At 39.8% G+C, this 122,124-nt stretch overlaps 6 protein-coding genes across 7 annotated transcripts; 4 read left to right on the plus strand and 2 right to left on the minus strand.

The window, feature by feature from the left end:
* The first annotated feature begins 17,045 nt into the window (after positions 1–17,045).
* LOC140338476 (polycystin-1-like protein 2) lies at positions 17,046–22,137 on the plus strand. Its single transcript, XM_072422712.1, has 5 exons — positions 17,046–17,139; positions 18,354–18,576; positions 19,242–19,449; positions 19,563–19,653; positions 21,165–22,137. Exons 1-5 carry the CDS (start codon positions 17,046–17,048, stop codon positions 21,197–21,199), a joined length of 651 nt encoding a protein of 216 aa, XP_072278813.1. The 3' UTR covers positions 21,200–22,137.
* Positions 22,138–22,574: 437 nt separating this feature from the next.
* Positions 22,575–52,653, plus strand: PKD1L3 (polycystin 1 like 3, transient receptor potential channel interacting). Its single transcript, XM_072422714.1, has 30 exons — positions 22,575–22,749; positions 24,886–24,911; positions 25,166–25,342; positions 26,330–26,461; positions 26,873–27,046; positions 28,178–28,305; positions 29,764–29,878; positions 30,147–30,275; positions 31,101–31,317; positions 31,745–31,938; positions 32,818–33,048; positions 33,502–33,603; positions 34,127–34,302; positions 35,646–35,792; positions 36,478–36,668; positions 37,726–37,928; positions 38,097–38,280; positions 39,546–39,738; positions 39,834–40,056; positions 40,427–40,526; positions 42,815–42,958; positions 43,725–43,907; positions 44,592–44,874; positions 46,994–47,127; positions 48,046–48,173; positions 49,489–49,649; positions 50,387–50,597; positions 51,464–51,565; positions 52,046–52,177; positions 52,302–52,653. The coding sequence occupies exons 1-30, from the start codon at positions 22,575–22,577 to the stop codon at positions 52,416–52,418; spliced, it is 4,812 nt and encodes a 1,603-aa protein (XP_072278815.1). The 3' UTR covers positions 52,419–52,653.
* A 1,701-nt stretch (positions 52,654–54,354) lies between these two features.
* On the minus strand, positions 54,355–66,849 carry LOC140338368 (IST1 homolog). Its single transcript, XM_072422564.1, has 10 exons — positions 66,693–66,849; positions 60,531–60,630; positions 59,911–60,091; positions 59,741–59,828; positions 59,069–59,152; positions 58,869–58,979; positions 58,187–58,378; positions 57,267–57,380; positions 55,742–55,787; positions 54,355–55,255 (listed from the first exon to the last, which is right to left on the minus strand). Exons 2-10 carry the CDS (start codon positions 60,616–60,618, stop codon positions 55,074–55,076), a joined length of 1,086 nt encoding a protein of 361 aa, XP_072278665.1. The 5' UTR covers positions 60,619–60,630; positions 66,693–66,849; the 3' UTR covers positions 54,355–55,073.
* Positions 66,850–70,869: 4,020 nt separating this feature from the next.
* On the plus strand, positions 70,870–80,414 carry ZNF821 (zinc finger protein 821). Of its 2 annotated transcripts, none has more exons than XM_072422567.1 (7): positions 70,870–71,005; positions 72,185–72,273; positions 72,775–72,879; positions 74,225–74,349; positions 74,630–74,731; positions 75,058–75,224; positions 76,407–80,414. In XM_072422567.1, the coding sequence occupies exons 2-7, from the start codon at positions 72,234–72,236 to the stop codon at positions 77,056–77,058; spliced, it is 1,191 nt and encodes a 396-aa protein (XP_072278668.1). In that variant the 5' UTR covers positions 70,870–71,005; positions 72,185–72,233; the 3' UTR covers positions 77,059–80,414. The 2 variants fall into 2 exon arrangements, with proteins under 2 accessions (XP_072278668.1, XP_072278669.1); XM_072422568.1 differs by lacking the exon at positions 70,870–71,005 and adding an exon at positions 71,024–71,780.
* Positions 80,415–82,697: 2,283 nt separating this feature from the next.
* On the minus strand, positions 82,698–93,626 carry ATXN1L (ataxin 1 like). The gene is made up of 2 exons (XM_072422565.1): positions 93,469–93,626; positions 82,698–88,423 (listed from the first exon to the last, which is right to left on the minus strand). Exon 2 carries the CDS (start codon positions 88,304–88,306, stop codon positions 86,219–86,221), a length of 2,088 nt encoding a protein of 695 aa, XP_072278666.1. The 5' UTR covers positions 88,307–88,423; positions 93,469–93,626; the 3' UTR covers positions 82,698–86,218.
* A 4,902-nt stretch (positions 93,627–98,528) lies between these two features.
* On the plus strand, positions 98,529–118,160 carry NQO1 (NAD(P)H quinone dehydrogenase 1). Its single transcript, XM_072422569.1, has 6 exons — positions 98,529–98,647; positions 113,404–113,568; positions 115,961–116,091; positions 116,190–116,303; positions 117,304–117,405; positions 117,783–118,160. Exons 1-6 carry the CDS (start codon positions 98,641–98,643, stop codon positions 118,092–118,094), a joined length of 831 nt encoding a protein of 276 aa, XP_072278670.1. The 5' UTR covers positions 98,529–98,640; the 3' UTR covers positions 118,095–118,160.
* The last annotated feature ends 3,964 nt before the right edge of the window (positions 118,161–122,124 follow it).

The raw sequence follows: 122,124 nt of genomic DNA on the forward strand, positions 1-122,124 counted from the left end.
ATAGGTTGTAGGTTCCATACTGTCTGTGTCCCCCTCCGGGTGGAAGGGGTGAGGTGGTTGCCCACAACTGCCTAACTCTTGGCCCAGCCCAGTGCAGAGCTTTAGGCAGGTTTGTGTGCATGATACCAATGGTGTATATGATTGTGCCTAAATAAAAAATAGTGCTAATATACATAAAAACCCTAAGGCCCTAATCAACCAACTATGCTGCAACCCTTTGGACTTTTCTAACAGATGTTTGTTGCACAACAATGGGCCAGATTTAATTAGGCTCTCCAAGGCTGGAGAGAATACACTTTCATCAGTAAAACTGGGTGATTCAGAATTCAAAACATTTGCTAGCAAATAAACGACTTTTAAAAAATCCATTCCAGGTTTGCTGGATCACCCAGCTTCACTGATAAAAGTGTATTCTCTCCAGCCTTGGAAAACTTTAATAAAACAGGCTCAATGTGTTCACATGCAATGCTACATGCATTTGTGTCTCCTGTCCAAGACTCTGGTCTGCACTGGTGGGGTGTTTCTAAAATGGGTCTGCGACGAGGGGTTGTTACTGAAGTCTAAAACCATCATTGCTCATGCCAACCCAGAGAAATCAATGAAAATACTGTATTATGTAAAATTTCCATAATTTCATAAAAATGAAGTCTTTTTTTTTGGTAGTAGATCCGTTGGTCTGTTTCTTTTTGACATATATAATATTAATATCAAATTGTATTTAGAAATGGAACATGTCTAAAACATGCTTTTATCAGCCATCCAATCCATCTACGCACATGAAGCTTCCTTGGAAATTGGATGGCCTAAGTATTCACAGCCAAATAATTATGATTAATGATACACTTGTTTTGGGCCAAAAGAGGCGACAATGATTTATTGCTTGTTGTGCCTCTGGCATGATAGATACTCACCAGCCTTAATCAGATCATATCTTCTTCCAACAGGCAAGGAAACATTATGCTATTCTCTGTGGTCCAATCAGAATATAGTACAATGGAGCTGTGATCAACAATTTGGCTTCATCTGCAGGACAAGTAAGCTAGCAGACTTTAATGTCTTGTCTTGACCATTGAATCCTCTCCAGTTGTTTTTAAGGCGTGTCTTTGTGTAGAAATAAACATGGAATGGGATATCATGTAGGATGGAAGATGTGCAAAAAGGAACTCCAATGTCTACAAATTCTGTTCTATATATGTATAAATTAAACGGACAATCATGCAGCACAAAGTAATATAACCCATTCGTTTTTAGGTTTACCAAAATTACATAAGCAAAAGAAGATTTCTGATTGGTTGCTTTTGCTGGGTTTTGACCCCTAGAACGGACTGTCTTTTTGCTGTATTGAATGCATTTAAAAATGTCATAATTTTTCATCTGTTGAAGCTCCCAAACACTTTACAGCAGGGGGTTGAAAAACTCAAATGCACAGGGGGCCAAAATTAAAAACTTAGACAAAGTCGTGGGCCAACCTTGAAATTTATTCAAAACATTGAGGAAATGTTTCCTTCTCATTAGATATAAAACCTTTTCATATGGAAACAAAAAGTTTTTGCTTAACATTTAATCTAGAAGAAGCCTATAATTCAGAAGGAGGCATAAGGTTTTTTTTTTAATTTTTTTTTAAGAAACAGCCTTATGCCTCTTTCTCTATTTGTAGCCTTCTGAGTTAAATTTCAATGGTAACCTTTTGGTTAACTGTCTAACAATAATAATTACAATTTTCTCCTATGAAAATCCAACTATTCAAGTCTATGCCTTGGGGTAGCAAGGATAAGTACAGCTGAAGGAGTTGAACTCCCTCTTCACTGAAATAGCGCCGCTACTAAATTTCCCGACAATACTTGCGTCTATAAAAAAAGTCCAATGTGGGGCAACGCATAGGCAGAGAGCCCGCTGGTCTAATGACGCAAGTGATGCCTGGAATTGTAGTAGTGGCTCTATTTCAATTCAGCGGCGGGACAGCTGCAGTTCATATTAAGGATTCCTTTGGGGGCCAAAAAAAAGGGCGTTGAGGGCCAGAGTTTGACACCCCTGCTTTAAAGCATAAATTTTTTAAACAATATTAAGATAAATAAATGAACACCCCTGGTTTCCTGGTGCCCCCTGACCCTATACCTACCGGTATATATGATATTCCCAGCAAATAGTCCAGCTCAAGCAGCAATGTCCTAAATGATCTCGCACATCAAATATACAGTTATGAGGCTAATGGTCAGAATTGAAAGAAAAGAAAATTAGGCAAAATTAACTTTTTTTTAAATATTCATAATGATATAGCAAACCTTCACTTGTTAGGTTTAGCATCTTTTTTTTTTGCAGAAGATGATGGTGATGCCTGTGTCCCAAACACAAGTCCAACAACTCAGACATCTACCACAACACCTGTGGTAACCACTCAAAAGGTGCACGTGCAGGTGCGTTATATACCAAAATTTGTATAATTAAAGTATGCACATAGGTACAGCAAGAGAAGTTTTGAAATATTACTGGATTCTTTTTTGAACAAGGATGGTGTCCACAAAAACTCATTAGCTGTTTACACCTTTAAGGTCATCTACACCCATAACTGGTGCATACATGCTACAAGTCTAGCTATAGCCAATATATTTTGTTGGCTTTTTATTGCTGTGTCCTCACTGCAGACATTTACCCTTCCTGTTTGTCCTTATGATGGAAATTATGTATCCAAAGGTTTACAGTTGTCACCAGAAAAGGAAGTAAGGTCGGTGGCGAACAGGACTTTTAAGCCTTCACTTTGCATTGAGATTTCCTTTTGTGACATTTGAAGAAGTAATAGCATTATAACCAATGGGACATAGAACTAAAAAAATGCTTTATTTTGTTCCATACTCTTTCCAAGATTTACTGATTGGTTACTTCTTAGCACAGGCACATTTTCAGGATTTTTTAAATATGTATGAACTGTTTGTGTTCAGTTTTTCTATAGGTAACATGCATTTGAGATGTATATTGAAATGCCACTAACTGTCATTTCCTTGTTTACAGAGAAAACATTATGCCAGGAGTGCAAGGATCATTCCTCTTACAGGAATTGATGTTCCAGGTGAGTAGGCAGTCCTCTTTTCTCATACTGTCTGATCACAGCTTGTTTATGTAAACTAATTTGTTGCTGCACGCTTTGAGGCCATAAAAACAAATTAGTATAATGACTCTAATGCTGCATTCACCTCAATTCCTTCCTCACTTTATTCAAAACTAAGAAAAATAGTTTTGCTTGAAGTTGATCTATCCTTTGCTATTGCCTTCTTATACACATCCTAGCAGCACCTCCTGCATGCCGAACTCTGCACAAACTTTCTCTTAATGCCATACAGATACTATGTTGTGTAATTAATAATCCACAGCCACCGTGGTGACATCCATTCATGATAATTTCAATCTACCTTAAATTGTGAACAAACGTTCATCGAACTCCCTGATGAAGCCGTTAGGCAAAACGCGTCGTGATACGAGACGTTTTCCTCTTTTTCTAATGTTACTATAGGGATATCACTGTATATTTCGCCAGTCACCTTTCCCATGAATTTTTATATGGGAAAGGCTGTCCAAAATGCTGTGTTGCTTTTTTTTCTTTTTTATATACAAGACTTTCTTTTTGTTCTTGATACTAATGTTCCTCACATTAGTGGTGAACTTAAACCCCAGCTGTTCTTGATCTTCTCATTGCCTTCTTTGCACTTTCAGTGTATATATTATCAGTTGACATTTTACTAAGAGACGTAGTGGGCTACCATTGTTGATCTATTTTTGAATATGTTAGGTGCCTGGCTGCATTTGGGGGTCAGTGTTATTGAGCTTTCCTACCTGGAATAAGCATACTTCAGGAGGGGAGATCAACAGTGCTAGCCTAAAAGTTGATTTATGGGATAATCTCAACCTCCTTTTCTCCGAGTTCCCTATGTACACACATTAGATAATAGTCACTTGAGATGAACAGCTGTCCCCTGGCATTATCAATCAGTTTGGCATCTAAACAAACTGCTGTGAGCGGCACAGTGAGCAGCACCATGAATGGAGAACAGTCGTCTGCAGCGATGTCAGCAAGAAAGGACAGTTAGGGACCAGTCGACCTGGGCACATCTGCAGAGTTAGTAGTAGTGAAGGAACCTGGATGGCAGACCTAGGTAAGTATATTATGATCACAAGGAAAAGCTAAAAACATGCAAGATGAGTTATTGGGTGGTGGGAGTAAGAGTGGGATGCATATACAGTATGTTTACATATGATGATAATGTATACATACATCTTTAACCCCAAAAACTACTGTACTTCTCCCTTCTACTTTCTAGATCTCATCCAAATGGCATCTAAACTAGTAAATAAACCACTTCTGGGAGGTCACAATCTTACCGTAAGTATACCATATGCTTATTACAGTAAAATGGCCCTATAGACAGAAATCACTGCATGTTTTTTGTTTCAAAGTTTTTATTAAAATAAACAATATCATTACACAACAAAGTCTAAATACAGCAGGCAATAAAGTAGTTTTCCAGTTTTGAAAATAAAAAATATATTACAAAAAAGTGCAATAGTACAAGAATAGTTTTAATCATAGCTTTAAAACTTGTGAGGTATACAGGCATATCAAGTTTAGAGTGAGATCATAAAGGTTGGGCGGTTAAAGGAACCTTTTAGTCATTCACCCCCTTTGTAAACATTTATATAATGTATATCCTCTAATTTATAAACATGTATATCCTCTAATTGGGAAAAAGAGCAATCTCTATTTTCCTCGGGATGACTACCTGGGTGACAGAGCTTATTAGGTTGACAATGCAGAATTCAAAGATCCAAATTCTCTGAACCCTAGGACATTTCCACCAAGCATTGGGTACAGTGCCAGTCTAACGACATCCTCAAAAACAAAGAGGAGAGATAGAGGGATTGGCTTTATGGATCCTAACACGGACCAGGTACCATCTCATCAAAACCTTATAATTGGCCTCTATTATCGAGGTGTTCAGAGATATTTTGGAAATGGACATGGATAGATCCTACCATTCTTGGGCAGCCTGCTACACCTCCAAATCTGAATCCCATTGTATCATATAGGAAAGTTTCTATCGTGTGTGAAGAGAATTTTATATACTACCGAAATCCTCCCTTTGGATTCAGTTAAAATCAAATCCTGTACTCTGGTAGGGTCCTGTACCCTTTAAATTTATTTTGAATAAAGAACCTAATTTGTTGATGCATGTTTTACAGCTACTGTCTATCTGCATGTGTTACAACCTAGAATTTTCTCTAAATATATAAGTTATATATAAGTTATAGAATATATAAATCAATGTGCAGCACAGCTGTACTATAGACAATCACCTCTGTATGATACAGTCTTAGAGTAGTAGTATTCATAGAGTAGATAGAGCTATATGTGTTATAAGTACAGAGTAGATAAAGCTGCATGTGTTACAGACATAGAATAGATATGTCTATATGTGTATAGGTACAGAGTAGATATAGCTATATGTGTTACAGTTATAAAGTAGAGATTAGAGCTAATTGTGTTATAGATATATCTGCCTGTATGTGTTATAGCTACCGAGTAAATCTATCTAATTGTGTTATATGTACAAAGTAGATATAGCTAATTATATATGAGTTCCAGCTGTGGAATAGATATAATTGTATGTGTTATAGGTATATAGTAGATATATCTGGATGTGTTACTGCAAGAGAAGATACAGCTATTTGTGGGTACATTACTACATATAGCTTAATACTATCATAAGTGACATAAGTTTAGCTGTAAGAGTTGTGGCCTATACAATCATTGTGATAATAGTTGTAATTACAGCTAATAATATTCTTATGTCTTATGTATATTTTCACTACAGAACCTGCTGCTCAGAATAAATTCTTGGATGGAAGATGAAGACGATACCAATACAACTCAGCTGGTGATATATTATTTATAGATAATGTCATCTATACAATGGTATTTATGTTCATTTATTATCTGAGCAAACACTCTATAATGCTGCTCAGGATGAAAGATACAAAACAAATCTTTGCAGTCTCCTTATTAGCATGCTTTCTAGTAATGATTTATATAAGATCCAAGTCAACTATAAAGCTGTACGAAGTCATCTTTAACATGTAAGTTTGGCCAAAATGTTTTCTTTTAGGATTAAGAAGGTTTTTTTTTTTTATGTGTGGATAGTCACTGGTATGTGTTAACCCTCATTTGAAAAAAGTAGAGGCAATCTAAAAGTAATATAGACGATATAGACTAACATTATGTTTCTCTGTTTGCAGAACTCTACGCTATCTCTTCTGAATCAATTAACTGGGATACTTAGGCTTCCAGAAATCTCATCAACTGAATTTTTTAGTAATCTGAGCATTGTGGTGTACTTTGGTGTAAATAACGTCATTCAGACTGCTTTGCATTCATGTCAAGCTACATGGACCACAGATGAGGTAACTCTTAAAGGTCCCCTGCATTTACCAAGGATTGTTATTTCAATGGTTACCCCATGATGTTTTTATCATGGGGTAACCATTGAAATAACTTTCAAATCTTCAGGGAACCCTTTCTATAATTACTATATACATATACACAGCTCACAGTACATTGGTGTGGTGGTCAATGGGAAGAATGTCACCCTTACATTGCTGGCCAGTGGGAAGGAGAGGTATACACCCCTCTACACCTCTGGAGGAACTTTACGGTGCAACAGAACCCTGGTTGAGAAAAACTGATCTAACTTCTCAGTACTTTAGTTTTCCATCCAGGAACTGCTGTATTGATACTTGTTGAGGTAGGGACCCCTGACTGTAATAAAGCACAGAAGTTCTCAAACATACCCACTGTGTACCGGCTTCTTGGGGACTACTAAAGAAGGATTCAATTAGCTTTAACTTTTGGGGAAAATATATGTGGTATCCTATTGCATCCAAATTGAGTTGATATTGTATTAATATACTCTAGTGAGCAATATCTTATAATATAGGTATTGCTGCCTCTATAGCTTGGGTCATGTAAATCAATGCCAGCGAACACTGATGCCATTTTCTAAATTATTTTGTATCTTAGAAACAATCCATAACAATTTTTGCATTGGACGTTCTGAATAGACTTCAGCTTGCCATGCTTTCCAATTTTACCAGGGAGCTTGTCCTTCAGACGCCTTTGTTCTCCATGCTTCTGACCAGGTAATTTCCACGGAAGTTGCTATTTGCGCAGCCAATGTATCTGTTGCATGTGTTATGAACAAAAAGCTGACCATCATTAATAACTTTGTTTTTGCTGTCTAGTTTGAATTCCTCAGGGGTTGGTAACATGGCTTTGTCCATTCCTGGCCAATTGGTGTCAGTGGTTTTCCCGTCTCAATCAGCGTTATCGGAATTGTTGTCACAGCTGTCTTCTTTCAAGGTTCAGGTGAGGTTGATGGAGAAGAAACAATGGAGGACAACCATAGTCATTTAGTGGGGCCCCTGAAAAGCAAGGGGCCTCTTAATACCATACACATTTGTACACGGTTAAGGAAATGGTCTGGCTTTTCCAAAAGCAACCACATGACCCTAAGCGACTTGCCACTCTAGAATCATGCCCATATTTGCAGCATCCATCTGCAGCTCCATGCAAAAAATGGTTACTAACTATTCCCGTTCTCTTGAATGGAGAGGATGTGGTCCATCAGGGGTCTGAAATGGCCCAAAGTCCTGGAGCAGAGAAATATGCTGTGATCTATGCCTTGATTCTTGCTACAATAGGCTTCCTCCTTGCGTTGCAACCCTTTTCCTAAGCTGCCTTTCTGCCTAAAATGATATTTAAACCAAAAGGAAGGGTAAGCACCCCATTAGGTTTTTGTTCTGTGTTCATACAGGGAAAATCATTTTCTCTATTTGTTCTAGTGACTGGTATCAGATGGAAAACCATCTTCTTGGGTTGACAGCAGCACAGGTTAAATCTCAGAATGTCTGTGGCTATGTCACTAAAAGATTTTCCTCACTTTGGAGAATTCTGTTCACAGAATTCTGAGCACAGGAAGTGAAGAGAAGTAAAAAAATCTCACCAATCGAGCTCGGACATCTTTTGGCTGATACTACACTGGACATCTATGGAACAGCTCTGTCCTTTTAACCCATGCTATCCCTAGCAGCAAGCACTTCTTATTAGGATTAGCAAGGTTTAGGGAGCCGGAGTGGCCGTCAGTTAACATTCTGTAGACACTACATGTAAATTCAGCTTTTCATAATCATCATGTAAAATATATTGGCACCAGAGCTAAACAAAACATGCACACTGGTATTTCTGTTTTCACTGGTAGCCTGCTAGCTGATATTTAATAGGCAATCAATCTTTCTCCATGGGCCCTTATGAAAAAGCTGTACGTCAGCAGGCTTACAATTAAAATATAAAAATGTTACGAGTTCAAGTGAATATTGATAATAATAATGAATGCCATTTTTTTCTTTCAGTTGATGAGTTTTACACAGAATCCCTTTGTTGGTGACAAGTCTCTTAATATCACCGGCCCAGTGGTCGGCCTGTCTATGGTGTCGGGTGAAGAGATGAATGTACACAATTTAACAGATAACTTCCAGGTTTGTTGCCATAGAAACCTATATTCAGTAACCACAGACCTGGAGCCATTTCCTTGCTTTTCGCAGCCTTGGCCTCCTCTATCTGCCTATTGCATCTTCTGTCAGTGTCCTGAAGAAGATCTCTCAGCTCAGATTCTGTTTTGAGAGCCATTTTGTGGGCCTTCAAGTGACATTTGAAAAGATAATTGTTTCATTGTGACAGCACCAAGGCAGCCATTTTGTGAGCACAGGTCTTATGATTGATCACTTATAAGCAATGGCCGTCACCACAAATTGAACCCAAAATACATCAAATTGATGAGGTAAACGTCAGCTGAATTTTCATATTTGGGTGGTTGTCACGGGCAGTTCCAACCCTGAAACCACCATTAACTTAACAACCCAGTGATTTCAGGCCCTGGTTAAGAAGTTAATTCTAAGGAGTCTGTTTATAAAGCAGTGAATGCCACTGAAACATTCTCTGGTGGAAAATCTCTCAGATCCATGTGTTTTAATTATCATATTTGGTTCTTCTCCAGGGAATATTTTAGTGAATGTCAGATTCGCAGCTTTATATATATAGACCCTTAAAAGTACCCCTAAAAGTTTACGCTCACTTTTTAATAATCACAATGCCCAGCATATCTGGTTTATGTTTTTCCCTTTTCCTTTGCCCATTAGGGTTTCCACTAAGTAGTTGGTTGGTTTTGTTTTTTATTGTTTTTGTTATGCATTTATTTTATTTTTTATTTATAAAGTGCAGACCAACATAACAACTAATCCAGTCCAGTCCTCAGGGGACTGCAGAAACAAGTAAAAAAAGTTAGTGTTATAAAGCTTCCGGTGATTTGTGGACCATATGACCAGGTCCATGTGATATTGTTCAGCTCTGGCAACTGGTCACTGTCACATGGGCGTGGTCATATGCTGCCCGATCCCTGTAAGTTTTATAGAACTAACAACTTTTTACTTGCTCATGCTGTCCAGGGGGCCGGACTAGAGACAGTGATGTTTTCCACCCAGGTAAGCTCCAGCACCATACAACATTGGAGCTTTTACATGGTGGAAGTAGAGAGTAGACAAGGGATCATAGATGGATTACTCAAACTGGTGGGAAGAGTTATGAGCAAACACTGTTACACATCCCTAATCTGCCAGGTGACGGTGAGGGTAATGCTTTTGATAAAAATCATGCTATAAACTAATGCTGTTTTTCTGATGGCAGATCTTTCTCCCTCAAAATATATCCATTAAAACAGAGGACTTCCAGATTACTGCAGACAAGGGTTTACAACTGTCTCTGATGCCCCCTGATTCAAACGGCTCATTGGTTGTTATTGTTTCTGTAACCCACGGGGTTCAACTTGATCTGTACCAAGGCCAGAAAAAAGTGGAAAAAGGGGAATTGTCTCAAGGAAGTGACAAAGGTAAGAACTGCTTTCTTTATATATTGCAATTTTATTGGTTGAGTCATTTATCCTTTTAAATTAAATTTTAATTTGTTGGTGCTCGATTTTTGAGTTTTGTTTTTTTCTATATTTCTATAAAAATTATATTGATGCTAAATTTTGGTTTTACACATAAATATTTAATGTTGGTACATCCATCACACAGAAAACAATGTAATCTTAACAGACAAAACAATAAGTTGTCTGCTTGTATCTGATTGAAAAGAACTCTGCACAGGCAGGTAGCCACAGAGGGAGATCTCTGGACAGGCAGGTAGCCACAGAGGGAGATGGAGATCTCTGCACAGGCAGGTAGCCATGGAGGAAAATGGAGAACTGTGTACAGGCAAGTAGCCATGGAAGGATATGGGAAACTCTGCACAGGCAGGTAGCAATGGAGGAAGATGGAGAACTTGGCACAGGCGGGTAGCCATGGAAGAAAATGGAGAACTGTATACAGGCAGGTAGCCATGGAAGGATATGGGAAACTCTGCACAGACAGGTAGCCATGGAGGAAGATGGGGAACTTGTCACAGGCAGGTAGCCATGGAAGGATATGGGAAACTCTGCACAGACAGGTAGCCATGGAGGAAGATGGAGAACTTGGCACAGGCAGATAGCCATGGGGGGAAATGTATAACACTGCACAGGCAAGTAGCCATGGAGGAAGATGGAGAACTTCAGGCTGGTATTTATATATATATTTATGTAAATGTAAAAATAATAAAAATGGAAAAAAAAAAAATGGTATACATTTATATTAATGTCTCTATATTAATGTCTCTCTCAAAATCTGTGTTTTGAAAAATGTTGATCCCTTTACTTCTCTGTCTTTTTAGACTCCTACACATGGATTTTGTCTCCAAATATGTTTTTAAATTTCTCAACGCAAAAATTCCTAATTGCACCGAATAGTTCTCGAATAAACAACCTTCATCTTGGCGTCTCCACTTTTACAGCCCATTGCACTTACTGGAATTCCAGCCTTCAAAAGTGGGATTCAGAAGGCTGCTCGGTTAGTCAAAATTGTTGGCTTGGATAAGATGACACACATAAACTGTTTTTATTGCTAATAATATTATTAAACTGCCAACATATTACACAGCGCTGTACATTAAATAGAGGTTGCAAATGAAAGATAGATACAAACAATGACAGGAATAGGAAAGGACCCTGCCTGAAAGAGCTTTCAATTTAAGACTAGTTACAATAAATGTGTTTATACATACTTAGGGGTGTTTTTAAATATTAAATTCAGCCAACCTTTTGTTCTTTATTTCTTTATTTTTATATAATGTGACTGTTGTGTTCTTTTGATTTTTGACCGCTAGGTGACAAAATGGCATTCTAGTTTAAAAAAGCATTGAAATGCGTAGGGATTTGATTGGCTGTGAGCGAAAATACAGCCAAATTGACAGGTGAATAGATTATAAATACTCCTTTTAAAGTGTGTTCAATGTGGAACTAAACCCATTTAGTACTCACCTGTTCTTATTCTGTTGTGGACACCACCAATTTTACGCTTCCTCAGTTTGATCTATATCCATTTTATTGTCCAGGCCAGGATGACATAATGCCCAGGCAGGCACACATGAGTTAATTCAGTCTCAGCAACTGCATAGGAGGTAGGGATGTGTCAGGTGCCTCGGCATCCAAGGCAAGGAATATGTAGCTTAGCAGGATTGACAAATGAAGGGAGCAATCAGGCAGGTAAAAGTGCTTATTGCAGAAGGGACATTACCTGTCCCTTTCTGCAATAAACTGCTGCCTGATTGCATTTTCTTAAAGTGAAACTCTAGTGGAACCTAGTTTAGGTGCAAAAAAAAACAGAAATGGGTTACTATCATTCTCATGGATCTGTTCACCAAACACCTGGAATCCCTTGTCTTGAAATTAAAATTCACTTCCCATTGTTTACCTCTTCAAGTAAACAAGTCGTATTTGGCTGACTATAATTCCCATCCTTTGTTAGGTAATTTTTAGCAGCCCAGTTGCTAGATGGTTTCTGAAAACGGTCCTCTCAGATGTTGTGGCGGTGGGTGAGGAGTGCCATATATACAAATTATTTAAACTTGACTCCAGTTAAAGATCAAGGTTTGTAAAATAAATATGTTCATAAATACATGCACCTCCACCTTCAGGGGTCAAAGATTGCATAGGTGGTTGTGGTTGGGAGGCTTGCAAAATAGGCTTCCCAATGCTTATGTCAAACTTGTGAAACGTAATATATAGACCCGTAACGATTATGATGAGGAAAAACGACTTTTCTTGAGCTTGTGTATTCTCAGTTGCCCTGATTTATTAACGCTCTCCAAGGCTGGAGAGAATACACTTTTATTAGTGAAGCTGGGTGATGCAGCAAACCTGGAATGGATCAGTCCAGCATTCAAAACATTTGCTAGCAAAAAGTAAATAACTTTGAAGTTAAAGTTATTTAGTTAAAGTGTATCCTCTCCAGCCTTGAAGAACTTTAATACATCAGGCCCAGTGTCTCAGAAGTCCAAACAGATAGCATTTTCAGAAGGAGCCAGAGAAATGACAGTCCATATATTTCTTATCTTGACAAATAAAATGTAATTACTTGTTTGTTCAACAGTTTGGAAAAAAGGTATGAACTTCCTGCAGCAGGTAGAAAAAAGTCTAATCTTTATTGAATCATGTTCTGTTGGAATCCAACAGAGCTCAATGAAAACCAGACCTATCATTGTGTGAGCTTACTTATTGGTTGTTTTTATTTTTGAATCATTTCTTCCTTTTTTCCTTTGTCATAAAAGTTTTCCAATGATTACCCCATCTACTTGCTTCTCTCTTAATTGTAGGTTGGTCCACGGACCAGTCCAGCTAGTGTCCAGTGTCTCTGCAATCATCTGACCTTCTTTGGGAGCTCATTCCTGGTGCTCCCAGTACAAATCGATGTCACCCGTACAGCTGAATATTTCTCTCGAATCACAGAGAATCCTGTCATTGTAATTTTAGTGGCATGTTTCTACGCATGCTACATTGTTGCTGTTATTTGGGCATGGCGTATGGACCGTCGGGACAAGGTGCAGGTAATGGTGCTGAGGAATTGCTTTCAATTTTGATAGCAGGTGTTCTTTACTGATATCTTGGAATCCGCACTCCACGCAGTAAATCAGGGAGCAACAGCAAAGAGGCGGCCCCGGCGGCACCAGCTCCGGTAGTTATTAACGCCCCCTGGCCGATCAGCTGATCCTTTAGGCCAGAATGAACTACGGGCTAGGCCGTATCTGGCCTAAAGGCCGGAGTTTGCCGACCCCTGGTCTACAGCATGAAGAATGTTCTTTTTTTAACAATTGCTACATAAACAAATATGACAAATAGTATATTAAATTTTAAATCCATGGTGTCACTTGAAAAAATCATACCTCATTCCAGTTATATGTGAAAAAATACAATAATATACAAAATAATAACATAGTTGACAAATGTCTGATAAATCCAATTAAAATTATACCAATGTAATCCTACTTTTTTACAGTGATATATGTCAGTCAATTTATAACCTTCAAAAAAAGTCCCAGTTAGAAAATGTACTAAGACTTCCTGTTCCAGTGACAGATCAAATTAGGAGTTCCTATTACTTAAAAATAGTTATCCGGACAAATTAGGAGGGTGAGAGTTGATATAGAAAGGATTTAAAACCCAGCAAGTGTTCCCAACACTTTCAGAAACTCCAAAAAAGTTTAGCTAGAGATAAAGTTTAAATTCTCTTTTATCTTTCTCTTTCATTGTTATGAGCATCACATACCAATTATTTTCTATCCTTTAGAATCAACTACTAAGACCACCAGATAACGATCCTTGCGGATTATACCGCTATCTAATAACTGTGTATACTGGGGCAAGTACCAGTGCCAAGGTAAGAAATACAGAACTAAAGAGATTTTATGATTTTCTTACTATACAAGTTATTTTTAAATTGTACAACCACCTTATTGTGTTATCCACATTAAGAAGTGTAAATTATCAACATAAACAATTAAGTGGATTTTAAGGATATTTCAATATTACAGTCATAATATTTTTTTATCATTTTTGGTGGATGCCAAAAAAAAAATAGCTTAAAATTAATCTCCAAAACATCTTTATGAACAATTTAGGTATCCTAATTTACACCTTTCATCTGTTCCAGTTCAAATATCTGCCACGTGAAGGTCATATACATCTACATATACAATGATCAATCATTACGATCTCATCAAAATGTCCAAATATATGGTATAGTGGACTAAAAATAGATGATAACTTGGATCATGCTGCTTGGCTCATTGTTGCATTTCATAAGTATTCCACTTTGTAGAATGGAATTTTGTAGTATGTCCCCATTAGGTCAACATAACATAAAACATCATTTCCAGGAGTCCTATCAAATAGTGATGAGTAGGGCACTGTCCCATACATTTTGGCCTCATATCGGAGATACTTTTTTTTCTCTTACAATTTTTAACATAAAAACAAATGGAAACATTAGTCAATAGGTTATCACTGGATTACTTTATTCATTATAAGATACAAATGCTAATTTGATTTCTAGGTTTACCTGTCCATTGGAGGATTACACGGTCAATTTGGTCCCATTCGCCTATCAGAAACCAAACGTGAGGTCTTCAAACGTGGCAGAGTGGATGTTTTTCTTCTGTCTTTGCCATATCCTCTTGGTGAGCTGAAGAGCATTACACTAAGCCATGACGGGACAGGTCCTCAGAATAGATGGTAAGATGACAATCAAATACTGAGGTTTGCAAACTTATTCTAAGTTTCTGATATGACTATATATCTGTACTTTTTCTTGGTGTCACAGGTATGTAACCCGGGCAACAGTTCAGGATGTCCAGCTGAAAAAATATTGGCACTTTTTCTGCAATGCATGGCTAGATAAGCCAGCAAAAGGAGATACCTCCAGCAAGACCTTTACAGCTGCTGATGACCAAGAACTGAGAAGCTTTAGGTAATCAAATGTTATTGGTGGGAAAGACATGTTGGGCTATAAAAGAAAATACACAACCATTTAGACTAGTGTTTCTCAATCATGGTTCTGTGGAACCCTAGAGTTTCTCCAGAGTTTGCAAGGGGTTCCTTGAGCAATGACAATTTGTGCCTTCCAGGTCAATTTAGGTGACACTTTTTTTTACTATTTTTAAAAGTAACATTCCTCCCATTACCCAGCAATGGAGGAAGGTATTCTTCTTATAAACCACACTAGTGTACTGTGACCTGTGTATATAGTAAATATAACAGGGGTTCCCCAAAGACCTGAAAGTTATTTTTAAGGCTTCCCCATGTAAAAAAAGATCTTAGACAATAAATATTATGTGGCAATTAGTGACAGATGATGGACAATAGCTACCTAATTCGAACCTGCGTTACAACATAATATTGTGATAATTCTTTCAGCAGTGGTAATTCTTTTCAGAACTTTGGCAGGTCTAGGATGAGTCATATGAGTGAATGCTGAAAGCTAATGCTCATGTGAAAAGGTATGTCCCCAAAAAACATGTCCTTTAGGTCCCAGCTTTGACCAAACCCCATAATCAATGTCTCATAATGGCACACATTGCTTAGTATTAAGCTTACAGAAAAATTATCATAACAGGACTGGTAGGTTGTCATTGCCCCCCACTCCTTTCCTAGGCTAAAGTAGGTTTTACAAAGTTGACAGACTGAAGATTGAAGTGAATGCTCTGTGTATACTAATATAACACCTTTGCACTGGGATCATTTGTAATATCCTTGCCTTTTCTCAGCTTTGTCTGAAGTTTTCACACCTTTTATGTTTGTTCTGTTCTGCAAGGAACATATTCTTGAAGAAAACCATAAGGGGTTTGAGAGATGAGCACATCTGGATTTCAGTCATTAATCATCCAGCACGCAGCGTATTCACCCGTGTTCAAAGAGTGTCCTGCTGCATGTGTCTTCTTCTCTGTACCACTGTCATTAATCTGATGTTCTGGGAAATGCCTCAAGACACCTACCCCATAATCATAAGCATAGGTGAGTGCCTGTTATCTAAATTCTTAAATATCAACACCTATCAATATGTCAGTAACTTTACTTTAAATTTGCAGGTAGAGCACTGGTAAAATTAAGTGAAATGGTTACATGCAGTGTTCTACTTTTCCATACATATTTTTTATGTATTTGCAGTGGGGTTGATTTACTAAAGATCTACTTGAGTAAAAACTGAGATTTATTTTTTATTGGCCTGAAAATGCTATTGGAAAATAATTTCAGTTAAACTCAGGTGGGACCTAGTGGTATGTCCTGGAAGTGTATTTGTCTCTGGTTTGACAGATCAAACTTTGGTATGTGCTTCACTTTGGTCTGTTAAATATGTCATTAAAAATTGTTTTGTTGAATACAAACAAATACCTCTTGATTTTGCCTGAATCCTAGAGAGATGATTTCCTGTGCAATTCTGCCTCTGCTGTGCCCTAATTAGTTGCCTTGCTCCTATCTATCTTTGTAGCATGCAAAACACATTTTGCCATAATAGGAAAGAGGAGAGGTATTCTGTAGTCCAGTTCAAGGGTGACAACATTGTTCTTCTATAGATACAGTACATTCAGTAGGTGTCATTAATTGAACAAAATATGTTTTACTGGCAGGATCACCAGATGGAAACATTTTTGTTTATTTGGATATGTATCAAACTTTCTTTCAAAATTTGTAGGTGGTTTCAGCCTATCCTGGAAAGACATCATGATAGCTGTTGAAAGTGCTCTACTCATGTTTCCTGTCAACTTGCTGATAATCTACATCTTCAGAAACACTCGGCCCAAAGAAAAAAAATCAGATGATAAGAAAAACAAACAAACTGGCAACGCCAAAAAGGGTCCATCCAGGCCACAGAATCTGGCGACCGTACTGGAGGTGAGGTTACAAATTCATGGTCTTCAAATGTCCATGGTGTAAATGGCATTTTACTGTCCATTTAGATGCATATTCCTAAACATTTGTGTTTTCGTTTTTAAGGAATTGTCAGCATTGGCACGAACTCTAAACCAAACTTCATGGAATACTATGAAAGTGGACCTGAACCAAGCATCAAGTCCAGATTTTACAGCTCTTCTACAGACCATCTCACAGCTGATGCAAAAGCAAATGCCTTCTGGACGTGAGTGCTGGAGGGGGAACCCATGCTAAGAGCACCATGTATTGAAGTTATGCCCCCTGACAGAAATGTGGTGTCCTTCTTTCATATCATTAAAAGGGGCAAGGGGAATGATCCCTGTATGTGAGAAGCCAACCCCCTTAAAAAATTAAAGGATAAAAGCTTATACCAAATGTAGCAAGTGATAAGTAAGGACTTATTTGGCTGTATTCAAAAACTATATAAGTAAGGAAGAAAACAATCTAATGTTTTATTAGTCATAGATGACTAAACACATTTCACACATAGAATATGTAGTAACACAGTGTCATGTGAGATGAGTCCAATTTCCAAACTCCTTTGGAGGATATAGTGAGTCCAGAGACATTCTCAACACATTTCACAAACAATGCTTCTTCAGGGGAAGACTCTAATTCCTGTACTGTGAATCACACAAACAAGAACTGTGTTTCTGTAGTTAATTTACTCCTTAAACCCATGTACCGTAGAGCAGGTCTGAAAGGAAGAACAGTCAGAGGTCGCCCACAACTGGGGATTATCTGTGGAGTAGGTTTGGGTCATAGAATATGATTGCTTAAGATATTGGGCTTGATTTATTAAAGCTCTCCAAGAGCTTTTCAGTCCTGGACAGATCCATTCTAGGTTAGCTGGATCACTCAGGTTCACTGATGAAAGTGTATCTTCTCCAGCCTTGGAGAGCTTTAAATAAATCAGTGCCTGGGAAGGAACCAGAGCAGACTTCAGTAAAACCCTTGTAGTCCATGCATTATAATAGCATTGGGGTGATACAGAAATGATGTCCATATATATATATATATATATATATATATATATATATATAAATATAGCTTACAAAATAAGTAAAAAACCCTCGTCATTGTAAATCTGAAAATTTGAGTTTAAAATGTTACTTTTGTGAGGTCTTAAACTGTATCATGTTTAGCCAAAATCTAGATTTACCTACCCCTATCCATAAAAAACGTAGTCCCGAATCAAAAGACTGGTAAATTGCAACATATTCCTAATTTTTTTTGAGGGGGGCGTAAGCACACTTTAAATACCATTTCACAAAACCTATTGGGCCTAATTTATGAAAGCTTTTCAAGGCAGGAGAGGATACTTGTCTATCAGTGAAGCTGGGTGATATTAAAGCTACCCAATAAGATATATAGAAAATGTAATTTACCATTTCATTGATATTTGGTTATTTTGTTTAGCCTTATCAGTCACAGTACCATTGGCTCAGCTCAGTAATGAAGACTTACATGCCTTGTTCTGTGCAAATTATGTTTTCCGGAAGCTCAAAAAAGTGTGTGCTGATCTTAGACACCTGGGAAACCAGCCAGGTTTAGACAAGCAGCAATATGAGGAGTTCACTACACAGCTGCAAGCACTAATAAATGACCTGGACAGATCTGTACCACCAGTGCCCATACAAAGGTAAGTCCTTTGCTGAGGGTTCTTTAGAGTGCTAAGCCTAGAACCTTTAATAAACCACAGGGGATAAAGAAATGTTTGATGATGCTTGCAGTCGTCACAGGCTTTTGCTCTGATTGGCTTTTTGGAGAACTGTAGACAATATCCTTTTCTCCAGGACTTATTCCATCATTTTTTATCTAATTAGTAGGGAGTAAAATTTCCGATTTTGTATTTGATTAAATTTTTGAGTTTGTGGTAGAAATTTAGGTTCAGCTTCTAAAATTTCGATTTTTGAGGACAAAATGTTTTAAAGTATAGGTTTTCAAGGTAATTGCAAAGCCTCTGAACACAGTATTGTTGCAACAATTGCTAAATATCTGAGAAACATTTTTCTTTTTCAAAAAAAAGTAAAAAACTAAAATGTGTTTTGTCCTCTCTACCTTCATTTTTTGTTAGCTGGGAAATGTAACTTTAGCCCCTCACCCCCCAGAAATTTTAGTGTCAATACAGATGATCAACAAATATTAAAATCATGTTAAAGTTAGTACCAATCTACATATTGTAATAATGCCTGTGATTGCATATTACATTGTTATTTTTATTTTGCTCGTTCGTTTAGGTGATATTGCAGCTTTATAATGACTGTCATAATATCAGTATATTTACCTTCACTTTATTCAATTCAGGTCCACACAAAAGAAAGAAGTAAAGAAGAAACGGCTTCCTTGGTGGTTCCTGTATATTGGGTGGTTCATTTTAGTCTCCATAAGCATTATATCCTCCTATTTCACCATGATGTATGGATTCCTTTATGGAAAGCAAAGTTCTATCAGATGGATCATCTCCATGGCTTTGTCTCTCTTCCAGAGTATCTTCATTCTGCAGCCTCTTAAAGTGAGTTATGTGCTTCAAGTCCTTTTCTACACTAGTTTGTTTTTCAATCATTGTGCATGTTCACCTACTTCCTTACATTGTTACTGATAGTGTTTTCTCACTGTCTTTAACAGGTGGTGGGATTTGCTGTGTTCTTTGCACTTGTGTTGAAAAGGGTGGACGAAGATGAAGAAGATCTTCTGGATGGAGAATACGAATCAACAGGTTGGTCTTCCAAATGACTGCTCCAGCTATTATTTTTGCAAATTCTCCACTTTTTTTTTCTTTAAATTCATGCCCAGCAAAAAAAAAACTTTTCGACAGAGTGGGGAAGGATTAAATATTCTATTGAGTTTTTACTGCTGTATTTATCCCTGTTGTTGGAATCCAATCTTAATATTAATCCTGAGGCCTGTCATAAGGTAGGTGAGGGTGTCCAAAATTCTACAGATGTCACCTCAACAGGAGTAAAATAGAAATCTTCAACACTTGTTTCAGTCATAAAGGGAAGAGGTAGGAATGTCTTATCATTTTGATATGATTTCCACTTTCTTTTTAAGGGGAACCCTGTCGGCAAATAAAAACATTCCAGGATTAAAGTTACATCTATGGGATGGGATGAATCCCTTTGTTAAATGAACTACCTTTTGCAAATTACCCTCCTTGATAGGGGAGCCCTATACTTTTTAAAGCTGCGCCTTTTGGGAACTTCTAATTAGCTTTATTGAAACAGTCATACCATATGATCAACAAGGTGTGTTCATGATCATAAAATGATCATGATTGTAATGTAATGTTTAAGGCCCTGGACCAGCACCAGTGCTCACCAGACACCAGTTCCTCATCCAAACACTGCACTCTTCACCTATAGCAAAGCCCCCGCTCAGCCTCTGTTTCGTCTTCCCAGTACTTGGTTGCCCCCAGGACTTCTGGTATGGAGTCTGGGGAAGGGCTGACTAAGAGTCTACAGATAATGCAGTACAAAGGATTCTGGCAGAGGCAAGTCCAGAATACAGAGCCAGAGGTCATACACAGGTAATCTGTCCATCAGACCAAGGATAAAGACAAAGCAGAGTCGGCGTCACCGGCAAAAGTTCCAATGAATAAACACACCAGCAGCAGGTCAGTAAGCTTAACACTACAACAGGCAACTGGTGACTGTGAGAAGAAAGGCTATAAAGTCCCAAAAGCCAAGGGTAAGGGTTCCCAACATTGCTTAGCGATGTGGGGGATCATTAAACAGCCAAGAGGAGACAACCGTTTATTATTAGGAAGAAGGAGGCAGTGGGGTGCCTCCAGTGTGTCTTCTCCTCAGAACTGAATAGCCCTGTGTGTTCATTATAAGGCTATGACGTGTGTACATAGCAAATGTTTTATTCTTCAGAGTAGCTGGGGGATGTATTTTGAAATTAAGCTGTAACCTTAGGTCCTAAAATAATTATCAATGCTATTTTTATCAGTGCCTTGCTGCGCAACAAAACTAAACTGATAGATCCTACCCAGAACCTTTTAGCCCAGCTCAAACAAGTACAGTACAGACAGCCTTTAAACGTCATGCTTAAAACTAAAGCTTTCATAACAAATAAAAAGAAGGGTTTACTTTTATTCTGTAATCTGACTGGAGTGCTGGGTGTCCTACAAAAGAGTTGGTGCGTAGTAGTTACCCAGTCCTAGGGACATTAGAATACCCCTAGTTAGCCTTAGACTAAACCTCTGAATTTGTTTTTCCACCACAGATGAAAATCAGACGTTTGATGAAACAGCCTTGTGACAACTCAAATTCACAACAAATATCCAACATATGGACCATGGCATCGGATCCAGCTGAACCTGCATTCTCTGCAAGAGATTTTTTAATTCTGTTGGTCCAGAATTTGAGAAGTAGAATGTCAGCCATGAAGTTCTAATTCATTGTGTATCAAGCTATGTTTTATTTTTCATCACAAACAATGGGACCTGTAAAAAGTCTATTATTCATATGGTATGTTATGTGGCTTTATAATCATGTTTTAAATTATATTTTGTTTAACTGAATCAAATATATTTCTTGTGTTAGGGATTTGTTCAGAAGGTAAAATTAAGCCTGCAATGTGAACCGAAAGCATATTCTACCTCTTCAGTACTTTACTGGCTTTTCATAGATCTATTCTATTTACATACTTATTTTGAGTTAGTTAAATAAAAAAGGTACAGATCCATTGGGTCAACTGGGCATCTAGATAACATTTTCATAACTATGTCAACAATGACAGATCCATATTTTTTTTGATGGCCAGTTACTTTATTGCAATTTTTATGTGACACTTCAGTGTAGTTATAAGACCGCATGTTGATTGCAGGTAGTAGAATTTTCCAATATACAGTGCACTTCTTTTTTTCATTACCACCAGTGTAAGAAACAGGAACATGTCTCCCCTCTGCCTAAGATGGTTTTCCAATGGGAAACAATGAGTTACACAAAGCTGCATAGCAAATGTATATACAATGAAAAACAGATCAAAATATCACTACTGGGGTGAGTGGAATTTTGGTTTAGATCTTCTCATCATCCTAGGACCCCCAAAACATTATTTTATTTGTGTTTTATGTATCTAATACAAAATATTAGAAATAATGTTTTAATTAGGTTCTGAACAGGTACAACAGATTTCATGTACCTGTTTGTTTGTAAAGTATAATAGTGGATCATTTTACCAGTGGAGTCCAGAATTTTGCTAACTTTCCTTCTTGCCTGTATTATGTATCATGCTGTAAAGACCTACACCTCTTTATGTACAATAAAAACCATTTGCAGTACACAGAAATGTCCATGTGTATATGTGTGTTTAGATAGTTTGCACAGTATTGTCTTTGTTGTTTGGAAGACTTGCACCTGTCCGTGAGGGTGTGCCTATTATTTTCATTATCCCTGGTCTGTAAGCACAAAAAGCTTACCTTAACCATCATGCTTCACTTTATCTGTCTCACTGGTCCAGAGTATCTGAACTATAAGATCGATTGGGGGTCTGTTCCATGAATCAAGCAATATGTGGTTGGTAAGCTCTATACTATGGTTGCGCCTGTTTGGGTTCCATATGAGCTCGGCTCATTGCCCAGGCTACCAGAGGTTTTTAGATGGAAATTGTATTCAAGTCGTTGAAATACACATGTCTTACCATGATGCCAAATCCTGGTGTCGGGAATGGAGAGGGGAGCTTGTTCAGATTGGAGATGTGAAGATGCTGAATGCCTTACTGCCGCTGATTAATGATGGACAAAAATACTGGGTAGATGCCCAGGACAATCTGAAGGAGAGAATTCGTCAAAGAGACCACAGGCAAGGTAAGTGCACAAGATTGTTTTCAAGTTTAACTTTTTTTGCTATGGACAGTGGGTGGAAGATCAGAAACAATAGTATTTTTTATTGCTTGTTGTTATTCTTGTTGGGGGAGATTTTCACTTCCAATTTCAGTAATTCCATGTCACCTTGATATATACGGCATGTCACCAGCACAGTGCAGTGAAGGACACTGAAATAAATTACATACCAGGGGTCCTAGCTCCTTCTACACCTAAAATATTAAATTAAAAAAAGGGCTAGAAATTCAGTAGGTAATAGGTCTATCCAAAACTGATATTTAAGGCTGTATTCTACATTTACCTGTAGCTTTACTTGCACCTGTTTATTCCAAACTCACTATATTCTGTAGGATTCTTACGGGGTGCATTATAGGCTGTGACTAGTCAAAATGAACCCAGCTTCTGGCTGGAAGACACCCACTACAATTTAGCTAAACCTGCCTCAACTCTCCTCTACCAAAATAATATTCAGGTCTTAGGAAACCCCCTACTAAAACAAATTAGTGGGAGAGCCTTGGGGACAGCTAAAAAAAGGCATCACCAAAGGTGAGATAAAGTAGCCACAGCTCAAGGAAACCCTAGCAGTTTCCAAATGAACCCCTGTGATTTTGTGGAATCCTGGTTCAAGATAGCTGATCAAACCAGGGCTTAACTACTAGTCATGGGGCATCCAGCTAAATGCTGCCCCCACTGCTGAGGGTCATATAATAAGTGTAACCTACCTACCCCTTGGACTCATATATTGAAGCTACCCCAAGCTTCTTATACTAGTACAGCCACCACAGCATACTCCCTGCCATCTATAACAGGTGCAGCCACCATTATACCACCAAGGTCACTATGAAAACATTTTCCCACTCATGATCCCCACCATGGTGTGGCCACCATGAGCATGAGTACAGCTCATGCATGCGCATATGATACAACTACCTTACTCCAAAGGTAACTTCTAGATCAGAAAGCTCATTACTAAATCAGTTATATTTTATGACTTGCACAAATGCACAAATTTATGAACAAATAATAAACAAAAACTGATTTGATTGTGACCTGTTTGCAGATAATCCTAAACACGAGGAAAGCCCTCCTAAGGATTTATGTCTTTATTTAATTCGGGGCTCCGATAACTGGGAACATGCAGTAAGCTGTCATGACAAAAAAGGATTTATCTGTTCATTTGGTAAGTAATATCTGCTTGAATACTTAAAAGCTCACTGAATAGGAAAATTCATCAATTAAAGATAAAGTACAATGTGGCTTTGGTTGTTTTACTATTTTTCATTTTATAACCCTCCCCTGGTATACATTATGATTTGTGGATGACATTTATTTGGAATATATTTATGATATTTATTATGTTGTGCTGATTACCGAGAAGTTTGAACTTATTTAACTTACCGGTACTGGATATATTTATTAGACTGCCCAGCCATAGTTTTTTTCTGCACAACTGCTGCAAAGGGTGGAAAAAAAAATAAAGGGTATTATTAGGGTTTCTGTTTCGATTCATCCAACTTCATATTTGGCCCAAATATCCATCATTCAGTGAGGTAAGTAGTGTAAATATTGGCTCAAAATGCGTTGACCTTTGTAGGCTACTCTACAGTGTTCTCCCCACCAATAAGTGTCCTGGTGATCATTTAAGAAGATTTACATTCTCAGAAGTGTTTTTAAAGATTCTTTAGCAGCCATTTTTCTTTATTGCAGAAGCTGTCGGTGGCACTTCAAGAACAGCTTTATTTTAAGTAGTAGTTTTAATGACAGAGTCATGTAAAAGCAATGCAACGTCACCACTCCAACACCATCCTGCTAAGTGAATACCAAATCATCCTAGTCCTTCTATCATTTAATATATCCTTAATTTAATTATTTGCTTTACTAGTGCAGCTGTACTGGCCTGTTCTTGTCTTTTTTATGTTCCCGGAAGGTGTCCAAAAATGTCATCAACACCGTCCAGCTTTGTCTAGCAATGCTTTGTTTATATACAGTAACTGGATCCCTATTGCTTGTATACTAGATAAATATGAATTCTTTGAACTGCACACTCTCTGGGTGTACTATGTGACTTGGATTTTATGAATAAACTAATATTAAGCATCATTACGTTTTATCTTTTAGATACATCAAGACAACACATTATCAAGGTAAGCCAAAGGAGATGCAATTAGAGGTCCCCTAGCCAGTTGCTGCCCTGTCAGTGTCCTGGCTTTAAACACAGTTTCCCAGCTTCTAAGTTTGCACTTTATAATGTTTCACCCCAACACTATTAGTTTTACTATAAGTTTTAACATGCAGTTTTATTCTCTTCTAAAGATGTGTACATTCAGGGAGGTGCTTCACACAATAAACAAATAAGTCTCCCCGAGCAAATCACCTACTGATGTCTTCTCTCCTCCAGGGTCGTTCTTTGGATTGGTGGAAATTCTGGTTGTATTCAAGGTCAGGCACCACCACCACTACCACCAAAAGGCCAAAACCAACAAGACCAAAGACCAACACAACTGTTACTCCACCCAATCTGGATGTCTTAGTGATTGACAATCTGAACAACATGACCCGTGATGTTGTGATACAGGTAACTCTCACTTAGGTAGTGTGGGTGGATTTGCAACTTTGCTGTATTCAGATTCTGGGTTTACTGCCTATGTTTTTATTAGGTTATCCAGGTGTTTATGCACAATCATTTTAATAATTCTCTTTGTATGTGAACATTTTCAGGCCACCACATTCCCAAAAGCATTTTTTTTTATTGAGACACGCATAATCTAAATTCCTTAGTTGTGCCAACCATGGAAGCATTAAAAATGAACTGAACACAACTAAGAGAGAGTTTATTGAAAGCCTATATTTTTATGTTTTTTTTTGGATAGAAAAGAAATCTGTTAGAAGTTCTGTAAGGAGGTTGGGCAGATATCCCTTTAGTTCCAGTCCTGCAGACACAACAGGAAATAAAAGAAAATCTTTTTACTTTGGGAAATACCACTGAAACAGATGCCCCCTGTGGTACATTTACTCTAAGCTCCTATTTCAGTGGTAACTGTAAAATATTGGGTTGGCCATACTTTATGTCCTATTAATAATGATAAAAAAGAAACACAGATTGCAATGAATCTTCAAAAGGTAAATCCCTATTAGGGAGAAATACATTACCAACCTTCCATGGGAGTGCTGTAACAATTCACATAGATTGGTCCATTATTTTTTTAGTCCAGTAACTGTAAAAATCACAAACACATATCATATGGGTCATATACCAACACTGCAACATTATAGGTGTCTAATCAGTTGTTTCTTTAGTTCATAGCGCCCAATCACTTTGTGTCTTAAACCTCTTACAAACATCAGATACATATCAGACTCTGCAAACAGTTTTTCATGACTATTTCCAGTGATAGGATTGCTTGGTTTTGTGCATTTAATTTGCTGGGGATTTATTCCATTTCCTAGTAGGGAGTTTCCCCTAATTTGTTGTGTGGTCATCAGAACAAAAAAATGAAACAGAAACATTCCTTACAGAAGTTTTTATTTTTTTTTACTTATACACCTTATTTTTCACCAACAGGTCACAACTGAGCTGGTAGCCAAGCTGGATAGCTTGGTGACAGATATCTGGATCGTTTCACTTGTGTCAAAAGCTTCCAATATTCTGACGCAATTGGTCAACTCCAGTGATAATTTGATGCCAGAGACGCAGGTGAGTAGACCTTAGCAAAGTTACTTTGGGGTTGGGTGGGTAGTGGAGACATTTAATGCATCAGCAACAAAGAGGACCTGTTTTATGGCATGTCAAAATAGTATGGTATTACACAATGCAGCCTAGCTAATAGTTCCATTCAAGATAAACCAAATAGAGCCAGGGGGCACAATGATAAGATAAATATGTGTTGTTGGCCTTATATAGAATGTTTTTTGTTTTGTATATCATTTTTGAATTTATAATGTTTATGACTTTATTAAAAAATTTAGGTAAGTAGGCAGGTAATATTGGAAACTTAATAATACCCATTGCAGCCAGCTGGTGGAGCTCTAGGCTACGTTTTACATATTTGAATGCTCATCTTTACAGATTTGCTGAGAAAAATTCTACATTGCTTTGCTATTTCAGGTCAATGCAAGTGACATTCTGCTTAGTCTTGGAGAGCAACTAACAGGTTCACTTACAGAGGATGTTAATATCACAAGCGATGGTATTGTTGATGCTGCTCAGTCACTGTTTCATGCTTTTGACGTCACGTTAAAGGCATCTTTGGACAATTATGAAAACTTAACATCTGATCAGGTCTGTTTGATCATACTTACTACTTTGTTTAAGCTTCTGAGATTTTTCTATTTTGCCATTCTGGTATGAATTCATGGAGTAGCTGATGACTTAGGATTACCCGAGGCGCGGAGTCTAAAGCTGCGTACACACGTCAATTTTTCTTACCTGATAATCAGCTCAGGGCGGATATCGGGCGATAATCTGGCGTGTGTACAGCCCGTGTCGTTCATTGTCCATGGATCCATCCTTGCGGATCCACGGACGATGAACGATGAGCGATTCTAATTCAAGGGAAGGGGGAGAGCATGCAGCAGGGTGCTGCTCCGTTGCTCTCCCCCTCCCCTCCCTGTATGTACAACACTCGTTCATGCATCATGCAGTTCTTATCGTTGGAAAGGATCATAAAAGATCCTTTCCAACGACAAGAATTGCACGCGTGTATGTGTGTACGCAGCTTATGTGACAAGTGGTCTTCACCAGAGCACCCCACAAGGTGTGATGGGCCAGCAACTATAGTGGCTGCCAGAATGCATTACTGCAAGATGTCACCCAGTCCCAGCCATTAGGCTCTCTCCACCAAAGGCTAACATGAACAGATGGCTTCAGCACAGGATCTGCTGACAGGGCCAACACAAGACAGGCCGAGGTCTGGGCAGGTGGCAGACAGAAGACATGATTGTGGACAAGCCAAAGTCAGGGCGAGCTGCAGACATGAGATGTGGTCAGAGTTGGCTTGAGGTTCCATGAAACCCTTGTTGAGAAACACTCCTGTTAACATTCTACTGTTCAGATACATTGATTATTGCAGGCATGGATATCAAGCTTTAACAGAAAGTGCTGGAATGCATTCCTGTTTATACTGAACTTTGCTCATCAATGTCTGAATGACAGCCCCATCCATTCATAGACAGTATCAAAGTGGTTAAAGCTGCTCTTAAACTAAAAAATAATTAGAATAGTATTTTTTAATAAATCTGAAATACTTTTAAAAATCTGAAATTGTTTATGCTCCACAATACTTTTGTAAACTGCATGTGTTGTCCAGTTAGAGTTTGAGCTACTTTAAGCCAATTAAAGCTGAAGTAGGGGTCACAAGTAGTGACCTTGAAGTAAGTGTTTTCAAAGTTTTATATTTCTCTTTTTTTCTAGGTGGTTCACATTTTAGACTCATCTGTCGCTTCCATGGATTACCTAGAGTATGCAATATTGTCAATTGGCAACTATTCTGTCCAAAACCATTCTCTCTCCTCCAACCTGTCCAGCATAACAGTAGCCAGGTAAAATTGCTACTAGTCACTTGTAAATGAACAAAAGAATATTAATTATAAGAAGTAATAATATAATGCCATAGTACATACAGGTGGTTATATACAGCCATAGTAAAAAAAAAGTACACTCTCTTTCAAATCTAAGGTTTTTGTTTTTCAGGACATAAGACCAGATAAACAATAACACATGACATATTACACTGTGTAAATATTTATTTGTCAAAATGCAGAAGTGTTTCCTTACCACTTACACAGATTACATAGGAATTAGGAGGGTATGTAGCTTCTAGGTGCTGCTAAAAAAATGCATGTGAGTAATTGCTCATCTACAAGTGTGACTACCTCTAAAAAAGCTATAGTTTTGGCAGTTTGCTGGTTTTGAGCATTCAGGTGTGTGTCAACACAATGCCAAAGAGGAAATATATCAGCAATGACCTTAGAGAAGCAATTGTTGCTGCCCAACAATCGGGGAAGGCCATTTCCAAAAACTGCCAAAAAAGTCCATCATTCTACAATCAGAAAAATTATTTACATGTGGAATATATTCAAGACAGTTGCCAGCCAAGAAAGGATGGCCCAGCAAATTAAATAAATGATAACAAGGTGAAATCTGTTTTACACCTAAGGTTAGATTGAAATCATTTTAGAACCTGCTTATACATAAAACCATAGATTTGAAAGGTTTTAAAGGTTGACAGTTTTCTTTTGTTTTCATGACTGTTTAAAAACATTATCAAAGTTCAAAGATTATTAAAATACCAGATATAGCACAAGGAAAGTTATCTTCCTGCATATGAATGACTTCATGTCTGAATGAATACTGACACTTGGTAAGGCAGCCAATGGACATGACTGGGTGGACATATATGTTTCATGCAGTACTATTTTATTTCAACCTACACAGTTCTCAAACACTTGCTAGTCACATGAAATTGTGGGACAAGTTACTTAGGAACAACACATATCACCTATGCTATTCAGAAGTTTCTTTTTTTCCACCAAGCTATACAGTAGTTCCTTTCCAACTGTGCTATACAAAAACCTTACCATGGTGTTATACAGTGGTCCGCTTACTTCATAAACCATACAATAGTTCTCATTTTCTCCTTTGTTATACAGTGGTCCATCATTCTCTTTAATATACAGTAGCCCCCTTTTTCCCTATAATATAAAGTAGCCCCATTTTCCCTTTATTATACAGTAGTCCCTCTACCTTCATGTCAAGAAGTAGTTCCCCTCCCCATGAATCCAGGGAGGGAAAGTAGTCCCTAGGACTCCATCTGCCCCCTAAGCAGTGATGGAAATTTTTCAACAATATTTTTACAACCAAGCAAGTAAAATGTAAAGTTAAACAAAGCTAAATAAAATTGAACAAATGTTTTATAGTTTGATAGTAAAATTCATACAGCTAAGCAAGCATTCACCTTACTTCGCTTCTGTCTTCTCTTTGGGATATGATACTTTCAGAGTAAAGACTTCAGACCTGACAACTGGATCATTCAACACCAACTTACCAGCCCTCTGTAGAATTACCTTCCCCGTCTGTTCTATCCTGAGTGATAAAACCGGTGCATACCAGGATGTAAATGTCATGGTGAGTCCAATGTATGTGTCTACAGGAACGCTGGTACCTTGGTTTTTATTCTAAATAACATCCTTAACATTCAAAACCCCCATATAATGTCAGACCACCAATTCCTAATGAACTGAGGCCCCAATTACTTATGTATTGTGTATCACCACCCCTTTTAACAAACGTTTTGCTTCCATTGTTTCCAGATAAAACCTTTTTTTGATGTTTCATATCCATATCTGCTCCACTAACATGTCATTTATCTTTTGATTGGCAGGTGTTAGCTCTATCCGTTAATCCATTCAGTCACTTGAGTCCTGTGGAAATAGATGGGCCTGTGGTTAACATTGTGCTTGGTGTAGATGAGGGTACCATTGAGGTTTCAAACCTCACAAAGGAAATAGAGGTAGGTTGAAACAATAGGATGAATTATTTTGCTACAATGACAGCTGGTGGAACATTTTTGACAGCAAGAAATCATAAACCAGTAAAAAAATGATATGAAATGAGAATCACTGCTTGTAAAACCATCAAAAGCATCACACAACACATCCAAGTGTAGAGATACCACTAGCATGGCCTTCCATGATTTTTGGAGACATGCTTCCCTTATCCAGAGGCTCAGAAGAATAAGGAGATGGTCATTTTAATTGTTATGGTTTCTACATGGCTGAGATTGAGCTACCTGTGTCAGTGGATGTCAAGGTGATCAAGGAACCAAAATGAAAAAAAAAAACAGTGACACTAACAAAAGCTATATCCTAGACTCTTAAAGAAGAATTCCTCCACAGGTCAAGTCCAAATATAATTTTGATTTCATAATTTTGCTGCTCCTGGTCTTCATTGGTTCAATCAGAAAACAAGAATACACCCAAAGAGTATTGGTATAGTATAGATCCTCATTTCATTTTTATTTTAATACTAACTATTTTAGGCCTAAAATCCATATGTGCATCAAATACAGCAGTCAAAAACACAAAGAAATTGAAAGGACAATAAATTGGGACAATATTCTTAGAATAGGATATGTAGCAATTTGGTGAATTAATAGGGGAAAGAGAGTTAAATATTTTGTGGGCCTCTACGAAATTTCCCCAGATGGAATCCATTGTACGGTAAAAGTTTGGGATTAGATCATTGTAATATGCATTTCATAAAAAAACATCAATATAACTACCAGTAATGACACTGGATTGTGGTCTACTTGTTTGTAACATTGATTTATTTCTAGATTGTACTGGTCAAGAATCAGAGCTCTCCGGTCACAGAGTCAAAGATGACAATGACGAAAGATAAGAACATAATGCTAAATGTAAATATAACCTCCGATAATCATACTGTGGTGCTGAATGTGCAGCCTAACATCACGGTGCCAATCACCCTGTACCTTGGGTTCCAAGAACAACCCAACAGCAGCTTCTTTCTGCAGAACTTCTCCCTCCCGTATGGTGAGGACCTTATTTCTGGGTAATAACTTCTGGGCAAGTTATTAGAGAACTTAATGGTTGAATGTTGAGTCTTGACTGAATTTTTGTTTTGACATTTAACACTTTCCTACATCTTCTTGCCTCCCGTTCTTTTATCTATTTAGGCCTTCAATCTTAATGGCAAGTACATGTGGAGGGTTGGCCAATCTTGGTGGCCCCAACACAACTTTGAAGTGATGTTACAAAAGGTCCAACATTCAACCATTGCATTGTGACAGTGTATTTTTTTTCCTTCTACTTGATATCAAGTCATAAATAATTTCCTTCTTGATGCTTTGTTTCCAGTTCTATATTATCTTTTTTTAGGGTAACAAAGGGGGTATATATCCTTCATGTCTTTGTACAGGATAGGAAAATAATTAATCACAAAGCTGTATTTTTTTTTCAGATGGGTTATATACCTTGGTGTTGTCCCCGGACATGTTTGTCAATGGCACTGGTGCCTACTATATCAGTGTGACGGTGAGCAATGGGAGTGTGTGGGCACAGAGGAGAGCCTTGGACTTTACAATTACCCTCTTCGCCAGTCAGTGTGTCTTCTGGGATGATTATCTGAGAGCATGGAATGATTATGGATGCCGCGTAAGTTAGAAATAAGATGTACTGAGAAAAGCAGAAAGAATCTTGGAGTAAAGATTCAACTATTCTTCTTATCCTCCCCAGAGTGGTAATGATTCCAGTATACAAATTAACAATATAATATAGTCATTAAAAAAAAATTTCAAAATTGTTAAAAATACTATTGTCTGTATTCCAACGTCTATAAATTTAAAAACATCTGGTTGAATCTCATTAGTATCTAAAGGGTGATATAAACTTTTCTTAGCAAGTACTTTGATAAATGCAGTGCCTTTGAATATGCTGTATGTGCTGAACAGCTAAAAACTTTTCCCAGGAATTTAACTTTTTCAGATGAATTTCTTGATTGTGGGCATTATATTTTCCCTTCCCAACCACCCTATTTAGTAAACTGCACCACAGGTAACACATGTGGACGCAGTTGCACCCATGTGGGGTTGTTTCTACCGGGGAGCCAAAAGCAACTTGTTGCTTTCTGGAACTGCACCATGATCCACCACAACTGCATGCAAAAAATGCTTCCCAAACGCTCCCATTCATTTAAATTGGAGCTGTTGGGAATTTGATCAAGCCAACGGGAGAATGCTGCAGTTTGAAATGGCACTTAGGTCTCCTTATCAGAGACTACATTTATTGTCAGATGTAAGATGCTGCAGCAAGGTTTTGATCCGTGTCAGACATTTCTAGACTAAAATTCCTTAACAATCTTGAGTGTATCAAACGAAACAAGCTCTGTGAGGGCATCATCTTAGCTACCCAGAAAAACATAATGTAGTCCCTGGCAAACAATTGAAATATTGGTTTGGGAAGGATATATACTTTAGGAGATAAAATTGTTTTATATTATCCATTGGATATGATTAAATACTTCTGTGTCTGCAGGTTGGTGCCCAAACTACCCCTTCCGAAACTCACTGTCTGTGCAACCACCTGACCTTTTTTGCCAGCACATTCCTGGTAATGCCACACGTGGTGGATCTCAGTGACACTCTAGAGCTCTTTGCCAATGTTGCCAATAACCCGGTGGGCGTGGCTTTGCTTGGCGCATTAGTTGGATTTTTCCTAATTGTGGTGATATGGGCACGGATGAAAGATCAAGAGGACCTGAAGAAGGTAAGTGAAATGGTGGGCACAAGGAGTGAACACAGAGAGGCAGGATAAGTCATGAAAATCATATAAAGCACAAATTGTAGTGTAACAACCACCTAATGGTACCTTTATATGTTTGGCACTGTACTTTCACATATTCAGCATGGTACTTTCACATAATTGGCATGATACTTTTACATATTTGGCATGGTACCTTTACATATTTGGCATGACACTTTCGCATATTTGGCATGGCACCTTTATATATTTGGCATAGTAGTTATACATATTTGGCATTGTACCTTTACATATTTGGTATAGTACTTTTCCGTATTTAGTATGGTGTCTTTACATATTTGGTATAGTACTTTTATATATTTGGCATGGCACCTTTACATATTTAAATAATTATATTTTGAAAAAGTTGCTGGATTTTGAATAGTTTATATTAACTTTACCTTTTTTTGACTCTTACAGGTTAGGGTAGCTATTCTTACAGATAATGATCCTGCTTTTCACTGCCGATATATGATAAAGATATGTACTGGTCATCGCAAGGGATCTGGAACCACATCTCAGGTATGTAACATGTACATATCTGACTGCATGTTGGGCAATTTTTGTGCATCTGCCTTTTACAACAATCTCATACTTCCTGATGTGATGGGAAGTGACTTTTTGCTTGAATAAAGATCATTTGTACCTGGAAATGTGTGTGTTGTTAATATGTATGGAGACATTTGGTTGAGCGGGAGATAAGCCTATTCACTACATACTTCATATACTGCTGCTTCAATGCATACTATCTAAAAATGTAGAAAGTTTTCCAAACTGTCTGATTGCTTCTATTTCTATTAAAACTGAAGAAAATTGATTGAAAGTGTTTGAAAAATTCTAGTCATTCTGCTAGAAATTTGATTGGATTATTGAACATTTATAATAAAAAAAGCATTGTCACCAAATTTACTGTTGTCAATATTACTGTAAACCTTTAAAACAAATGCTTAATACTGCAATGTTTTTGTTCTTGAAGTTCTTTTCTGTTCCCATTATAACTCCTGTTTACAAATAATAATGTATTATTTCTTACATATCCTGTTAGGTGATTCTAACTCTATATGGATCAGAAGGACAAAGTGACCCACATCTTATGGCAGATTCTGGGAAGGAGATATTCCGTAGGGGGGCAGTAGATGTCTTCCTTTTAAAAACCCGACCCCTGGGAGAGATACACAGTCTGAGGTTGTGGCACAGCAATTCTGGCAGCAGTCCCTCCTGGTAAGTACATATCTGTATATAGGATGGTGGTATAATTATTAATAAACAGACTTATATTAAAGCTGACCTATTATTAGATATATATGTTTAGGCAAAGTCCATGCAGTAAAATAAAAGCTGTGTACACATGATCAGCCTTTCTCGACCATTTTATCATGGAAGAACCCTTGAAAGGTCTCCTGCTTTCCTTTTAGAGGTCTTTTGTTTTTGATTCCATCTGTGGCTTCTTAAAGTAGAACTAAACCCCAGGGATACCCATTTGTACCTGTTCTGTTGTGGGTGCCGCCATCTTTTCCCTTCTTTTCTTCTGCATCCCACTCTTTGGTTATAATGATTGGCCAGGGTGATGTTCATTCAGTCCTGGCAATCCCTGGCAACAAATGCTGTTCCGCAAATTTTGACAGACGGGTCACAAGTGTCCCCAACTTGCACCAACATTTTCCTACACCTCCTTGTCTCAGGGTTTTATTTGGGGTTCAGAGAAGTGAATCGGACCAACACTCACCAACCGACGAGAACATTTTGGTGGTCTGTGGCTCTGTCCCCCGTATTGACACAACCTGCCCACTCTCCCATTGTGGTCAGACAATAGCGCAGGGCTGTGGACACAACTTTTGTTGCATCCACAGCCCTGCGCTATTGCCCCCCCCCCAGAATTTAGCAAGCAGGTCTGAGCCTGTGATAGGAGACTGGGCCAGTTCTGGCATCATGACATCACACTGGGGAAGTTTCTTCCCCTTTGAGTGACACACTGCTCCCTGCGCATGCGCAGTCCGGATTCCGTGGTGTTGGTGGTCCGCGAGGTCCGAAAGGTTGGTGACCACTGATTTATACAGGGCAGCCATGCTTTGATAGACTTTTTTTATCTTGTAATGGTATCTTAGTGATACAATTTAGCTGATGATAGCCACAAGTAAGTAAATATACATTAGAGTAAAATGAGTTATATTATCTTTTTATTATAACATTTTAAATTTTAGCCCTGCACATAATAAATAAAAAAGGTAATGATAAGCCAATCATACAATATTCGTCACACTGTATAAAGTTTGCATAAAAGTATATTGCCATTGTCCAATTACCATGCCAAATATTTCCAAGCAACAGGTCCAATATTTATTCAGCTGCCCATTAAAGATTGATATTTTGCCCAGTCCTTTAATAATTATATTCATTATTTCTTGTTGTGTTGTTGTGCATTACCACTTTATACCTTAGAGATCTGTTCAGCAGCACTCCATCTTTTCTGTTTAGATTGTTTTATATATATTTGGATCTCTTAATGTTTTACTTTTTGGCATGGCAGATTAGATATTTCACTATCCCTATGCTTTCCGTAACAGGTATGTTCATCGTGTCACTGTAACGGATCTTACTGCCCAGAAAACGTGGTATTTCCTGTGTGATTCCTGGTTAGCCTCAGATTTGGCTGATTGTCAGCTGGACCGGATCTTTCCATCGGCCTCTAAAGCCAACTTGATGTCTTTGAGGTGAGGCCGGTATAAGGGTAAAGGATAACAAAGATAATTTAGGTCTGTTCCTTAAGTACTGGACTATCCCTTGGGTTTGTTCTTCTATGTGATGTTAGGAGACTTGGTCAAGTTTTTAATATATTTTTGCCACCAGTCTGTGAATCCCCAATAGAGTTCATACTATCCGAAGAGGTGGGTGAGATGATTAGAGAGTGGTACCTATTTCAGTTGTACAAGTATTGTAGATGTTGGTCCAGAAGCCATTTCGCTAGATGGTATTTGTTTGATTATTAGGTTGTATCATTCTTTACTATTATTTTATATTCTGCAATATATTTGCATTTCCTTTAAAAAGGAATAGGAGCTTATGGTGAACAGGTTCCATATCAGCAGATTCTTGAAAAGCTAACCACAGCCTTCTGTGCAGCTGACTTATTTCTGTGTATTGTAGCAATTTTCCCTATAATTGTGTTCTGGGCTGTTAGTCTATTGGTTGACAGTTGCAAAATACTGTAATAACCTAGCCAATACTAAGGAAAACACATATCCCTGACCATAATGTTAACTGAAATATTTATACCCCAGAATAGAATAGTTCTTGGAAGAGCTACAGAATGTACATAAGAACTCATTGATTCATGATTTATTCCTGTATCTTTTTATAATCTAATCATTATGATTTCATGTCATGCCATGTTCCCAGGTATCTTCTCTTCTCAGGCACCGTGGAGAAGTTTCTTAAAGATCACTTGTGGTTTTCTGTGTGGACTCGCTGTGCTTGGAGCCCATTTACCCGCGTGCAGCGGATCTGCTGCTGTATGTGCCTTCTGTTCTGCAGTCTGGTCATTAATATCATGTTCTGGAATGATTATGAAGATGAAGACTCAGAGACAGGTACATGTGTATTCAACCTCTCAGCAGCAGATTTACTTTTTAATATTGTAAAAAATAAAAAGTGCAATGGACAAAGCTCTAAGAAGTTAGGACAATACCCTGGCAACTTTTCTGATTGGTTGGTATAGTTTAATTACGCCATGGGTGTCAGCCTCAAACAGAGTAGCACTGGTATAATACATTGTTTATAAACTTTTAAAACAAAGAAAATTAAAGTGAGCTTTTACTTCACACTAATTTTCTTAAACATGACATCATGTCATGACATCACAAAACTTGTCCACTTGGGTTCCATTCTACAGTGTCAAGTGTGTTTTAAAGAAAAAGCATGAACAAAATACATAATAAACAACAGAAATATAGAAACATGTCCTTTTTACATATTATATAAATAACAGTACAGTCAATAATGAAAAACACTATGACCCTAGGTAACATTATTCTCCATTAACTAATTTCCATTAATTTTCTGTTGTGTTTCTGGTACAGGATAATAGAAGAAAAGTTTATCATCAAAATCAAAATATATTTTAGTAATAAGTTTGAAAAGAATTAAATTAACAATCACCAGTTTTATAACAACATAAACATTATAGATTGGTCACTAGCATTTTAAACTTCATGGGAAGTAATGCCTAATGTCTTTACAGAGGAATCTCCGATAGGTAAGTACAGGAAAGTCTAACGCCTCGTTTCCCCAACGCGTTTTGCCTACAGGCTTCTTCACAGGATTTGTAGAGAATGTTATAGTATATTAGTTGAAAAGGGTTTCTCACAAAAAAAAAAATCCTTTAAGTTAAAATCGAGGATGCATGATTGGGGTTGGGAGAAATTTAGAATAATCAGAGGAAAGACTAGTAACTAATGTGTTGTAAATTATGGTACAGGAAGTGAAATTTCTAAAGTGGTACACAGATGGCAAAAATAATCTGATTGGATTTTAATACTTTCCTACTATTTCCTCATCAAAAGTTATGGCTACACCTACACTTCATTTGATACATACATATAGGCTAGCTCTTATATATTGGTATTTTCTTTTCCTCTCCTAATACAGGGAACTTCCTCATAACTTTAACTCAAATTAGGATCAGCGTCCAGACCTCAGCTATACTGGTGCCGGTGAATCTCCTGATTGTGCAGATGTTCCAGCTGATACAGGTGCAGGTGAACCAGGTGAACCCAACTATAAACAAACTGCGGGTGTCCTTGGCTGCAAAGCCACCGGTCAGTGAAGCTGTGGCACAACAACTGCTTAGGGTAAGGATACACAATGATGGAAATGGGGTATAATAGGATAGTTGTGATGCTTGTGGTTTATGTGATAGCCTTTATTATTAAAAACAGCCTGTTGTCTAAGCAATTCTACATATTGGCTAAATAATCTCACTTGAACTATGCACTGATTTTTTCTCCCCCTTTATGCAGGACTTAAAGAATATTGTAGATTTTCTGCAAAAATACATCATCCAAGTTTTTGGGGATAACCCAGAGGACTTGCCAACCCCAAATGGTGATTCATTTATTGAATATTTAAAGACCATTTCTATTTTGATCCAGAACTATGTCTGTGTGCAAGGAGTGAGCCATGACAACATCCGGCGTGTGACTGGTGGGTATTACACTCTTATCATGCCCATCTTACAGCATTTGAAAGTTCTAAATCTGAGCATTGTAAAGCTAATGTTTTGTAGCAGACAAAAGGTTAAAAAATATTTAGGGAAATATTTTTTTGTTTAATAGAGGAACTTTTTTTTCAGTGAAGTATAAAGTTGGGTTTAATCATTTGCTTGATGTTCTCTGTTATCTGTAAGATCAGTAAGATCAGCTGGGAAACTTGAGTAACTGAGCATACCAACAACCCTTAGAGCAGTAAGGATCAGATCTCAACCCAGATTTCAACCAGGGTACCTCTAGAGCAGTGTTTCCCAACCAGGAACTTGTTCAACCCTAGATTCCTCCAGAGTTTGGTTGGGGTTCCTTGAGCCTTTCAGGTCAGTTTAGGTCACTACAATCATCTTTTTGGCTATCTGTAAGAGTGACATCCCAATGGCCAGCAATGTAGGAGGCATTCTTCCCAAAGGCTATCACTGTATTGTGAGCTGTGAATATAGTAATTATAGCAATTGAGCCTGGTAAGTTACTTCAAGGGTCCTACATGTTATATAGGTTGAAAGTGTGCTCTAGAGGTTGCTAGAGGTTCTTCAAACTGTGGCTGATTGATATTTGATGATGCCTGCAAAGTTCTGGGGGTAACACCACTCCGTAGATGTTTTTAGGTGTAGAATTCTTGCCATAACTGTAGGGATTCCTTTCAATGGTTGCCACATTAGGAGCCTTTTTTCCACGATTACCTCAAAAAAATAGTATAAATAGGCGTTCCCAAGATCAAATCTTTTTAAAGGTTTCTTAATGGTAAAAACATTAAGAAAGGCTGCCATAGATGATGTGTGATACAGTATTTCCTTAACCAGAGCCATCTATTTATTCCTCTCTTCCTGATGAAGAGAACTACTTTGAGCAGTAACACATTATAATCATCGTTTTGAATGGTTTATCCACAAGCCTGCTTATATCAATTCTTTTCTCATAAGTGTGTTTCAGAAAAGTTAGGGCTACCTTGACCTCATATTACAAATAATTAAATGTGAGGTCAATGTAGCTCTAAACAATGTTCCAAAGATGGAATTCTCCATCTCTATTTCAAGTACATACTGTTAACCCCTTGTTAAGTTTCTTTACTTCCCCATATTAGCAACAATATGGCATCAAATGCTTTCTATTGCCCATACTTTCAGAGATCTAACAGTTTAAACTCGTCTGAAAATTGAACAGATTGTAATTATAATAAATACCTTTTTTACGCTTCTCTTTTAGTGATTACGGCCCAGCATTGTCATTTTCTTCGTTACGTCTATAAAATTCTGGAAAAGCTTCAATATCAGGTTGCCTCCGTAGACCTAACTTATGTTTCTAGGCCTATAGATTACATACAGGCCTCTAATATCTTGTTTGATCTAAAAGAACTTCTGAAATCTCAAAATGTGTCAGGAGCGCCACTACCTAGCAGGTACCAAGCAATGGTTAGAGGGGGATACTCTTATTCTTACTTTACCATTATTATTTTTTATCCCTTTTGGTTACTTGTGTTTTCCCCTTTTCTAGTTTGACCAACAGTTTTCCAGTCACCGTGGCTCAAAAGCGATGCTGCCGTATGCCAAAATGTTTCACTTTTTTGTGCTGGTTCTTCCTGTTTGCCATAAGTGCTTTTTCAGGTTACTACATGGTGCTCATCAGCTTGGACATGACCAAGGACAAGGCCACCAGCTGGCTCGTCTCTATACTGCTTTCACTGTTTCAGAGTGTTTTTGTTATCCCTCCACTTAAGGTATACTATGAGTTTTTAAATAAAATGTGGGGTCTAAAGTGATTTTAAAAAGTTAGGCTAAATACAATGTCTAATATTATATCAGTGTATGTCGATACACTCTATAGTTCTGACCGGGGCAAAGTTCTAGATCCACCATATTTCTAATTGTTGCCATTTTTATCAGAAGAAGGCTCTTTTTTGGCTTTGTAATGGAACATAAATTTATAGAGAGCTATAAAAAACAAGGGAACCATTAAACCTTTTTCTATTAAAGTATAACAATATCTGAATATAATCTTAAAGACAAATTACAAAGCAGGATTGTTTCATCTCTTTTCTGTAAATTGTGCCTTTACTGTTACATCATGTCCTGTTATTCTTCATGAAGGTCTTTGCACAAACAATCTTCATGTTTCGTGTGCTGAGAAGAATCAACATTGAAGATGCAGCAGAAGAGCAGCAGCTGTATGGGATTCTCAGTCTCTTAGGTTTGTAAAGATTTGGTTATGTGTTTAATCTACAACCATACATTTATATATAGAAACCCATACATAGCAAAGTCAATGAGCTGCTGGGTGCTTTGTATATGTTTGTACACTTTATTATGTATCATTACTAACACTACTACACCGCTAGTACTGCCACTACCACCATCACTATTTTTTCTTGTCACTATCCCAATGCTTATTTCCATAATTATTATCAATAATTAATTTGATTCTTCCCTGTCATTTACCCTCAATTGCCAGAACATTTCCAGGTCCAGTCACTTTCACCTAGACAACATCTCCAAAATCCGCCCCTACCTGTCCCTAGAGACCACCAAACTCCTTGTACTCATCATCTCTTGTCTGGACTACTGTAACATCCTCCTCTCTGGTATTCCACTAACCCAACCCTCTCCTCTACAATCTATTATGAATGCTGCAACCAGACTCATCCATCCTTCCCACCACTCCTCTTCTGCTGCCTCTCTTTGTTGGCTTCCATTTCACTTTAGAAACAAATTAATCTCCTGTGCTTTGCCCTCAAATCCCTGCACAGTTCTTGTCCCACTTACCTTTCTGACCTGGTGAAAAAAGTACTCCCCAGCCGCTCTCTTTGCTCCTCCAATGAACTACTAATGACTTCCTCACTCATAACCTCATCACACGCATGGCGCCAATACTTATCTAGAGCTGTCCTGACTCTCTGGAATGGTCTTCCTTGTCCTATTCAGCTAACTGTCTGGGGTTTAGCAGTAAATAAAAGTAAATCCTGTTTATTCAAAATAATAATACAATCATCATCACTAGTGATGTTGTTATCACCACCACTACTACCAACCCCACTGCCATTCCTGCTGCCAATATTACTATAGTGATACCTCAGCTAACAAGTGGCCCTGCTAACAAATTTTTCAGCTATTGAAGATTTTTTCAGATGTGTTTCGGCTCCGGCTAATGAAGATGGACTCGGCTAATGAAGATGGACTCGGCTAATGAAGATGGACTCGGCTAATGAATGCTTTAGTGGACGCCCAGAAAATAAAACTGCAGCTGTGTTGAGCTAAATTTTCACTTCATTTCGGCTAACAAAGATTTTGGCTAACAAGTGTGATTCAGGAAGGAATTATCTTCGTTAGCTGAGGTATCACTGTATTACAAATGCAGAGTTACTAATACAAGCAATGCATGTATTACCATCATAATATCTTCACTACAGCTAATACTGTTTTTATCAATAACAGTATTGTCACATTCACTAGTATTAGGAAATACCACTGGCACCACCATATCAACAACACTGGTTCTAGTACAAAAAACACCATTACTATCATTACTAAAAATACTATTCCACCTCAGTTACCACTGATATAACATTACTACCACTACCATGACTACTGTCTGTAATTCCACTTTTATTACAATATCCACCACTACTGCTCAAAGCACCCTAATACTAAATTGTGGTAGTAGAGAAATACTAAAACAACTTTCACAAATATTACTGCTACTACTACAGCCCATAATGCCTAAATCCGCACATTTACTATTTTATTTTATGAATTATTGGAGTCATTTAGAAAATGGAAATTAGAGGGTTTGAGTAGGATAAGTTGTTTTTAAAGCCCTTGAGTTGCTTAGGCTATGTTCAGACAGATGATGAGGACAGAGGTTCCCATGTGGCTTGCCAGCTCCTCAGCTATCCACACCGCTGCGCTGGTTCATAGGGTGCAAGGAAGGTAACCACACTACAACCTCACTGTCAGTCTGAAAAAAGCCTTGGGCTACCAACATGTGTTTAATATTTGTGGTTGGAAAGGATCTTTCATGAACCTTTCCAAGAACAAAAGACTGAACGAGTGCAGTACAAAAAGCGTTAGGTGGAGAATGAAGGAGAGGCTCCCCGCTGTGCTCTCTCCCCATCACTTCCATTACGGTAGTTTGTTGCTCGTGGATCCGCCAGAATGATCTATGAACAATGTCGGATAAGCACTGTACACATGCCAGACTCTCCGATATCAGCCCTGAGGCAATTATTGGACGAGAATCATCTGACGTGTGCATAGTCTTAGTGTCTTTTGTTTACGTTAGGAGTATTTTCTGTGTATTTTGTTTGATTCTTTTTATGTATTTCACATACTTGGATAATTATTAGCCATGAATATAGTAATGTGGTCATGCATACTGTGCACATGTCCACATGCTTACATCATTTAAAGTACACCTTCAGCTCACAGTCTCTTTTATGTGTTAGAAGTTGTAAGTATTTATTTCACTGATATTTTTTGCAGCAACTCGCCCAGACTGGGAGCTGTCAGGGTGTAGAGATCCAACCAACCAGGTTTATTGTGCTCCAATCAACAAGAATACAACCAGCCTTAAGAAACAGAGAGTGATGGAGCGGAAGCTTTATAGCTTAATTCATGAAATTGTTGGTATGAATCAAATTATTTCTTCCTGATTAAAAATTTCATATTTTTATAGTGTGTTTTGCATAGTTATAAACTGGAAATGTTTTTTAGAAATAAAAAAGGTAATGTTGCTGCCATAGATAGGTGGTTATGTGTAAAGAAGTTCAGGCAAATACATGGGGAGAAAGCGTTTATCCAAGGAAAATAGCTAATCATGAACAATATATAATTTCTGAAGGCCACTTAAATATATACGGATGCCACATCCCCAAAGAAGTAACATATAAACATGAAAATGAGAAAATAGGACTTTTAAGGCTTCAAGCAATTTTATTAGCACCTTTCTGTTACATTCAATTAAACAACCTAAAAAAGTCAACAACCTTTATGTTTTTAAATAAAAAAGATCCAAAAACACACAAATAAAAGCCATCAATATCATCATAGGCACCATCAATTGTTGATCGGATCTCTAGAAACTATTGACGCGTTTCGCGAAAAAACGTATTTTCTTCTTTAGGATGATATACCCAAGGAAAAGCCATAGATAGGAAGTTGTGTTTAAGGAAGAAGTTCTAGCAAATACATTGGGGCAAGCTGTATGTCTGTCATTTAGGTAAATGGGCCTAAAATAAATTAAAAAAAAAAACACATATTATGAAACAAGTTGTAATGAATACTTGAAACCGCATTCACAAATGCATGAATTCCAATGATGCATGTGATTTAATATGATTTGTTTTTCAATTCAGTTCAGTTTCTTTCTATGTTCCTTTTTATATATCCACAGTTCACATGATTTTTCTCATCACCACTATGGTTACAGCCTATTCCGACAAAGGAAGCGATTTCAATCTATACTCAGCAATTAATAAAAGCTTTACTGTGTCCTATAACACTATTGGAACCATACCGGCCTTTTACAGCTGGTCAAGAAACACGCTGCTGCCCAACCTCTATGGGCAGTACCCAGGTGGGTGTATCGTGTGACCTATTGGGGGAACAATGGGGGTGCAATGTTGCAGCAAGTCCCAGGTTTATTAAGCTAGATGGTACTTGGGATAAAAAATTAGGCAGACGATAGAAGGTGCATAGGAGGCTCCAGATCAGACATTAAAGTGAGAAATACAATTAACATTTACAGTAGCTCACCATCTTAAAATAAGCGTGTTATAGAGCAGAAATCTGTCAAAAACTTGAAAAGCCAAATTAAGCATTGTCAAATCTTAAACTTAAAGGGAAACTACATTTCATTTGGCAGATTTAATGATTTACATTGTGAGCAAAGCACTACAAATTTGTAACAAAGTAGGAAGCAGAGTGTAAGGGTTCTATTTTTTAAAAAGGGAATCCCTCAAACATCCCTTGGTGGGAATCATTTACTGACATTGAGCACATGGACCTGAAAGTTTGAGGGAATGTCTGATTCCCTGTTTTATAAATTGAGTCCTAAGTATATACAGTAAGTGTAGTGGCCACCCTCTACATTTATTATCAATTAATAATAATATATAACCAGGAATGGAAAACATCACCATATAGTAAAATGGTTTTTAAATCATGCAGATTAATGTGTGGACATTCGGGAAATAAAAATGACATCTTATTCCTCCAATTACATTTTTGACCATTTTCATGCTCTGTTGCATTTCTCCAGGCTTCATTACAGATGGGAATTGCTTTCTTGTGGGCAGCCCCCGAATTCGGCAACTAAGGAGGATCCCTGGCAGTGGTGGAGTAGCAAAGCTCTATAATGCAGAAGATATCAGCAGTTACGGCCCTGGGTGGAGCACTCTCCGCAGCAATGATACTCCAAAGGACATGTGGGCATACAACACAGAGGAGGAACTTGAAGGGTATCCTATGTGGGCACAACTAGGGTATTACTCTGGAGGTGGCTTCATTTCAGAGCTAGGACCTAACAGTACATCTGCAGGCAGGTATGAAATGGATATGTGCTCAATACACCTAAAACAATGATGAAAGGTAGGGTGGTCTTCCCACCTAAAAGGGTCAGTGCACACAAAGCTGATAGTTTAGTGTTTGGTCTGGGGAGTACAACCACAACAGTTTTTTTTTGTGGGGCTCGTTTTTTTTAGAACCAAGCACTTAATTCCCAGATCTGCTGTGGTTGGTTTGAAGAGCTCCCACACTCTCTAATAAATATAAATTTAAATAATGCAAACTGTAACAGAAGGAGCCTGAACCTAACACCATAAACTCCCAGGTGAACATGAATTGTGTTAAGGAGATCACACTGTTGGAATATTCACAATATATAGGAAAGTTGACTCAGAACTAAGTGATACCTGCATCCACCAGCCAATTTATTATGTAGATCAGTTTAACTGCTTGTTAACAAGCCAATCACATGGCAGTAACTTAAAACATGTAGGCATGTGGACATTGTCAAACCGAGCATCAGAATGATGAATAAAGATGGTTTAAATAAATGTGGTGGCATGGTTGTTGGTGCCAGGCAGGCCGGTCTGATTATATTACAAACTGCTGATCTGAAGGAATTTTCATACACAACCATCTCTAGGAAATTGTTCAGTGAAAATGCTTTGTTGATGCCAAAGGTCAGAGGAGAAAGACCAAACTAGTTTGAGGTAAGAGAAAATATGAATTGCATACAAAAAGGAAGAAGAAAAGCTATGGGAATTTGCTTATCGTGGCAGTGTATTGAAAATAGTGTACAAATTCATTCCTGATTTCAGGAATATGCATGGCACAAAATTCATAGTGTTTTACATACAAACATAATTGAGGTCAGCCCCACTGTGCTGTAAGGCACAGGGGTTCCTTTTGACCTAGACATAACATCCCTGAATGTATTAGACCAGTGTTTCCCAACCTTTCATAGTCGCGGCACATATTTTACAATTAGAAAAATCCCACAGAACACCACCAAAAAGTCAGACACGTAAATTAGCTACCTGCTGCCATCTAGTGGAAGAGTTTTTTTTGGTTCTGCCTATCACTATACACCGCTGGTATAGACAAATGAAGACAAATTTTTTGCAGTAAATAAATCATTTTGGGACCAATTAACTGAAATTGGATAATTTCCCACGGTACACCCGAAGATCTCTCAAGGCACACTAGTGTGCCGCGGAACAGCAGTTGAAAAACACTGTATTAGAGCATTTAAACAATTTGTGTCCCGACACATTTGGCCTCTGAGGGCTTCTTCAGGGGACTTTTTATAAAAGGTTGTATTGCTGGCTGCGTATAAGCATATTGGATACATAAGTATATTTGCAATGTGGTATGAACAAAAAACACATCCAACGTTGAGGTAGATGGGCGAAAGCAGTAGACCACACTGGGTGCCACTCCTGTCAGCTAAGATCAGGGACCTGAGGATAAAATTTTCATGGGCTAACCTAGAGAGAATATTGAAGAAATGTCACCTGGTATGGTAGGGTCAGGATTTGGGGTAAACAACATTAAAGCATGGATCCATCCTGCCTTTCATCAATGGTTCATGCTGATGCTGGTGTAATGGTATGGGAGATATTTTCTTGCCACACAAGAAATAATGCACCATGTCACAGAACTCAGAGTGGTTTCGTGAACATGACAATGAGTTTACTGAATGCAAATGGCTCCCATAGTCACCAGATCCCGAACCAATAGAGCAACTTTGTGATGTGGTGGAATGGGAGATTCACATCATGATGTGCAGCTGAGAAGTTTGCAACAACTGCAGCAAGCTATGATGTCAATGTATACTGTAATCCCTGGGGAATGTTTCTGGAACTTTGTTCAATCTATGCCCCAAAGAATTACAGCAGTACAGGCAAAAAAATGTACCAACCCAGTACCAGTAAGGTCTACATAATAAAGTGACTGGTGGCTTGTAAGTTTTTCTCTGGTGAACCATGTAAATTTAAAGTGTGGCACAGAACAAACTGTGCACGCTATATTCAGGCCAACGGCTATGGAGGGCCCAACAAATACAGAAGTGTAAAATAAATCAGCTCGCTATATGGTTTTGTACCCTAATGACATCAAAAGGAAACTAAATATTGCTTCTCTGTTTTATTTCTACAGTATTCTTAACCAGATGGAACAGAGCAGGTGGATAGACAGCTTGACAAAAGTTGTTTTTGTGGAATTCAATGTGTACAATGCCAACATCAACCTCTTTTGTCTTGCAACCTTTATCCTGGAGACTACTATGATTGGTAATAATTTTGAGTAACAACTAATAGCCTTCACTTATAATTACTGCCAAACCCCAGACAGTTATTATTATTATTATTATTAATAACAATATTAATAAACAGTAGTTGTATAGCGCCAACATATTACGCAGCACTGTACATTAAATAGGGGTTGCAAATGACAGACAGATACAGACAGTGACACAGAAGGAGAGGACCCTGCCCTGAAGAGCTTACAATCTAAGAGGAGGGGGATTACAAAAGGAGGAGGGAAATGGAATGGTGGGTAAGTAGTGAAGGTTTTAGGAGACAGAAGAAGACAGGTAGGGGAGTTTGAAAAGATGGGTTTTAAGGGCTCTTTTAAAGAAACAGAAAGTGGAATGGGACGAGGAAGACCATTCCAGAGAGTTGGTGCAGCTCTAGAAAAGACTTGTAGCCTTGCATGTGACATCATCATCATACGGTTATGTATGAACTTAAAGAATGTACTTTATACTTTAAATAGGGCTTTAAGTACTGCTTTGTAGTCCCTTCCATAGCAGCGCCAAGATTTGCAAGAGTAAGAGGAGAGAAATGTCAGCCAAGCAGACTGTATTAATTTGTTGTTTAATCACCATGCTAGACCAGGAGAATAACAGTACTATATTCCTTATATAGATCAGATAAACAGTGACAGCGTGGAAAGATCATATCTAGCAGAGGGAAAACATTATGAGTGTGCAGCTGCTCCTTTACTGACCAATACGTAGGATATGGGGGTGCTTTGGATTATGGTGTAATGTTTCTGCTGTAGAAGTCAGGAACTAGCAGGGCTGCCTGAATGAAAAATGCTGCATCAGAACATCAAATTCTTTGACAGGTAGAACATATCCAATACATTATGTGTTATGTGTACAGTTGGTGCATTATAGCTAAATTCACCGCTTGACTCCTTCACAGGAGGTTTATTACCATCCACAGACCTGCAGATCATGCGCCTTTACCCAACCACTGAGAAGATACTGAATTTGCAAATTGTTTGCGATATTCTTTTTCTCATCATTGTACTTTACGCTATTATAATTCAGGTAAGTTGGGCACAATAATAATTCAGAATGCTGATATGCCAAAATACCTTCACAAAAGTGGGCTAATAATTCTCTTTGTGAATCACTGACTTCTTGCTAATTCAAATAAAAATCAGAATATTATCAGAGATGAATTACCAGTGAGATGAATTCCTCACTCTTTGCCTTCTCTCTCTCTTTTTACCCACTTCCTCTCCTTCTTTCTTTCCTCCTTCATCCCTAACTCTGTTTCCTCCTCCTCCTCTTTCCCTTTTCTTACCTGTGTCTCTCTCTCTCTCTCTCTTTCACTTTTTTTCCTCTCTATTCTCCCTCTTTATCTCTTTTTCAGCTCCCTCTCCATTTTTTGTCTTTTCCCCACCCCTCTCTCCCCTCTCCATTTCTCTGTTTGCCCTCCTCTCCCTCTCTTTCCCCTGTCTCTGTTTATTTCTCCCCCTCTCTTTCTCCCAATTCTCTCTCCTCTCTCCATATACTTCTTCCTCTCATTTATTTCTCTCTCTCTCCCTCTCTCTCCCTCTCTCTCTCTCTCTCGACCCTCCCTATTTCTTTCTCCATTCTCCTTCTCTCTCTCCCTCCCCCTTTCTCTCCTCTTTAACTCCCTCTCTCTCCCCTGCTCCCCCCCAAGGGGTGTAGTGGGGTGGGCACAGGTGGGAACGCCGTGCCCTCCGGAATGCTCACTCGTATTTTCCAAAAATTTTGTTGTTGGTCTGTGGCTCTGGCCAGTGCGTCCCCCCCCCCCCCCCCGCGGGGTCAGGAGAAGGACCCTGCTGGGGGGCACACATCTCTGAACATAACCTGCCCATTCTCCTATCGTGGGCTTAGACCTGCAATGGGAGAGTGGGCATGTTCTGGTATCTTCCCCTTTGAATGACACATTGACAGGGGGTGTATTGGGGCGAGAATGTTTGAAAAAAGAAAACAACGATGTGCATGCACGCTCACCATGGATAGTACCCTGCCCCCTCTTGTTTTTTACAACGACACCCTTGCTCCCCGCCCTCTCCTCTACCCTTTTTTTTCTCCCTCTCTCCTTTTCTTTCACTTTGTCCCTTTTCCCTCTCTCTCTCACTCCTTCTGACCCCTTCATCTCTCCTCTCATCCTCCTTTTACTCTACATCTCTCACCATGGCCCCCTATGCGGCACAATGGTATGTATAGAGCTGATTCCCAAAGCTTTACCCACAGGAATTCCTATCTTTATTTTAGGCATGTGACTGTAATTTTCAAATTTCATTGTTACATTTTTACAAATTCTCTTTATTGTCTGTGTACAATATGCAGATTTTGACACTCCTTAATACAAAGTTTTAATTTGTAGGTTTTACGTCTCAAAGATCAGAAATGGTCCTATTTCCGTCAGACAAAGAATTTACTGGACATGGGCATTATTATTATAAGTTGTGTCAACACTGCTCTATATGGCAAGCGGGTGGTTCTTAGAAAACGCGATGTAAATCGATTCAAAGTTGATCGCACAAGGTAAGGTCGTTTCTTTCCTGGTGCAGATCTCTCAGGAGATCTCTCTCTTTACCAAAGATAATAATAAAAGGCCAGGAGTGAAATACTCTTATCAGATTCATGTTGAACAGACTAGAATGTTAGAGCTGTCTGTAAAATTTTAGGTAGTTCAGTTCCACTAATATAATTGCAAGAGAATAATCTCTAGGAATAAGTGAAGCAGTAAATAGTTTTTGTTAACATGAAATACATAAAGTTTGTTCCCCTTTGGTCTATTACACCTTTGAAATTGTTTTCTTATAGTGAAATTCACAGCTGTTGTCCATGTTAGTCACTTAGTAATTTGATGTACCCTTTCACCATGCATGGTATTTGTGCCATTATACTATTATTTACTGTACGAAAAGGTAAATTTTAAAATGGCAATTGTTTCCAACACCTCCAGGGTTGAAAGACACTTTTACACTTGCACAACGCAATGCATAAGCACCTTAAATGGCCCCGTAAAGCGTTAAGGTATTTTCAGCTCTGGCACACGTTGCAGCTCTGCACAACACACATTCTGGTTTATTCATTTCCTGTATGTTGGCAGCTCATTCAAAATAACTGTAATGCTTTTACACAATACATGTGTAAGCATAATACATAGGAATAAAGAAGTATGAATGGCCCCTAAGATACTGTGAGCAATCAATAAAAAATTGTGGGTAGTAATGAATTACAGCTGTACAATAATTACGTTTTTTTCTCCCCTACAGGTTTATAAGCTTCTATGAGACGGCAATGATAGACACTGCACATGGTTATGGAGTTGCCTTTCTTGTTGCTCTTATGACCATTAAGCTGTGGCGCCTTTTTAACCTAAACTCCAACCTGCATTTGATTACGATGACCCTTCAGAAAGCCTGGAAGGAAATCAGTGGATTTCTTTTTACAATTGCTATCCTATTGGTAGCTTATGGCATCTCTGTGAGTAGATTGATATTTATAATATCCAAAGGGCCACTTTTTTTCTTAAGCAGAGACAGGAATAGTACCTTATATATACCTGAGCAATACAAATGAAACCATCCCTTGTCCACTTCCTAATAGTATATGTAGTACCAATGCCACCGAATTTCTGCAATAAACACACAGACTCAGTCCATTGTAATCTCTTCGGGGCAGGGTCCTCTCCTCCTCCTTCTGTGTCACCCTCTGTATTTGTCTGTCATTTGAAACTCCTATTTATTGTACAGCACTGCGTAATATGTTGGCGCTTTATCAATCCTGTTTATTAATAATAATAGCCTAGGAGTTTATTGAATATCAAATAACAAGATATTTACGCAGGGACATCTGATCAACTCCTATACACTTCCACCGCTATCATCTTTTAAGACCTAAACCTTGCCATAGCTTCCCACTCCAATTAGAGTGGCGTCATTCTTCACCCGAAATATGAGCACCACTGTGGGATCCTGTCTCTACCATGGAATGGTGAGCGTTCTTGTTTGCTCAGGCCTAAAACAAACTCGGGCCCCATTGCCAGCTAAGTCTGTGTTCTGGCCAGGAAACACTGACTCCCCCTTTGTCCACGGACCCATGGCTGACTCCTCACTTTCTGAAGGTCTTCCAGTATTTAGCCTCAATGTTGTCCTTCAATGTTGAATAGTTAACATCTTGATAAACATAGATCTCAGTGGCACTATAATGTTACAGCTACTATACATCTAGGCTGATGACATTTAAAAATAAATGACAACAAAAAAAAAATGGTTGCAACCAAAATAACACATAGGAAAACCCTGCTTGTTTTGCTTCTTGCTAATCCCATTACTTGTTTTCCCTTTTAGTGCAATTTGCTGTTTGGTTGGAGTATTCACAGTTACAGAACAGTCATGGACTCGTTTGTGACTGTTTTCAGTCTTCTTGTTGGGATATTTAATTATGAAGAGGTAAGAGAAAATGGCAAATATTTCTATCTTTACATGTGGACACGTGAGCAGCTAAATATGACGGGGATTATCACACTTTACCAAGTATGGCAGCATAGTTTAGGAGCTAAGGAAGACTCTAAACCTGGAAGGAAACTAAGCAAAGCTGCGGCAAGTGAGATCTCAGACATTGCATTGCAAAACAGTGCTTTAAGCTTGCTATAAAGTGCAAATATGCTAAACATACCTCACAATTTAGCAAAACGTCCTAGTGGCCCCAATTTTTGCAAACAGGTTAGGCTACTGCATGGTGCACCATTTATATGTGAAGTTATCAATGTTGTCATCATATTATGTTCCTTTGTATTTCTAAATCTGAAGGTCCCATAATTATAACTGTTGTAGTTATTAAAAGGCTTCTTCCTAGGGCAGGTGTGCTGCATTAAAAATTTTATTTTTTATCATATTAAGTTCTGTCCTATATCATCTGTTTAAATGCAGGTTATCAATCTAGACCCAGTCCTGGGCTCTCTGCTCATCTGCACATGTGTTGTTTTCCTAGTCTTTGTAATTGTGAACATCTTCTTGTCTGCATTGCTTAATATATTCTCCAGTGAGCGCAAGAACCCTACGGTAATTACACCAACATATATATATATATATATATATATATTTTTTTTTTCTTCAATACCAGGCAATCAATGGCAGCACAATCATGACAGGTACTTATTTTAATTATCAATTTGTGTCTCTTTAGCCTTATGAAGAAAAGGAAATTGTGGACATGCTAATGATGAGGATTTCAGGGTTCCTGGGAATTCGGGAGAAGGTTAAGGAGACAGAAGCAGCAGCAGAAAAGGAGAAACAGTTGTGAGCAGATATGAAAGGAGAGCTGAATTACTCACTGGTGAAACAAATAGGCAATAATGACTGGAGGACAATGTTCTCTGCCATAATAAAAGAGCAGTTTAACTTGCAGCAAGTGAGAATTTAAATGGGCCGTGCCAGCCATAGTTTGTTTTTTGTAGATTCTGAATGGCTTAAGTCACCATACAATATATCTTTATTTATCTCTGAGAATATATATAAAAAAAAAAAAAAAAAAAAGTTTGGCCGATACTCACACATTTTGCAATACAGAAACCTAAAACATGACTATCATCTTTAGGAATTGTTTCAACTAATGAACGGTGTTGGCACATTGGGGGAAAAAATCTTTTATGGAGTGTTGGGTTGCATGCTAATGTTTTCCCTGTTTGGTCCTATTAATATCATGTCCCCCACCCCCCAATGCATGAAGGGAAGGACTGAGTTGGCCACTGATTTTGGAGGTTTTTCCCCTAATAAATTGGATGTACCAGGGGATTCCTAAAACCTGAAAATTACTTTGAGAAAAGTTAATTTAATGTTTGTGCAAGACTTTAAAGCATATGCAGATTATGGAAAGCAGAACCCAATTAATGTGGGATGGTAATCTCCAAATACAACAGTAAAACATGGATTTGTCTGCCAGATCAGTTTTGCAGAAGGCAGATGAAGGAGAATTTCCAATCTAGCTGCCCCTTTTCTACCACAGTGCTTGAAGCGGGTGCCTCACCTATCTCCAGATCAGCCTTGGCCACAGCTGCCCTATATACTGTAGGATATGGTTTCATTATGTCTTCCTTGGCAGGGCACTATGATGGCCAGGGTGCCTTGCTTGATTTATTATCCACTGAGGGCACACTCTGCATGTCTGTATGCTTTTTGCAATGCATTTGTGGTTTTGCAGTGTTCATTTATCATTCCACAGTACAAACACACCAGTAGGTTATTTGGCTTCCTTCCATACTGTGTATGTGTCACATCTGCAATAACATTATTCTAGGGTATATGTAAAACATAAGAGAACAAGAATTATGCTGTATAAAGAAGACAAATGTCAATAGACTAAACTTGATCTTTCAGGCTGGTGCTTTTCCATGTCTTATTTTTTTCTTGGCCTTCGGCAATATAATTACAAAATCTGAGAAAATAAAACGATTCTTTAACCACATGCACATCAATGTATTAAATATAATGTAATAAAAAAAAAGACATTAACATACGAAGAGTAGGGGTGAGAGATTAAGCTCAGTAGATGCAAGTAGCAGATATTTTAGGAGAATTGCTTCACTTACAATACGTGTCCTGAGCTTCCGGAAGAACTAGTCGAAACTATACCACAACCCTCTACCTTGTCAATTTCAACTTTTTAAAGCAAAACTCCAGTTAAAATACTTACCATAGAATTAGTCAATCCAGTCAGGAGATTAAAGTAATCAGGACAGACTTTGGAGCAAGGTTGGCAACCTGACTTTTCTATATTAAAGGCAAGCATTACATTCCGGTCTCCTCTATGACCCCAACCTGTGATTTTGTGTAACATCTGTGATGTTACTTCTTCGCTGTGCCTGACCTGTAGAGCAAAGATCACACTGCTTCTGTTTTATTAATTCAGTGGATCTGCAACGCCTGCTGCTTCCTCCACCACCAGTCATCAGACCACTGAAGGGGCAGCTTTGACATAAGAGCAAAGCTTTGCTTCCCTAAAAAGGTAGCCACCTCCAAAAAAGAGACACAGTGCAGATGAAGGTGAAATGTGTTGGAACAAAAGGCAAAATTATTAATTTTTACTATGCAGGCAGTAGCAGTTTAATGGAACAATTTTTTCCAATATGACCTATTTGATTGGCTCATGTCAGAATACTTCTTTGGTATAACCTTGGAAATGGCCCATGTCACCTACCAATTCTTCATTATTCTCAGGTCTTAAAAAAACTTCACATGTATTTAAGAAGACCATGGCTTTATTTTAAAGAATAGCACACTTAAAACAAGCCTAACATAACTCTGTAAATAATATATACAAAGATTAGAAAATCGGGTAATAAGAGCAGCTCATTAACGTGCTAGCAAAGAGGGGTCTTACAGTTTACCAGATGATATTTCTGAGTTGAGTTCCAAAGTTCTTGGTTAACACAAAAAAGGCATCAGCTTTAGAGAAACTTGTTTAGACTTTGCGCTTGTTAACACCGGGTAGCTGGGAGGCAGGTAAACCGCCCAGTATCCAAAGGTCAAAACAAGAGAAAGCCCTAGCTGAAAGTGTTTACCCAACCCTAGCACATCACATTTGGGGTAGCTAGGGCTTGGCAAGCACTCGTCACTAGGGCTAAGGAAGGTGGTTATAGATGGGCTAAATCACCTGTCAGAAGCCATGCGAATAAGCACATAAAGACTGAAAAATCCTGGTTGATAAATCAATGACATAAACCAAACACCCTTTCCCACAGTAGACAAAGTTACCCCATTGTTAGTGCAAGGGTCAGGAAAGAGGGCCTGGGGAAGGGGGGGGGGGGCAGGGGAGTGTCTGCTTTCCTTGCTTGTGGCAGGGAGTATTTAGAGGTGCTGCTCATTGCAAGATTTAAAGTAGATGTTTACGATCTGAAACTCCTCCTCAAAAAGAGTCAATCGGGTCGGGTCAAAATAAGGCCAACCAGAGTCCTGCTGCTTAGGTTTTCTTCTTTAGCTCCTCAAACCTACGTGACAGATCATCAAAATCAATATCATCTGAACTGGAAGTGCCCCCTCCAGCTGAGGCGGCAGGAAGGGTATCAGGAACAGAGGGTAACTCAGGCAGGACAAAGTTATCTGGCATTTTTGTCCGTGGTTTAGCAACAGGTGCAGCATTGCCTGGTAAAAAAAAAAAAAAAACAAGAAATGGTCACTGTTAAGATAAACGTATAACTAGCACAGGAAAGGTGTTAACAAATAAGTCAATATGCAGAACTGTACAAAAATTCCCTAAAACTTAATCCAGTTAGTCCATAGACAAAAAAAAAATAAAACAGTTTAAATCATCTCTGCATTCAGGCTAAAAGCAAAAGGTTTTTGTTGCAAAGCCATATGAAGTCTCACTATTGGATCAAGTCATTTCTGCAAAGTGAGGTCCCAAGCTCTAAACTACCAACATGTAAAATTTGAAGGATAGGGCTACCTCCAAGCTAAGCTTGCTCTCAATGTATTCACAAAGATCCATAACCATACTGTAGCTGGACATTGTTTTAGGAAAATGTTACCCATGTCAAATCTGGTACAGGCCCATATTAGGTCTGGTTCAAAACAATGTACAATTTGGCTTCTTACAGTACAAGTTTCACATAGGCCTGATCTCCTTACCATCTTGTGCTGGGGGAGCGTTAGCATGTGGTCCATCTGGGCCAATCTGTTTAAGGAAACAGATATGTTAATATAAAAAAAATAACGATCATAGGAAATTAAATGTTAAAGAGTTTTTATTTCCTGTTTAAAGTCCTATGTGAGATGGCTGTTAAACCTACTTATGCACTTACAGTCTTCTCCCCGGCTCCTTTTAGCTGGGTGCACCATCCGGCACTTTTCAGTAACCACCCGGCTGTTTTTGAGCGGTTACTGAAAAATTGGGTCACAATACTGGGGCTGCCCCCACCTACAGCTTCTTCCCACCCAGCTTAAAAGAAAACTCTGGGGAGAATACTGACTTAGGTTAAATGCTTGTTTAGTTAGTGGTTAAGGGATACAAATACTTACCTTATTCCTTGCTCTTCTGGCGCTCTATAAGGCTTCAAACCGTGAGCAGGCTATCAATGTCTTTCTGTAAAAGGGCAGGACTGCTAATCCTGCATTGTACGAAACAATTTCAGGGAGCTGCAACCAGTCAGGCATTGAAATAAAGTGTATTTTGGGCAGCGGGAAGTCGGAGGAAAATAAAAACCAATATCACTTATTTCTTACTCCCTCAACCAAATAGGCATCTTATCCATGAATACTGGGGTGACCCCACTGTATGGGTAAGTTTAACAGAAGCCTAGAATAAGGCTTTAAACAATAGATTCAAAAATGAGGTGGTATCAGAAACCCTCTACTACCCCCTTAGACTCTGAAATTGCTTTGTGGGAGTTGAAGGGCAGGGCAAACATGTGCTTCAGTCAGAGCAAGATGAGGGTTTCATGAAGCATGTGCTTGGGTCTTGGTGTTTTCCAGGGAACAAACAAAATCAAAAAAACTTCAGCTTTGCTGTGTGAATTACAAAAACATGTAAGCAGAAATTTTGGGCAGGTAAAACAGACTACATGCAAGTATTTAGTGATCTGCTTCAGGTTTAACCACACTAGCGGTATTCCAAAGTGTGACTCGGGGTGGATTTTACATGCTTAAAACATAAAAAACTTCTTCTTCCTTCGACCTTCAGCAGGCGACTGCAGAGAGGATCTCCAGGGTTTCCCGGTGACGTTGGTGCGACAGGAGGAGCGGCGGGAAATACAAATAATTTTGTATTGAATTCAATACAAAATACCTGTATTGAGTCCAATACAAAGAAATCTTTATATAATTAAAAAAAAAAATAAAAAAAAATAAATAAATATATATATATATATATATATATATATATATATATATATATATATATATATATATATTTTATTAAATTTAGACATATTTCGGTGAGTTATGCCTAAGAATTATAGGCCTACAATGTAAAATAAAATTTCCATGCAAAAAATTTAAACGCTTTTTGCATGAAAATATGGACAGAATTTAAACGCTAGGGGGGTTAAGTGCCACACGAAGGTTCCAAAAAGCCACTCCCACTTGTTAGAAACCGTAGATTACACGTAACAGAATCTAAAGGCAGGGAACATTGGAACCATCCTTTTCTACTTGCCAAATCATATGTAGGAGGCATGGCTGGGATTGGTGGAGGCACAAGACCCATCGCTGGAGGATTCTGGTTGCCAAAAGTCTGGTAGATTCCCACAGATGGTCCATTGAAAGTATCCTGTTAAAATAGGATTAGATAAAGTACATAAAATGTCTATTGATTTAATGCATAAACTGGGGAAAAAAACACTAAAATTTGAAGACACACTGGGCAACTACAATTAGAAAGTATAAATCATTTGTACATTATAAACAAGATTACAGATTTTTATATAATACATTTCTGTAAAGTTTTAGGCACTTTAGAACTAACTATTTTTTACCACTCACCATCCAACCTATCAAATTAGTTACCCATACATACTCCCTTTAGCCCTGCCGCCTACACTGACAAAGTATATTAGTTTTTTCTATACTCCCAATAATAAATGGCTCAACTCCATGCTAGAGGATATCTGTTAAAGCAACTGTAAACCTGATAATTTTAACCAGTTTTCACAAATTATGCTGCAATGTACACAAGCAATGCTCAAACACTTTTATTTTTTGCTTTATATCGATGTTGCGAGACCTCCTTGGACTTTTTCTCTAATCAGAACGGCCCAGGCATTGCAATTCACAACATGGTGCATCACACTCCTCAGACCAGTTTGACCTGGTGAGCGAAGGGCCCACTGCTTTATAGAGGGTTTATAGAGCCTCTATAAAGCAGTGAATCTGACATTCACTGAAACACTCCTTGGTGGAGAATCAATACTGCCATTGAAACACAAGTACCTGGAAGATTCTTCCCAGTATATGTTTCAGTGAATGTCAGATTTGCTACTTTAAAAATAGACCTGTAAAAGTTTATTTTTTTATAATACCTCTTTTCCTATTGACTTAAGTTAGCTTAATATCGACCACAGATTAATGCATACATACCAGACCAGCAGGTGCAGGGTAGGAGAAAGGAATCGTGGGAGTGGGCATTTGCATTGCTCCCACTGTAGGTAATGGAATACCAAAACCTCCACCACCGCCACCTCCACCACCACCACCACCACCTCCTCTCTTTTTGTCATCCGAAAATTCAACGTCTATAAGATCCGCCTCCACCCCAGTGGGAACCTCGGCCTTAAAGAATAAAGATAAGGTACATTAGGATATGAAAATTTCTATATGGAAGGAAGGACCAATATTTCTATTTCCAAAAATAAAATTGCAAATGTTTACGTTGCACCATATTTGTACTGCTGGTTAGCAAACCTATTGTTTCTCATTCAATTCAAAACATTCTATACATTTTAGTGCTATAATCTTGAGCTTGTTTTAAATCTTGCCATGCAATGACACATTGGGTAAACTGTTAAAATGTATTTATAGCCAATTTTTTTTTGTTTTTACTATGAACCAATGAGGGTATTTCCCTTCACTTGTTGTCCTAGTGATGACATATCATTAGGAGGAAATTAGGTTTATTATGTTGCGATGCTGAAAACCCACTTTCTGTGCTGGTGACACCAAATCACCATTAGAGGAGAAATCTGCTCATGGAGGACTCAAAACAGCAGAGGTTCTAACATTTTCGCTGAAGTCAGTCTTAAAAGATAACATCTTCACCTACCATTACGACAGAATCCGGCTCATACGGAACATTGTAATTCTTGGCAATCTCAATCAGGTATCTCTCCACTAGGATTTTAGGTGGAGCCTCCACACTCAGCTTGTGCATCAGCTAAGGAGAAAAAAAGGTCACCATTAACTCCCAACTAATGGGATCTATAGTTCATATGAGACAATACACATTGAGGCTTCCTGCCATACCCTGTCATTGACTGTTCCAATCTGGTTGGTCCTGCAGAGCTTGCCGTACTCTTTACTGTACTTAGCACATAGCTGATCAGCAACCTGCAGGGACAAATGAAGAATAAGAATGGTGGAAATGGTTTTGCAAAATATAGTTACAGCATAGAGAGCAGATAATGATGTTTGCTTTGTTATAAATGAGCCCCACCGTGTCTTGTTGGTCCCTTGGCTTCAGTACATTCTATGTGGCTTACCCAAGGAAAGTGTGCAGACTTATGAGTTATTTATGCATTCCTTCACGCTAAAATATGAAAATATATATATATTAGCTACCAACCCCCGATTTCTGTGTGGCACTCCAGCAATTTCACTTTCCGTTACAGGGTTGAAGGAGTAGAGTCTTTGCCTATTTTTTATTTTTGTCAGTGGTCCCCGCTTTCAGGAAAGAACAGAAGGGAAATTGACCCAGACAGAAACAAAAATTAAAACCTTCATCATCGAAAAAAGGCAATTTGACTCGATGGTTACCATTTAGGCCAAACGCAGGAGTCATGCTGCTCCTCTTTATTCTCTTGCAGCAGGGTGAGTGTTTTTCCTGCAGGAGTTCACCCCTTATTTAACCATTAAAGGGTCTGAGAGGCAACTGGAATGGAATCTATTCTAGTAGGGCAGACAATTACTTTAACTTACTATCTTTAACTCAGAAACTTCAGTTTGTAGACGTGGAGCTGCCCAGATAAGGGTAGAGACTGCTTCAGACAGGCCAGGGTCCAGCTCCCTACAAGGGAATGAAACAGAATCAAAACAGCTGCATCAGAGCAATGTTATAATGTGAAACCTATGAGGCCGAATGTACTCACTTCATGGACTGGATTAATCCGAATCGGGCCAGCAGCAGGTCACAGTACAACTCCAGGATCTCCATAGCTTCAACCAGGTAGTCCTCTCTGATAATGTGCTCCACACGGATCCGCGCTCGTTCATCTTTCCCAGAGGATAAGTAATCAGCAATCTCCTTCCTAGCTTTTTGTGCTAGTTCAGCTGGAGAGACACAAAAAAGAAATGAGTCAATAAAAAAATTCCTACCCTTTACTATTGTGTAAGAAATATCATGGTATGACTACTTTACTAAACTACATGTGACCATTCTCAGCCAAACAGGAGGAATTTCAACATATTCCAATACAATGGGAGCAGGGAGAGAATGTGGTACTAGAAAGTAGGTGGTCATGCCAGCACAAAAGTGGAATTTGCAGCAGCCTATGAGAGGCAAGATTTCATTGTAGCTACAGACAGGTAACAGGTATGATATACTACATCCACCTGCTCTTATAAGAATTTAAGTTGGTAGCTACAGACAGGTAACAGGTATGATACACTGCACCCATCTGCTCTTATAAGAATTTAAGTTGGTCATGAACTCCTCATCCCCTCATACTGGACACCAGAGTGAGATTGGTCTATGTTAAGAACAACTTACTCTTCTTCTTCTCCAAGAGTTTCAGTCTGTTAATGACAAGACGCAGATTCACACGAAGCCGCTCGGCTTTAAACCCGGAGCCCAACATGGTGTCTGATCACTGCAAACAGAGGTGAAGAAGGTTAAATATGAATGACACAATGGTTCTGAAATACAATATATGCCTTGTACATAGGGATAAAACACGCATATAGGTCTAATGACAATCAGTTCAGCATCTCCTTTTCAGGTTTATGGGTTACAATAGGCTAAAGGTGACTGCAGCCTTATTGGTGAACCTGCAAGAAAACAGTGGTACTGGCAGGTGTCATTCGTGGGAGGTTATTTATTGAATAACATTGTGGTTCACCTCTAGGGACACAAGATTTTTTTTTTTAAATGATTAGAAACAATTGTCTATAGCAACAATGTTTCTTAACCAAGTTTCTGTGGGTTCCTGTAGAGCAGGGGTGTCAAACTCTGGCCAGCCGACCAAATCTGGCCCAGCACGTCCTTTTTTTTGGCCCCCAAAAGAATTCTTAATATGAATTGCAACTGGCCCACTGGCAATCCGTAATAACGACGGGCCAGCTGCAATTCATATTAGGCTGCTGTTCTATAGATGCGAGTACAATTGCGCTACCACATTTCCCGGCAACACTTGCATCTTTAGACCAGGGGCCTCTATGCCTTATGTGTGGTGCCGCATTTTATAGACGCAAGTGATTCTGGGTATTGTAAGAGCGGCATGACTCGTGTCTATTGAACAGGAGCCTATGCTTGGACCCTGTGGATTTTATACTGACAGGTAAGCTCAATAATCAGGAATTATCAAAAAGCTATTGCTATATTAATTGTTTTACCGTGCCAGAGAATGCAATGTGAAACCAAGTGAATGCAGCAATTCGTTTGGTTTCACATTGCATTCTCTGGCAAAGTAAAACAATTAATTCATAGATGGTAAGCTCTTCGGTGCAGGGTCCTCTCCATCTTTGTCACTCTCTGTATTTGTCTGTCATTTGCAACCCCTATTTAATGTACAGCGCTGCATATTATGTTGGCGCAATATAAATCCTGTTTATTAATAATACCATAATAATAATCTTAATAGGCAGAAACAAGAACACATGAGAAGAGCATGTAGTAATATACAGTGGATTGATCTAAATTCTAAATGAGAAGGAAAAACTTCTCAAACTTTTTCAAAAAATTTCAAGTCTGGCCGGCGACTTGGTTTTTAATTTCGACCCTCTGTGTATTTGTTTTACACCCCTGCTCTAGAGGATGCTAGGGGTTCCTTGAGCAATGAGAAATTTCTGATTCTCATTTCATACCAGTGATCTTTTTGGCTATCTGTAAGGGTGACATTCTTCCCAATGGCCAGCCATGTTAGAGACATTCTTCCTACTAACCACCATTAACATACTGTGAGCTATGGATATAGTAATTATAGAAAGGGTTCCCTTAAGACCTGAAAGTTATTTTAAGGGGTTCTCCCATTTTACAAAGATCGAGAAATGCTGCTTTAGCTGTGTAGAGCTAAAAACACTTAGAATATATAAGAATGCATACAGAAATAACTGGCTTTAAATTTGTAATTAATAAACTGACATATTTGCTGATAGTATCCAAGCTGACCTTTGAATCATGGTCCACCCATATATCCATTAAAGCGATCAAACAAAACGGACTCGCCTCCAGGAGAATCTGGCCATTTTATAAAACTAAAGGAACTGTTTACAGTATAGAAACACAGGACAGAATAGTGTGGGGGAAAATTAGAACCCCCCCCCGGGTCTGTATTAATTATTCTTTAGGGGCACAGAGACAGAAAGTATGTAAAATGTTTCCAATGTAGTCACAGACCGTAAATATACAGTAACATTATTTTTTTTAAACTTCTATTAGGTGTGGAAGTATTATTACGTTTATATACCAAGCCTGTTACCCGTCCCTGTAAACACTAATCCTAACCTAAGTGGTGGGGTATCCAAAATTATACAGTTGTCATTGGAAAATTAAAATCAGAGAAAATCCCTCAGTAGGACAACTCTTTACTGTTTGAAATGTAAAAACTACATCACCATATTCCATCAGGCTCAAAAGTAAATTCTTACTGGCCCTGTGCCAATTATGGAAAAAAGCCCCCGATAGATTTTTATAAATAAAACCTAAGATCACAACCTTTTCCCCTACAACAAATATAGAGAAATGCTTGAAAGTGAAAATGCTCTTCAAAGTCAGAAACATTTAGTAGAGTGGCCTGAAACTGCCGGACACATTCTGCTATGCTAACATTAACCAAGTTACGATTAGTTATAGGCTCTGGTCCACCATCCAGCCTTAAAATGGAACTAAAGTCACAATTTGCAAAATACAGGATTAGGCATGTGGTTATTGCAGAAAGGGAAAGGCGATGACTCTTCTGCAATAATCTGTCTTGCCTGCGTGATCGTGTTAAGGAACTGGCAGGGATCTCGGCTTCCCATTGCCCATGCTGGGAATGAATGAACTCTTGCGCGCCTATGAGGGAGGTAATGTCATCCCAGCACGGCCAATCAAGATGCCTGAAGATAGTCTCTAGAAAGAAGAAGGAAGATGGCGGTGCCTTGAAATGGAACAGGGACAGGAAAGTCAGGTTTAGTTCTGCTTTAAGACTCCATCCGTAGGGTCCTTAAGACTATGAGAACAACATATTAATATTATTATTAATAAACAGGATTTATATAGCACCAACATATTACGCAGTGCTGTACATTAAATAGACATTGTAAATGAAAGACTAATACAGACAGTGATACAGGAGGAGAGGACCCTGCCCCGAAGAGCTTACAATCTAGGCATAGGCAGCATGGTGGCTCTCTGGCCTTTGCAGTGTTAGGTCCCAGGTTCCAATCTTGGCTAGGACACTATCTGCATGGAGTTTGCAGATTCTCCCCTTGTTTGCATGAGTTTTCTCCAGGTAGTCCGGTTTCATCCCACCTTCCAAAAAAATGCAGAAGGTTGATTGGCTCCCCCCAAAATTTAACATACTATAATAAAGGCATATGACTGACAGTAAGGGAACAGTTAGTGACATAACTATGGACTTTGTACAGCGCTGCGTAATATGTCGACGCTATATACTGTGTAATAATAACAACAGTACAGCACAGGATGTGAGTGAGTGGTAATGGGCTAGAACTCGGACCCTGTACCTCTGTCTGTATTGGTATTATACAATAATTCTAGGGGAAATGGGGGAAGGTGTGAATGAAGACCTTTTTAGTTCCCCAAAAAGTACCAGCTTCTAAATGTTAATGCCACTCTATTAAATAACAGAAGCCATGAATCGCAAACATTGTTAAATATTGTTATTATTATACCACCATCAATACACAAATAAAAACTGCATGCCTGAGCCCTAGCACCACAGAGAACCCATCCACCAATGTAAATCTAAAAGGTGTAAATCTCTATGGGTATATTTATTCCTGTATATAGAGAACCTAGACAACGCTACACACAAGTATCCTTTACATTATTCATGCCCCCGAGGTGTAATTTATCAAACAGCAGCACTGGAGCACAAAAGCTGCACACACCACAGTCAGAGAAACCATGAGATCTTCACTGGATGTTAAAACAGCCCTGAAATGCACTAAATGACATATTTATGTGAAAAAATTCAGAACTGAATAGTGGAGATAAAGGCTGCCTAGAGGAGTCAAGACTTGATATTGAGCAAATATTGAGCCATATGGTACAGATCTCTGCAGATTGCATACAGTGCCAATATCTTGTTGTGCATGTATAGTAGAACCTCGGTTATCCGGCACTCAAGATAACCGGCACCCAACAGCTCCAGTGGAGCTGTGGCATGTCTTCTGCATTCAAGAGCAATCAGGAGAATGGAGCTGTCAGGCTTTGCTCCGTGATTGGCTGAGGAAAGGGAAACCCGGATGACGGCTCAAGCATCATCAGGGTTTCCCCTTTTCTCACCAATTCAGCACTAGAGGTGAATAGAGACAAGTCTCTCCATTCTCTCCATTTCAAGAAACCTCAGTTACCCGGAAAATACACTTATCCGGAATGGGCCATCCCCGTGGGTGCCAAATAACTGAGGTTCTACTGTATAATAAAAAAGGGTCACATGAAGTTTGTTGTAATGAGGGGAAGAGGAGAAGAAATGATAAAATGAAGAAGATCAGCAGTGATGGCAGATGTTGCTGGCTGTAATTATCAAAGAAAGAAGCAAGAGTGATAAACTTTGTGTGAATCCGGGGTCTCCTACAGACACAAGATTACCATGGGACTTGGCTGGATCATTTCATGTACGTGGAACCCCCAAAGTTTAATAATATTTCATATCTGGATGGTATGGTTTGTATGGGCTCAGTAATTCTGCTTTTCAAACACTGATCCATCTACCTATCTACTTCCTGTAGAATATATTAGCAATTTTCAAGCAACCCTAAGGTTCCTCTCGGGGTTTGCTAGGGTTCTTTGAGCTATTGCTGATTGATCATACCCGAATGGTGGCAAGGCCGGTGCTACTTGGTGGAGCCAACAAATCAGTCTTTTTAGCTATTCTGACCAATGCCTCCCAATGAAAAGGTTTTAGATGGGGGGTCACCAAGACTGGAAATTGTTGCAAAGGTTCTTTTGGGGTAAAATGTTTTAGAAAGGCTGGCATAGGATAGGAATATCTTTCCATCACTGGACCTCCAGGGGCAGAACCTAAAGCAGTGTTCCTTAACCAGGGTTCCTCCAGAAATTGCTAGGGGTTCCATGGGCAATGAGCAGTTTGGGTTTGTCAGGTCAGTTTAGGTGACACCAATGATCTTTTGCCAATCTGTAAGGGTGACATTATTCCCAATAGCCAGCAAAGTAAGAGGCATTCTTCCCATTGACCACCATGCTAATATACTGTGAGCTGTGGATATATTTATAGAAGGAGTTCCCTGAGGATCCAAACATTATTTCAAGAGTTCCCCATGTAAAAAGGTTGGGAAACACTGATTAGAAGGAACCTAACCTATACACTCCCTGACTCTAGGACCATCTTAGAGGACAAAACACACGCCAGACAATGGGCAGATAAAGGAGGCAATCTAAAACGATGGCGACAAATAAAAGAAAGACTGGAGAGTGAATGTTTTTGATGAATCCACTGACAGCAGATAAAGCTTTGTGTTGTTTTTGCAGTGTGGGTGCTACAAATATAAGAAGAAGCATCAGGAATCCAGGAAGTAAAGTAAATAAAATATACATAAACCTAAAGCTTTAAGTGCTGCCCATAACAACCTTTTATTTCTTATTATGCCTCAGGGGGCAGGGGTAAGATGACTATAATGAGCGCCCACTAGGAGTCATAGGGTGGTCCTGAGCTTTTTGTGCCCCCACTGTTGAAGCCACCAGGAGGGTCCCTTCCACCTAAGACTTGGGACAACCCAAATGGTACAAGCTGATTGGTTGTATGAAAGGAGCGCCGATGGCATTAATACATAAACCATATAGTAGAAAGGTGTGTAGGTAGTTAGGTAAGGACATTAACATCCACACTATATACATAAACACATACCAGACAATATATACATATAAACCCCATACACACACACACACAATATACACATATGATCCCTATATACACACACAAAATGTACGTATATGATCTCTATACACACACACACAATGTACACATATGATCCCTATACACACGCGCACACACACGCACATGATCCCTATACACACGCGCACACACACAATGTACACATATGCACCCTATATACACACACACACACACATATGATCCCTATACACACACACACACACACACACACACAATATACACATATGATCCCTATACACACACACACAATGTACACATATGCACCCTATATACACACACTATACACATATGATCCCTATACACACACACACACAATATACACATATGATCCCTATACACACACACACACACACACACACACACAATATACACCCTATATACACACACACACACAATATACACATATGATCCCTATATATACACACACAATATACACAAATGATCCCTATACACACACACACACACACACACACACACACACAATATACACATATGATCCCTATACACACACACAATATACACAAATGATCCCCATATACCCCATACACACACAATATAAGTAAAATACTTACAGAGGCTCCCCGTACACAGCAGCCCCTCCTCACACACAGCACACCCCGGCTCTCGTCCTCTCCTGGTCGCTCTGCTTCCTCCTTGGTGACCCGGCCCTCTACCTGTCTGCCACCCCAGGCTGTGCCGGAGCCCCGCCCTCTGCTGACAACACAGTCATGTGCTGGGCGTGAGGCGGGACCTGAGAAGGGAGCAGCAAGGCGCTGATTGGAGGAGAAAACGTGATTCTGCGGGTGACGTCACGTCATGTGATAGCGCGCTCACCTTTGTAGAGAGTCATATGTGCGGAAGTGCCAATCCAGGAGAATGTCATGTTCTATTTATGTTTTTTTTTGTTTGTTTTTGATGTCATTGTGCAGTTTTAGGATTGCCATGACTACACGTCTGTTAGATATTTTTTTTAAGGCATTTAGCCCCCATTGGCATAAGGAGTAACCTGCAAGGAGCCTCAAAGTGGAGTGTAGATGTTGTTTGGCCAAGCTCCTATATAGTCTTTATATACTTTCATTGTTCAATACTAGCATTTGTGGCTGCCTTAAGTAAAAATCTGTTATTACAAAAATGGGAAGAGTGCCTCTAACATTGCTTAATGACATTACTGGCAGCCAAGGACCCATATTCGTCTTATTAATATTATTATAATTTTTATTAATAATATTATTAATAATAATAAACAGTATTTATATAGCACCAACAAATTATGCAGCGCTGTACATTAAATATGGGTTGCAAATGGCAAACGGATACAGACAGTGACACGGGGAGAGGACCCTGCCCCAAAGAGCTTACAATCTAGGAGGTGGGGGAAGTATCACACAATAGGAGGGGGGATATGTAGTGGTGGGGAAGTATTGAGGGTTTTAGGACACAGAAGAAAACGGGTAGGCAAGTTTGAAAAAATGGGTTTGAGGGCTCTTTTATATGGACAGAACGTAGGAGCAAGCCGAAAAGGACGAGGAAGACCATTCCAGAGAGTTGAGGCAGCTCTAGAGAAGTCTTGAAGCCGTGTGTGTGATGAGGTTATAAGTGAGGAAGTCATTAGTAGGTCATCAGAAGAGAGAAGAGAGTGGCTAGGGAAGTATTTTTCTTTCAGATCAGAAAGGTAAGTGAGACAAGAACTGTGGAGGGATTATAAAGCAAAGCACAAGAGCTTACATTTGATTCTAAGGTGAAATGGAAGCCAATGAAGAGAACTACAAGGAGAAGCAGCAGAAGAGGAGCGGAGGGAAGGATGGATGAGTCTGGCTGCAGCATTCATAATAGATTGTATAGGAGAGAGTCGGGTTAGTGGAATACCAGAGAGGAGGAGGTTACAGTAGTCCAGACGAGAGATGATAGGAGCGTGTACAAGGAGTTTGGTGGTCTCAGGGGACAGGTAGGGGCGGATTTTGGAGATGTTGCGTAGGTGAAAGTGACCGGACCTGGAAATGTTCTGAATATGGGGGGTAAATGAGAGGGAAGAATTGAAGATAACTCGGAGACAATGTGCCTGGGGGAGGGCAGAATAACAGTTGTTAACAGCTAGAAATATGTCAGGGGGAGATTTGGAATGTGAGGGAGGATAATGATAAGTTCTGTTCTATCCAGTTTATATTCTATTCCAGAGAACACAATATGGTGCCTTCTGCTCATCCTCTACGCTTGCTCTATTGTTGCTGGAAATGATCACTAAAGATGATTTCCAGCCACATCTGTACTAACCTTTGATCTCACCATATGCCATACAATATTTATACACTGTATATGTATCCTCTGTAAAGTTTTTTTTTACCACTGGGGAGATTTCCCTTCACATCCTGTCTTTGGTATGTATCAGGAAGTAAGAGGAAATCCTAAAGTGAAGAGACAGTTGTCACTAGAACGATTTTTTTTGTTCTGGGTGGCAACTATCATTTTGGATCTTCCATCATGTTCTATCCCAGTGACAATGGTCACCATGAACAGGGAGGTTAATTCCCCCAGTGGGATACCTGACAGAGGTTCTACTTCCTCATACGCTACCTAAAAATAATGAACATTAGAGCTAAACATGTTCAATAAGCCTAATCAAAAATCATTTTACCACAGGAGTTCTGCTGATCAGACCATAGAGGGGGACAATGTAGACAGCCACAGATCTGAAAGAGCAAGTGGTAAGGATGTGATGGTCATGAGATGTCTCAGTAGATAAATAGTAAAATAAACAGGTATGATTATTTATTGTATATTGCTAAGCAGACCTCATGTAAAGGGCTTACCTGGGGGTCAATAATGTTCTGAAAAAAAACTTCTGAGAATACCCCCCCCCCCCCCCCATATGGTTATGGGCTCAACCATAAGACATTTCTTCTATTTACTTCTGCTGTCTTTAACAGATCTCCTCGCCTTGTTCATGGTCAGATCCAGGTACTTCGATGTCTTTCTCCAATCCATTCTCTTTTCTTACCCTCTTCACCAGCGATGAGCGAGAATGCCTCCGACATTCTGGCGAAAATTTCCTCGAACTTCCGATGGGTCCGCAAAATTTCACTGACCCATCGGAAGATCGAGGAAATCTTTACAGAAGTACTGGGGCTGCATTCATGAATCCTACTGTACGCGATCCCCGGGCACTAGAGGGCACGTGCAAGCCCTCATTTAACCTCTAGTGACCGGGGATCGTTCACTGACAGCAGGATTCCCATGGCTGCATTTATGATACACGATCACGCTCAGTCTACCGCCATGATCATTTCTCATGAGACAGCTAACTTAACCAAATAATAAACATTCCTTTGCATACCAGTGTATTAAAGATCACTCAACGGACAAAACCCTTCACTTCCAAATGAATTCAGTCCCAGCACACTTTTGCTGATGACATGAGAAGTTATGAGCTTCTTACATAGCCAACAAGAACCATTTGTAGCTCCGTTTAGGACAATTGGTCCATTTCTGCTGTCCTCAATGATAGGTTCTTCCAATGGTTGGTGGTAATGTTTTTTGCACTTTCCTAACGTGTCTTAGGATATCAATCTTAGCAAACACAATTCTTAAAATGTATGCAAATCCAATTGCCAACATTTTCTATAAACTTTAAAATGTCAATGTATTTTGAAAAAGGTTTTTTATTATTATTTCTGCATTAGAAGAGTTCCTGGTGTTCTTGCAATAAATACTCAACTATCTCCCAAGGACAATGCTAAACCATAACAGCTGAGCACAGGAATTTGTAAGCCCATTACATTTCTGGCATTTTAATTTTCTTTATTTAAAGTGTACCTAACCTCAGAAATTTTACTTTACATAAAAGGGTAGACAACAGGGTTCGTAAAAGGACTCCGCTGGGGGGACGCACTGGCCAGAGCCGCAGACCACGTCCCCGGTACAGTACCTAGGTACAGGGAAGTGGGCGGGCTGTGTCCCTGGACACAACCTGCCCACTCCCCAGTTGCAGGCTCAGATCTGCGATGGGAGGAGTTGGCAGGGTTATGTCATAATGACGTCACTCTGGGGGAGTTTTTCCCCCTTTGGGTGACATTCAACTCTGCACATGCGCGGTCGGTAGCCAGTGATTTTAGTGGTTCACAGGTCTGAAAAGGTTGGCAACCAATGGCCTAGGCGATCGAGAATGAATGGAAGCGCAAAGCCTCCCAGGATACCTACGTCAGGCATCCTGGAAGGCTCTTGGGTGCGCCTTCTGAGCCTTTTCGTGAGAAGAGAAAAATTTACCGATCTCACGCATGCGCAGTGAGATCGGCAATATTTTTTTCCAAACTACATCACCTGATCTCGCGCCTGGGTCAGGTGATGTAGGATGAAGAACCCAGAAGAAGATGGCGCCAGCCGGTGTGCCGCTTAAGAGACGGAGGCCATGGCCGACACAAGACCTGATGGAAGACACCTCTGGATCGATCAACTGCGCTGTGGAATTGAAGGTAAGTGGATTTTTTTGTTTTAGGCATTTTTGAGTTTAGTTTCTCTTTAACAGACCAAAAGAGAGCAAATACAATGACTGTTAGGGTCTTCATATAATGTCATGTCATTCATTTAGGCTTTGGAGTTGCTGATGCATTATAAATAACTAGTAAATGTTATTATCTATGACATATATCTGTGTGGATATTGGGGCACTGATATTGCACCCCTGCCCAGGTAAATACCCAAGCCAGCCATCTGCACACAATGCTGCCCCTTCCTTCTCCCCGCACAGGCCCCGCCCAGTCAGGGGTCATGTGACGGTGACGTCATCAGAGGGCCTCTCTCCCTCTAGAACCTGGCGGCCACCGTTTGCCTGGAGCCGGGAAACACTCGGATACCGGGGGGGCCGCTCCGGGGTGACCGGGACACCATGCAGGTAGGTGCTGGGTGGCCCCATAGTGTCGGTGCATTGATGTGCCATTGTAATATGCATCCTTCCTGGACAGGAGCCCCCTCCCATTCTAATGCAGCAGACTGGTAAGCAGTGCAGGGTGCAGGGGATGAGTGAGATGTGTGCAGCCCTGCACCATGCATGCTTAATAACCTCCCTACATTGGAGCACTATGGGGGCACAGCAGGTTTTTTTTTAACAATTGCACCCTGGCCAGAGGTTATATTTTTGTTATTTCATTTATTAGTATTTTCATTCATTACTTGCGCTGTCCGGTCCATGCAGGTATGGCAGTGGTTTTGTTTTGTCGCCAAGTGTACGTTCCTGTTTACTGAAGGCTTGTGGGAGTGATTTGTCCCATGGAAGAACATCTTAGTGCTAAGGCGGCAACTGCACCGGCGATCTTTGTTGCGCCCCTGATCGCATTTACTGCAGAAGTCCAAAAAAACTAAAATATTGCTTGGTAGAATTTTAAAGGCACATAAAAATCCAAAAAGTCACCAGGCATTTCAGGTTTTTGGAAGAAAAGTCAGTTTTGCCAAGAAAACCTTTTTCCAGCTCCTGGTGGCTTTTAGTTTTGGTTTATGCTACACGACGTATGCGTTATATAGCCCAGGTCTTTATACAGCGTCGCCACAGACAATGCAACTCCTGCACATGAGCAAGAATGGCGTCATCAGTGGCTGGCCTGTTGGAAGATGGCGGCCTCTATGGATGCAGTGGTGAGAGGCGCCTGGATCTGTGAGTGCTGACAAAAGAGGTAAGTGTGTGCCATAATCACCTATGCACCTATTTGCCAATTATAGCCAAAGCTCACCCACACCAATGAGGAATAAGAATAAGGTGCCTTTAAGGTAGGAAAAGGAGTGGGGGTACTCAGCTTACAGTGCATGTACAATACATTCTTTGTTCTCCCCCGAAATTTGGGTGGAAAAAGAAGCTGGTGGTCAAAAAGTGGCACCGGGACAAATTTAGTATTCCCAGTTGTTGTTGCTGTAGGAATCCATTAACCCCTTTAAATCTGCCACCTCTTCTGGAGGGACAGAAATACAAATTGTTCAGGTAATCCTTGTATGTATTTAAGCTTTATAATTAGTCATTTACTTGAGCGTTAAGAAAAAGTATGATTTTCAGTTTATACATTAAATTTTCTTGTCGTTTCAGAGCTGCTGTGTGTAGAGGGCCGGCGTGGATGTGAGGCATTAGTCATAAAATGTCCCGGAGGAAACAAACCACTCCAAATAAAGTACATTGTGAGTGTCCCCGACCCAGTACACACCCACCGTACAATGTGAATAGTGCATGGGGGTTCCAGCTCAGTTCTGTCTTCAGTCCAGCCTTCTCCTACAGCTTGATCCTACGAAACATTCATTTATTTGGGAGCAATCTGCTGGCCTGTTGGTTGGACAGCATTGTAACCTGATGAAGGAAATCATGGGAAACCCTTCCTATGAAATTTTCCTGTATGGTGGTAAAGCTAAAATGCAAAACCAAAGTCATTAAATTTTTCATTGGTGAATTTGCAAATGCTATTTGCTTGGCTTTTATGTTTATCCTTATATTTTAATGTTTACTGAGACCCTAAACAACAGCATCTGATGCACCAAAAGCCTAACAGTGTTGTCAGCCCCACTAGATGTGCACTTTACTTTCAAATACATTTTTGAATATCCTGGGTTCATATTAATAACTTCCTTATTGTGTGCTTGTACTATACAAATAATTGTAACAAGTTCTCATTGTTTCCCTCATAGGGGAGCAGATGTTTGCCGGACTGGAGCAGCAGGCTCGTCAAGCAATGATGAAAACTGAAATCATAAAACAGGAATCTATGATGGAGCCAAGTGACAGGATGAGCAGTAAGTTTCAGTCTATTATAGTCTGTGCACCAAACTGCTGTATTATAGGGAATAATATATTCCTACATGACTTATTAGGATTCACCGTGCTGTTTGGTGCCCTGTATAGGCACATTAATGCAGTTGTTTTGTGTATTTTCCCTTGGTTACTCAGCTGGGAAGTACTGGGTATGGAAGGAATGTGATTTACCTATTCTTCCCACATACAGCAATAGTGAATGTTGATCTTGTACTGCCACCTGGGGGAGCTCTAGGATTTACCCCCCTTCTTACCTAATGCTCGTGATAAACAGCTCAGGCACTCTACATGGGGACAAAGAGAAAGTCCTCAACCCTAATGAATATCCAACTCCCCACTAACAAAGGGCTTCCCATTTACGTTCCTGACAGCTGGCCAGCGCAGCAAGAAAGCAAAGGGTGGGCAAGTAGGTGCAGCTGTTATAATATTATGTTGTTTTGTCCTACATGTGCAAACCACAGGGTTACATTAAGATGGAACTCCAAGTAATCATTTGCTAAATACACATATTGCTCAAAAGCCTATAGACGTGTCATTAGCTGTCCCTCAAAGGAGCTTACAATCTAATGTCCCTACCATAGTCATATGTCTTTGATTCAGTCCAAGGGCAATTTGGAGGGAAGCCAATTAACCTAACAGCATGTTTGGAATGTGGGAGGAAAATGAAGTACCTAGAGGAAACCCACGCAAACACCATCAAGATGGTATCCTGACTGAGATTTAAACCACTGAGCCACCATGCCACCCCCACACTACATAGATAAATACAAATATGGTAGTTGTTTTACCTACCAAACCATAATCAGTTCCATTCAAACACCCTGCTGTGGATAACCCTCTGGGTCACTCCACTGTTTGTGGTTTAGCTTTAGAGTGTCCTGCCTTCTTACAATGCATATTTATTGCCCAATGAGGAGGCAAAGAAGTGACCTAGGACAATGCCAAAAGATAGAGGTATCCAATGCTTAGCTTTACAATGTAACATCTCTAGCTGTAACGAATGTAAGGTATGTACAGCTCTCATGTTACAGACTTTTGTGTTCCTATGTAGGTGTCAGTGGTGGGGGGGTATGCATTATAGACAATGTGCCTGTAGACAAAAAGGTACCAGGAGGAATTGCTATGTAATATTAGGAATATACTGTACATACATCCAGGGATATTAGGAAATCTGATTAGGACTGACTTATAAAATGGCTTCTGTAGTCCTTGTAAGGGGTGTGTAATACATACAATTTGCAAGTGTGCACATTATCCTTTGTATTATTTATTATGTGTGGAGTAGTTGGTACCATTGCTGACTATGTCTATGTGTGTGTACTGCAGGTGACAGCGAGGAAGAAGAGACCACAATTGATGACCTGTCTTCCCCTGGTTCAGAAGAGGACAGTGCTGAGAAAGGAGAACCAGGAGTCAGCGGAGGGAAGGAAGAAAACCATACTGATAGTGAAGTAAGTTATAGCTGTTTTTTGAAGTTTCTTTAAACCTGTCAGGAAAAAAATAATATGACAAACCAGAAGTACACCCAAATGACTGATGCATTATTGTGTTTTTTTTAATTCAAGACCTCCAAACCCAGAGCTCACTATTAGGCAAATACAGACTGTGGTTAGAAATCCAAGATAATATCAATGTTCTTATAATAATACAAACCCAGAATGCTGCTTAAGGTAATGAATGAATGAATATAATGTATTAAACACAACATTCCTCTTTTCTTTGCCATTATAGATTCCTCATTCCCTGGGTCACCTGGATTCAGTTCTTTATCTGTGCCCACTGTGCCAGATGGAGTGTGAAGGTCAAGAGCAACTTATCAGTCACGTGTACCAGGTTAGTGAGTGTCTGTCATTGATGAGCGTTAGTAAGCCTAAAACAGGTGTATGCAGGTTGATTATTCTAGGCTGTAACTGTCCAATATCCAGTAATTCTGGGACCCACAATTGGCCTATAAAAATATATTTGCACCAAATATCCAAAGTTAGAAATAAACATTCTGATTTTTGGGTTGATGGATGGTGATAGATGAATTCATAATGTTTTAGGGTGACAGTGCATGTATTGGTTGTGAGCTGATGCTGCTTGTTACTAAACACGATATATATAGCCAATAAACAAATTGAGACTGTACAATGTTCTTGTCTGTTTGTTCTTTTCAGCACACAGCTGCAGTGGTCAGTGCGAAAAGTTACCTGTGTCCAGTATGTGGCCGCGCTCTCAGCTCTCCGGGTTCTTTGGGACGGCACCTCTTTATACATTCAGACGATCAGCTTTCCAATTGTGCTGTCTGCGGGGCTCAGTTTTCCACCCTGGCTACATTCAACAGGTGAGAGAATACTTTTAAGAGTAATAATCGACTAAAAAGGCATTTAGTTCCTATAAGCCATCACAAAATGAACCCCCTGTTACCCTTCCCTTTGTTTTCATTATTGTGGTCAGACAGGCACAGTACTTCACTGCAGGTGGCAATGCCCTAAAGTACGTAAATTTGGGGCCAGGATTTACAACCTGATTTTTTTTTCTAATAATCAGGTCAACCTACCCAAGAAGATTAATAGTGCCATCTATTCTGAATACGACAATTCTATTTCATTTATTTAACTGACTATACCTTCTTGGCGTCACAATTCATAATTGCACGATATTGGAAATCTGCTGCTATCCCACTACATTTCACTAAGATTAAAATACATTTTATTATGACCAACGAAAAATTGACTTGTATGCTCAACAACAAAATGTTCTACGAAATCTGGGATCCTTGGTGGGGTGGTATAGGTAGCATAGGAAAGATGAGAGAATCTTTACTGTATTGCTATCCTTACAAGGAAACCTGTACTGAAAAATGCAAAGCCTGCCGACCTCCTGAAAATGTTGACTCCCTGGCTATCTGGTTTTAGTAGGCAGATAATTCACCCAACTGAAGCATGTACTGAGCATAGTCAGGTTTCCTGATCTGTCAGCTTGTTTCTAATGAGTGCTTAATAAATCATTGATGCTACTGACCAAGCAACTAGTATTTTCAGAAGGAGATAATCTGTGGCAGCCTCCATAATGAATATGACCGAGGTTTCCATTAATACATCTAATTTATCCCAGAGGTCTAAAAGGAACCCCAAGCAGAAATCATAGTCTAAGGATCTCGGTACTCACACCTATGTTTTACTGATGGTTACAAGCTTCTCCCATGTGCGCCGTTTCTCAGCTTTTACCCCTTGAAATTACGGTAATGCACCCATCAGGTGGGCGACTGTATGTTATATTGAGGGCTAAAGTTCTGATTCATTTACTTTCCTCTGTACATCCTGCCTGGTAATTGGACAATAAACGAGAAGCAGCACATTGATTTGTCATTGCTTTGCTCCCCTTTTCTGTAGACTTGCTGTGTTGAAATGCATATCTGATAACTTTTGAGGTGAAGGACAACATTCTCAAATTTTCCTCATGCTTGTAAAACTCACTTAGGTTTTCAGGCCCTTGCTGTAAGTCTCTCCTACTTCTTTTTTAGTGAGAAGCTACCTGAGGTATTGTCTCCTGATTCTTGGAACCAGAACAATCACAAAACTGCCAATAGTGTGGAAGAAAAGGATGCAGATTTCAATGCCATCTACCCAGCAGGTGTGTTACTTGTGTGCAACAGTTGTGTGGCCTACCGGAAGATGGTGACAGCTCAGACCCCTGCAGTGCGCAAATGGTCAACTCGCAGACAGAACGAGCCCGTAGAGGCCAGAATGCAACGCCTGGAGCGAGAGCGCACTGCCAAGAAAAGCAGGCGAGACAGCGAAACTCCTGAGGAACGAGAGCTTAGGAGAATGAGAGACCGAGAAGCCAAGAGACAACAAAGGATGCAGGAGACTGATGAACAGCGGGCAAGACGTCTACAGAGGGATCGCGAAGCCATGCGGTTAAAACGGGCCAACGAAACACCGGAGAAGCGGCAGGCCAGACTCGTTAAAGAAAGAGAGGCCAAGCGGTTAAAACGACGTTTAGAGAAAATGGACATGATGCTCCGAGCGCAGTTTGGGCAGGACCCCACTGCTATGGCCACTTTAGCTGCCGAAATAAACTTTTTTCAGCTTCCTGGTGGTAATAACGACCTGGAACAGCAGATTCTCGGGAAGATTGCATTGGACGATCAGAGCAATGGATCTCTTCACTGACCTGCTGACACTTTATATAGTGGTATAAAGGTAAATACATCTAAATATGCCATTTCAGTGTGGGTGAATGCTGACAAGTACCTTTCTGTGGCCTGATGGAAGTATCTGAGCTCCCAGTTGCACTTTTTTACTTCAGTTGTAATTTGGAGGGGGTTCAAATTCTGTTTCTCTTTCTTAATATTTTGATGGACCTCCTAAAGAAAGGCTGTGAGTTCAACCCATGCTCCAATGCTGCCTTCCTACATCACCTAAGCCATAATGGAACTAGGCTTCTGGGCCCCTTGGACAGCATATGAGCCGGGATGAGTGATTACCAGGGCACTGTGTCAGAGAGAAGACCAGTGACCTCATTCCCCGTCTACCTACAGCTGCAATGGGGAGGCAGTAAGTGGGCATGACTTGGTGCAGGCTCTGCCACGTTGTCCTGATTTCATAAAGTCATAGTGTACAGTGTTCTCCCTGACCCCTTTTAGTTGGGCGCACCACCCTGCACTTTTCAGTAACCACTCGGCTGTTTTTAGGTGGTTACTGAAGAGCTGGCACAGAATACAGGGGCTGCCACCTGCCTACAATTTCTTCCCACCTGGCTTAAAAAGAATCCTGAGTTCAACACTGGTGTCTCTTTTAAGGAAACCTGTTCTCTAGAGGTGCAGAGGCTGCCCTTACTAACCTCTCTTGAAAACTTTTTTGAAAGTCCAACTTCTGTCATAACTTTCAAATTTTGCTTTTTGATGTATTCGTGAAGAATTAGAACCTCTGTCAGATTTTTTTCTTGCCTTCTGTTTCCAGTGGGGAGATTTTGTTACAAATCCTGTGGGAAGAACTCACTTCACTCACGGGGACAAGGACTTAAAACATGGCAGAAATGTTAGATCTTCCTCATTCTAGCCAAAACAATTCTGGATGGAGTTTACCTTTATTTACCTCACCTAGCTGAGGTCAGTAGCAAGCAATGAGAAGCCAGGGAATGGCTCAGTTCATTAGCATTCACTCAGAACTGAAATGTTAGTTGCAGATGTGCCTGTCCTGAATATGTACTTTTACTTGTTGGAAACAAATCTGTGAAGGAGAGATGTTGTACTTGCAATGTTCTTCCAGCAATGAAGCTTTAGTCTGCTTTGGAAGTTTAGGAACTATTCAAGCCATGTGCTTGTTCATAGTGCTTGACAGATGCCATGGCAAAAGAAGGTTGTAGCAGGCTGGGCAACATAAGAGCTCTTTAGCTCCTCAGAACACAAATGTGAGGAACATCAAGACTTTTACCCACAACGTGACCTATTTTATCCACAACTAATTGAGCTGACTTGTTCCTGAAGGTGCAGTTCCAGGCCTGTCAATACTTATCCTGCCAACTTTACTCTAGAGGTCACAGACCTGGAGCATCCATAAATATATCAACATCTGACCCTTGTTCTGTTCAGTTAATCAGGGAAGACTGGCAACCTAGGAATAGGCATCAAAATTTGGGGTAAAAAGAAGTATAAAAAAATATTCAGTACATCCCAGCAATATTTGCACATTTTCCCATGTAAACTCCTTTAAAACCCTGCAAGTATTGAAATATAGCTGCCAATCTACCAGAAGTTCAGTGAGCTCCTAACTTTTTGTGAGCTGCCAACTTTGCCTCTGTTGCACTGAAATCCCCAGCAGTGTTTCATTGGATTTCTGGAAGGTCAGCTGGAATTCTGCTCTATGTTGTAGTATGCAAAATTAATGAAATATAGGAGCATGTGCATCAATTTGTAAGATGTACAGAATGTTTTATTTTGGCAAGACCTACACTCTAAAGCCGGTTCTGCTGTATATCACCCTTTCAAAAAATTCCAACTTTCTCTACCTCCTTTACACTATTTTTTCCAACAGTACAGGTACTTTTTAAAGCAAACCTGTCTATATTATGAACAAAGTCCTAATTATATTGCAAGCCTCTAAAGGTTTTGCATAGGCTTTTAAGAATTGTTGAAGTGTCTTCTGTGCCTATATGGAGCACCTGAACCCAGAGCTCATGGAATGTGCACATTTGCTAACATGACAGAGAGGTTGAACGCCACAGGTTCTAATTCCATTTTTTACTATATTATTCTGGGTTTTTTTTTTATTAAAAACTTGCCTACTCAAGAGAACATATCAGGGCAGCTATTACTTATACCACACCAGTATTAGCTGTTGTTTCAGGAAACTGTGATTTCCGGGAGTGACCTATGGCATATAACGCTACCAGACAACCAATATTCCCAGAGGAAGGTCTGCAGGCATAGGCTTAAAGTAAATGCATGGTTTGCCTATGTAGGGCCTGGAGCAGAAATAAAATACTTCAGTATGGTGAGCATGTGATTTACTGACCTCCGTTCATGTGACAATAGAAAGATATAGTAATTTGAATGACCGTGCGAATACTATGGAGATTACAAATAAAGAAAATGTGGTTTAGGCCACAATTCCTCTTGGCTGAGGCCCTAAAGCTGAAACCAGAATCCCTATTGTGAATAATACCAAACACTCCCATACAGGGGCTGAACAATGTTTTAAGAACTTTCAAAAATTTGCTCAGTGCTTTTTTTGCTAAATCGAATGGTCGGACCAACACATGCTAGATAAGATTATGAAATATCTGGTGTCTACAGGACTCCATTAGTAGCACCAGGCCACTTTATTGGAGAGGCAAGAATATACAGTTGAAGTATTTCCTCTATATGATATTGCTGCTACCCTGGCTTTTATTTTAGAATAGCGCAGAGGAAAGGGTTAGGGTCTGTATCAGCCTCTCTGTCTGGGGCCATGGGTCTCATGACAGGTTCACTTTAAATCAGACCAGACACATGGATAAGCAGCCTGCAGTGAAAACTGTAATTCCTTCTAGAATGTGATATACTGTCATCAGTTTTATCTATACCTCTTGCTTGAGTTCTCTGACCGTGAATCACAAGAACAGAGACAAGCCCTGCACTGCCTCCTGGGGTGGACTATGTGAAAATCCATTGCTCAGGATTACAAAAAGCTGCTGGAGGAAAACAAAAAAACATGTCTGCATTTTTTGGTGTGCACGTCCTGCACGCCCATCCCGATGACAATGAGACTATTATATCTGTACAGGGTTTAAAAGCAAAAGACTCTACTGCATTCTGACAGCACAACAGACTCCGGCCCTTCCGTGCAGTGCTGTGTTATTAAACAGGGTATGAAAAAAAAACAAAAAAAAAAAAGCAGAGTTGGCACATAGTTTCCATGGCCCATGCCATGCCTCCGTGTCTGAAGTCTGCAGTGTGTGCGTATGTGTGTACAGAGGTATTGCAGCAGAATCAGTGTAACTGTGTACAAGACATTATGTGGAGACAATAAATTATTTTAATATAGAATGATCATTGTTTTTGTTGTACACATACAAAATTGTACAAACGCCTCTGCTCTTCTGCATTGGCCATACTTTGGCTTAAAGCAGACCTAAACTCAAAATTAGACAACCCTTTCAGATAGGGTAAAAATTCTGTTTATTTTTTTTTTAAAAAGCAGCCAGAGCCTCTTAAGAAGCATTACATATGTATTGCAGGAGGCTCTGGCTGCTCCTTCTTTAATTGGGGAAAAAATTGCCTATATCACACATGCGCAGTAAGATCGTCAATCTTTTTTCCCTATGTCACGGCACCTGATTCTGCACGGTGCGAGATCAGCTGATGTGCGAAGGAGATGGCAGCGCCTGGCCCTTCCACTGGGCCGGGATGACGCAGGACCCAAATGAAGAAACCTCCCAATGGATCTGCAGAATTCAAAGTCTGGTGTTTATTTTGTGTTTAGTTCTGCTTTAAAAAAACAAAAACTAAAACACATTTACAAATAACATTGAAAAGGTCACAAAGATATATTGTGTTCTGCTGGCCTGGGACTTTCAAAAACATCAGTGCACAATGCACATTTGACCAATAAACATGAATGATATATTTATGGGGGGGATTCTCCTCCAACCATGAAGCGCTTTCTGTTGCATTAGGCAAACGGAACAATGCAGGACACAAAGTGCACAACCCTGAGTGATGACAAGAGAATATTATTAAACAAGTTTTATATAGCGCCAACATATTAATGCAGTGCTGTACATGAAATAGGGGTTGCAAATGACAGACAGTGACACAGGAACAGGAGAGGACACTGCCCCAAAGAGCTTACAGTCTAGGAGGATAGTGATATCCCCTCTGCTTTATGCTAGCTTTCTGTACTTGAAGCACAAGGGTCTCACATTTGATGTTCCCCTCTAAGCACTTCCATTTACTCCCAAAACTATAGTAGTGGGTTAATTGGTTTCCGCTAAACTGTTGTTCTTAGACTACAATGGACCTTGCATGTACTGAAAATTTAGCAGAATGGCTGGATGTTGACGAGCAAGATTTTGGTCTATTGCTTGTCCTAAAACTGCACTTATGTCACTGCCACTTGGGGCACAATGTCACTGCCACTTGGGGCACAATGTCACTGCCACTTGGGACACAACTGCTAGTTCCACTTTTCTTAAGGATACAGAATACAGGCTTAAGAATACACTTTGAAGAACAGTTCTTTGTAGAACATACATGGCAAAGCTTAAAGTGTACCTAAACTCAAAATTTTCACTTCACATAAAAGGGTAGACAACCCTTTTATGTAAGGTAAAAATTCTGTTTTTTTTTTTCTTTCTAGGTGCAACAAAAAAAAAAAGGGTGCAACACCGCACCCTAATTTAGGATCGTCTAGGCGATCAAGAATGAGTGGTGCAAAGCCTCCCGGGATACCTACGTCACGCATCCCGGGAGTGCGGCTTTTGGGTGCTCCTGCACATGCTTGAGCATCTCAAAGAAAAATTTGACAATCTCACGCATGTGCATTTTTTTTCTAGTCTTTGGATGTGGCAGGCATATTACTTTTTCTGCCTTTTTCCCCCCACCAGGTGATCCTGCCAGCAACACATTTTGTGTCCCAGGATGAGTACGCTCACTTGCCAAACTTTATGTATGAAGGAGGAATGTTGTCACAGTAGGCCAGGCAGTGCGTTAGGATTACAACACTGCCCCCTGGAGGGCAGGATTATTAACAGAAATTTTAGTATGGCAGAGGCATTGGGCCTGATTTATTAAAGTTCTCCAATTTGCAATTGAACTTCTCACTGGAATACCCAAGTAACATGTCAGTGACTGTACAGGTAATGGCCAAGTGTGGATCACCTGTAGGGTGTAGAGCAGTTTTCGACATTTTTAACATAGGGGAACCTTTGAAATACTTTTCAGGTTTTAGGGGTCCCCTGCTTTAATTACTATATCCACAGTATATTAATGTGGTGGTCAGTAGGAAAAATGTCACCCTTACAGATAGCATTGGTGTAACTTAAACTGACCTGAAAGGCACAAATGAACCCCTAGCAACTTTTAAAGGAACCCTAAAGATCCACCAAACCCTGGATGAGAAACCCTGATGTATACAGTCAGGAACAAGTAACACACACCCAGAAAAAAAGAGCTATGTGTTTATATATAGGCATATTGGTACATAGAATGCTTACATATATTAAATGTGATTTAGCACGAAAATACAGTCTTATATAACCCAAGTACAGAGATTTTTCAAGAGGGAAAAAAAGGAAAGAAAAAAAAGGCTTCTCAGCTGGAATACAAATATACAGTACAAATTGATTTATTTAAAACAGTTACAAAAAAGCACAACAAAATATAGATTAATGCTCTGTTAAAGATCAGGTAGCATAATAGGACAGAAGCACCTGCCTAAATCTAAGGCTTCGAAGGATGCATAATAGGTTATTGGTTAATTATATGAAACATATGATCCGGGGACATAATAAGGATGAGCTCAATATCTGTGGTGTCAGTGATGAAGCTGTATCTTCATCTAACACTGCGTGTGAAGGCAGCACTTGCCTCCATGTTCTTCTTTCTATTCTGTAAGACTTTTTGAGATAAAAAAAAAAAAAAAAAGAAAACACCAGGTCCGACCCCTTGCATGTGGTGTCACCCATTCTCAGGCTATAAAATTGCTTAAAATCTGCTGTCCTGTCTTTGGAGATCAACACATTGTCCATTATTTTATCCACTGACTTGTCTGCAGACATATCTGCATTTAGCAGCTCCGTTTGACAACTTCTCTCTATGACGGGTGCAGGTGCTTTTCATTTTTTGGAAGGATCATTTTACCTGGCTGCAATGTTAAATCACACCCAGGCATTTTTAATGCTAAAAAATCTCCAGCAGTGGGGACACCACTAGAATTCTCTGTTCTGACCAACAGCCAAGGACATGACAAGTTCAATGACTGGGTTAGTAATCCCCAAAGATCCTTTAATGCCAATGGAACAATTGGAGAATCTAGTTGCAGGAGAAAAATGCTATCATTTGGCGCATATTGGAGAAAAAAAAATAAAGCAAGGAAGTAATGGAAATCAAAAAAAACTATTCAGCAAGCCATCGCTGTTACAGCTGGAAGCAGCCTTCAACGTGACCATGCACATTACTTGTAATGAAGAAATGGGTTCACTTTATTTCACTTCCCTCCCACAAATAGTTTTTACTCCCCCCCATGGACCTGTTCAAATGAAGGAAGCAAAAAGAGTTCATGCAGGTTTGAAGAACTTTATTGCTGTTCCCATGTGACAGTACAGAGCCAACCACCACACAGTAGGGATTTTAGCAGCCGAATGCTCTCTTAGAATTTCTTCAGGAGACTAAACAGAGCAGGGGGTAGCAAAGACATGACGAGTATGTGCTGCAGGTTGAGGGGGTGTTGGAGCATTAGAACCAGGCAAAATATTCAGTATGGCCAGAACACATACTCGTTTCAAAAGATCTCTGAAATTATGGGCATGCTATAAACCCTTTCTTTCGAAGTCTGCTGGTTTCAAATTAGGTTTATCCTGCTAGGCCTAAGCAGGTAATGTACCCTCATTGTGAGATTTAATTGCATGAAAAAGGAGTACAGTTTTAATGCAGACAGAAGCTGTATTTCTGGTGAAGCTTCTATTCCAGAGAGCTGTATTGAGCTGCTCAAAGTTATTTATTCTTTCACTATTCTTTTTATTCTTTCTCACTGACTGCTCAGCAACCACAGAACAGAACGGCAGGCCCCAATTTTTAATCCTATGCACATGAACTTAGACAAGTCAAACCAGTTCTAATTAAAGTGGATCTTTGTCAGGCTTACTGGATAAAACGAAAAGTGTCCAATAGGTGTGACCATTGGTCACTAAACTTTATATTAACATCTGCAATCGTCATAGAGAAATATTAATACTTTGCTAGTTTACTACAGGGCTGTAAGCAGACAGAGAAAGCAGCATCAGTAAAATCAATGAATCCTTGCCAAAAAAAAAAAAAAAAAGGTGACGGGTTGGGGGGTATTTAAAGTAAGAATGAATGTAGTGTCCAGTGATTTTTCAGAATGGGTACAGGTGCCTTCTAAAGCAGGTTTGGCAGTGTGGAAAACAAAACAAAAAAAAAACAAATTAGCATACTACTACACACCAAGTGTATTCCAGAGCTGAGATCAATATATATATTATTTAACATAACATGTCTCTGCAGGTAAAGCTTTCAGTCAGAATCAAACAAGGTGCAGGGAGAGCCAGGGCCCATGCTACAACAGGACATGTACCTTTTTATTGCACTCTGGGTGTGTTTTGGGGGATTAGGAACCCTGCTGTGCCAAGACTAGGGTGCTGGCTCAGGAATGTCAGCTACTCATTAAATGTCATCTCTCAGTCAAGTCCATGGTGTGCTATGGATCTTAACCGGCACTGCAACACTGCTCGGTGCTAGGAAAAGGAGTTTGAAAGCTGCCTATCCAACTAAAAAACACATGATCAAATCAACAAAGCCAATGAACATGCAGTTCCAGTGGAAGCCTAGAAAATCCAGGAAGACGCATAGCAAAAATAGCCTGTGTTCTTTCCCTGCAAAATATTAAACACGCTCTGCAATACTTGTAAACCCCCTTTTTGCTTTCCCCACCCCAACCCTTGCAATGGGAGCCCATCACAAATGTCATTACCTGACATGGCTGAGGTCTCCCCAGACAGAGCGAGAGGATGGACTTGGCCAACTTCCTAAATCAATGCTGGCACTTAAGACAAAGCAAACTAGAATGGCATCACACAGGGTGACACAGAAAGCCTTTTCAAAAGCACCACTTCCAGGAACCGGCCAATGAAATCATCCCAAAACTGATTGGGAACCTCAGCTGTGACAGCGAACAGTAGTGGCAGGTTCTGCTTAATGCATGGAGAAGAACAATCTATAAAGAAGAGTACAATATGTTTCATATGGTTACAAAGAAAATAAAGCCTTTTAAAATGTCATTCTTAATAACAGGCAGTAACTGTCCAGTAGAGGTAATTAAAGGGTCAGTGCAAGCAAAACAGATACTTCAGTTGCTGGTGGGATATATTAGCTTTTTAGAATGCTTAGGGATGGCAGCAGCAAGATCCTTCCATTGTGTATCTCCACCCCTTTAATGGAGTGTCACTTCCGCTGCAAAAGCAGAAGTCGCATTGCTCCTAATGAAACATACTATATGGCCAAATGTTTGAGGACATCCCTCTGAGTATTGATTTTATGAATTTCTAGGGTACATTTTAGGACAAAGCCTTTTTCTGTTGCAGCACAATTTGCCCTTGTGTACAAAGGCAAGTGGACTAAACAGAGCCCCAATCTCAACCCTACTTAATGCATTAGGACCAATTTGACTGCTGATTGTGAGCCAAGTCTTCAATATCAGTACCTGACTTCACTGAATTAGCTGACAGGTCACCCACAGATACATTGCTAAAGCTTACCCAGAGGAGTGGTGGCTGTGATAGACTCAGGCTGAGCACCAATCACAATAATTAAAGCTTATTTAGATGTAATGGTCAGGTGTCCACAAACTTTTGGGCATATTGTATATCAATAAACATTAAAGGGAGGAGTACGAGCCCAAGTGCAGAGATCCCTCTGGCTGACAACTATAAGAAGTCAGTAGGTAACTAAACACACCAGCATTTACTTAGATCTAAAATATCACTTTTGGATGGACTGTCCCTTTAAACTCCTGCATCAGCAGGGACCTGTCCACATCCTCCATTTTTATCCCTGTACTCTAACTGTGCAAATTTATTCCGCTTGCAGAGGGGGCCTTATTTTTGAATGTTGCGCTACTTCCCTGCGTTTGACCGGCCCTCGATGGACAGCTTTACCTCCTGCGGAATGAAAGAGTGTCGTGAAGGCGAAGGCCGGGATTCTGAACCCTGCCCGCTGTATCTTTGGACTGCTGAACTGGACCAGCTTGATTGAGTTAAAGGAAGAGGGCACATGGACAGGGCATGAGAGCTCTGTACCACGCTATCTTTCTGGCGCTGATTCTGCTTATCGCCATCTCTGTCAGGGCACTCTCTAGACTGTAACACTGCATTCTCATTAGGGAGAGGCAAGGCTTGATGTGCAGAGATGCCACTAGCTGGGGAGGCACCGTTCTTGGTTATATTCTGCAAGCTAATGGAGATGCAAACATCTCCTACTTGGAGCTGGTGGCAGGGAAGTGCAAATAGTTGAGCAGTCTGGGAAGGGTTACAAGATGACCAGCCTTGACCATACACAAAGAATGGATGTTCGGGTGGGACGTCCAAACAGACTTTGCTCTGCTGCTCTCCCACAACAAAATGAAGAGTCACAAATCCAGGCCACTTGCTATCCTGGATATCCACCACAGTGCTGGAGTCAATTTTAAGGCCACCACTGACCTCGGCGCTGCGCACAAAATCCTGGGTCTGAAGATCTTCTACTCTCTTTAGTTCTCCAGTGGCAAGCTGAATAATGGCTCCTTTCATAAAGTGGGAGGGAAGGGTGGTGGAATGTGGAGGCTGAGTGGGTCCTGTATGTGGAGAGCCTCTATCTGGGTGAGAGTCTCTGTTGAGACCCACAGGAGATTTTGTCCTTTGGGCTTTGGAGGCATGTTGGGGAACTTCTGAAGGTAGGTTCTCTTCAGGACGCATTGCTCCTTGGGTTGAGTCTCCATTTGATATAAGTGCATTTTTCTCTATGTATTTAATAGAGTGTTGAATATTGTATACACTTCTAAGTTCTCCCCTAGATGGACTTGCAATGGATCGGTTTCCCTGCCCTGCTTCATGTTTAGCATCAGTGGAAAGGTTTAACGGGCTCATCCTGTCTTTTCTTTGAACAGAGGGTGTACAGAACTCTTGTGTCGCCATACCTCCCACCACTCTCTGAACTTCAAGATCCGTATCAGGAGTGCTTCGGTGGGTCATCAAAGTGACTTCTGTCCTTTGAGGTGCATGTCCTGAGTATACATCAGAATCCATCAGACCCTCGCCCTTAGCCCTCGCAATATGCACCTCCGTGTCATGAATGTACTGGTCCACAGCCTGACTGCCCCTCAGAGCAGAGGCAGAGTCAGGCCTCCTCTGGGCACCATTACTAGGTGCAATCAATGCTTCTTTGCGATTTGGGGAGGCTGGACTATGGTCTGGATTAGGAGGACATGCCATGACCATCTCATGCACAGGATAACCTGCTGCTGACAGCTGAGAAGAATGCTGATAAAATATGGGTACCCTTCCCTTTGTGACATCGACCGGAACAACACCCATGAGCACAGGGGGTGATTGTGCTGTGTTCACTTTATTGAAAGAGTGTGGAGATGGAGTCTGCGGAGGTGGAGTTACCCCCTCGGGCAGTATAGAGTTGTATGGCACGTAGTGAGGGACATGAGAAGCAGCCAAGGTAGAAGGAGGAGAAATCACAGCTCGCTGAAGGAAGCCTGGAGGAACAGCATAGGGAACAGCATAAGGAGGCCCAAGAAACTGCACAGATGTATGTGAAATGGGAGTATAATGAATAGGTGGATATGTAAGTCCAGGATGCTGGATCAACGGAGATGCTACATTAAAGGAGGGAGGAATGGAGCCCATGTTAACCACAGGGTGCAGGCCGGGAGGGGAGAAGGCAGCAGAGGGGACAGCAAGTTTGTAGAGATTTCCATACTGATCCACAGTGACAGTTTCTGCGCCTTCCCCGGCCACTTCATAGCTGACACCAGGTCCTTGTCCCGCTGCCACCAGCACTCCTCTGGACCAGTTGTTAGGTGTCTCAGTAGCTGAACTGTCATTGGAGTTGGAGGAGTTATCCACCTTGGGTGGCTCCTCTATGTTTATAGTGCTCTGGGCCAGATCGCGTTTCTTTGGTGGAAGGCATTCCTGGCTGCGCTCGTGTGCAGGCTTCATGGTGCTTCCTGCTCTTATTGGGGCCTCTATGGCTTTCGGACAGCTTCATGGGTATCTTGCAGCAATGGCCAGTGATGACACCACTTGTATCCTGTGGGCATCTTGTTGCTCTAACAACTGGGGGAAAAAAAAACAAAACAAACTTTGAATTAGTAAAAGACAATGGTGTCACGTAAAACAACCAACTACATAAACAAGGAGTTCTGCTAACTACAGAAAAGAATGCAAATATCTGTGGACAACACACTAGCTTAGTGGTTAGCACTCTTCTGGCCTAGCACTAGGTCTGACGTTCGAATCTCAGCCAGGACTATCTGCATGGAGTTTGAAGGTTTACCCTTGTTTGTGTGGGTTTCCTCCAGGTACTCCAGTTTCCTCCCACATTCCAAAAACATGCAGTTAGGTTTATTGGCATCCCTCAAAAAAATGACCTTGGACTGCATTAATGACATAAGACTGACATTAGTGTGAGTCTGTTTGAGGGACAGTTAGTGACATGACTATGGACTTAGTAAAGAGCTGCGTGATATGATGACGCTATATAAATACAGAGTAATAATAACACCTCTCCTGCTGCCCCCACTGCCCTATTTATAATGTAATAACCACAAAAGTCTACTGGAAAACAAAATTCCAGGATCGCCCATCCCTGGTATACATCCATCTAATTACTGTATCCATTTTATTTCTGCTCATACACAAATAATGCTGTTTTCAATTTGCCAGATTAATACTAGTGGTGATCAGCTGATAAACTTGTCATTTTGAAGCAAAATCCCTACTTTCATTTCTTAAAGATGCTGGGGATATATTTTTAAAGTGATAATCAGCCTGATTGGTATGGTAAATATGGTAAAAAGGGTCCAAACTCTGAACCTTGGGGTACACAACTGCAGTGTTCTCCCCAACCCCTTTTAGCTGGGTGCACCACCCAGCACTTTTCAGTAACCATCCAGCTATTACTGAAAAGTTAGATCACAATACAGGGGTTACAGCTTCTTCCCAGCCAACTAAAAACATTTCTGGGTAGAACACTGATAACACCACTGCCACTGATAACACTGCAATTTGGGAACCATCACTGACAACAATGAAATCTGGTATAAACCACTAAAACCTCAGAATGTCTACTCCCTAAATATGGTCTTCATGTCAGTTTCCTCTCCATTACAGACTGAATTATCTAAGCCCAAAGACATAAATCTGCATATTACTATACCTGGGACTTTTATAAAGTCCAGGTATATTACATACACTGCTACTCCACCATTTACATGTTTTCTTATAATAAAAAAGCAGATCTATCTGATATGTTTGGTCATTTGTGATTCCATCACAATATTGTTTTCTAGCTAACATACATTAGGAGAAAGTTAAAACTGAAAAAAAAAGTCTTATTCTTTTTTCTGGAGGTGATCCAGGTGGCATTCCTAGAAGGTGTGGCCCTAGGGGCTAGTTCAGACAGGTGGTGAGGGTGCATTGTGTACCGTTTCCTCATGCTTGGGAGTGGTCCAAATGTAGTGAGGGGTTCAGTACCGCCTGCTGTAAAATGTCCAAATGCTGGTTCATTAGGAACCAGAACAATGATTGGGTCGGACGAGTGGCTGCCAGATGCTAGCTGGCTAGAGCTGCCCGATGATCCCACTGCTTGTCTGAACAAGTCCCTATTAAATAAAGAGTTGCACAGACATACAGAGCCCAGCTATGAGAGAATACCTGCTGGAAATGTTTTGTAGGGGTCCTTATTCTGCTACATGGCCAGAATCAATAAGCATTGGGGTTGTGGAATTGGTTTAGGATTGGGAAGTGCAGTTTTTAGGCCTTATAAGTATTAACAGCCAAAAAACAGATATATAATATATATATATATATATATATATATATATATATATATATGAAACAAATGCATTGCAGAACTGTAAAACTGGCCTGGTAAGGAAGGGGATTGAACATGCAGATGCTGAGGTGGTTACAGAACAGAACGTCCTGAGAACAATAACAATGATACTAACTAACCACAGAAAAAAAAAATCCTCCGATTAGGACACTTATACCTTGGACAACGTCCTAAGAAGATTCTCTCCCATTTCATGTTACATCTACAGGTCAATAAATTATTATTATTACACAGTGTTTATATAGCGCCAACATTGTTTGCAGCACTGTACAAAGTCCATAGTCATGTCACTAGCTGTCCCTCAAAGGGGCTCACAATCTAATGTCCCTACCATAGTCACAGATCATTACCACAACCTAAGGTCAATTTTATGGGGAAGCCAATTAACCTAACTGCATGTTTCTGGAATGTGGGAGGAAACCGGAGTACCCAGAGGAAACCCACACAAACACGGGGAAAACCTGCAAACTCCATGCAGATAGTGTCCTGGCTGAGATTCGAACCTGGGACCCAGCGCTGCAAAGACCAGAGTGCTAACCACTGAGCCATGAAAGTAAATATTTTTTTTTATTATTTATAAACCCTTCTCAGCAGTGCTAGATAATCCCATCAGGGACTGAAGAACCCATGACCAGTGTTCAGCCCAGAAATTTTTATTTAATCTGGGTGGGGAAAACCTGTAGGCGGGTGATCAAAAAGTAGGTGGTGCAACACATGACAAATGTAGCGTTTTCCATTGTTGTTGTCACAGGAATCCAATAACCCCTATATTTCCGTCAGCTTTCTACCGCACCCTGTTCCAGCTTTCTAATTCCCAACCTTTTTTGTAGGTCCCATTTTCTTTTGTCCTTGTATTATACCCCAACCTTTTCGTAACCATCCAAATACAGCTGGGTGTTTACTGAAAAATGCCAGGTGGTGCGCCCAGCTAAAAGGGTCTGGGGGGAACAATTCTTAGACTAGATCAGTGTTTCCTAAACTTTATATAACACAGGGTAACCCTTAAAATAACTTTCAGGTCTTCAATACCTATAACCACAACTCACAGTGTGGTGGTCAGTAGGAAGAATTCCTCTTACATTGCTGGCCAGTGGGAAGAATATCACCTTTACAGATAGCCAAAAAGATTATTGGTGTCACTTAAACTGCCCTGAGAGATGGAAATTGCTCATTGCCCAAGGAACTCCCAGCAACCTCTGGAGTAACCCTGTTTGCTTATTCTTTATCAATGTATGAATTGATATCCTGTTTATTAGCCTGCAGCTATCCCATCATGCATAGGGGTCAGATCCAAAGCTGCACATGGATTATTGATTATTCCATCAATGTCTAAACAGTCAGCTGGACCAAACCTGCAAGTGACCCGTCTGTGACTATAGATAGGAAGAGCGCTATGGCGGACCTAGCAAAGCCATGGAGATACTGGATCATCACACCCAAACCCTTCTGACTGCCTGTGAATCCTCATTCACCTCTATAGTAAGAATGATCCTCCTGGACCCAGCAGATGACATACCTAAAATAAAACAGCAGCCAGGATCCCTATGTGTATATGAGACATTGGTCATATGTGGCCCAACACCCACCAAAAATATTCTAGATTGCTAATAGCAATCAGGCCATGCAGAGGTTACAGGTAATGCCCTATGCATTCTGTATTATGGGGACACCTTCAAGGGAGGAAATATTCATCTATTAAAATTTTTTATTCACTCAGATCTGAGGATCCTCACATGTTGTGCTTCTGCTTTCAGTTTCCTGTTTTGCATGCAGCTGGTTGTCAACATTTCATGGACTACTAAGCATTCCGGCCTTTGCAGCGCTATGGTCCCAGGTTTGAATCTCAGCCAGGAGATTATCTGCATGGAGTTTGCAGGTTCTCCCCACGTTTGCGTGGCTTTCCTCTGGTTTCCTCCCACATTACAAAAACATGCAGTTAGATGAATTGGCTTCCCCCAAAAAAAGACCATAATAAAAACATATGACTATGGTAGGAACATTGGATTGTGAGCTACTTTGAGGGACAGCTAGTGATATGACTATGGACTTTGTACAGCGCTGCTTAATATGTTGGTGCTATAAAAATACCGTGTAATAATAATATTAAGAGGCTGGCATTGTAATTCTAGCTTCTGGCAGTGCCAAAAATGCCAGATCACCGCCTGCCGAAGCTCTCACAATGGAGGTGGAGAGTCTCCCATGATACATCTAAGCAGAGTTCTGATTTAAAGATTTCCCTGCAATCCCGCAGAGCAGTCTGATCCATCCGGAAGTCTCTTTCATTGGGTCCCGCGTTGTCCCGGCATCCATCTCCAAGCCGGCGCTCTGGGTGCCGCCATCTTTGCCTGCAGGTTCTTCATCCTACATCACCCGACCCAGGCGCGAGATGGGGTGACGTAGGTTGGAAAATAAACTTGCTGATCTCACTGCCAATGCGTGAGATCCGCAAATTTTTCTATTTTCACGAAAAGGCTCCCTTCTGCGCATGCCTAAGATGCTCGGGCATGCGCAGGAGCCCCCAGGAGCTGCCCGGGCTATCTTTGCGCTCCCATTCATTTTCAATCTCCTAGGTGATTGGGGGGCGATGCTCCACCTTTTTTTTTTTTTTTTTTTAATGTTTCGTTTCAAATAAAAAACCTAAACAAACAGAATTTTTACCCTAAGGATTGTCTACCTTTTCATGTAAAGTGAAAGTTCTGGGTTTAGCTACGCTTTAATCATTTGCTTTACAGGCGGAGGTGTTAAAACCAATGTCAGGTTTTTCTTGCTGTGTCCCCATATCGGAGTTTCCCCTAATGTGTCCTGGTGTCACCGACAGTAAAAGAGAAATGCAAACTTTCTATTCAGCAGAAGAAAGGATCGCCTAATGGGGACGCTGCACCGGGGACACCAAACAGGATTTCCCTGACTTCCTGTTGTGTTTGCAGCACTGGATGGAATAAAGTTGGATTATTTAATAAATAAAATATCTCACGGGGGTTGTACACATTGTCTAATTAAACTAATGGAGGAAAAAAAGTTGTGGCTGCCTGGCAATGATAAAGATTTCATCAGGAAGATCCAATAAGGAAAGTCTCACTAATATTGAGGGGGATTCGCCAGGATCTATATTCGCCAGGGAGAAATTTTCCTAAATAAAATACCCGCACGTCTAGTATATATAGGGCAATATAACAAATCAGGCCAATCCCAGGCTTGTCCCGGGATATCAAAACAGCTGGCTGGGATGACACCGGAATAAAGCCGTGACCACCGCAAAACTCACCGGCACATCTTCTCATGATGGTGTCGCCCCACAGGCCGCCCGATACCGGCCTCTACATGGCGCTCTCTCTGGCTTTCTGCGTCCCCCGGGCTCCGCTTCTCTCTCTCCGGCCCCGGCGCCTCCTCGCGGCCTTGCCCGGTCACAGCAGCCGTCGCGTCACCGTGACGTTCCCTTAACAACCGACGTCTAAAGATTGCGTGAACGCTGCGTCATCCCTAGCAACCGTGCGCACGTGACCTTGCCGCGCATCTGTCATCAATGAGAGCCGGAAAGGACCTAGGTGGTTGGTATGGTGACCACAGGGCTCAGGGATGGTTTTGTTGTGCTGTGGGGGTTACCGGTGTTTGGCAGCAGGGGGCAGTGTGTTAATGGAAATAGAGTACTTGGCTGCTGTGTGTCGTGTATGGCCAGTGGCTGGCAGTAGGGGGCAGTGTGCTAATAGGAATGCAATGACAGACACAGCTGGCTCTGTCATGGATGACTGCTATGGAATAATACATTTATCTTTTCCCACTGTTAATGGCTTGTCACAGTGTGAATGTTACTGGTGCTCAAATGGCAGCATGCATTTTTATTTGTGTTTGCTGTGTTATTTTTATTATTATTTATAAACAGTATTTTTATAGCGCCAACATATTACGCAGCGCTGTACATTAAATAGGGGTTGCACATGACAGGTAGTGACACAGGAGGAGGAGAGCACCCTGCTCCGAAGAGCTTACAATCTAGAGGATGGGGGAAGTAACACACAATAGGAGGGGAGATATGGAATGGTCGGAAGAAGTGAAGGTTAGCTGCTTCTTGTCCTAAACAATGCAATAAAAACACAAAAGCAGCTTAAAATGGCAACTTAAAAGCAGATCAGCAGCAAGTCACATCTCTAGGTAGTTTATAAAGCATGGTACCCATAGCTTACCTGTCCCAATGCCCAGCTGTTTCTGTGGCATGTTATCCCTTTGCTTGTATGACATCATGGCAATGACATTATTAGTTACTAATTGGTACCCCACCTCTAGGCGGCGCCCTAAGTGACCCACTTAATACCTAGAAACAGCCTGTTCTGAGGATATGTTGCATTTGCCCATCCTTTGACATTCCTTATGATAGTATGGGAAAACAGGAAAATGATTGTGACTAATACACAACTTGTAGATCAAATCAGGTTTTCTTCTTGCTAATAAAAAAGATCCCGGGCCCTTTGGTTGCAATGACTTCACTACTTCATTCCATTGGCACGATATGTTGTGGTCTGCTTGTGGAGATGACAACATGTTATCATCGATGTATACACTGGTCATTACTTGTTGATCCTGCCATTTTAAACCAGCACTGCTTCTTCCTATAATATGGTGAAAATGCCATCCACCAATCACAAGGCATCATTATCCTGCCATGAGCAGTTCTATGTACAAAAAAAAATAATAATTTTGGACAGATTGAATTAGAATTAGAACCTCATTCATGTTTGTACTGCTGTTTCTGTAGCCATTCGATAGATCGCTGAAAGAGGAAGTGAGAAAAATTTCTCCATGGCGGGTGGGAATAATCCAAATGAAAGAGAAGAACTCCTGTAAGGGTTCCTATTGCTGTGTCTGCACTTGGGACATCTTCTCACTTCCTGTTAGGGATAGGAAGCAAGGTCAAATCTCCAAAGTAGACGCCCATCAATTAGTGATGGATTGGCAACTGTCATTTTGGAGGGAAAATATAGCTCCCCAATAAAGCTCCCCAATAAAGATTCTTTTCTTTTGCTACCCTAAACTGCGTCAGGATCTGTGGAGCAGCTATGAGGTTACCTTTCCCTTCACCCACCTTCTCTTGTTTTTATCTGAGCCCGTCACAGTCTACAGTTGCTGCTTCCTCTGGCCAGTGAACCACTGCCTTGGGGCAGGCACTACATGTACCCATGGGAAATCCATAGAGAATGAATGGGGGTAACAGCGAGGTATTTGTGTTTACCTAAGAATACAGAAAACCTTCATGGACTCAAGTATAAACCTGGGGTACTAGATGTGGCCATCACAGTTAACATGCAATATCGTAATCAATAGAAATTTAAAACAATGAAGGTGAATAAATACATCTGTGGTGAATTATTTTTTTTTTTTAATTCTTGAAAGGATTCAAAAATAAAATCATGGACTCTGCCTGTATATTTTTTCCCCTCTTTTCACAGGTTGATATATTTTGTATTTTTTAGCTGATATAATGAGTCACTGGTTGTTAAATTATCTTTTGTGCATGGTTTTGGCCAGCAGTAGATGGTGCTGTGTCCTCATGTAAAGTGTTTGTTACACATGTCACATGAGGACACAGCTCCATCTACTGGTGTGATAGGAATATAAACTGAGATTTTTTTTTAATTTTTAAATTCATATATAATATTGGAAAATCTCCGTTTTTACTAAAGTATATGGTAAATATCTGTCTTGCCAATAATTACAATGTTTTTCACGATTTCAGTAGTAAAGTATGTATTTCTGTGGAAAATTCAGCTAGCGAAATTTGGTACTTCTGCACATTTCTATGACCACAAACTGATCACTTTGTCCTATACACTGATTCCAGGATTCTATTTATACATTTTTTCCCCAGCCGAATTGTCTACAGGCCAAATTTTGACCAATTAGCAATAGTGCACAACTGTCACAATAGGAAATAAATATGAAAGAAACAAATTTTATCAGCGAACTGAAAAGGGAACCATTTATAAATAGAGCCCCACGTGTTTGTATCTCGGATCTTTGACTTCTGTCGATATGTTTGTATTTTCACAATACTTCTCTGGTGGTCCTTTTGGTGCAGTCTTTATTATTTCAGGCTATGGAGATAACAAATCACTGTTGTATGTTTGTTTAAGATAATAAAATCATAAAATCAGTGCAATAAAACTTCATGTTCAAGTGTCTATTTAACAAAAGCCAACACGTTTTGGTCATGTGACATTTGCTGAGCAATCTGCTACTGTGGAATCTTCTATCAGGTGAGATCGGTGCATCCATAGACAGACTGGGAGCTCATAAGTGTATGAAAGGCTTGGCGAGAACATGGACATCCTAGCTACGAACGGTCAATCGTAGGGAGAGTTTTGGTAACTTGAGGAACAGAGGATAAAAGTAGAAAGCCACAGCTCCTATAACAGTTTTCAAAAATGTACTTAGCTAGTTATGTAGTTGGCTGGATTCTCTTTTGAATCTCCTGATAATGCTAGGTTTATGGCCCCAATATACAGGTAGTCCCCGGCTTACATACGAGATGGGGACTGTAGGTTTGTTCTTAAGTTGAATTTGTATGTAAGTCAGAACATGTACATTATTTTAATAAATGCAATTAGGACAGATGTTTGTCTCAACATATTATTAGGCAGCGTGGTGTCACAAACAAAGCAAAAAAAAAACTTTATGGAGCCTAGACATTCATTAACTTCTGGAGCAAGCTGTGCTTTGATATGCAGAAAGAAACAACTGCAGAGTTTGTCTTGGTCATTAAAGAGTTACAAGAGATTGCAGAACAGCAAAAGACTTCTGCAAGTCATGTGAACTCCCCCCCCCCCATCAAGCATCTGTCCTACACACAGGTAAGCAGGGAACGGGTCCGTTCATATCTAGGAGTAGTCTGTATGTTGGATGTCCTTACCTCTGGGACTATCTGTACTCTGGACCTGGTTGGGTTTGCAGAAATGAAAAACCAATTGGAAGCAGATCAAATGCAAGTCAAAGGTAAGTCAACTTTTGATCAACTAATCTGAAATGATCTCTGAAGCTTCCAAAATTGATGGTACATCAATGCTAAAAGCCCATTGAGAGTAACTCTAATATTCACTATTAGAACCCTTATTGTACTGGCAATGCTAGAATCATTAGTATAGAGGTACGGGGACCCTTGGCCGGATCAGATACGCAGAGGCTAAACAGTCACCAGTTCAGACTTAGACTTGATAAAATCTGCTAGAATCTGTAATGCCTTCCCTGTCCAGACTTCCTGAGAACTGCTGGGATCTGTAGTCCCTTCCCTGTACTGTCTTCCTCAGAAATGCTGGGATCTGTAGTACCTTCACATCCCAGACTTCCTGAGACCCGCTGGGACCTCTGGTGCCTTCCCTGTCCCAACTTTCTGAATACTGCCGGGTTCAACAATGCCAACCCCATCCTGACTTGCTGTGAGCTGCTGAGATCTTTAGTGCCTCTCTTATAAAACCCAAGGAAACTTGTGGCAGTGAACACATTAGGGGTACTCCAGAACTAACTGGTGTTGCTGAGACTCTTCGTTCTCTTATCATTTGATTAGCAGTAGGTTCTCTCAGAACCCTGTAGGGTGGATTTCTGGACCCATAAACCTATCATGTTTTTCCAGCCTGCCCAGTCTGTCCAATCTGTGCTTCTAAAACCCTTTGTGATTGGTGTCTGGGCTCCCTCTCTGCATCCTAGCGGTGCCTCCCATGCTGGCTATACACCGGTCAACTGGTGTACCAAGAAAATGAAAAATACCCCCAGATATCAATTATTTACCCAAATACCACTGTGTACCAGTCGGCCCTGCTTTTTGCCCGATCAATGCCCCCCCATGCACTGACCACCAATAATAGCAAAAGCCCCATCTTTATTAGTGGTCAGAGCAAAGGGGAGCAGAAAGGCAATTGCTGATTAACATATTTGATCAACCATCAATCATGAATCCCCTATTTTCGAACACAGTTGATGTTTATATCTAATGCCACATATTTTATATATCAGGTGTTTAAAAGGATCACTTTTTGGAATGGCAAGGGCAAGAGGCATGAATATATATTTTAAAATGGTAATTAAAAAAAAAACGTATAAAAGTAATACAAATGTCTATATATATATATATATATATATATATATATATATAAATATATACATATATAGTTAGAATATAGGTAGAATGCATATATATGCATACTTATGTGCATTTTAACTGGAAACTTGAAAATAAATTAATATGCAAGGGAAAATAGAAGGTCAGAAGTAAAAGGATGGATCTGTGCCAGAAGGAAGCAGTCATCATATTTCTCACCTGGGATATCTGCCAATCCCCTCCCCAGGCAGGGCAGGAATCCTCCCTGATCACACCCCTAGTATTAGCTGGTTGTACACACATAAAGGGGGAACTGTCATCATCTACACAACACACAGGGCTGGATAGAGGATCATGGCTGGTGAGTCCTTGGGTGGTTAATTGGGGCATGAAAAGTCCAATGCATGCTTTTCTAAAAATTCTTTCTAGGTTCTAATGATTGCACTGAAGAAAACTACAGCAGCCATAGCAGCTAACAACCATATTAGGCAATGAATGTGACTTTTTCCAAACATTCACAGCTAGTGAATGAAACTATCATTTCAAACACATGCACCTAAAAGGTTCACCTGCAGATTCACTTCTTCATAGGTGTAGATGGTAATGTGGCATTGCATTGAATGGCATAAAGTACAGTTATATTTTGTTCTCCTGCACTAGAAAGATTATGCACATTAACAATGACTGCGCACAAAGGGATCTAACCACAGGGCAACGTTTCCACAACATAAGTGCCCTTCCCCATCAATGTTTACAGAATGAAATACTTCTGATGAATATGGGGGTCTTGCACACCTGGAATTATTTAGCTGTAATTGGTTTTAGATTTTTCGATTTAAATGCTAGTTGAATGCAGTAACTTATTGCAACCAAACTGGTGACTTGTACCGGGTTACCTATGAATGGTTGCTTTTAGTTAGTGATGTTTATTCAATGCCATTTGTCTGTATTATTTTTTTTTTAATATTATTTTCATTTAACAGGTATAAAAATAAGAAAGAAAACATAAACATATATATACAATAATTGCAAAAGAGTACATCTATTTACTTTTAAAACATTAAATACTTAGTCACTCATTTAATGCAACAATATAGTGCAGACAAGTCCACGAAACAGGATCAAAGTATACATTGTGCAAAAAGTGTGCCTCAAAAACATGGCCTACCTGTATTTTTTAAATATTTTTTATCTTGTTTTACTTGCAGATATTAACCTTTTTTTTAATCAAACCGTATAACCTGTCATCCAAACAAACTTGAAAACCAAAAGGAAGGAGGAAAGAGGGAGGGTAGGGGAAAAGGGAAATAAAATAAACCAAATGGAACATGTGCAGTCCAGCCATAATACCTTCAACAGGATGGGAACTAAAGATAATATGAAAACAAATTCTGTAGGCAACCTATAGTGTCTGTATCAATGCAAAAGAGTTGGAAACTTTATTTTTCTTGCCCTGTTGTCTTCAAGCAAAGGGGCAACAAAAAAATGATCAAACTTTTTTCTGCTCTATTTAAAAGGATTATCAGCAGTTAGGCAGAATGTGAATGTTCTTGGCAATTACTTATTGAGTAAAGCTGAGAGTATTGTTGTAACAGGCTGCACTCTTCAGTTGATTCTGGTGATGACGGCACTGTGATCTGGTTTTTATTTTCCAACTGAATATGGGGTTTGTGAAATGCGCCAGTAACACTGTGTCTGCAGGGGGTACCACCGAGTGCAGAATTCCTCCCACAAATTGACCTAATGAATAAAAACTTCCTCCAGATAATGGCTGTAATGTATGCAGTGGGGACATTGGATTGAGAGCTGCTTTGGGGACCAGTACTCACAGGCAGATCTGCTGCCAATTTTGCATTTGACAGACCAACCCGATCGATTTTCCTATTATTAATTAATGGTCGGAAGTTCCAAAACACTGCACACCTGTGTATAAGGTTCACACCCTTCGATCATTTTTCCTAGATAATAACTGGAATAAAGAAAGAGAAAAGCTGGAATTTCTTTTGGCTAATTAATACTATATATTGTAAATTATATTGTGGGTCATACAACACACATTGGATATATTTTGTGATAGGTACAAAACATAATTAGGTCAGTCCCCAAATAGGTACGAAGGGGTATTAGACCCATACGGTAGACATATTATCCCTGATTAAATCAACATAGTATATATTGCATTAAACGTCTTGCATCGCGATAAACGTCTTGCAACTGACGCGTTTCACCTCTTCGCTTCTTCATGGGACCTGCGAGCCGTCTTAATTGAATTTAGATGGTTAGTGAATGATTCAACCAGGGATTGTGGATAACAGAAGGTTGAAGATTGAGAAAAAGTCCTAAATAATTGCCTAATGTTGGTAAAAGAGCAAGACAAACGTCCGCAAGGATGCTGCCAGAGTGCAGTGGTACTACCTTGCTGACGTCTATCCTAGGTGAATTATTCACTAACCATCTAAATTCGATTAAGACGGCTCACAGATCCCTTGAAGAGACGAAATGCGTCGGGTTGCAAGATGTTTATCTCAATATATACTTACTATGTTGATTTAATCAGGGATATAAGGAACTTTTACGCAGCCTTAGTAAGGTAGCAAAATGGAAAGAGAATAAGGAATGAGAGAAGGAGTAACAAATATAGAAAACAGAAAGAAAAAGATAAAGAAAATAACAACACACTATAATCAGTAGAAAACCAAAATTAAACCTCTACGTGAGTCTTTCAATCAATATTTACCAATCTGGCCATAGCTAATCAGAGCCCATAAAATTACTCCACTATAGTCAGTCAGTTGCTGAATTTCCATCAGAATTCCCTTTCTTTTATATGATTGTAAAAAAAACATTCAATTTATACCCCACTGTGAAAGGCTGTGAGTGTTTTCTACTATTTTTACCTATCAGGGAGCACCATAGTCACAAATTCGCCTTTTTACTTATATCAGTTTATATTCATTATACAAAACCTATTAATAAAAAATGTTGCCACTTCATCACCAAAATATTTAATATCCTATTTAGGAGGTTGTAATTTACAGCACCGGTCATGTTTGCAGCCAGATTTGGTGTTGTGCTATTTCCAGTATTCTCTTCTCCATTACAGAGTATACAAGTATTTCCGCACATTGTTAATGCACACAAGACTTTCCAGTGTAATGGAAAATATTGATATTCTTCTTTATCTAAAAATAAGTTAAAATCCTTTAACCCAAAATTGGATTTCATCCAGAGGAAGTCAGCAACCCTAAAAAGCGTCATCCAACCTGCTCTAACATGGGAAAAAATCCCTGTACCAGTCCTCTGAAGAGGATCTTCTCAATATACTGGGCAAGGAGAAAGGTTGGTATGGTTTCCATCTGTATGTGATTCCGGACAGGATATCTGTAAGGTACAAATGATTTGTTCAACTGCCATTTGTTATCATTGTTTGAACTATGTATTCATCTATTGCGAGGTAGGCTAAGTGTTTTATGCATTTTTAAAAACTCTTCTGTTGTTGTACCCAAGTATAGTGTAGACCACCCCACTCTCTGCATAGATTGGTGGAAAGCACTCCACCTATTAGACAGGAGAGTAGGGACAACCAACAGGTCAGTGGAGACCATCCCACGCATTGCATTGGATGGTGGAAATAATCCAATTTTTTTAGAAAGATAGTGGCACCCTTTGTGGCAAACAGGATAGTGGAAATAACCCTTTTCACTGCAGAGTATGGAGGAAACCACTCCACATAATAAAAGGGATAGTAGGGACCTCCCTACTTGAGACTAGTTCCCTCACCATACAGATTGGTGGAAACCAGCTCACTCCTTTTACAGGTTGACGGGGACCAGCTCACTCCTTTTACAGGTTGACGGGGACCAGCTCACTCCTTTTACAGGTTGACGGAGACCAGCTCAGTCAATATACAGGTTGGAAGAGACCAGCTCATTAATGATATGGGTTGGCCTAATTACATTACAGGTTTGTGGAGACCAATGAAAACACTCTTCTGTTGGTGTATAGTGTAGACCACCCCACTCTCTGCATAGGTTGGTGGAAAGCACTCCATTTATTAGACAGGATCGTAGGGACAACCAACAGGTCAGTGGAGACCATCCCACTCATTGCATTGCATTGAATTTTTGGAGAAAGATGGTGGCCCCCCATGTGGCAAACAAGATAGCAGAAATAACCCTTTTCAGTGCAGAGTATGGAGGAAACCACTCCACATTTTAAAAGGGATAGAAGGGACCTTCCTACCTGAGACTATTTCACTCACCATACAGGTTGATGGAAACAAGCTCATTCAATTTACAGGTTGTTTAAGAACATTCCACTCATTGAACAGGATGGCGAAAACCAGCCCACTCACTGTACGGATGGTGGAAACCAGCTCACTCACTATACAGGTTGGAGGACACCAGCTCATTTATGATATGGGTTGGTGAAAATCAGCCTAATTACAGTACAGGTTGGTGGAGTCCAGCCCACTGGCTAAACAAAATGGTGGAGACCAGGTAATCCCCCATTTAAGGTGGTAGAGACCAGGCCACTGCCTAAACAGAATGGTGGAGACTCCTCCATTTAGACCTCCTGTATATCCAAATGCCCCAGCAACTTTAGGTCTTCTTATGCACACAGTTATTGGTTTGTAAGTTAGGTGATCCCACTGTTTGACCGTTTTCATAGTCATATAAGTCATTGACTGAAACATACTGTATGACAGGTCCTAATTTCTTATTTGCATACTCAGGAGGTCCTGGAGCCATTAGATTAGCATGGCAGGAAGGAAATCAGCATGTACAAGAGGAGAATTCGGCAGTGGAAGCCGCTTTATTTCTCTCAGCATAGGTTTTTGTTTAGTTTAGTCCAAAAATTGTAAAGCTTCTGCCCTAATGATTAAACTAAAAAAAAATTTTTTTTAAGACAGCGTTTGGTACTTTTTGGCCCAGACTGTACATGTACAAACTGCTGAATTCACTAAGCTGAAACACCGACCACACCTTACCTAATATAATGTCTGTCCAAACTTCACAAAACTTAGAACTTGGATGTCATTCCAGTTTCAGATGTCATTGATAGAATGCAAGCGAATTCTTGTTGGATTACGGACATCAAAACGTTGATGCTATTTATTTTATGAATAAGAGGATAATATATAGGCAGCAAACAAGCTAACAAGCATATTAAGCAGTAATTGCCACTTTTTCCAAACCTAAAAGGTTCACCCGCAGATTCACTTCTTCATAGGTGCAGATGGTGATGTGGCATTGTATTGATTAGCATTAAATACTAATGCTCTATTTTGTTCTCCTGCACTAGAAGGATCATGCACATTAACAATGACTGCGCACAAATGGAATTAACCACAGGGCAACGTTTCCACAACATAAGTGCACTTCCCCATCAATGTTTACAGAATGAAATACTTCTGATGATTATGTGGGTGGACGTTGTACTTCAACATTTAGCACATCTGGAAGTATTCAGCCGAAATTGGTTTTAGATTTTTAGATTTTAGTGCTAGTTGAATGCAGTAACTTATTGCAACCAAACTGATGACTTGTACCGTGTTAACTTTAAATGATTGCTTTTGGTTAGTGATGTATCTAATGCCATTTGACTGTATTATTGGAAAAGAGTTAGAAACCTTTTTTTTTTCTTGCCCTGTCTTCAAGCAAAGAATTTTTTTTTTCAAATGGGGGCAATAAAAAATAAATGATCAAAGTTTTTTTCTGCTCTATTTAACCTGAATTTAAAAGAATTGTCTGCAGTTAGGCAGAATTTGCATGCATTTGGCAATTACTTATCGAGTAAAGCTCAGAGTATTGTTGAAACTTCTTAGCAGGCTGCACTCTTCGCTTGCTTCTGTTGGTTCTGTGATCCACCAACTAGATATGGGGTTTGTGAAATGCGCCAGTAACACTGTGTCTGCAGGGGTTACCACTGAGTACCAAATTCCTTCCACAAATTTACCTAATGAATAATAACTCCCTCCAGATACTGGCTGTAATGTATGCAGTGGGGACATTAGATTGTGAGCTTAGGGAGTAGTACTCACAGGCAGATCTGCTGCCAATTTTGCATTTGACCAACCTGATCGATTTTCCTATTAATAATTAATGGTCCGAAGTTCCAAAACACTGCACACCGTCCGATCATTTTTCCCAGATAATAACTGGAATAAAGAAACAGTTTTTTTGGCAAATTGATAATATATATTGTGAATTATGTTGTGGATCATACAACACACATTAGATAATGCTTAAATTTGTGATAGGTACAAGTCATAATTAGGTCGGTCACCAAATAGGTACGAAGGGGTATTAGACCTTTAGGCTAGTCATAATATCCCTGATTAAATCAACATAGTTAGTATATATCGCGATAAACGTCTAGCAGACCGACGCGTTTCGCCTTTTCGCTTCTTCAGGTGATCTGTATGCTGTCTTAATTGAATTTAGATGGCTCGTTTATGATATGGGTTGGTGAAAAACAGCCAATTTACAGTACAGTTTGGTGGAGACCAGCCCACTGGCTAAACAAAATGGTGGAGAGCAGGTCATCCCCCATTTAAGGTGTTAGAGACTAGGACATTGCTTAAACAGAATGGTGGAGACTCCTCCATTTAGACCACCTGTATTTCTAAATGCCCCAGCAACTTTAGGTCTTCTTATGCACACAGTAAATCGTTTGTAAGCTAGGTGAGCATGTACAAGAGAATTCGGCAGTGGAAGCCGCTTTATTTCTCACAGCATAGGTTTTCATTTAGTTTAGTCCAAAAATTGTATAGCTTCTGCCTTAATGCTTAGACTACAAAAAAATATTTTCTAAGACAGCGTTTGGTACTTCATGGCCCAGACTGTACATGTACAAACTGCTGCATTCACTAAGCTGAAATACCGACCACACCTTACCTATTATAATGTCTTTCAAAAACTTCACAACAAAGAAAAACTTTGAACTTGCATGACGTTCCAGTTTCTTACAAACAATTACTGATGTCCTTGATTGAACGCAGAGCAAATTCTTTTTGGATTACGGAATGTAAACGTTGATGCCATTTATTTTTTGAATAGGAGAGTAATTTATAAGGAGACATTGGTAAAAATTTACAAAATCCTGGTATAGATACTGACAATCTGAGACCGGATAGCCATGTTGTAGCTTGTTGCTCATTCAGATATATAGAGGAATGACACGCAGTGAAATTGCTTCTTTGTTTTGCTTGGGATTTATTAAGTAATTACATATTTTCCTTCTTGACTTAACATCTTCTGTACTGTTGCACGGAGCAGCTGATAAATCCTTATTTTAAAATTTTAAATATTTTATTAATCATAGTACAGTAAGAACAGTATATAAAATTATTACAAAAATTACATGCAGAGACATACCAAACTTTTCTTGTAACTCCTAAATTTATGATTGCCCATGGAGGCCTACCACATAAGTAGGATTCTCACTCTGGGCAGATTATTCACATTCTTTCTCAACGCGTTTTACAGAAACTAGTCTGCTTCTTCAGGAGTATAGGAGGTACATATTCTAAATAACAAAGCATATTGTATGTATATATTTAAAAATATCAAAACTTACAAACTTATATTTCTCCAAACCTGCAAGAAAGTAAATTGAATAATGCTGGCCATTAGACTGAAAGTCTTCACTTGAGACACGTTCCCCTGACACCCACCCCTGTTCCCATAAACAATTTTGGTGGCAATGCTATATTTAGGTGCTTTGCAAATAATTTGGAAGCTTGTTAAGCTGTATTTTCACTCATCACTATGACTAAGTACAATATGACTTTGACGACAACAGCTTTGTTAGTATTTATTGTAAGATGCATTGAAAGTTTGCTGTATCATGAAATTAGTTCAATGATGTTTGCCAGTGGATACATTTGCATGAGACCTTACAGCAAGTATGGCCAGTGCAATGGTTTAGAGGTTAGCACTCTGGCCTTTGAAGCTCTAGGTCCCAGGTTCAAATCTTGACCAGGACACTAGCTGCACGGAGTTTGCAGGTTCTCCCTTTGTTTGTGTAGGTTTTCCTCCGGGTACCCCAGTTTCCTTCTACGTTCCAAAACAACATGTAGTTAGGTTAATTGGCTTCCCCCCAAAATTAGCCTTAGACTGTATTAAGGACATATGACTATGGTAGGGACATTAGATTGTGAGCTCCTTTGAGGGACAGTTAGTGACATGACTATAGACTTTGCGTAACTTATAATTACGCACTGCGTAATATGTTGTTTCTATATAAATACTGTGTAATAATAATAATTTTCCAGTATGAGCACATGTTTGGAATGCCCGGGCTCCTTATATACAACCTGGGCTAAATGGGTTGAGCGTCAGCCCCTGTTTCTATTTCCTTTTGAATTTTGCTATTGGTCCATCACTGTAACAAGCGGCTTGTGTTTGGAAAAGGTCAGGACAAGGACTATCCACAACAATACCAGGTAGGTTGCAAATTCTGTAACTGATATCTGTCATTGTGATTTATACAGAAAGACCTTTCTATTAAAATGATCAACACCTGAATAAAGAAATTCATGAAAGGTATAGTCAAGGTACTCCTCTCATAGGGACCCTGCTAAACTTACCCTGGACATCTAGGCATTGATAACCAATGGTCCCTTAGAGGTTAAACTGGATAAAGTCCTGACACATAGGCACCTGACTCATAGGCACCTAAAGTTTGGCTTGGTGATGGCGGCACTGGATTAGGTAAATTTGCTTTTAGTATTTACTTTCTCTTCCCAGTTCTAATCACTGCTCTCCAAAGAGTTTCTAATTGCAAATATGTTGTGAAAAAACTATGTGTATATAACACAGAAGTGTATGCCTCCATTAAACTGCTTTGATAGGTATATAATACAAATCTGCAGATATTGCATTTGAAAATAATGGCAATGGCCTCCCTCTAGGGCTGTATCTACTCCATACAAGAATAGTCTGGACTGTATGTTTGTACTGAATGTTGGCACACCCATGCTTCTGTAAGAAAGTGAACACTGCCCTTGTTATGCCCTCATTTATTCCATTTCTGGCACATCATCAGGATCTTGGCAAATGATTAGGGCTTAAAGCAAATAACGATTTTGCTTATTCATGGCAGGGTAATAGTCCTGCTGGACACTCCCTCTCTTGTTTGTACTTGCCTTTCACTTACTGCCCTGGTCACCACTTACAGCCCTGATTACCAATAAAGGCATGTCCTACAATAGGAAAATATGGAGATCTGCGGTATAGAATGCTAGACATGGTGGCTTGAGTGCTGCTCCATTCCTTATTTGAGTTCCAGACAAAATTATGAACTGTTGTGCAGAAGGAGGGCCACCTGGTAACTATCATTCATCTTCTAGAGTGCCAATCCAAGATGTGGGATGGGAGAGCATGTGACTCCCACCTCTGCCACAATGCATCATTTAATGTCTTCGAGCAGCCATTTACCAATGGTGTGGGCTGGGATCTGACTTGGTTCTTTGGTGGGGGACTTTGGCGGGTAAAGAAGACATTGGGGTTGGTAAGTACATGGTGTTAAGTGCAAGGAACTACTATTACCTATCACGATCCCTTGTAGGTATACATTGTCCCCTTGGCTCTCCCCTCCTGCCTTCCACAAAAAGTGACATATATCCCAGAACTCTTGTGTTCAGGTTACTGCAATGCAAAAAGTTTCATTTGCATACAGATTTCTGGGGGCTTTAGGATGTAAATTGGGAGCCAAACACCTTCAGAACTTGCATTTTTTTTAGTTAATATAGGAGTGTTTCTCAACCAGCGTTCCCCCAAGATCAGCGGTCGCTATCCGCCAACCGGGCCACTGTCTCATCGCAGACCTGTGATTGGAGAGTGGGCGGGTCCTGGCATTATGATGTCACTCTGGAGGAGGTTTCTGCGTGACACCCGGCTCACCGCGCATGGGCACTCCAAAGCCGGTAATTTTAGTGGTCTGCGGGATCGAAAAGGTTGCGACCACTGCCCCATATGTTGCTAGGAGCAGTTTGTACCTAATGTCAGTTTAGGTGATACCAATAATCTTTTTGTAAGGGTGACATTCTTCCCATTGGCTTGCATTGTATGAGACATTCTGCCCACTGACCACCATACTAATATACTGTGACCTGTGGATATAGTAATTATGGCCGGGGGTTTCCCTAGAAACTGAAAGTTATTTCAAAGTTTCTCCCATGTTAAAAAGGTTGATAAACTCTGCAATACAGAATCTCTGCATGACTGGGCCCACCTAACCCTGAGAATTCCAAGATGGAACCTTTATAATAATTACCTAATAGAGAAATACAAGGGGTATCGTTGATCCTCATTTTGAAAAGGAGCATTCCATATGTAATCTACATTCTTGTTCTAGGTAGGTATAGATTTATTAGCTTTTTCACACACAGAAGTCATATATTCCTATTTTCCATATGGTTTCCACCCATGATGCCTAGGGGGATGTTACTGGTCTTTCGCTAAAATCCTGGAAAACCTGAGGAGTCCAAATCTCATGAGCATGTTCTACTGAAGTTTGGGTTCCTCAGCTTTCCAGGAAAGTTAATTAACTCTGAAATCCATGTTTTAGTGATTAGATTTATTGATATACCAGTTAACTGAGCTGTATAATAAAGTCACTTATAACCCTAGCTGTATCAATCTAAAAACATGTCTGCAGTAACTTCTGGATCTTCCTTTTGGACTTTATTTCTTATTATCGTTATGTTAGGAATGTCTGAACTTCCTAAGGCAGCAAATCATGGGACTGAAGGTCATGTGATGTCTTATTGATGGCTTAGGAGGAATTAGATATGTCATGTGACAGACCCCAAGGTGCATTAATAACTAAAAATATTTTAGAAGGCTAGGAGCAGAAAATTACACTTTTAGGATCTCTTGACTGGTCGCCAACGTTTCAGACCTCACGGACCACTAAATTCATAATTTTAAATTCCCGCGGACCATTAATATGAATTTTATAAAAAAGATAAATACATTTGTAAAATAATGATCTTCCTAATGGTGCTGACAAGGACTGTGGCGGCTCTGATTCATTGATCAGCTCACGGTTAAGTGAAGTATTACTATTGTTACTATTATCATTAGTTGTATTATATTTGGTATTACTAAAGAAATGCAAAATATTTGTTTGCTTTTTCTCACTCATTATGGGTTTATTTCATTCTAAGACCAAACAAGAAATCATACTTATCAAAGTCAAACTATTTGATGCCATTAAATATAACAGGTAAAGAAAATACACAGGTAAGGTCACACTTACCTAAAAGATCATCTGAGAAATAAACAAATAAAATAAAACAATCGGATGAGAATCGGTATTGGCGGAGCGGGGTGACTGTTGTAATGGTGGAAACAATACTGAAGCGTACGGCTCGGCAATGGTCGCCTCATAAAAGTTAACACTACACTGACGTCACGCTGCGCCTCCCTTGTTTTTCTGTCTCTAGTACAGTTTGTGAATTTAGTGCAATATAAAGGCAAAAATTGTCATTCAGTATATATGAATTTATATACAATTATTTATATATAATTATTAATAAAAAACATAAAAATTGCAAATAATGTCTAAATTTTTCTGTGGACCACCAAAATTTTCTCTCGAATCGCCAGTGCTCTGGACCATCATTGAAGTAAGAATTCACGTCATGCAGTTTACAATACAAATAGATACTTTTTTTTACTAGATTTCTAATTTCCTGTATCAATCCACCGATAAAAATTCATACTGCACCACTTGAGGAGGTAAGTGCATTGTGTACACTCATCCTTTATGGAAAAAAAAAAAGGCTAGAACCTCCAACTATTTTTGGTGTCTGTAGGAAACTTTTTCACACTTTGGCCCTGATTTATTAAAGTTCTCCAAGGCTGGAGAGGATACACTTTTATCAGTGAAGCTGGGTGATCCATCAAACCTGGAATGGATTTTTAAAAGTCTTTTGCTATTTGTTAGCAAATTTTTTCAATCCTGGACCAGATACCATCCAGGTTTGTTGGATCACCCAGCTTCACTGATGAAAGTGCATCCTCTCCAGCCTTGGAGAGCTTTATTATATCAGGCCCATTATGTCCTTAACCCTACCGCATACGTCAAACCTTAACCATTTGGTGTGCTGGAAATCTGATCATCTCGGACTGGCAGAAACAAAAAATGAGGCTCTAAAACACATTCTGATGACCTGCAGCTTGTAGCAATACCTTAATAAATGTAGAATTTTGAAGAATGCCTGAGCCAGGGTGCTTACTGATATCACAAAGACGTAATAATATTATAACATGTATACTGTCTAAGCTCTATGATTTCTGCTTTAGAAATGGTTATGTTCAATATAATGTTCACAAACGGCACCAATGCCACCACCTGGGCAGGTTTACTCAAGCCATGCAAATATTTGCCAACTGTAGTTGATTTGGTGCCAATTGTGATTACCGACATTACTTACTTTTGCTAAACAATTAACTTATAATTGATAGTTTTGCTGAAGGCCAGACAGATAAAAAAAATCATAAATTTATAGATCTTTCTTATCTATTTAAAAAGTTAATGATTAAATGCAATAAGTATAAATCCCTACATTAATATTAGCTCGTTTTAATCCCCTGCACAATGGAGTGAGACAAGGAGGGGCAGCTCTAGAATGCAATCAGGGTGTGCTGCAGTGCACTCGTTCTAAAAGGCCAGTGAGCAGAAGGATGACTTTATCACATTTCTGCTGTTCTTTGTGCAGGTTGGATGTGTAGTTTGGACATGTTGCTGCATTAGAGCATGATTGTGCTGCCTTCAAGGATCCTAAAACTAACTAAACAGATGCCATACATTTATTTCACCTTTCATCTTGCCTGGAGATCACGCCATCTAACTAAATATATATACTTGCTAAGCACATAAACTTATATAAGCACTCTTTTCCTAATAGTATACAACACAGATATGTTCGGTCTTCATGTGCCTGGTGTTATGCTTTGTTGAAGGTGCTATATAAACAGTAACAGATGGTACTCTTACCATTAGGGTTTTACTTCTCTCCAGCTGAAAAGACACACCTGTGATAAAGACATTCAACGGTATACAAAGGTTCATTAGCTTAAGTCGTAGTGGAAAAACAGAGGAATTCCCATTGGAAAATGTTCCCACAGCCCCAATTAGATGTAAACAGAAAACTTTCCAGTCATTAATTGTTAACGTGCTAAAAGATCTTGCTCGCTTATGTTGTGAATCATATTCAAAATTTATAGTGTAAGTCTTTTTTTTTAATTGTTGTTCGGTTTGGCCTTTTTCAAATAGTCTGGCAATGGAAAAGTCTGCATTCATCTAGGGATAGAACTATTGGGGAATGGAAGAGGTTGGTTATTGGAGAGGCTGCAATTATTTGGGAATTGGACCATTTGGGTATGGAGGGGATTGCCTAATTTGGGAATGGAACGAGGTTGCCTTAATTTGGGAATAGAATCATCTGGGAATGGAAGAGGTCGTCTCCATTTGGCAATGGAAATATCTGGGAATGAAGGAGGCTTCATTCCTTTGGGCATTTTAGGAATGGAAAAGGTTGCCTTCATTGGGAAATGAAACCATCTGGAAATGGAAGAAGCTGTCTGCATTTGGCAAAAGAATCATTTGGAAATGGAAGGTGTTGCCTTCATTTTAAAACGGAATCATTTGGGAAAAGAATATGTTGCCTTAATTTGGAAATGGAAGAGTCTACCATTATTTGTCAATTAATTAATCTGGGAATAGAAGAGACAGTATTCATTTGGGAATGGAAGTGACTGTCTTCATTTGGGAAAAAAACGATCTGGGAATGGAAGAGATTGCCATCAATATGGAAAGGATTACTGGGATTGGAAGAGGCCATCTTTATCTGGCAATTGAACTATCTAGGAATGGAATAGGTTGCCTTACTTTAAGAATGGAACCATGGAATGATAGAGGCTATCTTCATTGAGGAATGGAACCATCTGGGCGTGGAAGAGGTCATCTTCATCTGTGAAAACCATCTGGGAATGGAAAAAGCTGTCACCAATTTTAAGTAAATTTGCTAAATGACTTATTGATTTACCACCTGTACATGTTTGCTAAAAAGCCTGTCTGTTCACTATAAGCATGCCTCTTAGTGTTCTAATAAAAAAAGGTTCATCACCCGCATCACTTGAGCCAATAGGCTAGATTTATTAAAGCTCTCCAAGGCTGGAGAGAATACACTTTCATCAGTGAAGCTGGGCGATCCAGCAAACCTGGAATGGATCTCTTCAAAGTCATCTGCTTTTGCTGCAATATTCAGCTTGATTCCAGGGATTTCCCCCACAGTAATTTCCTTCTGCCATTAGATGACCTCAGTCTAATGATCAACATCATTTAAAGTTAAAATAAATACTTAATAAAATTACCTGTGTACATGCACTTTGCAAATTTTACCTGGCCTATTGTTCAGCATTGTATGTCTGTACAGGTAGTCCCCAGGTTACATACAAGATAGGGACTGTAGGTTTGTACTTAAGTTGAATTAGTATGTAAGTCGGAACAGGTACATTATTTTATTAAATGCAGTTAGGACAGATGTTTGTCTCAATATATTACTTTATGGAGCCTAGACATTCATTAACTTCTGGAGCAAGCTGTGCTTTGATATGCCAAAAAAAGAAACAACTGCAGAGTTTGTCTTGGTCGTTAAAGAGTTAAAAGATGTTACAGATAAGCTCAGCTCTCAAGATCACCCACAACCTCAGCTGTGTTTAGCATAAGTTTTCTTCTGCAAGTCATGCAAACCTCCTCCCTACCTCCCCAAGCCTCTGTCCTGCACAGGAGCCCCGTTCGTATCTAGGAGTCGTCTGTATGTCAGATGTCCTTAACCCAGGGATTACCTGTATGTATTTCTTGGAGGGAGCATGCACATAAGGGTGACAACGGGAAGGCTCCATGGGACCCTGCATGGTAGTATAGCCAACACAAACAAAAAGAGAGAGTTGATATTACACTGATGAATTTGGGTATAGTTAGAACCTGGTGGGCATAGGGGGTTGGGCCTTGAATTGCAATTAATATAAGGAAAAGTTACTGACTTCCTAAGTCCAGTGCTCGCATGACCTGAACATGTTCCTATGTGTTTGGTTCTAGGTAAAAACGCTCTGGTAGTGTTGGCTCACCATGACCGGACTTCATTCAGCTACGCTATGAAGGAGGCAGCCGTGGAAGCCTTGAAGAAGAAAGGTTGGTCCATCACCGTGTCTGACCTCTATGCCATGAAGTTCAACCCTCTTGTGTCTCCGGATGACATCACAGGTACATTACATGCATGAACCTTCCAAACTTTAGCAGATCCAGATGTGAAGAAGGATAATAAAACATCATATGTTTTATATTATATATAGAATGTTTCCACCCGGATAACTACAAGCAGGGCTATACTTGTGTATACCATGAAGTTAATGATATCTTCTTCTACCTCCATATAAGCTCCATCATTTTTATCATTTAATTATTGTAGTAAGAACTAATGCTTGACTATTGGAGGTAAAGTTCATGTTTCTTGACTTCATTACCTGTCGCTTGTACCCCCTTTTATTACAGTTCTACATTGGCAATTTAGCCACAAGTGCCTAGAGGTGGCCAGAAAAGTAAAATGAACTAAGTTTCTGAAGTTTTAAAACCTTCGCCTAAGGAAATGCAATGCAAAGCACGTCAAATGCAGCCTTTATATAATTTAATATAGCACCATTGAAGTAAAAGAGGATCTGATGACCCGCGTTTTACATATATTGTGAATTTAAAAACAATTGGTGCGGATCTTTTTGGAGTTGAATATAACTTTATGCTGTGATGGGTGAATGCCAAACTATTATATGTTTATAATGGTATTTTTGTTTTTTTTACTACCTGTTCAAAAAAAATTAAATTTAAAAAAACAAAACAAAAAAACCCAAAACAATTGGTTCCATTAAATGTAACATTGGTAAACATAGAGCAGATGTTACTGAGATCTGATTATAGAGCAAATCCAGATTTCAGGCTGCTAGCTCTAAATATTAAGCAGCCAATATATTTCAGAAAAAGTGTCTATTGGGCATTCAAAAGCTAAATTCACCAGAATTACCATAAAGCAGAATTTTAAGTGGAAAAAGTAAAAAAGTGCATTTGTGAAATCGGCACTTTTTTATACATTCTGAGAAAGCCCCTTCTGCGTATGAGATCGGGCATACTGCGTTCGGGTATACGCAGAGGGAGCAGCCTGCAGCCTCCTGGGATATGTGACGTATGTATCTCAGGAAGCTGCAGGTTTCCTATTCAGTCTTTACCGCCACGGCATTAAAGACAGAAAGGGTGGGTCCTAAAAAATTTAAAAAAAAAACATTGGATTTATTTAGCAAATAATATTAATTAGGTACTGTGCCATAGGAGCTGACAATCTATGTCCATACCAGAGTCAGGGCTCATGTTGATGGGCAATGATTTCTACATTTGAAACGCATGTAAATGCAGGTCAGCAAAATCCAATTTAGCTAATCTTAGCAATGCACCTAGTAGTTTGAGGCTGCTTTTGACTTGCATTGTGTGGCATTTCTTTGGACGCAGAAGTTCCTATTGCAGACAGAGCCGGTTAAATGCAACATTTTATGTCAAGGACTGAGCTTTTCATTTGAACAATTATTAATGGAAGCCAATTAATCTTTAGTAGTTTCTTTAGGAAAAAAGTACAGGTAGTCCCCAGGTTACATACGAGATAGGGACTGTAGGTTTGTTCTTAAGTTAAATTTGTATGTAAGTCGGAATATGTACATGTTTTTTTAATAAATGCAAATAGGACAGATGTTTGTCTCAACATATTATTAGGCAGCATGGTGTCAGTTACTGTATAAAATCCTCACTGTGAGCTAATCACAAACAAAGCAAAAAATGCTTTATGGAGCCTAGACATTCATTAACTTCTGGAGCAAGCTGTGCTTTGATATGCAAAAAAAAACAACTGCAGAGTTTGTCTTGGTCATTAAAGAGATAAGCTACGTACACACGTCCAATGGTTCCAACCCGATAATCGGCTCAGGATTGATATCGGGCGAGAATCTGGCGTGTGTACAGTGCCAGTCGTCCATCATCCAAACCGTCCTGGCGGATCCACGGACGTTGGATGACTAACGATCCTAATGCAAGAGAAGGGGCAGAGCGTGCAGCGGGGTGCTGCTCCGCCGCTCTCCCCCTCTCCTCTGCATAGAACAGAATGGTGCTGTATGTACGTACTCGTTCATGCATCGTGCAGTGCTAGTAGTTGGAAAGGATCGTTAAAGATTGCATGTGTGTATGCGGCTTTACAAGATGTTACAGATCCGCTCAGCTTTTAAGATCAGCCACAACCTCAGCTGTGTTTAGCAAAAGATTTCTTCTGCAAGTCATGCAAACCGCCCTCCTCCTCCAAACAAGCCTCCATCCTGCCCATGAGATAGCAGGGAAGCCCGTTCGTATCGTATCGTCCATATGTCAGATGTCCTTAACTCGGGGACTAACTGTATACATTTTTGCAGATGGTTACTGAACTCGGAGCAGCCACAATACTAATCAGCCCGGCACCACATTGCAGTATCCCTATGGGATCTTCAATGTGAGTGTTTTTGCTCTGCAAGGAACCACGTTCTTGGACAGACCATACATTTGTATTTATATCATCAATTTTGTCATACAGGAAATCCAAGTGATCCTGAAAACTTCAAATACTTAGCTGAGTCTAGAAATGCTTACCAAGATGGCCGAATGAGCAAAGACATTGCAGAAGAACAGAAGAAGTTGGCAGCTGCAGATTTGGTGATATTTCAGGTATATGAATATTTTATATATATTAGAACTAAACCCCTTTTATAACACTGACACCAGGATTGGTGAACATTTTTTTTATGTTGGTTTTGTTTCAACAGTTCCCAATGTATTGGTTTGGATTACCAGCAATCCTGAAGGGCTATTTTGATCGCATATTAACTGGGGGATTTGCTTACAACCAATCAGAAATGTTCTATAACGGGCCATTTAAGGTGAGCAGGAAGATGATTGCCTATATTTTGTTATGTAATTGTCAATATTACTGATATCCACATTTAAATACTTAAAGCCTAAAACTCATTATCATCATGTGCAGCCCGTCCCCTATGTGCCTGGCCATTGGCTTCTCCGGCACCTAACGCTCCGCATGGGAGGAACATAGAGTCACATGCTCCTATAGTACTTTCACTATAGTGAATAGAGCAACGGTGCATTTACCTTTTCAATTAAAACGATATAGCAAAATTAAAAAAAAATATAGATATAAACACTCATTTAAGGAAAAGGGGTTGTTTTTAGTAAGCAATTAAAAATATTGTCTTTATGCACCAATTACATCATCTGGATGGGAAATAAATCTCCAGCTGTCTATTGTTTATATATTACAATATTTGGATGCCAACATTATTAATTTTAATAATGAACAGGATTAATATAGCGCCAACATAATATGGAGTGCTGTACATTAAATAGGGGTTACAATAGATAGACAATGACACCAGAGGAGAAGACCCTGCCCCGAGGAGCTTACAATCTAAGAGGAGGGGGAAGTAACACACAATAGGAGGGGAGATATGGAGTGGCGGGAAGTAATGAAGAATAGATGCAAACAGGATAACTAAAACATTCTTCAGTGCCTATTACATGATTGAAAACTGGTGGTGGTGTCTCTGTCCACCAACCTCACCATTTGGCATTGGTATAAATGGAGGATATGTCCATGAAGTTCCTCCCCTGCATTTGTGTGTGTGTGTACACAGTAGTAGTCCCCATTAGGATTGGCCTATGGGAAGACTGGAAAAAACAGAACCCCTAAATTAAGATTTTTATCTTATGGGCCTAGCACTGTGCCCAGAAATCTATGCCTTATGATGGGCCCTAGGTCCCCAGTCTGCCCCGGTCCCTTTTGTTCTTTTTTTTTGCCTTGTATTAAATGTTTAATATATTTTCTGTGTTTAGCATGCAATCTGTAGATGTACACTTTTCTTACAGAATAAAAAAGCCATTCTTTCATTCACCACCGGAGCGCTGGAATCCATGTACTCCACAACTGGGATCAATGGCGATATGAATGTCTTACTCTGGCCGGTCCAGGTAACAGGTTTTATAGTATAGCTGTGCATGCTGTTGTTATTCTTATTGGATTTGTATTCATTTAATGTACCCAACTCCACCTGCTCATTGTGTCATTCTAGGAAAGCAGCGGTCAGTAGTTCATAGATGATGCAGTAAAATCCTGGATAGATTCCACTATTTACTAACTCGGACATTGTTCTGACATGCTTTTTATACAGAAATGTGGAATCTGATTTGTGGCAACGTATAGTATAGGACCCATATATTATTAATATCATTATTAATAAACAGAATGTATATAGTGCCATCATAGTATGCAGCGCTGTACATTAAATGAATGCTTGGACCGATGGGTCCAGATGTTCCTGCTCACTCTCCCTTTATGTCTCTTGCAGAGAGGGATCCTTCACTTCTGTGGCTTCCAGGTGCTTGAACCTCAGATCAGCTACAGCATAGCTCACACCCCCCCTGAGAAACGCTCCCTGATCCTGGAGGCCTGGAAGGCTCGTTTGGGCAAGGTTTGGGAGGAGAAACCCATCAGCTTTGTGCCCAATGAGGATTTTGACATGTCCTTTGCCGGAGGGTTTGTACTGAAGAAGGAGGTGGTGCAGAAATACAAAGAGCCCTATGGACCCAGCGTGGGACAGCACATGGGAAAGCCGCTGCCGCCTGATAGTCAATTGAAAGCCGGCTGCACAAAGCTCTGAATTCTGTTTGTACTGCTGCTATTTACCATTTCAATTCAATAAAACCAGGCCAGTACTTTCTACTAACTGTATCTACAATATTCAGTCATCCTAACACAGACACACTTCAATCTTTTCTCTGTGAGAGTTCATGGCTCTGGCCATGTGACCAAATGCATGGGCATTTGGTCATGTGATCAGCTGCAGTGGGATTCTGAAGCAGTGGATTCTGCACTTTTGGGGGCTTTTATGTTTTTAAAATGCAATGAAACTTTAAATTGCCTAATACAATCCAGATGCATAAAAAAGTGAGCAAACACTTCCAGTTAGAAGCAGCCAGAATCAGTCCAATGCCAGTATGCTGTTAGGAAGGTCTCATACTCTATGCAAGCAGTAGTCTCACTGCAGGGGTTTAATACACCTCCTGCTAAATCAGAGCTCTTCAATCAGCAGGAAGCATAGGATGTGCTAATTGCAGAGCAAAAGGTATGACTCAGCAGGGTTGTGTCGCTCTGCAGAGAGACCACTGCTTGTTCACAGCATGCATCCATCTGTACATGGTGCTGGTAGGGGACAAGATTTATTAGTCAGGTTGTGATCCTTCCAAACATAATAAGTTGTTCATCCTCTGCAATACATTAGTGTTAGCTCCATGAGGTTCTTAATGGCACTCTGATGCTTTAAAGTAACACAGTTCAACAGCCGCCACTGGAGAAGAAAATGGAAATGTACCGGGCCTAATGTGACATTGGTTAACCTTCCAATGCTAATTTAATATGCTAAGAACAAGATAATGTGGAGTTTTGGGAACCATGCAAGACACAGGACGGAGGTACGAAATTCCGGGATTTTGGTAGCTGCTCCAAAAATCAAATTGTTCAATCATTTGGGGGGAAAAGAAACACATGATTTAGTTTGAGATATAATTGCCAGCTTTTATACTTCATCATTATACTAGCTATGGCAAAACACATGCCAGCAAGCCAATTACTTATTCTAATGCAGGACACTGGTGTGTTGTCCCCCCCCTTGTGGGCACATTCCTGTAGTGCAGTTAAGAAACAAAGCTACATCAAACAGGATTCCTGCAGAGGTTGCTAAGGGTTCTTTGATCAATTTATACCTCTCAGGTTAATTTAAGTGACACCAATGATCTTTTTGGCTGTAAGGGTGACATTATTCCTACTGGCCAACAGTGTGAGACATTCTTCCTACTGACCACCACACTAATATACTGTGAGCTGTGGATATAGTAAATATAGCAGGGGTTCTCTACAATCTAAAAGTTACTTCAAGAGTTCCCCCTTGTTAAAAACTTACACTGGTGCAGAGAGCTGTGCACTGCTGGAAGGAGGATGGAAAGAGCCTCGGGAAGCAGATTCAAGCATTAAGAGCACATTGCTTGCTGTCACCCCCATGTGGCCACAAATGGAATGATTTACCAATATGCCTTGGTGTCCCTTTTGCACAATACTTGCATGCTCTGTAACTCTGGACATTGTTTAAAGTATGTGGATAGCATGCGCATGTCAAGTGGAAGCTGCCTTATTCTGGTCATCATACCGTCTCCTATAAGGTGCTATCCTGAGAGTAACATCTGCTTTGTAACAAAGTATGATGGATATCAAGCACAAACTCTATACACTACAAATATACATTTATTATTATTAACTGCGGTATTAGCATTCAATCCTTCCAATGAAGAATCCAATAATGGAGAATTCTGCTATGTCTGCCACTAGCTAGAATTTCAGCAGGATTTTCCCTTTGCCATCACTTAGTAATCCCTCAACATGACTTTGTAGTTTTTGGTTCTTCCTCCTCCATTAGATTTCCCAGCGCCATGTTCTGGATTGTGTTTGGGTCCCAGCTGTAGAGAGATTCAGAACCAAATACACCGGGTTGTCACCATCAAAGTTCTTTAGGTTGTCACCAAAAAAGAGAACTTACTGTGAAAATGTTCATTTTTGTTTCCTGATCACTCAGCACATTGGCAGCATTCTCTTCCCTTCTGTCCTGTTTAGGGAGTTGGCGTTTCCCAACATTTGTCCCCCGTGAAATCGGAATCCCACGCATGTGCAGTATGACCCGCTATTTGACAGGTCTACTGCGCATGGGTGGAACCGAAATCCCGCACATGCCCAGTTGGACCCGACTTTCAAATATCATTACTGCACATGCGAGAAATCTAAATGTTAGACACGTGCAGTATGACATGCTTTCTGCCAGGTCTACTACGCATGCGGGTAATTGGAAATCCTGCACATGCACAATAGGTCTGATTTTCCTCTATCTGCAAATAAAAAGCCCCTAGCATAATGTCCCCTGCTGAGAATAGATTCATAACCATCGCCAACCATAAAAGCAGGCTGCCAGTTCTAAAGCTGAACTGAGATTTGTCATTGTGATTTTTATAGAACGCTATTTATTAAAATGAACAGTGGTACAAAGAAATGAAAGAAAGTTATAGTCAGAACTCTTCTCATATGGACTCTGCTAAACTTACCCTGGACATCTGATAACCAATGGTCCCTCCAGGGATTAACTAGAAAAAGAACCTGACTCATGGGCACCTAATATTTGGCCTGGTGATGGCGGCACTGGATTAGGTAAATTTGCCTTTCATGTTTGCTTTCCCTTCCCAGTTCTGATCACTAACCCAAGAGTTGCTAATTGCTCTAATGTGTAATAAAGAAAATATGGGCCTGATTTATCAAGGTTCTTCAAGGATGGCAAGTAAACCTGGAATGGATCTGGTCCAGGACTGAAAACATTTGCCAACTAACAGCAATTGATTTTAAAGAAATCTATTTCAGTTTCCGTGGATCACCCAGGTTCTCCCATGATAGTCTATCTTCTCCAGTCTTATAAAGATCTTTTATAAATCAGGCCCTGTATGTATAACTATCTATTTGAACTATCCATTCCCCAATTACATGAACTCTGACCTGGTATTTTGGGGGTGCAGGGGAACCTTGGTGGGCAGACAAGGTATTGGGAGTCTGTGTGAGGAGGGTAAGTACCAAGATATCTATTACCCTAGCATGTTACCCTGGAGGTATGACTACACCCTAAGTCTCCCATCCTACCTTCCACAAGGAAAGACTTATTGGAATTGGATTGGAAGTTTATACAGCCTCCATTACAGCCAATACGGAATCTCTGCATGGCTAATACAACCTAACCAAAAGAATTCTGTTTAGGATGGGATGTTTTTGTAATAAATAAATGTAATGGAGAAATAGAAGTGCCACTACTATTGTTGATGCTCATATTTCAAACTGCTAATAGCTTGGCTCTTACTCAGACCATCATAATTTGTGGTAGATAAGGTGAGGTCCATATCTCATATACATGATTGTTCCAGGTGGATATCAATCCAATAACATGGCAGCAGTTCTGGATCCTGCAAAGGTTCATTAATAAATGCATTTGTTTGGTGCACCAGTTGAATTGAGGCATCAGAGTACTTACGGGTATCATGGCTTTAGGCAAAGGAACATTCCCATCATATAATGTGTACACGGTCCAAGCTCCGTACCTTCTGGATTAGAAATGATTGTATTCAATGTAATGTTCACTAACAGCACCATTGGCACCACCAGGGACGGTTCACACTCATTAGTTGTCAAAGCGATGGAAGAGCTTTTGCTCTCCTTTGCCCATTCAACATTTATAATGTACGTCCAGCTTTGGTGAGATTGTTGCGCTGGGAAAAGAAAAGGCTGCCTTCATCTAGGAATGGAACCATTTGGGAATTAAACAAGCTTCATTCATTTGGAAATGGAAGCATTTTGAAATGGGAGGGAGTTACTTCATTTGGGAAAGGAAGAGGTTGCCTTTAGCTGGAAATGAAACCATATTTGGGAAAAAAATGCCTTCATTAGAAAGGAAGCGGTCACAGATCCCCATAAAAAATAGGGGATTTGTGCCTACTTTAGCACCACTTACCTTGCAGTCTTCTGCAGCCAGCAGCATCACCTTTGCCTAGGAATCTTACGCTGTTTACTTCCTGATCTGAACCATGTGACTCCTTTACCCCAGAGGAGCA

Source organism: Pyxicephalus adspersus, chromosome 9 (genome assembly GCF_032062135.1).
Source record: "Pyxicephalus adspersus chromosome 9, UCB_Pads_2.0, whole genome shotgun sequence".
Lineage (NCBI taxonomy): Eukaryota > Metazoa > Chordata > Amphibia > Anura > Pyxicephalidae > Pyxicephalus > Pyxicephalus adspersus.

Excerpts from the sequence above, each read along its gene's own strand:
- NQO1 (XM_072422569.1), top strand. Across the intron at positions 113,569-115,960 it reads GTCTCCGGATGACATCACAG|GAAATCCAAGTGATCCTGAA; the intron begins GTACATTACATG and ends TTTGTCATACAG. Across the intron at positions 117,406-117,782 it reads TCTTACTCTGGCCGGTCCAG|AGAGGGATCCTTCACTTCTG; the intron begins GTAACAGGTTTT and ends TGTCTCTTGCAG.
- LOC140338476 (XM_072422712.1), top strand. The coding sequence starts at position 17,046 with ATGAAAGTGGACCTGAACCAAGCATCAAGTCCAGATTTTACAGCTCTT. Across the intron at positions 19,450-19,562 it reads TCATTCTGCAGCCTCTTAAA|GTGGTGGGATTTGCTGTGTT; the intron begins GTGAGTTATGTG and ends TGTCTTTAACAG. Across the intron at positions 19,654-21,164 it reads TGGAGAATACGAATCAACAG|ATGAAAATCAGACGTTTGAT; the intron begins GTTGGTCTTCCA and ends TTTCCACCACAG.
- ZNF821 (XM_072422567.1), top strand. The coding sequence starts at position 72,234 with ATGTCCCGGAGGAAACAAACCACTCCAAATAAAGTACATT. Across the intron at positions 72,880-74,224 it reads GCCAAGTGACAGGATGAGCA|GTGACAGCGAGGAAGAAGAG; the intron begins GTAAGTTTCAGT and ends TGTGTACTGCAG. Across the intron at positions 74,732-75,057 it reads TTATCAGTCACGTGTACCAG|CACACAGCTGCAGTGGTCAG; the intron begins GTTAGTGAGTGT and ends TGTTCTTTTCAG.
- PKD1L3 (XM_072422714.1), top strand. The coding sequence starts at position 22,575 with ATGTCTTACCATGATGCCAAATCCTGGTGTCGGGAATGGAGAGGGGAG. Across the intron at positions 24,912-25,165 it reads CAAGACAACACATTATCAAG|GGTCGTTCTTTGGATTGGTG; the intron begins GTAAGCCAAAGG and ends TCTCTCCTCCAG. Across the intron at positions 28,306-29,763 it reads TCCAGCATAACAGTAGCCAG|AGTAAAGACTTCAGACCTGA; the intron begins GTAAAATTGCTA and ends TGATACTTTCAG.
- LOC140338368 (XM_072422564.1), bottom strand. The coding sequence starts at position 60,618 with ATGTTGGGCTCCGGGTTTAAAGCCGAGCGGCTTCGTGTGAATCTGCGT. Across the intron at positions 59,153-59,740 it reads AAGTTTCTGAGTTAAAGATA|GTTGCTGATCAGCTATGTGC; the intron begins GTAAGTTAAAGT and ends TTGTCCCTGCAG. Across the intron at positions 58,980-59,068 it reads TTGGAACAGTCAATGACAGG|CTGATGCACAAGCTGAGTGT; the intron begins GTATGGCAGGAA and ends TTTTCTCCTTAG.
- ATXN1L (XM_072422565.1), bottom strand. The coding sequence starts at position 88,306 with ATGAAGCCTGCACACGAGCGCAGCCAGGAATGCCTTCCACCAAAGAAA.